Source organism: Giraffa tippelskirchi, chromosome 5, assembly GCF_054371585.1.
Source record: "Giraffa tippelskirchi isolate mGirTip1 chromosome 5, T2T-mGirTip1v1.2.pri, whole genome shotgun sequence".
In the NCBI taxonomy this organism is placed as follows: Eukaryota; Metazoa; Chordata; class Mammalia; order Artiodactyla; family Giraffidae; genus Giraffa; species Giraffa tippelskirchi.
This window is the reverse complement of record NC_137279.1, coordinates 89,284-211,179: the sequence shown is the minus strand read 5'-3', so window position 1 is coordinate 211,179 and position 121,896 is coordinate 89,284. Positions and strand designations below refer to the sequence as shown.

General features: G+C 43.8%; 1 protein-coding gene, 1 long non-coding RNA gene and 2 pseudogenes across 7 annotated transcripts; 2 read left to right on the top strand and 2 right to left on the bottom strand.

Annotated features, from left to right (window-relative positions):
• Window positions 1-12,443: 12,443 nt before the first annotated feature.
• On the bottom strand, window positions 12,444-41,976 carry LOC145507827 (patched domain-containing protein 3 pseudogene; annotated as a pseudogene). Its single transcript, XR_014055151.1, has 4 exons — window positions 40,910-41,976; window positions 31,649-31,770; window positions 21,967-22,112; window positions 12,444-19,500 (listed from the first exon to the last, which is right to left on the bottom strand). The product of XR_014055151.1 is annotated as a patched domain-containing protein 3 pseudogene (transcript).
• Window positions 20,251-63,748, top strand: LOC145507828 (uncharacterized). Its single transcript, XR_014055152.1, has 2 exons — window positions 20,251-20,690; window positions 63,643-63,748. It is a non-coding gene; the product is annotated as an uncharacterized LOC145507828 (long non-coding RNA).
• A 6,069-nt stretch (window positions 63,749-69,817) lies between these two features.
• Window positions 69,818-75,651, top strand: LOC145504607 (14-3-3 protein theta pseudogene; annotated as a pseudogene). The gene has a single exon (XR_014052325.1). The product of XR_014052325.1 is annotated as a 14-3-3 protein theta pseudogene (transcript).
• A 24,117-nt stretch (window positions 75,652-99,768) lies between these two features.
• LOC145504606 (histone-lysine N-methyltransferase PRDM9-like) lies at window positions 99,769-112,277 on the bottom strand. Of its 4 annotated transcripts, none has more exons than XM_081485742.1 (8): window positions 112,069-112,277; window positions 111,025-111,122; window positions 110,495-110,618; window positions 110,077-110,187; window positions 104,678-104,727; window positions 102,778-102,934; window positions 100,718-101,425; window positions 99,769-100,548 (listed from the first exon to the last, which is right to left on the bottom strand). In XM_081485742.1, the coding sequence occupies exons 2-8, from the start codon at window positions 111,097-111,099 to the stop codon at window positions 100,214-100,216; spliced, it is 1,560 nt and encodes a 519-aa protein (XP_081341868.1). In that variant the 5' UTR covers window positions 111,100-111,122; window positions 112,069-112,277; the 3' UTR covers window positions 99,769-100,213. The 4 variants fall into 4 exon arrangements, with proteins under 4 accessions (XP_081341868.1, XP_081341869.1, XP_081341866.1 ...); XM_081485743.1 differs by having other exon boundaries at window positions 99,769-100,569; window positions 100,819-101,425; XM_081485740.1 differs by having other exon boundaries at window positions 99,769-101,425.
• Window positions 112,278-121,896: the final 9,619 nt, after the last annotated feature.

Here is a 121,896-nt window from a genome sequence, read left to right as displayed (position 1 = left end):
GTTCACCCACGCTGCAGCCTGTGTCAGAACCGCCTTGCCTTCAGGCTGAACAGCATTCTCTGTGTGGATGCACCATGGTCTGCTTGTCCATTCTTCTGTCAATGGACACAGGATATAGCCACATTCATCTCTTACATCTTATAATATTTGTGGGATGACTTCAGAAAGTGCCATGAACCAAAATTCATTTATGTTAACTTTATTTTTTTTGAACTTTTTATTTTGAAAATCTTCAAAGCTAAGAAGAAGGGAAGAATACACATGAGCTTCTTTTGTGTTTAGGAATTAATGCTTTACGATATTCCCTTTAGACAGGCATGGCCTGCTTGCCTCTTTACCCCCTTGAGGTTCACCCTACCTGGGGTTCCTGGAGATTCCTCAGGTGGGCTACCTGATAACTACTCCAATTCACCAGCACAACCAGGCTGAGTAGGGCCTGATAACTACTCCAAGTTACCAGCACATCCAGGCTGAGTAGGGAGGCAGGTTCACCTGGTGAACTGATTGCAGGGCGCGTGAGTCAGGCAAAGAGCCGACGGGCACGTGAGGCTGCTGCTGGGACCTCCTTCCGGCCGCGTCCTTACTCAGCAGAGACCAGACCTGCCCCTCGTCTCCCAGCCCTGAGTGTGATGTGTTTTCTCAACACTTCAGTGGGACGAGAAAGGACCGAGCCTGCCAGAACCAAGGTAGTGTGTTCCACATTATCATGACAGCTGTAAAAGCAGTTAGTATCACACAGAACCAGAGGGAAAGGGGACAGCTGCTCTGGGACGAGTGCGGGGAGAGGAGACCGACCCTGCACTTCTTTCTACCTTCCCAGGAGGTCACAGGAACCCACTCACTTCTGCCTCAAGGACCCAACCAGCAGAGATGTGGTGTCCTAACCAAGGGACGTCCACCCCAAGGGCAGGGTCTGGGGACTGTGTCGGTCTCACCCCATCCACATGGGTCAGGATCCTGTACCCGGAGACCCCACATCTGCTGTTTACCTGCAGTGTGTCTTGTCCCTGCTGAGATTTCCAACATCTGAATCGAGGGTGTTGCCTTGATTAGCTTGTGGTCCTTTTTCTTAATCTTGTTGCATTCACATGAGGTCAGGCACCTCTGAATGGGCTGCTGCTCTGTGTTCTGCTGAGTGAAAACCTCTGGCGGTGTCATATTAATGTCATATCACATGTCCAGTTCATAGGGTCACCACCGTCTGCTTTCCCCTAGACCAAGCTCAGGTATTTAAATTGTAATTTAATTTTTATTTTATATTGGAGTAGAGTTGATTTCCAATGTTTTGTTTGCTTTCGGTATCCATGAACTTGATTCAGTTATACATAGATATATATCTATTTTTTTTTCTGTTTTTTCCTCAGATAGGTTATTACAGTTTGTTCATTAGAGTTCCCTCTTCTATTCAGTTCAGTTCAGTCGCTCAGTTGTGTCTGACTCTTTGCGACCCCATGGACTGCAGCACACCAGGCCTCCCTGTCCATCACCAACTCCCAGAGTCCACCCAAACCCATGTCCATCGAGTCGGTGATGCCATCCAACCATCTCATCCTCTGTCGTCCCCTTCTCCTCCCGCCCCCAATCCTTCCCAGCATTAGGGTCTTTTCCAATGAGTCAACTCTTCGCATGAGGTGGCCAAAGTATTGGAGTTTCAGCTTCAGCATCCATCCTTCCAATGAATATTCAGGACTGATTTCCTTTAGGATGGACTGGTTGGATCTCCTTGCAGTCCAAGGGACTCTCAAGAGTCTTCTCCAACACCACAGTTCAAAAGCATCAATTCTTCAGCTCTCAGCTTTCTTTATAGTCCAACTCTCACATCCATACATGACCACTGGAAAAACCATAGCCTTGACTAGACGGACCTGGCAAAGTAATGTCTCTGCTTTTTAATATGCTGTCTAGGTTGGTCATAGCTTTCCTTCCAAGGAGTAAGTGTCTTTTAGTTTCATGGCTGCAGTCACCATCTGCAGTGATTTTGGAGCCCCAAAAAATAAAGTCTGCCACTGTTTCCCCATCTATTTCCCATGAAGTGATGGGACTGGATGCCATGATCTTAGTTTTCTGAATGTTGAGCTCTAAGCCAACTTTTTCACTCTCCTCTTTCGCTTTCATCAAGAGGCTTTTTAGTTCTTCTTCACTTTCTGCCATAAGGGTGGTGTCATTTGCATATCTGAGGTTATTGATATTTCTCACAGCAATCTTGATTCCAGCTTGTGCTCCATCCAGCACAGTGCTTCTCATGATGCACTCTGCATAGAAGTTAAATAAGCAGGGTGACAATATACAGCCTTGATGTACTCCTTTTTCTATTTGGAACCAGTCTGTTGTTCCATGTCCAGTTCTAACTGTTGCTTCTTGACTTGCATACAGGTTTCTCAAGAGACAGGTCAGATGGTCTGGTATTCCCATCACTTTCAGAATTTCCCACAGTTTGTTGTGATCCACACAGTCAAAGGCTTTGGCATAGTCAATAAAGCAGAAATAGATGTTTTTCTGGAACTCTCTTGCTTTTTCTTTGATCCAGTGGATGTTGGCAATTTGATCTCTGGTTCCTCTGCCTTTTCTAAAACCAGCTTGAACATCTGGAAGTTCACGGTTCACGTACTGTTGAAGCCTGGCTTGGAGCATTTTGAGCATCACTTGTGAGATGGGTGCAATTGTGCAGTAGTTTGAACATTCTTTGGCTTGCCTTTATTTGGGATTGGAATGAAAACTGACCTTTTCCAGTCCTGTGGCCACTGCTGAGTTTTCCAAATTTGGTGGCATATCGAGTGCAGCACTTTCAAAGCATCATCTTTTAGGATTTGAAATAGCTCAACTGGAATTCCATCACCTCCACTAGCTTTGTTCATAGTGATGCTTCCTAAGGCCCACTTGACTTCACATTCCAGAATGTCTGTCTCTAGGTGAGTGATCACACCATTGTGATTATCTGGGTCATGAAGATTTTTTTGTATAGTTCTTCTGTGTATTCTTGCCACCTCTTAATATCTTCTGCTTCTGTTAGGTCCATACCATTTCTGTCCTTTATTGAGCCCATCTTTGCATGAAATGTTCCCTTGGTATCTCTGATTTTCCTGAAGAGATCTCTAGTCTTTCCCATTCTAGTGTTTTCCTCTATTTCTTTGCATTGATCGCTGAGGAAGGCTTTCTTATCTCTCCTTGCTATTCTTTGGAACTCTGCATTCAAATGGGTATATCTTTCCTTTTCTCCTTTGCTTTTTGCTTCTCTTCTTTTCACAGCTATTTGTAAGGCCTCCTCACTCATTTTGCTTTTTTGCATTTCTTTTTCTTGGAGATGAGGTCCCATTTATTTATTTTTGTTTTATTTTTCATGATTCTAAGAGATGAGTCAAAGACAAACTTGCTGCATTTTATGTCAAAGTGTGTTCTGCTTTTTTCCTTAAGAGTTTCACATTTTCTGTCCTTTGATTCGGGTCTTTAGTCTGTTTGGAGTTTGTTTTTGTGTACGCTGTTAGGCAGTGTTCTAATTTCACTCTCATGACCATTTCTTAAAAAGCCTGCACGCTGTTCTTCATAGCAGCCGCTACTCACCCGCCGTTTCACTGACAGTGTGGGAGGGCTCCCTTCTCTCCACACTTTCTCCAGCGTTTATTGTTTGTCAACTTTTGGACGACAGTCAGTGTGAACCATGTGAGGAAATACCTCATTGTAGTTTTGATTTGCGTGTCTCTAATATTTAGTGTGTGGACATCTTTTCATGTGATTCTTTTAAAGGGTGTGAGTTAAACTTACCTCTTGAAATTGGCAACTTGAATGCCTGCCTTGTTTTGAATTTTTTTTCAGTGACACCTAGGCCTTTTGTTGAAAGCAGGTGTCTTACCTTCAGCCCCTTGACCCTTGTGCAGTAAATGCCCAGCCGCGCTGCTTTTCACGGTGTTGGTAAATTAAAAGGCCACGAGGGGGCAGCACTTCTCCATGTCCCACTCTTTTTTTCTTTTTTTTTTTTTCCCCCTGTAATTTCCTTGTTATTTTATGTTGGAATGTTGTTGATTTCTGATGTGTTTGTTTCAGTTGTGCAGATACATGATTCAGTTATGCATAGATGTTTATCTATTCTCTTCGGGTTCATTTTCATGTAGAGGTGATTACAGTGTGTTCATCAGCTTTCCTATGCTATCAGTAGTTCTGTTTTGATCATCTATTTGATATATGTTTCTGTGTATATGTTATTTCCAAACTCTTAATTTCCCCCACTTGTTTCTGAAGTTGGGGGCTCTGCAAAGGGCAGCAGGCACTCCGGGTCCACTGTGGGGGCACACTGCCTGCCACCTGCTCCCGGCTCCCTCAGCCCCAGGACACTCCAGCCTTGGTGCCCAAGCCAATCAGGCTCCAGGGACGGGACACCAGCCCAGGTCACTGTGGCCTGAGGGGAATAGAATCAGCATTTCTTGTTCCATATTTTTTATCCTATGATTTGAACTGGAGTATATAGGTGAATTAAATCTTGTGGGGCTTTTTTTCCTTTCCAGTCTAATGCAACTTAATTTTCTTGGTGAGCAGAAGTTTCTTTTTTAAATCTGTTAGGCTGTGTTTCTTTGGGAAAGAGCTTCATTTGTGTCTATTTTTAGGGTGCACCTAGAGGTGATATCACATGATACGTGTGTCTCCCTGTCGCCCTTCCTTCACTCGGAATGATCGTCTCTACTTTATTTCCTGAGACCGGACTTGGCATTATCTCCTGCTGCCTTACTGTTGTGAAACATTGCGGTGTGTACCTGTGCCCCGTCTTCTGTTCCCATTCATCTGTAATTTCTACATTTAGCTTGCTTCCCAGACTTGACTATTGTACCTTGTTGGGCCAAGATTGCAGGGGTTCCCGTGTCTTTTAAATTTTTTAAAAATTAAAAAAAACTGTCCCTTACATCATTAAGCGTGTAACAAAATGGTTATGTAGTGCCCCCAAACTGTGGTCAGATTCATGACCCTGAAGGGGCTCTGCCATCTAGCTCTACAAAGATTAAATCATGGCCACTGAGGCCACTGACCTTCAACACCCCCAAAAGGAGTTCAGGGTGGAAATCAGGAATGAGGCACTCTGCGCTCCTAAAAAAACTGCAGAAGAGGCCTTCAGATAGTTGGACACTTTTAGGAGGAGATTTTTATGACCCCTGATTCTTATATCTTCTCAAACCTAGAGAAACACTAATATTACTGACAGTGACAGCCACTTTGGCTATTAAGAAAAAATTTACAATTAAAGTCAAAATTGAGTAGCTGTGGCAATAACTAGGTGACACTGTCGTGTGATTTCAGACGAGGCCTTGTATTGTTGAGAACTTGGGTTTTCTGAGCTGTGTCAGACTTAGGGCGCCGTCAGCGGTTCTGGAAACCACGTCTGCTAGCAGCAGGTGACCGCAACCTTACTTTTTAAAGGTCTCTTCTTGTAACTGTTATATGTTTAGACAAGGAAATTGCTGTGGATTAAATGTTGACAAGAAAAAAAACCCAAATGTGTAATGACCAACAGCCAATGACCAATGAAAGGTTAAGACCTTTAATGATTAAGACGTTGATAAACCTAGACAACTGGCTACCTGGCTACAAGTCCCCTCAAAGTGTTAAGTCTAAATTAGGATTCAAGCTCAATTTCAGGCTTAATTTTTTCTAATTTGTCTATTAATGTTCAGGTTGTTATTCCTCCAGCTACTTCTGGGTCTGAATGGCTCCATCCTTTTGGACAGGATGACCCAAGCTCTGACCCTATCTGGACCACAATCAAAATCATCATCAAATGTAACTTGGTTCTCACCCTTTCTTTAACCCCCCCTTTTTTTTTTTTTACAATATCTCTTTCACTGATCTATGGCCTCTGTTTTCTTAAATTACCTGTTAAGACTTGTCTCCTCTAGATGACAACATATTTATTTCAAGATAATAATGATGCAGAGAGAAAACCCATGCCCCCAGAGAGATTACAGCCACTCCTCCAAACAGATCCTCTGGGAATAACCACAAAAGTCATCCTGGGGCCCCTTAATAAAACAGGGCAAGAGCTCCGTAACCCCAATTAGATAGGATCTATGAGTCCCATGTCAGCATTGAAGTTACAAAAGATTGACCATCTGTCTTATGACCCCAGTAAAGATTTCTTGGGGTTTATGTCTCTCAAGGAAAATTTGAAGCAGAAGAAAGATGGGCCCCTGGGCTGCACAGCCGGTGATTGTCAAACAGAGCAAAACTGAGGTTTTGTCCTCAGCCAGACAAGAACAAGAATGAGACCTATTTCCCTTTCTCCATTGATACAGAGGATATAAAATGACGGAGGAATTGGTTGCAGTGAAAAGAAAAAAAAAGGAGGAGTGAGTGTTTTTCTTTTCTTTCCTGAGAACAACGGAGATGAAGAGCGCAGTGGGCAAGCCTGAGCGTTCCTGTTTGTTTTTTTTTTCTTTTTTACTTTAGCTGCTCCTAACTCTGTATGTCGGCAACTTAGTCTGCTTTTCTGCCCCCAACTCTGCAGGAGCTGCGCTTCACGCCTGTTGTCCTCTGCTCACCCCTACAACACCCTGCCCCTGGTAGTTACACCTCAGAAAGGAGGCTGCAGAGCCCCCAAACTGCCAGACTCAATTACTGGGTAACTGACCCCAGCCTGTGACTGTTTTGGGGAAGATTCTAACACATTTGTTCCTCATCACCAGCCCCTCACTGTGCGCCCTTGCCTTACATAAGCCCCTAGACTCCTCAAGGAGGGGGCCTACCGTGTTCCCCCCTCCACTGGCTGAGGATTGAAGCCACCTCTCTATTTCCTCTAAGTTCTGTCTCTGTATTTTTTTATTCAGCTTCAGTGGACAGAGAAAGCCAAGATTATCGCCAGGAACACTTGTATGTTATTTTTAAGTGACCCTCCACACATTCTCCTAAGTACATTGCGTACAACAGTGCGGGAGGGTTCCTTTCTCTCCACACCCTCTCGAGCATTTATTCTTGAAGATGTTTTGAGGTGGCCAATCTGATGAATGTGAGTGCTTACCTCATTGGACTTTGATTTGCATTTCTCTAGTAATTAGTGATGCTGAGCACCTTTTCATGTGCCTATCTGCTGTTAGCTTTCCTCAGAGAAATATCCATTTCAATCTTTGGCCCATAAAGAAAGCTGAGTGCCAAAAATTAATGCTTTTGAACTGTGGTGTTGGAGAAGACTCTTGAGAGTCCCTTGGACTGCAAGGAGATCCAACCAGTCCATCCTAAAGGAAATCAGTCCTGAATATTCATTGGAAGGATGGATGCTGAAGCTGAAACTCCAATACTTTGGCCACCTGATGCGAAGAACTGACTCATTGGAAAAGACCCTGATGCTGGGAAACATTGAAGGCGGGAGGAGAAGGGGACGAAAGAGGATGAGATGGTTGGATGGCATCCCTGACTCAATGGACATGAGTTTGAGTAAAACTCTGGGAGTTGGTGATGGACTGGCATGCTGCAGTCCATGGGGTTGCAAAGAGTCAGACACGACTGAGCGACTGAACTGACTGACTGACTGATTGTTACCAAATCCAAGCTCACTCTGCTTGCTACCCAACAGACCAGTGAATGGGAGCTGAGGTGTTGAGGCATGGAATATGACTTTACTCACAAAGCCAACTGACCAAGAGAATGGCAGACTAATGTCTCAAAATAACCATCTCACTGGGATCTGGATGCGTTTCCTTTATAGATCAGAGATGGGGGAGGTGAGGAAATAGAAAGGCCCCTTCCCTGTTCACCTGAAACTACAACATTGTTAATTGACTATATCCCAATACAAAGGAAAACATTTCAAGTTTGAAAACAATAAAAAGACCATTCATCTTGCAAATATCTCCTAGAATGGCACGCCTCAGGGAGGGTGTGTGTTAATTTCTTCCTTCCTGCCATCCACAGGTAGACAGGGTTCTGTAAAAGGCACTTTAACACTCAGGCTGAGGGGCAGGATTTTCTGAGGCAGGTGGTTATAATAACAGAAGCTAAGGAAAGCAAGTCAAAGAAGCAGTTTCAACATGGAGTCAGAATTGCCTCTTCCCTGCAACAACTCGGCATGTGTAGCTTAAGAATCTTCCTGTTCCTTTTCCTCTTCAACTTGGGTATGCTCCAACCCAGGAAGTAGTACAGAAAGATGGAGAAGAGGAAGTCACGTAATTGGAGAGGCCTGGCAATTCTTAAAATGGTGTATACGTTTCATTTTACAAGCAGTTTTTATATCCTCTCTCTCATTTTTTGTTTTCTAAGAGACGTGGTTTCCTCTCTAGAAGAACAAACTTATGAGGTAGTTTGAGTCACCCACTGTGGTCAGTCTCTTTACCTTCCGGAGTCATCTTTCTTCTCATTAACTCTCTGCCTAAGTCCCAGGGCTCCCAAGGAGCAGGGCCCACTCCCTGCCAGGCGTGGGTTCGGCCTGTGCTCTGACAACCACAGCATCTCTGCTGTGGCTCCACGCAGGTCTCCAGTTAGCTTAGGACCTGACCTGACACCCAGGGTACACAGCAGGTCTGGACTTGAGGCTCAGACCTGGCCCCTCCCCACCACTACTCTTTCTGGAGCTGCCCCAACCCTCTCCCTGAGGCCCCAGATGCTGTGACCCCAGTGCTGCTGTCTGACTGCAGAGAAGCCTCCCAGGCTGACAGTCACGTCCTCACCTGCCTCTGATTCCACTTCTGGGGCTGCAGCTTCACTTCCTGCTCTGGGCTCTGCTCCGGTCAGGGTTCCCACTAGGCTCAGGGTCCCCTCAGGGCCACCTCTAGAGAGAAAAGCCTCATTTCCAGGAAGGAAAGGCCATGTTCTCAAACAGGACAGAAGATCAGAAAGGAGCTGCTGGACGGAGCACCCGTCTCCGCCTACCTGATGGTTTCCTGGAGAAATTCGAAGCAAGTCTGTTTGAACCTGGGCTGGAGCTGCATTGGTGGGCAGGTGTAGTAACCCTGAGGCAGGAGATAGGGTAAACTAACTTGAGATCCATTCCATATGGACTAAAACTTCAAGATGAGAATAGTGGGACAATTAAGGGAGGAGGCTGAGCCCTGCCCAGACCACATGTTTCTCACTCTCAGGAGACCTCACCGGTCACACATGTGCAGAAAGACTCACAAGGGGAGAGCTGTCAAGAGGTGCTCTACCCACAGGCCTTGGAAGCAGAATCCAGCTTGGCTAAGAGCTGCAGGCGCACACACGGGAGGATCCTGAAACATGCGGAAGACAGGCTGCGACCGGGTAAGCGATTGGCTGAAGGAAATCCAGAGACATACCCCATCAAAAGTAATTCAAATTGCCACAAGGGTAGAACTCATCCCTCTCTCTGAATCCATCCGTGTGTATATCCACATGCAATATAGTGTTTTTCCTCCAACTAAACACTTTCTTTGCTTTACTACTTTCCATCTTTGTGGAGGTTCTTTCCTGCAAAGCAGAAGGGCTAGGGCTCTTGTCACTGACTGCTGGTCTCGTGGTCAGAGTTTGGTGCTCTCACTGCTGTGGCCTGGCCTCAGTCTCTGGCTGGGAACCCAAGCCCCACTTCAAGCCACTGCAGGCCGAGGCCACACGTGATCAGCCTGCTGCTGCTGCTGCTGCTAAGTCGCTTCAGTCGTGTCCGACCCTGTGCGACCCCATAGACGGCAGCCCACCAGGCTCCCCCGTCCCTGGGATTCTCCAGGCAAGAATACTGGAGTGGGTTGCCATTTCCTTCTCCAATGCTTGAAAGTGAAAAGTGAAAGTGAAGTCACTCAGTCGTGTCCGACTCTTAGTGACCCCATGGACTGCAGCCTACCAGGCTCCTCTGTCCATGGGATTTTCCAGGCAAGAGTACTGGAGTGGAGTGCCATTGCCTTCTCCGGTGATCAGCCTAACTCACCCCAAATTTGTCCCTGGTTCTCATCCTTTCAGGATACACTTAATATAAGACACACTTCTTCAAGGCAAATGAAATGAGTGCTGTCCTACATGGCTCACAGTTTACTGGGAGAATTTGGCTTGTTCATGGACACATACACACACACACACACACCCTCACACACACCTCCCCTCAAACACACACACACACCCCTCACACACAAGGTATAGATAGTTCATGTGTTCTAAGTGGCAGCTTTTACCTTTGGGGAGATTACCCAGAAGCATGGTTCTCAGGTAAGGCTTTGGGGAATCTGGTAGACTTCATTTAGTTATTTTTATTCTTTAACAATATACATAACATTCTCCTTGTAAAAAGTTTGGAGTAAATGAAGTAAATGCATAGAATAAATAGCGAAAGAAAAGAAACGAGCCCCAAACTCAACCCTAAACCTTCATTCTGTCTCGTTCCTCTTCTACATAAATTTAAAAGTGGGTGTTTATCATTACAAACTGTTTTCTTTGCATTTGCAGGCATATAAAAATATATGCAAGTATATCTTTTTCACAAATATTACTGCACTATCTCAGTAGGCAGAATACATCTTGCACCAAATATGTCAAAGGATCTTAACATCTGTATGTAGACTTCTGTATGTAGATTTATCTTATTCTTTTGAATTGCTTTATAATTTTCCAGTGTATGGCTGAAACGTAAATTAATTGACTATAACCCTGCTGAAGCTGAAGCTCCAATACTTTGGCCACCTAATATGAAGAACCAACTCATTGGAAAAGACCCTGATGCTGGGAAAGATTGAAAGCAGGAGGAAAAGGGAGCAACAGAGGATGAGATGGTTGGATGCTATCACCGACTCAATAGATACGAATTTTAACAAACTCAAGGAGATGGTAAAGGACAGGGAAGCCTGGCATGCTGAAGTCCATGGGGTCACAAAGAGTCAGACACGACTTAGCAACTGGGTTAGGGATAGATCTGTAGGTTGTTTAGTGTTTTGCTGATATAAACAGTGCTAAGTGAATGAATGTCTTTACTTAGAATATAAGAACTGTATTTGTGAGATGTTTTTTTAGAAAAGGACTTAGTATGTCAAAGGATATCCTCATTAAAATTTTTAGAACTATTGAAAATTAAAATCTATAGAGGTTGTATCAATTTACACCCTCAAAAATAGTGTATGGTGTTCTGTTTCGCCACAGCCTATCTCAGAAGGCCATTAAAGTGATTCATGCCATTGGTATCTTATTCTGATTTAATTCTTTTAACTTGTTGCTTAGACTAACCATATGTCTCTTTGGGATGTAGGAACTACAATCCTACATCTTTTACTGGTTTCCTTTTTTGGACAGTTACAATTTTCTTCTTGACTTTTTCCTGTGTGTTGAGGAATCCCTTGTCTAACCCCTTTTTTCTAGTTGCTATGGCTTAAGTTTGTGATTGAATCAACTAATGCTTTTTTTTTCCCCTAATGAATTCAGGACTTTGTGTCACAGTAGACAGATCTTTTTCTTTCTGAGATTATAATTATCTACCTTTTTACACTTAAATATTGATCCATCTGGAAACTTATTTTATTTTATTTAATAAATTTATTTATTTTAGTTGGGGGCCAACCACTCCACAATATTGTAGTGGTTCCCGCCATACATCGACATGAATCAGCCATGGGTTCACATGTGTTCCCCATCCTGAACCCCCCTCCCACCTCCCTCCCCATCCCATCCCTCTGGGTCATCCCATTGCCCCAGCCCTGAGCATTTGTCTCATGCATCAAAGCTGGAATGGTGTTCTATTTCACATATGATAATATACATGTTTCATTGCTATTCTCCCAGAATGTCCCACCCTCACCTTCTCCCTCAGAGTCCATAAGACTGTTCTATGCATCTGTGTCTCTTATTCTGTCTCACATATAGGGTTATCGTTACCATCTATCAAATTCCATATATATGCATTAGTATCCTGTATTGGTGTTTTTCTTTCTGGCTTACTTCACTCTGTATAATGGGCTCCAGTTTCATCCATCTCAATAGAACTGATTCAAATGTCTTCTTTTTAATGGCTGAGTAACATTCCATTGTGTATATGTACCACAACTTCCTTATCCATTCGTCTGCTGATGGACATCTAGGTTGCTTCCATGTCCTGGCTATTATAAACAGTGCTGCGATGAACATTGGGGTACACGCCTCTCTTTCAATTCTGGTTTCCTTGGTGTGTATGCCCAGCAGTGGGATTGCTGGGTCGTATGGCAGTTCTATTCCCAGTTTTTTAAGGAATCTCTACACTGTTCTCCATAGTGGCTGTACTAGTTTGTAATCCCACCAACAGTGTAAGAGGGTTCCCTTTTCTCCACACCCTCTCCAGCATTTATTGCTTGTAGACTTTTGGATAGCAGCCATTCCGACTGGTGTGAAATGGTACCTCATTGTGGTTTTGATTTGCATTTCTCTAATAATGAGTGATGTTGAGCATATTTTCATGTGTTTGTTAACCATCTGTATGTCTTCTTTGGAGAAATGTCTGTTTAGTTCTTTGGCCCATTTTTTGATTAGGTCGTTTATTTTTCTGGAATTCGGCTGCAGGAATTGCTTGTATATTTTTGAGATTAATTGTTTGTCTGTTGCTTCATTTGCTATTATTTTCTCCCATTCTGAAGGCCGTCTTTTCACCTTGCTTATAGTCTCCTTTCTTGTGCAAAAGCTTTTAATTTTAATTAGGTCCCATTTGTTTATTTTTGCTTTTATTGGAAACTTATTTTAAAGTAATGTAAAGAGGTTAAGAATCAATGATATTGAATACTTGCTTCAAACAAAAATTTTGCCCCCTTTCCATAATATGGAATTTAATTGAAATATGGCTGCCCAATCAAGGACTACATTTTCTAATACATTTGACTTACAGGTGTGGCCATGTGACCAGTAGTCACTACAAAATGTACACGGGAGTGGTGTGTGTCACCTGTAGGCCAAGACCTTAGGAAGTCCTCTGTCCCACCCGCCATCTGGACACAGGCAACAGAAGAGGCCATTTGGATTGTGACACCAGAAGGTGGCAGGAACCTGGGTCCCTGATTTACCAGGGTCAAGATAGCCACTCGCTGACCAGGAGCCTCAACAGTGACTGTTACTCAGGTGAGAATTAGACTCTCATTGTGGTGAGCCACTACAAGTTTGGGGTTTATTTACTGAAGTGGCCAGTATGGCTTCAGCAATACAGAATCCGGAGAGGAGCTAACGTTCGCTAACTTGTGTGTGAGCACACTTCATTTTATCCAGTGAGCACTCTGCCCACTGTCAATTCACAGGAAATGTTAGTTACATAATATTTGTAAAGGATCGGAAAGGGGGGCAGTGGGTGACTTTCACAATTAACTACACGTTAAAGTGACAATTCTATTCAGTGCACATGTGTCATCCACATCACTAGACTGGACCATGGAAAAATCTGAGCACAAAAAGCAGAGGTATATCAAGCCAATCCAGCCTTATTTTAATTCGTCTCTTAATAATAAGACTTCATTCAAAACAAGGCATCCAGTACAAACTTAAAATAGATGGTATACCAGGATGACAGTAGGAACCAATTTTGGCTGCTGGAGACAGAATTCATAGTTCTGTAGGAAATTTATCAATGACCTGTATTAAGCAAAATAGGCTTCATCTGTAAATGTGAATGGAGAACCCAAGATTACATCTGGAGGAATACATGAAGAAGGAGGAGATGAGCTAATAAAACACCTAGAGTGACTGAACAACAAATATTTGGCAATTGAGATTGAATTAAAAATATTCAGGCATGATAGTACACAGTTGTTTCTCTTAGCTGCCCAGTATCAGACAGAGTTTGCAAATGCTTGATTCTTTGTGGAACTGCTTTGAAAATCGAGCTGTTGCCCTGCAAAGTTATTGAGCTAGTTTGTAAAACTGTGACTAGTTTCTGGATAGAGTCCTCTGCTCTTGTTACAATTCGTTCAAAATCAGTGTGAATAATCAAAATGTTCAGTGAAGGGAAACCATAGAAACATATAGTTTTGAAGACTTTAGCAAAATGGAATTCCTGAAAACATGGTATATAAACAGGAAGTAATTGAATTTGTCGCTGCAAAAGTGAGGGACAAAATGACAAAATCAAATAGGAGGAGCTCAGTGTACCTGATTGAACTTCCGTGACTGTGGTTTGTGATTTCATAACTTGTGAGAAGAATTTTTGAATGAGCTTCCATTTGGGGGGTAAATTTACGTTCTATAATGAATAGAATGAAATTGAAAAGCCCTATTATTTTGTGACACCTCTGTTCTGTTTGGCAAAGTATTCAAGATAATCAGAAATGGAGACAATACTGTTGAGGAGTTTTGTGTTATAAAATATTCGTCTAAGAATGAGTCTTAATGAAATAAAAATGATATGATGAAAATATTTGGATTAAAATATTTAAACATTTCCATACATAAAAGCATAATTATGTACCTTCACTGAGAATTTTCCTGAGCTTACCAGGAATCTCAACATATGTAGAAAGAGTTAATTTTTTTCAACAAAATATGGGCTATAGAGAAGAGTTTTTTGAAAGTGTCAATAAATTTCAACTTATTAATGATAAAATGCAATCTTGGGGGCTATTACCATTTTATGACAACTGAAAATAATGAGAACATATTTATAATTAAAGTCACTAAAAGAAAGGGGAGAGACAATGTGGCAGAAAAACATTTGAAGAAATAAAGGCTACAATATTTCCAAATATGATGGAAAATATCAAGCCACAGGTCCTAAGCACTTTAAGATATTTAAGAAGATTGAATAGAAAAAAATAAACACATATAATCTCAACATAGTCAAATTGCTGAAAACCAGTAATAAAAAAATATTGAATGAATATAGAAGGAAAAAAGGCATATTCCATAGAGAAGATCAGTGTGAAAGTGAAGACTGAATTCATCAGCATTGTATCAAGAAGACAATGCAATGACATTTTTAAAGTGTTGAAAGAAAGAAAGTCTTCTCAACTTAGAATTCTATATCTGTTTAAACTATTCTTCAAAAATGAAGAGAAAATAAAGGTATTGTTTAATTCATGGTCAAAGAAGAAATCACAAGGGAAATAGGAGCTTATTTTGGAATGAATGATAATGAACATCTCTCATAAAAAAAAAAAATTGTGGATACCGTTAAAATAGTAGCTAGAAGGAAATTTATAGCCAATGGGAAAAATGGAAAATTCCATACAAAACAAACATACCAAAATTGACCCAGGAAGAAAATGCACATTTTAATGGCCTTCTATTTGTTAAAGAAAGTGAATCTGAAATAAAAGCCCTTCTCAGAAAAACTCCACACCCAAAGACTTCACTAGTGAATTCTACCAAACATTTGATAAGAAATGAAAAAATGATGTCAACCATACACCATATATTTCAGAAAACAGAAGAGGAAGAATATTTATTGGCTTGTTTCCTGAGGGAAGTATAACCCTGATACCATGACCTGAGAACAGCATTACAAAAAAAGGAATTGTAGACCAATATGCCTCATGAACATAGGAACGAATATCACTGACAAAACATTAACAAAAACGGCAATATATGAAGATAATAACATGCCATGACCGAATGTGAATTATTCTAGGGATGCAAGGTTAGTATAAAATGATTCCTTGTAAGTTGATTTGATTTAAAAAGTCATTCAGTGTAAGTTGTCACATTCCACAGACTAAAACAGAAAAATAGATAAGATAATCTCAGTTGACAGACAGAAATTTGACAAAATTTAATGCCCATTCATGTTAAAACATGGCAGAAAACTAGAAGTAGAGAGGGGTTCCCACAATCTGACAGGAGACGCTGCGAAAGCCCCAGGGAAACCGTGAGATGTGAGGAAACATTGATTCCACTCCTTACAAAGCCGGCAGCAAGCCAATGATGTCACTACGCTTTCCTATATTTTCCTGGACGTTTTACGCCTGTGCAATGTATGTAGGGAGTTTACGTAGGGAGAAATAAAATGGTCTTTATGTGATCTTTACATAACTGCATAGATTAAAAACTACTAAAAAAACTACAAAAATCTACATGAATAAATGAACCTAAGAAGATTACACATAATAAGGTAGGTATACCGAAACCAATTGTGTTTTTATGTGCTAGTGAAAAAAAATGAAAAAGGGGTTCAAAATGTTTACAGTGCTAAAAAATTAATATGCTTAGAAAGTAAATCCATGTATATCTATAAGATACTTCTGAAAGACATGAAATAAGATAATAGGTAAGAGACAAACCATGTTCACAGATTGGAGGATTTCATATTGCTAATATATCTATTTTCCCCAAATTGATCTGTAGACTAACCATGACCCAATTATGATCCCAGAAACTTTTTTTTATATAAGGATAAGTGATTCTAAAATTAGTATCTAAATGCAAAGAACCTATAACAGCCAAAATAATTTGGAAAGGAGGGAAAATGCTGGATAACCTACCTAACCTAATTTCCATAATTAATATAAAGCTTCAGTGATCGATACAGTGTGGTATCTACTTTATTACAGAAAAACAGATCAATGCGCAAAGGTAGAGGCACACATAAACTGTCACGTGGTTCTTTGATGGAGGCGCCAAGTTAGTCCCTCTGGTAAAAGGACAGTCTTTTCACTAAAGATGCTGGGACAACTGGATAACTATAATGGGAAGAAAACGAACCTCTACCCATACTTCCCAACAAACATAGGTCTATGATTCATATGTAATATAAAATGTAAATATAAAACTATTAGCTTTAAAAAGAAAATATAGATGATTTTTTGTAATCTTGGATTAGGCAAAGATTTCTCAGAAAATACCATAAAAAAAAGATAAATTTGATTCCAAAACTTTAAAAACTTCTGTTCATCAAAATACACCATTAAGAAAATGCATAGAAAAACCCTAGACTAGGAGAATAAATAATAGTCAGTTACACTTTTACATAATAATGCATATGATAAGTACAATGAAGATAATATTCCATTTTAGAGTATAATACATAAAATATTTGAATTCCAGGCATAAACTACTAATGATGAAATAAAAGGACAAATAATTGGAAAGTTATGTTTGATTGTATAGACCATAATAAAGATGAAAACACTTCTTAATTTAGTAAAACTATTTTAATGTGAGACATTAATTTTTCTCAGGATATTTTAAATAACATTTTAAAACGGTATTTACAAGCTAAGGAAACATGCCTTCGTTTTTAGTTTATTGACTATTCTTAATAGTGCATTTTCATCAGATTGGATTGGGCCAATCGGGAATTCTATAATTGGTCATTGACTTGTTAGTGGCTATTGCCGGGAGAAATATCAATAACCTCAGATATGCAGATGACACCACCCTTATGGGAGAAAGTGAAGAAGAACTAAAGAGCCTCTTGATGAAGGTGAAAGAGGAGAGTGAAAAAGTTGGCTTAAAGCTCAACGTTCAGAAAACTAAGATCATGGCATCTGGTCCCATCACTTTATGGGAAATAGATGGGGAAACAGTGGAAACAGTGTCAGACTTTATTTTTTTTGGGCTCCAGAATCACTGCTGATGGTGACTGCAGCCATGAAATTAAAAGATGCTTACTCCTTGGAAGGAAGGTTATGGCCAACCTAGATAGCATATTTAAAAGCAGAGACATTACTTTGCCAACAAAAGTCCGTCTAGTCAAGGCTATGGTTTTTCCAGTGGTCGTGTATGGATGTGAGAGTTGGACGGTGAAGAAAGCTGAGCGCCGAAGAATTGATGCTTTTGAACTGTGGTGTTGGAGAAGACTCTTGAGAGTCCCTTGGACTGCAAGGAGATCCAACCAGTCCATCCTAAAGGAGATCAGTCCTGGGTGTTCATTGGAAGATCTGATGTTGAAGCTGAAACTCCAATACTTTGGCCACCTCATGCGAAGGGTTGACTCATTGGAAAAGACCCTAATGCTGGGTAGGATTGGGGGCGGGAGGAGAAGGGGATGACAGAGGATGAGATGGTTGGATGGCATCACCGACTCGATGGACATGGGTTTGGGTGGACTCCGGGAGTTGGTGATGGACAGGGAGGCCTGGTGTGCTGCAGTCCATGGGGTCGCAAAGAGTCAGACATGACTGAATGACTGAACTGAACTGATTCAAAGTAACTTTCAAAAAAAGGTTAAGAATACTGGGATAAAAATTAGACCATGAGCAGCTCCAAATACCATCACAAGAAACATAATTTTGAAAAATGTCCTGAAGATGTACGCTTTGGCTGCAGACAGGACACACACCCCTATTACTGTTGAAACTGCACTTTGTAACACGGGGTAGCCTAGCAGGTACAGTGCCTCAGTGGCTTTTCGGTTTACTGAAGGCTCTGAACTGGAAACAAATGCATAGGAAATGTGAGCAGAAAAGTCAAAAGAAAACCCTATACAGATGACAAGATTAATCATGGATATGGAGTCAAGGTTGACATTCCAGAAGGCCATAAAACCCGTGACGCCCACAATCACAGAAGCGATCGCAAAAGTTACCCACAAAGAACACGGGGGATGAGGAATTAACAACAAGGAAACCACGAACATGGCTGCTGAGGCGACAATCACGTTCCGGACAGTGTTTTCTACTATTGCAGAATACTGATTGAAATATATGAACACCGGGTTGTACACCATTAGGGGAACGTCACACTTCTCAGCCATGTCTCGGAACTGGAGTAACATCAGCTTCTTATTGATTGAAGAAGAAATACCCGTGGTTTGAGTGAAGGCCCGGGAACAAATGATTTCCTGTGATGATGATATGTTAATATCATATGCAAAAAGTGGAAATTCCATTAAAAAAGTGGGAATATTGCTTAGAAACGCTGTCTTATCATTTATATCTTGACGGAGGTTTTCCATGTATTTTACATATTCTCGTAACCAAAACTCTGTAAGGTTTTCATCTACATACTCACTGTTTTCAAAATCTGCCAGACATTTTTCCAGTTTTTGCCTAGCATCTTTATCCCAGTAGTCAAGAGCCTCAGTAACGATTACCATAACCCTGGGACCGAAAGTAGAAAAGTGTTCTTCTTCTACATTAAAATATGGTGTGATGTAGGAGTCGTCACTTGCCAAATTTCGGAGGTCTAAACCTTCCTGCACGTGGAAACACCCATATACACTACTTACGATGTACGAAATGTATAGGAGCACTACAAAAATCTTGGACTTGGTGCTTGTGAGAAAAGGACCAAAATAGTCTCTGAAGAATAGATTCATTGGATGGATGTCAGCTTTATATTCATGTTGGAGAGAATTACATGGGAGGCAGCAGGCCTGTTTTAAAGAGGAACATTTTTGGTCGGGTGTTTCTGGCTTCTTCAACCAGCGTAGACAGACTACTTCTCTTTTCCCATCCAGGGCCATAAATGCTCCAAAACAGGTGATGTTATACAAATAACAGAAGAGCAGGGTTGTTCCCGTATAGATGCAAAAGTATTGTACGGACCTGGAAGAGGTCATAATTCCTGTATAGAAGGCCAGGACATTGGTGACGGTGGTGATTGTAATGGATACTGCCACTTTTGAATAGACATTGGACATCCGCTCGCTTATGCTCTCCGTGAGGCTGCTCTTCTGCCAGGCAGAAATCATGATAAACATATCATCGACCCCAACACCTGTTAGAGAAAGAAACAGAGTCTTCATACTTTTTAACATCCATTAAAAATTAACCAGATCAACTCAAACCTTTTCCTTTGGCCGTCTCTCAAGGTCTCATGGATCTGGTGGAGTCTGTGGGTACTGCTTTCTCTGACGCCTTCTCTGGTTGCCTCTGAATCCACAACACAGCTCATCACTCCTCGCTCTGGAACAACTCTACACTTTGCACACATGGCACAGTACCCTCTGCTCCGAGTCATCACTCGGGGTGTTTCAGTGAAGAGTCAGGAAACCCGGCTGACTGGGTATTAGGTGAAGCAGGGTTAGCCATGCATCTCTGATGCCATCAGAACATGTGAGAGACCATTTTCTCTTATAAACCATTTTACTCTAAGGCACTAAGTTAGCATCCTGTGGTTTAAAATACGAGCTGGATTTATCTGTTCTTCGGTTAGCATCTAGCTATCAATGTGGTATGACTTTAAAGGCACCCCGGAGTTTGTACACACACATGCAGATATACATACACATGTGGTTTTCTGTTAGTCTGGTTCTGACACCCAGAACGCTGTCATTCAAACTTCACTTGCCCAGGTTAAGGCCTTATGTCAGTAAAAGGCAGGTACTCTTGAGATCAGAAATATGCACCAAAGTAAACCTTAAGAATCCTTTACATAGTAAGTGAATACTAAAGTCACCAGTCTCTTCCACAGTGACGTTCCCTGATTGATTTGGAATAAAGAGGCCAGGAGAACATGTGAGGACTCTGAAGTCGTCACTGAGGTTAGGAGAGGAGGACTGCAGAGAAGAAGGGGTCACCACGGACAGCCTAAGCGCAGTGCAGATAAATCTCACTTCCCTCAGGCTTCCTACCGCTTTCGCTCCTGTACACCTGTTTCTGTGTGTATGGATACAAAATCAATACTTGGAACTGAATGCTGATTGATTTTAATATCAACCTTGGAAGATCTTCTCCATGGATTACACGGGAAGGTACTGGGAATTGCACTTGGCCTCTAACTCGGATGTCCTGTGTGGATGGTCTGGCAGGAGGCCTGCGGTGACACAGCCTTGTGGAGTCTGTCACAAACTGCACCCTGACACGCCCCCCGCAGCCAGCTTTCCGGATTTCGCTTGCATTCAGCTGGATGAAGGGCAAGACTCTGAAGTACTGAAGACCACAGATAAACTCATTGATGTGGAACAGGTATTTAAAAACCAGTTTTACTATTTATGGAACTTGGTTCAGAAATGGTCCTCACACATTTCTTGAGCTACTGAAATCACAGCCCCCCCCCGCACCCCTACACTCACATGTCTGTGTATATTCAGATCATATGAAGACGTTGATATGAAATCAGCTGTCTACACTTTAGCTGTTTACGGCTGTGGGAACACTGAGCGCGTAAGCGTGAGTGTGTGCTGGGAAGGCGCACATCCCGTGCACAGTTCCTCCCCTATCTCTCCCCTAGGAAACCAATGATTCATTCTTCCAAGTTGCTCACCATCCAAAATAGAAACATATTTGCTTTCTTATGCTTATTGTAAAATAAATCCTGAAAGTACAGGCAAATACAAAGAAAACCTTTAAACAACTGTAATTACACCTGTCAAGGATAATCCTTGCTAATATTTTAAGTATCATCTATCCAGAATTTGCTCTATACAAATATACATGCATATTTGTACATCTCTCTGTTTTAAACATCTTGTTTCATAACCAGCATTCTTCGTTTCACACTTTGTATCTACCTCTTTTGAGAGGCTGAATAGGATCCCAAACCTTAACGGGATCTGAGCAGCCCAATCCCATGGTGGTATGGGATTAGCTTGTCTTTGTTTTTCCTTATAAAACACACTAAGATGAACAGGCTTACTTTATTTTGCGAAAACCTGCCCAATAACTAGGACAAATTCCCAGAAGTGGAGTTGGCAGGTCAAAGGTGTTCCATTTAAAATTTTTAAGTCTTTTGATTTGTTGCAAAGTTATATCTTAAAAGTGTACCAATTTACAAATCTCCCTCAGCAGAATATGAGAGTGTTCACTTGCGTACAATCTTCCCCAGACCTTCAATCTTGCTATAATATTCATTAATCCAATAAGAAGACAAAGTATCTCACTTTTGGTTTAACTTGCATCCCTGATTAATCGAAAGGTCAAATATTTCTTTCTTACATTTTCAATGATTAGCATTTTGGATTCTGTGTGTGTGTGTGTGCGCGCGTGCGTGCGTGTGTGTGTGTTTGTGTGTGAAATGCCTGTTCATGTCCCTGGTCTGTGTTTTTCCTTTTAGGGTACCAGATTTTTCCAACTCTAAAGGCATATAATTCCATTTGATTTTCTTTTTCTCCTCATTCCTCATTTTGGATCTGTAGAGTCACCTATATATAATTATTTCACTTAATCTAACACAATACCCTTCCTTTACCCACCCCGCACCCCCCCACACACGGTGTGCAGCCTCACGCTGTGTTTTACTCACCGAGGATAAGAAATGGTGAATTTGCAACTATGAGCACAAACGGCACCCCAAGGTACAGCATCAGGCCGAAGCCGCTCACCATGGCCAAGGTGACAGAGATGACTCCAAAGACTGCAACCCACATTTTGTTTCATACACAGTCACACCTGTAAATTTGGAGGGAAAAGTCATGGAACTTGTGGTGGTAGCTTCCATACCGAAATTCCAGCAATTCATAACATTCTTGACTAGGACACTTCTTCACAGCTCTCTTGGGGAATAATCCCCACACCTGTCTGCTGGAGAACTTTAATTTCCAGGCACCAGCCCAGACCAACTGAACAAAAACAAAGGGCGGGGGTGGGGGTGGGGTGGGGTGGGGTGGGGACAGAAAAGTTGGGAATCTGTACGTTTACCAAACTTTTCTGGTTGATTCTTATGCAGCGAGCCAAGCTTGAATCTACCGACTGGCCTTTCAGAAACACAAAGATATACTCAGTTCAGTTCAGTCTCTGAGTCGTGTCCGACTCTTTGCGACCCCATGAACTGCAGCATGCCAGGTTTCTCTGTCCATCACCAACTCCCGGAGTCTACCCAAACCCATGTCCATCGAGTCGGTGATGCCATCCAAACATCTCATCCTCTGTCGTCCCCTTCTCCTCCCGCCCCCAGTCCTACCCAGCATTAGGGTCTTTTCCAATGAGTCAACCCTTCGCATGAGGTGGCCAAAGTATTGGAGTTTCAGCTTCAACATCAGATCTTCCAATGAACACCCAGGATTGATCTCTTTTAGGATGGATTGATTGGATCTCCTTGCAGTCCAAGGGACTCTCAAGAGTCTTCTCCAACACCACAGTTCAAAAGCATCAATTCTTCGGCGCTCAGCTTTCTTCACCGTCCAACTCTCACATCCATACATGACCACTGGAAAAACCATAGCCTTGACTAGACGGACTTTTGTTGGCAAAGTAATGTCTCTGCTTTTAAATATGCTATCTAGGTTGGCCATAACCTTCCTTCCAAGGAGTAAGCGTCTTTTAATTTCATGGCTGCAGTCACCATCAGCAGTGATTCTGGAGCCCAAAAAAATAAAGTCTGACACTGTTTCCACTGTTTCCCCATCTATTTCCCATGGAGTGATGGGACCAGATGCCATGATCTTAGTTTTCAGAACGTTGAGCTTTAAGCCAACTTTTTCACTCTCCTCCTTCACCTTCATCAAGAGGCTCTTTAGTTCTTCTTCACTTTCTGCCATAAGGGTGGTGTCATCTGCATATCTGAGGTTATTGATATTTCTTCCGGCAATCTTGATTCCAGCTTGTGTTTCTTCCAGCCCAGCGTTTCTCATGATGTACTCTGCATATAAGTTAAATAAGCAGGGTAACAATATACAGCCTTGACGGACTCCTTTTTCTATTTGGAACCAGTCTGTTGTTCCATGTCCAGTTCTAACTGTTGCTTCCTGACCTGCATACAGGTTTCTCAAGAGACAGGTCAGATGGTCTGGTATTTCCATCTCTTTTAGAATTTTCCACAGTTTATTGTGATCCACACAGTCAAAGTCTTTGGCATAGTCAATAAAGCAGAAATAGATGTTTTTCTGGAACTCTCTTGCTTTTTCGATGATCCAGTGGATATTGGCAATTTGATCTCTGGTTCCTCTGCCTTTTCTAAAACAAGCTTGAACATCTGGAAGTTCACGGTTCACGTATTACTGAAGCCTGGCTTGGAGAATTTTGAGCATTACTTTACTAGCATGTGAGATGAGTGCAATTATGCGGTAGTTTGAGCATTCTTTGGCATTGCCTTTCTTTGGGATTGGAACGAAAACTGACCTTTTCCAATCCTGTGGCCACTGCTGAGTTTTCCAAATTTGCTGGCATATAGAGTGTAACACTTTCACAGCATCACTTTGAGGATTTGAAATAGCTCAACTGGAACTCCATCACCTCCACTAGCTTTGTTCGTAGTGATGCTTTCCAAGGCCCACTTGACTTCACATTCCAGGATGTCTGGCTCTAGGTGAGTGATCACACCATCGTGATTATCTGGGTCATGAAGATCTTTTTTGTACAGTTCTTCTGTGTATTCTTGCCACCTCTTCTTAATATCTTCTGCTTCTGTTAGGTCCATACCATTTCTGTCCTTTATCTAGCCCATCTTTGCATGAAATGTTCCTTTGGTATCTCTAATTTTCTTGAAGAGATCTCTAGTCTTTCCCAATCTGTTGTTTTCCTCTATTTCTTTGCACTGATCGCTGAGGAAGGATGAGGAAGGCTTTCTTATCTCTCCTTGCTATTCTTTGGAACTCTGCATTCAGATATTCAACTGTGGATATGACTGGTGATAGATGCAAAGTCCGATGCTGTAAAGAGCAATATTGCATAGGAACCTGGAATGTTAGGTCCATGAATCAAGGCAAACTGGAAGTGGTCAAACAGGAGATGGCAAGAGTGAACGTCGACATTCTAGGAATCAGCGAACTAAGATGGACTGGAATGGGTGAATTTAACTCAGATGACCATTATATCTACTACTGTGGGCAAGAATCCCTTAGAAGAAATGGAGTAGCCATCATGGTCAACAAAAGAGTCCAAAATGCAGTACTTGGATGCAATCTCAAAAACGACAGAATGATCTCTGTTCGTTTCCAAGGCAAACCATTCAATATCACGGTAATCCAAGTCTATGCCCCGACCAGTAACGCCGAAGAAGCTGAAGTTGAACGGTTCTATGAAGACCTACAAGACCTTCTAGAACTAACACCCAAAAAAGATGTCCTTTTCATTATAGGGGACTGGAATGCAAAAGTAGGAAGTCAAGAAACACCTGGCGTAACAGGCAAGTTTGGCCTTGGAGTACAGAATGAAGCAGGGCAAAGGCTAATAGAGTTTTGCCACGAGAACGCACTGGTAATAGCAAACACCCTCTTCCAACAACACAAGAGAAGACTCTACACGTGGACATCACCAGATGGTCAACACCGAAATCAGATTGATTATAGTCTTTGCAGCCAAAGATGGGGAAGCTCTATACAGTCAGCAGAAACAAGACCAGGAGCAGACTGTGGCTCAGATCATGAACTGCTTATTGCCAAATTCAGACTTAAATTGAAGAAAGTAGGGAAAACCACTAGACCATTCAGGTATGACCTAGATCAAATCCCTTATGAGTATACAGTGGAAGTGAGAAATAGATTTAAGGGACTAGACCTGATAGACAGAGTGCCTGATGAACTATGGACAGAGGTTCGTGACATTGTACAAGAGACAGGGATCAAGAAAATCCCCATGGAAAAGAAATGGAAAAAAGCAAAATGGCTGTCTGAGGAGGCCTTACAGATAGCTGGGAAGAGAAGAGAAGCGAAAAGATATACTAGAACATTGCAAATGGCTAACTCCACCCTGATCTCCAAAGGAGCGTGAACAGAAGCAAGCAGTGTGAAAGCGCCCATGTCCGGGTATCTTCTCACCCACTTATGACTCCCATTACCATAAACACAATCCCAAATACCTCCTGTAGGTCAAAGCTGGTTTAATCTATAGTGTGACTAACAAACAGAATGAAAGCCTCCTTCTAACAGATTTTCCTGGTTCTCCTCTGCTAGAGGAGTGGGCTCTAGAAAAGGGGCTGTGTGTGTGTGTGTGTGTGTATTCAGCCAATTCAGTCGTGTCTGACTGCTGTGACCCTATAGACTATAGCCCACTAGGCTCCTCTGTCCACGGGAGTCTCCAGGCAGGGACAGTGGAGTAGGTTGCCATGCCCTCCCTCTAGGGCATCTTCCCCACCCAGGGATCAAACCTGCGTCTCCTGTGTCTCCTGCATTGCAGGCAGATTCTTTACCACTGAGCCACCAGGGAAGCCCAAGAAAAGTGGCTATTAATTGCAAAAAAAAAAAGTAATATATACTCCATTTTGAATAACACAACTTATGTCTATTTCTTGGTTGGACCAACAAAAATGGGAATATATATGCAGCACTTTAAAAAGACTGGATTTAATACTTTAACTCCCCAACAACCACAACTTTACATTTTAAAATATTGACGACAATCTCTAGGTTTCTGTTTTACTTCATTGCCAACTGCTTCAAAACAAACAACTGATAGCTGCCTCTAGAAACTTTTAGTAGCAGAGAGAAACAGTTTGGTTTGAAGACTAGGGAATTCAATTATGGAAATGGAGCTACTGATTCCCAAAGAGCAAGAATATAACTAAAGACCTTATTCATGCAAGGCCACATTAAAATAACCAAACTTTCTTATTGAAACAACTATGTATGTCTGTATTTCACTTTTTCTCAAACTGCTGGTGCTATCTGTTAAACTCAGGGCCCCAAATCAACATACATACACGCACCAAAATAAAATTTGATTACAACCAATACTTTCTTGTGGACTTCCCTAGAGCTCAGATGGTAAAGAATCTGCCTGCAATGCAGGAGATCTGGGTTCAATCCCTGGGTCAGGAAGATCCCCTGGAGAAGGAAATGGCAATCCACTCCAGTATTCTTGCCTGGAGAATCCCATGGACAGAGAGGCCTGGTGGGTACAGACCCTGGGGTCACAAAGAGTCAGACACAATTAAGTGACTAACACATACACACAATACTTTCTTAAAGCAACAATATTGGTTTACAGGAGTTTAAGATAAAAGTAATACAGATGAACCTTGCAACCGGAAAGATTCACAGGATAAAAGCTACATGTGGCGTGCTTAGCCCGATGCCCTGTTGCAGGTTCCTGGACTGTTGGTATAAATTTTTCAGAGGATGGAGGGAGTGAAGTAGATTATTGGCTGGAGTGATCTGACTTCGACTAGTCACTGTGTTGACTCTCTAAATGATCCTTATTTTAATGTCCAATAGGCAATGGAAGGAAAGATGTGAATGCAGAACGCTAGTGAATACACTTGCAGATTTTCTAGTCCCCAGGAAGGACTTTGGTTAAGCAGTTTATCAGAATGACTTAGGAGAGTCTCCGAGCTTTAGATGCCTGCAGTCCTGGGACACTGCTCTGCAGACTCTGATCTACAGTTTGTAGAGAAGCTGCAGAATCCATGTGTCTAAAAGTTTCTTCATATGATTCCAGTGCTCAGGCTGCCTTGGGAATCACTGGCAGCAAAACGACCAATCAAAACAGCTCACTAACTACACATGAAAGAAGCAGAAATCAGGAGTTCCAGGGAACAATGGTTAGGGCTCCTCAGCGCTTTCACTGCTGGGGCCTGGGTTTGGCCCAAAAAAAGGTATAAATGGATGAAATGAAGGATAATAGCTCTAACATATACAGAATATTAAATACCCAAACAATAGAAATAAGTCCTTCCTTGTCAGCAATTATTTTAAATCTAAACACAGTAAACTTTCCAATCAAAAACCAGACATTGTCAGAATGGACAAAACAGCATGATTCAACTATATGCTATTTACAAGAGATTCACTTTAGATCCAAAGACATAAATAGATTGATAAGAGGACTGAAATAGATTCTCCATATGAATAGTAACCAAGAGAGACTAGGAGTGCCTATACTGATAACAGACAAAATAGACCATTTCAAAAACTGTTAAAAGTTTTGAGACAGAAGGAATTATATATTTATAAAAGGGCCAATTAATCAAGAAGATATAACAACTATAAACATAAATGGACCTCATAACAGAGACCCAATATATATGAAGCAAATATTAACAGTATTATAGAGAGAAATATATAGCTCTACAATCATAGTTGTAAAATTCAATACATCCCTTTCAATAATGGACAAAACATCCAGGCAGATAATCTATAAGGAAAATGAAAACATACAAAATACCATCAAACTTATGAGATGCAGTGACACCAGTGCCCGGGGGTAAAGTTATACAGTGAAAAAGAGAGAAAAGACCTCAAACCACCTTGTGGAACCAGGAAAAGAAGAGACGACCTAACACAAAGCTAACAGAAGGAATAAAATAAGAATAGTGATAAATAAAATTGAGAATAGAAAACAATAGAGAAAACCAACAAAGCCAAAAGTTGGTTATCGAAAAAAATCAACAAAATTGAAAGACATTTATCTGGAGTGATAAAGAGGAAAAAAATACAAATAACTAAATGAGACATGAAAATGGAGACTTCACTACTGAATTTACAGAAATAGAAAGGATTTAAGAGATTACTATAAGCAACCTATGCCAAAACACTGGATAACCTAGATTAAATACACAGATTCCTGGAAATACACAAAGACCCAAACTGACTGAAGATGAAACTCCCAACAGAACATGTAAAAGGACTGATCCACAGTCAAAAACCTCCCCTCACCTCCAAAATAAAGTCCAGGTTTGATGGCTTCACTAGTGAATTTTATCAAATATGTAAAGAAGAATTAACACCAATCCTTTTCAAACCCTTCCAAAAAAACTGAAAGGAAGGGAACACTTCCTAACTCTTTTGACAAGGCCATGATTACACTGAAATCAATGTCAGACTAAGATACCACAGGGGGAAGTCGCTCAGTCATGTCCGACTCTTTGCGACCCCGTGGACTGTAGCCTACCAGGCTCCTCTGTCCATGGGATTCTCCAGGCAAGAATACTGGAGTGGTTTGCCATTTCCTTCTTCAGGGGATCTTCCCGACCCAGGGATTGAACCCAGGTCTCCCGCATTGGAGGCAGACGCTTTAACCTCTGAGCCACCAGGGAGTCCAAGATACCACAAGGAAGCTACAAATAATACCTCTTATTAATATAGATACAAAAATCCTCAACAAAATTCTAGCAAAGACAATTCAATAAGCATATTAAAAGAAGTATACATCATGACCATATGGGATTTACCCCAGGACTGGAGGAGTAACATGAGAGCATCAATCGCTGTAATACAGCACACTCACAGAACAAAGGATAAAACCATATGAAGCTCTCAAAGGGTACAGAAAAGGCACTTGACAAAACCCAGTGTCTTCTCATGATAAAAACTCTGAACAACAAGGAATGGAAGGAAAGTTCCTCAAAATTATAAAGGCAATTATGAAAACTGCACAGCTAACGTTATACTCAATGGTGAAAAAAAGAAAGCTTTCCCTCTAAGATCAGGAACAAGATAAGGATGTCTACTTTCATCAGTGATATTCAAAGATGTACTAGAAGTGCTACGGAGAAGGCGATGGCACCCCACTCCAGTACTCTTGCCTGGAAAATCCCATGGACAGAGGAGCCTGGTAGGCTGCAGTCCATGGGGTCGCTAAGAGTCAGACATGACTAAGCGACTTCACTTTCACTTTTCACTTTCATGCATTGGAGAAGGAACTGGCAACCCACTCCAGTGTTCTTGCCTGGAGAATCCCAGGGACGGGGGAGCCTGGTGGGCTGCCGTCTATGGGGTCGCACAGAGTCGGACACGACTGAAGCGACTTAGCAGCAGCAGCAGCAGCAGAAGTGCTAATCAGAACAATTAGACAGGACTTTGAAATTAAACACATTCAAACTGGAAAGGAAGAATTGTAACTCTCTTTTCACAGATTATATGATCCTACATATGAAAACTCCAATGAATCCAAAGGAAGCTACTAAAGCTAGTAAAAAAATTCAGTAAAGCAAGATACAAGATCAACACACAGGATTCAGCTGTTTCTAGCCATGTGCAATGAATGATTAAGAAAAGAAATTAAGAAGTGATTTCATTTAGCGTTTAAAATAATGAAATACTTAGAATACATTTAATCTAAGAAGTGAAAGACTGGTACATGGAAAACTATAAAACATTGGTGAAAGAAACTAAAAAAGACCTAAATTAATGGAAAGACTTTCACAGTCCTTGGGGCTGGGGGGGAGACTTAATATCATCAAAATGACAATCTCACCTAAGGTGATCTACACATTAAACACAATCTCTATCAAAATTCAAACAGCTTGTTTTTCAGAAATGTATGGGTCAATACTCAAATTCATATGGAATTACAAGGAGCCCTGGATGTTCCAGAATAACCTTAAAAAGAAAAAATAAACGGATAACTGAGAGTGGTCCTAGTATCTGGACAGATATAGAGACCAACGGAGCAGAACGGAGCATCTAGAGAGAAATGCACGTATCTCCAGCCCGCTGATTTTTGACAAGGATGCCAGATCCAATCAACTGGGAAAGAGCAGTCTCTTCAACAAATGGCCCTTGGATGACTGGATTTCCACAGGAACAAGAATAAAGTTGGACCCCTACTTCACATCGTATACAACTATGATTAAAAATCGTAACCACCTAAATATTGCGGCTAAAACCAAAAAATTCTTGAAGGAAACACAGAGCACTCGCACATGACCTCACCTGTCAATGGCCGCTTAGATGTGACACCAAAAGCACAAGCAGAAACAATGAAAACAAATAAGCTGAATTTCATCTAAATTAAAACCTTTGTACATACATTAAAGGGCATTATCAAGAAAGTAAAGAGATAATCTACAGAGAGAAAATATTTGCAAATTATATAACTTGATAAGGATTTAATATCCAAAACATATACTCAACAACAACAGAATTCAACAACAAAAGGACAAACAGCTTCACTAAAAATGAACAAAGGTGGGGAATTCCCTGGAAGTCCAGTGGTCAGAACTCCAAACTTTCACTGCCAAGGGCCTGGGCCCAAGTTCAACCCCTGGTCGGGGAAACAAGATTCTTCAAGCCCTGGGGCACAGCCAAAAAAGGGCAAAGGACTTGAATAGACACTTCTCTATAGAGGGTATGCGTGTGTGCTCAGTTGTTCGGTTGTCTGACTCCTTGTGACCCCTAGCCACCAAGCTCTTCTGTTCATGGAATTTTCCAGGCAAGAATACCAGAGTGGCCTACCATGTCCTTCTCCAGGGCATCTTCCCAACACAGGGATCAAAACCCAGTCTCTTGCGTCTCCTGCACCGGCAGGCGGATTCTTTACCACTGCACCCCCTGGGGAGCCCCAAAGAAGACACACAAATAACCAACAACCACATTAGAAAGATAATCACGGTGAGAATGTAGAGAAATTGGAAAACTTACACACTGCTGGTGGGATATAAAATGGTGTAGCCTCTGTGAAAAATAATTTGGTGGTTCTTCAAAAAGCTAGCCAGTGAATTATCATATAACCCACTAATTCCACTCCTAGGTATATACTGAAAAGAACTGAAAACAGGAACTTAAACAGAGATTTGGACACCATGGTTCACTGCAGCATTATTCACTATAGTCAAAAGGAAAAAATATTTCAAGTGCCCATCAACAGATAGGTGGATAAACAAATACGGTATATACATAAAATGGAATATTATTCAGCCATGTAAAGGAACTTATGCTACAACATGGATAAACCTTGAAAACATTATGATAAGTGAAATAAGTCAATCACAAAAGGACAAATACTGTATGATTACACTTCTATGAAATCTCTAGAATAGGCAAATTCATGGAAACAGAAACTAGATTAAAACTTAGCCAAGACTTGGGGGAGACGACGGGGAGTTATTACTTAATGGTTACAGTGTTTGTTTGGGGTGATGGAAGATATTCATAAAGGGATAGTTGTGATGGTTGCACAACACTGATAATGTAATTAATGTCACTGATCTGTACACTTAAAAATGGTTTTTGAACTGATACATTTTATGTTATAAATGTTATATACACATTATATACATTACTACAATAAAATATTTTTTAGAGTTTAAAAAACTAATAAAATTGTTTTACCTGTAGCACGATACAATTGCAAATAATATGATTAGAAGGTATGCCAAGTGAAACAAGGGGATCACAGTCTTAGAAGTTGCCTCAAATTCCAGTTGTCTAGAAAGTGATGAAAAGTAGATAACCTGTCACAAAAATATATTCAGGTAAATGACTTTCGATTCTGACACTGTACATGAGTTACATATGATATTGAAACACTATAACTTTTTGATTTAAACATTACAATTCAGTGAAAAATCAAAATATATGGATTATGATTTTAGAATAAAGAAGGTAATAAAGATTTGCTTCTTCTCACAAATCTCTGGCATGCTTTTCAAAGTTTCTTTCAAAAAAATCTAAACTCCTGAATACACAAAATCTGAATCTTATATAAAACTGTGAAAGCATTACTAACTGTAGACATTATAACTTTTTCTAAACTTCTATTCGGTCATTATCTTTTACTATTTTAATTGTACAAACATCATTTCAGACAGGCCTGGGTATTAAAAGGCTTTTTCCAGACGATATCTTCTCATTTCACCAGTTTTATTCAGAGTATTAGGTTTGCCAGCCCCCAAATTACTGAGCAGCTAATATGTGTCTGGCACTATGCTATAATTTACTTTTAAAATGCTCATCTTTCTCAAAAACATCATGGAACTTTTGTTTAAAGTTTTGCTGTTTTATTCCAATGAACTCCAAACAAAGTTTAGGGGGTTCCCAGAAACAGCAAAGGCTTAAACTGAAAGTAAGAATTTCAGAGTAGCTTGACCAGATAAACCAAACTAAACCTGAAGATCAACGTCTGTACTAAACAGACCTACCCTGAGAACGTACCATATGTTTTTTTTTTTTTTTTTTTTTTTTTTTTTTCTATTCACTTTTTTTTTTTTTTTTTTTATAAATTTATTTATTTTACTTGGGGGCTAATTACTTTACAATATTGTAATAGTTTTTGCCATACATTGACAAGAATCAGCCATAGGTTTACATGTGTTCCCCTTCCCGAACCCCCCACCCACCTCCCTCCCCCTCCCATCCCTCTGGATCATCCCACTGCCCCGGCCCCGAGCCCTTGTCACATGCATCGAACATGGAATGGTGCTCTGTTTCACATATGACAATACACATGTCTCAATGCCATTCTCCCAGAACGACCCACCCTCACCTTCTCCCTCAGAGTCCATAAAATTGTTCCATGCATCTGTGTCTCTCATTCTGTCCCGCATATAGGGTTATCGTTACCATCTTTCAGATTCCATATATATGCATTAGTATACTGTATTGTTGTTTTTCTTTCTGGCTTACTTCACTCTGTATAATGGGCTCCAGTTTCATCCATCTCAGTAGAACCGGTTCAAATGTATTTTTTTTAATGGCTGAGTAATATTCCATTGTGTATATGTACCACAGCTTCCTTATCCATTCATCTGCTGATGGACATCTAGGTTGCTTCCATGTCCTGGCTATTGTAAACAGTGCTGCGATGAACATTGGGGTACACGCGTCTCTTTCAATTCTGGTTTCCTCGGTGTATATGCCCAGCAGTGGGATTGCTGGGTCATATGGCAGTTCTATTCCCAGTTTTTTAAGGAATCTCCACACTGTTCTCCATAGTGGCTGTACTAGTTTGCATTCCCACCAACAGTGTAAGAGGGTTCCCTTTTCTCCACACCCTCTCCAGCATTTATTGCTTGTAGACTTTTGGATAGCAGCCATTCTGACTGGTGTGAAATGATACCTCATTGTGGTTTTGATTTGCATTTCTCTAATAATGAGTGATGTTGAGCATCTTTTCATGTGTTTGTTAGCCATCTGTATGTCTTCTTTGGAGAAATGTCTGTTTAGTTCTTTGGCCCATTTTTTGATTGGGTCATTTATTTTTCGGGAATTCAGCTGCAGAAGTTGCTTGTATATTTTTGAGATTAATTGTTTGTCTGTTGCTTCATTTGCTATTATTTTCTCCCATTCTGAAGGCTGTCTTTTCACCTTGTTTATAGTTTCCTTTGTTGTGCAAAAGCTTTTAATTTTAATTAGGTCCCATTTGTTTATTTTTGCTTTTATTTCCAATATTCTGGGAGGTGGGTCATGGAGGATCCTGCTGTGATTTATGTCGGAGAGTGTTTTGCCTATGTTTTCCTCTAGGAGTTTTATTGTTTCTGGTCTTACGTTTAGATCTTTAATCCATTTTGAGTTTATTTTTGTGTACGGTGTTAGGAAGTGTTCTAGTTTCATTCTTTTACAAGTGGTTGACCAGTTTTCCCAGCACCACTTGTTAAAGAGGTTGTCTTTTCTCCATTGTATATTCTTGCCTCCTTTGTCGAAGATAAGGTGTCCATAAGTGCGTGGGTTTATCTCTGGGCTTTCTATTTTGTTCCATTGATCTATATTTCTATCTTTGTGCCAGTACCATACTGTCTTGATGACTGTGGCTTTGTAGTAGAGTCTGAAGTCAGGCAGGTTGATTCCTCCAGTTCCATTCTTCTTCCTCAAGATTGCTTTGGCTATTCGAGGTTTCTTATATTTCCATACAAATTGTGAGATGATTTGTTCTAGTTCTGTGAAAAATACCATTGGTAGCTTGATAGGGATTGCATTGAATCTGTAGATTGCTTTGGGTAGAATACTCATTTTCACTATATTAATTCTTCCAATCCATGAACACGGTATATTTCTCCATCTGTTTGTGTCCTCTTTGATTTCTTTCATCAGTGTTTTATAGTTTTCTATATATAAGTCTTTTGTTTCTTTAGGTAGATATATTCCTAAGTATTTTATTCTTTTTGATGCAATGGTGAATGGTATTGTTTCCTTAATTTCTCTTTCTGTTTTCTCATTATTGGAGTATAGGAATGCAAGGGATTTCTGTGTGTTAATTTTATATCCTGCAACTTTACTATATTCATTGATCAACTCTAGTAATTTTCTAGTAGAGTCTTTAGGGTTTTCTATGTAGAGGATCATGTCATCTGCAAACAGTGAGAGTTTTACTTCTTCTTTTCCTATCTGTATTCCTTTTATTTCTTTTTCAGCTCTGATTGCTGTGGCCAAAACTTCCAAAACTATGTTGAATAGTAGTGGTGAAAGTGGGCATCCTTGCCTTGTTCCTGACTTTAGGGGAAATGCTTTCAATTTTTCACCATTGAGGATAATGTTTGCTGTGGGTTTGTCATATATAGCTTTTATTATGTTGAGATATGTTCCTTCTATTCCTGCTTTCTGGAGGGTTTTAATCATAAATGGATGCTGAATTTTGTCAAAGGCTTTTTCTGCATCTATTGAGATAACCATATGGTTTTTTTCTTTCAATTTGTTAATGTGGTGTATTACATTGATTGATTTGCGGATGTTAAAAAAACCTTGCATTCCTGGGATAAAGCCCACTTGGTCATGATGTATGATCTTTTTAATATGATGTTGGATTCTGTTTGCTAGAATTTTATTAAGGATTTTTGCATCTATGTTCATCAGTGATATTGGCCTGTAGTTTTCCTTTTTTGTGACATCTTTGTCTGGTTTTGGAATTAGGGTGATGGTGGCCTCATAGAATGAGTTTGGAAGTTTACCATCTTCTGCAATTTTCTGGAAGAGTTTGAGCAGGATAGGTGTTAGCTCTTCTCTAAATTTTTGGTAGAATTCCGCTGTGAAGCCGTCTGGTCCTGGGCTTTTGTTTGCTGGAAGATTTCTGATTACACTTTCGATTTCCGTGCTTGTGATGGGTCTGTTAAGATCTTCTATTTCTTCCTGGTTCAGTTTTGGAAAGTTATACTTTTCTAAGAATTTGTCCATTTCTTCCAAGTTGTCCATTTTATTGGCATATAGCTGTTGGTAGTAGTCTCTTATGATCCTTTGTATTTCTGTGGAATCTGTTGTGATCTCTCCATTTTCATTTCTAATTTTGTTGATCTGATTCTTCTCCCTTTGTTTCTTGATGAGTCTGGCTAATGGCTTATCAATTTTGTTTATCTTCTCGAAAAACCAGCTTTTAGTTTTGTTGATTTTTGCTATGGTCTCTTTTGTTTCTTTTGCATTTATTTCTGCCCTAATTTTTAAGATTTCTTTCCTTCTACTGACCCTGGGGTTTTTCATTTCTTCCTTCTCTAGTTGCTTTAGGTGTAGAGTTAGTTGATTTATTTGATTTTTTTCTTGTTTCTTGAGGTACGCCTGTATTGCTATGAACCTTCCCCTTAGTATTGCTTTTACAGTGTCCCATAGGTTTTGGGTTGTTGTGTTTTCATTTTCATTCGTTTCTATGCATAATTTTATTTCTTTTTTGATTTCTTCTGTGATTTGTTGGTTATTCAGAAGCGTGTTGTTTAGCCTCCATATGTTGGAACTTTTAATAGTTTTTTTCCTGTAATTGAGGTCTAATCTTACTGCATTGTGGTCAGAGAAGATGGCTGGGATGATTTCAATTTTTTTGAATTTACCAAGGCTAGATTTATGGCCCAGGATGTGATCTATCCTGGAGAAAGTTCCATGTGCACTTGAGAAAAAGGTAAAATTGATTGTTTTGGGGTGGAAACTCCTGTAAATATCAATTAAATCTAATTTGTCTATTGTATCATTTAAAGTTTGTGTTTCCTTGTTAATTTTCTGTTTAGTTGATCTATCCATATGCGTGAGTGGAGTATTAAAGTCTCCCACTATTATTGTGTTATTGTTAATTTCCCCTTTCATACTTGTTAGTATTTGCCTTATATATTGTGGTGCTCCTATGTTGGGTGCATATATATTTATGATTGTTACGTCTTCTTCTTGAATTGATCCTTTGATCTTTATGTAGTGTCCTTCTTTGTCCCTTTTCACATCCTTTATTTTAAAGTCTATTTTATCTGAAATGAGTATTGCGACTCCTGCTTTCTTTTGGTCTCCGTTTGCATGGAATATGTTTTTCCATCCTTTCACTTTCAGCCTGTGTGTGTCCCTAGTTTTGAGGTGGGTCTCTTGTAGACAGCATATATAGGGGTCTTGTTTTTGTATCCATTCAGCAACCCTTTGCCTTTTGGTTGGGGCATTCAACCCATTTACATTTAAGGTAATTATTGATAAGTATGATCCCGTTGCCATTTACTTTGTTGTTTTGAGTTCGTGTTGAAACATCCTTTCTGTGTTTCCTGTTTAGAGAAGATCCTTTAGCATTTGCTGGAGAGCTGGTTTGGTGGTGCTGAATTCCCTCAGCTCTTGCTTGTCTGTAAAGCTTTTGAATTCTCCTTCATATCTGAATGAGATCCTTGCTGGGTACAGTAATCTGGGTTGTAGATTATTCTCTTTCATTACTTTAAGTATGTCCTGCCATTCCCTTCTAGCCTGAAGGGTTTCTATTGAAAGATCAGCTGTTATCCTTATGGGGATCCCCTTGTGTGTTATTTGTTGTTTTTCCCTTGCTGCTTTTAATATTTGTTCTTTGTGTTTGATCTTTGTTAATTTGATTAATATGTGTCTTGGGGTGTTTCGCCTTGGGTTTATCCTGTTTGGAACTCTCTGGGTTTCTTGGACTTCTGTGACTATTTCTTTCCTCAATTTAGGGAAATTCTCAACTATTATCTCCTCGAGTATTTTTTCATGGCCTTTCCTTTTATCTTCTTCTTCTGGGACTCCTATGATTCGAATGTTGGGGCGTTTCATATTGTCCCAGAGGTCCCGGAGGTTTTCCTCATTTCTTTTGATTCTTTTTTCTTTTTTCCTCTCTGCTTCGTTTATTTCCATCATTCTATCTTCTACCTCACTTATCCTATCTTCTGCCTCCGTTATTCTACTGTTGGTTCCCTCCAGAGTGTCTTTTATCTCCTTTATTTCATTATTCATTCTATATTGATTCCTTTTTATTTCTTCTAAGTCCTTGATAAACATTTCTTGCATCTTCTCAATCTTTGTCTCCAGGCTATTTATCTGTAACTCCATTTTGCTTTCAAGATTTTGGATCATTTTTATTATCCTTATTCTAAATTCTTTTTCGGATAGATTCCCTATCTCCTCCTCTTTTGTTTGGCTTTGTGGGCATTTCTCATTTTCCTTTACTTGCTGAGTATTTCTCTGCCTTTTCATCTTGTTTAGATTGCTGTGTTAGGCGTGGCCCTTCTGTATTCTGGTAGTATGAAGTTCCTCTTTGTTGTGGAGGTTCCTCACTGCGGTTGGGGTTGGACAGGTGGCTTGTCAAGGTTTCCTGGTTGGGGGAGCTTGTGTCGGTGTTCTGGTGGGTGGAGCTGGATTTCTGCTCTCTTGAGTGTAATGGAGTGACCAGTATTAATTTTTGAGATGTCTATGGATTTGGTGTGCCTCTGGGCAGCCTGTATATTGATGCTCAGGTCTATGTTCCTGCGTTGCTGGAGAATTTGCGTGGTATGTCTTGCTCTGGAACTTATTATCTCTTGGGTGGAGCTTGGTTTCAGTGAATTTATGGAGGCTATTGGATGGTCTCTTATTAATTAATGTTTCCCCTGGCTTTCAGTCTTATTCTTGCAGTAGCCTCAAGACTTCTCCTTCCATACAGCCTCAATAATAAAACTTTTAGGTTAATGGTGAAAAGATTCTCCACAGTGAGGGATACCCAGAAAGGTTCACTGAGTTACATGGAGAGATGAGGTGGGGGGGGTGGGTTGTAGTGACCAGGAGGGGAAGAGGGGAATTCAAATGTGGAGAGAGCAATCTAGCCAGTAAGCACTTCCCTCTGTGCTTTCCACAGTTTGGAACCCTCAGAGTGATTCACAGAGATACATAGAGAGGGGGGAGGAAGGTAACAGAGGTGAGCATGAGTAGAAAGGGAGGAATTAAGAGGGGAGAGAGAGATCTGGGCAGTATGCTGTTCCTGAAGTGTTCTCCGGTACCCAGAACACCCTCAGAGATTCACAGAATTGGGTTGAGAAGAGAAGGAGGAGGGTGGGAGATAGAGGTTCCCTGGGGGAGAAGAAAGAGCATCAATAGGGGGAGAGAGTGATCAGGCCAGTGATCACACTCCTGAGTAAAAATGGGTCCTAAAGATTGGGTTCTTAAATGTACAAAGTTGATATCAAATATGTAAAACACAGATTAAAAATCTAGAGTAGAGGTTAGACTCTTATAAAACTTACAATCTAAAAAAAAAAAAAAAGAAAGAAAAAAGGGAACAGTGTAAAAAGAAAAAAAAACAGTAAAACAGTAAAAAAAGAAACAGTAAAAAAATGTAGAACAGGAAAAAAACATTAAAAAAAAAAACACAAAAGGTATAAGATATATGTATGTAGTTTGCTTCAAAAATAGGGTTTTTTTTTTTTTTTTTTGCAAGTTAATAGTGGGTTATGAAAATGAAAGTTAAAGGTGTAATAGAGGGCTTGAAGAAAAAGGAAAGAAGAGAAAAAAATTTTTTTTTTTTAATTAAAAAAAAAAATTAAAAAAATTAAAAAAAATAATAATAGTAAAAAATATATATATCCCGGACTTTCTCTGGTGCTGTTGTGAGCAGTGTGGGATCTGCTCAGTTTTAGATAGATCCTTATTCCTGCTTATACTTTTCAAGATCTGTAGGTCCTTTTTAATGCAGTCGGTATTAGCTACAGGGATCTTAATCTGTTGGCCTGTCCCTTCCAAAGCACTTCCCTCTGTTTATTTGGCTTCTGTTTGGAGATCTCTTCAGTATCTAATTTCCGCCCTGCAACAAAGCGGTGGAGGTGATCTCTTTAGGTTCGCTTGTTCAATCGTGCTGTGGGGAGGAAGGAACACTGCAATTCTGGCGTGTGTGTGGTAAGCTCGCAGTGTCTCGGCCGCACTGGGTTCGCCCCCGCTCACGGCGTGTGTGCTTTCCCCGTCTACCCTGCTCAGGCTTCAGGTTACTCGGCCGGGGAGCGGGCCCTGAGCTGCGTGCACTTCCCAGGACTAAGCCGCTCAGGTTCAGGCTCCCGGTTACTCCACAAAGGCGCAGACTCGATTTTGCCCGCGGCTTATGCCGTTCCCGGTCGGAGCTGCCCAGGCGGCCAGGAGTTTGGCGAGGGCGCTGTCCCCTGTTGGGGCGGTGCGGCTTATCACCTCCCTGGTCCCCGCCTCGGTTTACGGGCGCGCCCGGCTCCGGTGTGCTTTGTGTCGGTTCTGGGGAGCTGGTCTCTGGCTGCGACCCTCCCGGCTGCTGTCGACCCTCCGGGATCTCAGGCAGTCTTTGCTTAAAAAACTGGGAGCCTGTTTGCAGTTTGGTAGGGGGTGCCCTCTCTGGAGCCGAGTTTGCCCCTTTCCGGCTCTGGCGGGCCCCGCCTGCCCGCTGTGTCCGGCGGGGGATGGCGCGGTCCGCAGCCGGCTAGCTCTCCTCTGGTATCGCTCAGTCCTTTGTTCTGTGAGCGGGCCGGCAGTGCCTTAGAGTTGGGCTTTTCGCGGGATAGTTCTCTCTCTCGCTGTCCCACAGTTTAGGTTACTATCTCACGTTAGCTCCCTCAGATTGCCCTCGGGGCACTCGGGCCCGGTCCTTACCCTAGGCAATGCCGCCCGCTCCTCTCCGTTCAGCCCCCACTTGCTGGTGGCGGATGATGCGAGCGTCTGGGGTTCTTTGCTGGGAGTTGCTTTAGGCACGTAATCTGTCGATTTTATTTATTTTTTCCTCCCAGTTACGTTGCCCTCTGAGATAAAAAATCCTCCCCCACACCCGCCGGTGAGAGGGTTTCCTGGTGCTTGGAAATTCCTCCTCTTTTACGACTCCCTCCCCGGGACGGGTCTCCGTCCCTAACTCTTTTGTCTCTCTTTTTATCTTTTATAATTTCTCCTACCTCTTTTGAAGATAATGCGCAGTTTTTGTGAAAGCCTGACGTCCTCAGCCAGCCTTCAGAAGTAGTTTTGTGAAGTTTGGTCAGCGTTCAGATGTTCTTTCGATAAATTTGTGGAGGAGAGAGTGGTCTCCCCGTCCTATTCCTCCGCCATCTTCTCCCTATTCTACCATATGTTTTTAATCAGAATGTTATCAAGGATTTAACATTTGTGGCATTCTTCTCTCTCTCTCTTTTTTTAAAGTCCTCTTTTTACTTTATTAAAAAAAATTACTGTAGTATAGTTGCTTTACAATGTTGTGTTAGTTTCACGTGTACAGCAAAGAGAATCAGTTACACACACATCCACCCTTGTTTAGAATCCACTGTGACTTTCTTCAGGGCGCTATTGTAAGAAAGTTGAATTAAGGATCAAATAAAGCAGAGCGCACCTAGCCTCCAGTCAAGGACCCTGTCTGATAATCTGGGGGTGCTGCTGCTGTGGTCCTTGGAACAAGTCCTCTTATCCCTCCCACCTTCTCCTGGCCTCCCACAAACCCCAGCCGCCAGGTACCTGGATCTTCTTCAAGGCCAGACTCTCTTCAAGGCTGCCAACCTTCATCAGGAAATGGATCATCCACGCCTTGCTACGTCCATTTCCCTCTCCTTCACCTGTCTCCACGTAGTACTGCAGCCGCATGGCTTTGGCCTGGAGGAGTAACTGGCTCGGCCCCGTACTCTCGCCCAAGACAGTTCCTCCCAGGATGTTGGCCAGGGAGACCATCTGACCGGCTAGGCTGTAGATGGGGAAGGTGATGGTTCTCAGGTTGAGGCCCTTGTTCCTTTTCCAGGCGAACAAGAGTGGGTTGGGGGGGACACAGGAGCCCTGGTTCTTAGCGCACACCTCGCTGTAGGGGATCTGGGTTCCGTTGTCCTGGGTCACAGTCAGAGCCTACACAGCGTCGTCCACCTTGCTGATTTCCTCTAGGATGTCCGGCTCCAGCAGGGTCTCGGTGTTGGAGACCACGAGGACGGAGGCATAAAAGACCTCGGCGCTCTTTCTGGAGATGGAGAAGATGAGAGAGTCGTTGGCGGTGAAATGTCCCTGCACGAAGCGCCGCTCGGCCTTGGCGGGGCTCCCGATCGGGGTGTACTGCTCCTCCGGGTCGTCTTCTCCATCGCGGGGCAGGTACATCAGGCCGGTGCCCAGGACGGCCGTTAGCACCATGGGCAGCAGCAGGAAGATCCAGGGGTGCGCGCCCACCTTCCCGCCCAGACGCCGGAAGCCCCGCGACAGCGGCACCTCCAGGCAGTCGGTGTGGCAGCGGTGCCGCTGGGCCTGAAGGTTCTCAGACCGCGAGGCCGGCGGGGGCGGCGGAGCCTCGGGCTCTGGAGGGGGCTCTGCGCTCGGCCCCGCCGCCGGGCCGAGCCCCGGCTCCCGGTCCTGACCCGCCAGCGAGGGCGGCTCTGGCTCCGGGCCAGGCCCCGCGGGCGGCCCGCTCTCTCTCTCCGGCCACGGCCCCTGGGCCTCGGACCCAGGCCCTTGTCCCGCCTCCCGCTCCGGCTCCGGCTCCCCCTCTGGCTCCGGCTCCGGCGCCACCTTCGAGGGATTAAGGCTCATTTCCAGGAAGGAAACCCCACGTTCTCAGCACAGCAGATCAGAACGGAGCTGCCGGACGGAGCCCCCTCCCCACCCACCAACGGTTTCCTGAGGTTCTAGGCGCGTCCGTTTGGCCCCCCGGCGGCTCGTGCCCCAGATGCTGGAGCGTCGTTGGCTGTCACGTGGTTCAGTTGAGGTCAGTTCAGTCGCTCAGTCGTGTACAACTCTTTGCGACCCCACGGACTGTGGCACAGCAGGCCTCCCTGTCCATCACCAGCTCCCGGAGCTTACTCAGACTCATGTCCATCAAGTCGGTGATGCCATCCAGCCATCTCATGCTCTGTCGTCCCCTTCTCCTCCCGCCTTCAATCTTCCCCAGCATCAAAGGAGTCAGTTCTTCACATCAAGTGGCCAAAGTATTGGAGTTCAGCTTCAGCATCAGTCCTTCCAATGGCTATTCAGGACTGATTTCCTTTAGGATGGACTGGTTGGATCTCCTTGCAGTCCAAGGGACTCGCAAGAGTCTTCTCCAACACCACAGTTCAAAAGCTTCAATTCTTCAGCGCTCAGCTTTCTTTATGGTCCAACTGTCACATCCATACATGACTACTGGAGAAACCATAGCTTTGACTAGACGGACCTTTGTTGGCAAAGTAATGTCTCTGCTTTTTAATATGCTGTCTAGGTTGGTCATAGCTTTCCTTCCAAGGAGCAAGTGTCTTTTAATTTCATGGCTGCAATCACCATCTGCAGTGATTTTGGAGCCCAGAAAATAAAGTCTCTCACTGTTTCCATTGTTTCCCCATCTATTTTGCATGTAGTGATGGGACCAAAGGCCATGATCTAACTAGCCCCAAATTTGTCCCTGGTGCCCATCCTCTCAGGATTTAGTTAATACAAGATGCACTTCTTAAAGGTGAATGAAATGAGTGCTTACCCGACTCACAATTGACCGGGAGAATTTGACTTGTTCAGGGACACTCACTCACACACACACACACACACACACCCATACACAAAAGGCGTAGATTTTCCCTGCGTTCTAAGTGGCAGATTTTACCTTTGAGGGGATCATCCAGAAGGTTCTCAGGTAAGGCTTTGGTGAACCTGATACAGCTCATTTAGTTATTTTTATTGTTTACAGAGATAACGTTCTCCTGGTAAAAATTTAGAAGTAAATGCGTAAAATAAAAAGTGGGAATAGAAGAACCCAAAGCCCAGTCCTAAAACTTCCTTCTATCATGTTCCTCTTCTTAACTGAAGTGTTAAAAAGTGGGAGTTTATCCTTACAAACCGTTTTCTTTGCATTTGCAAGCATATCCAGATTTATGCAAATATGTCTTTTTCATAAATATTATTGCACTATCTGTGTATGTGAGACCTGGGTTCGATCCCTGGGTTGGGAAGACCCCTGGAGAAGGGAAAGCCTACCCACTCCAGTATTCTGTCCTGGAGAATTCCGTGCACTGTACAGTCCATTGGGTGGCAAAGAGTCAGACAGGACTGAGCGAAAAAGAAAAAAAAAATGTGTATGCAGATTACATTTTTCACCAAATACGTCAAAGGATCTTACCATGTGATTGTATGTAGGTTTATCTTATTCTTTGGAATTGCTTTATAGTTTTCCATTGTGTGGCTGGAACATCAATTAACCATAACGCTCTTGATAGGTCTGTAGGTTGTTTAAAATGTTTTGCTGATATGAACAGTGCTAAGTGAACAAATGTCTTTTTCTTAGAGCACAAGAACTTCATTTGTGAGATGATTTTGTACCAAGGATTTACTGGACCAGAGGATATCCCATTTTAAATTTCTGAGTTATTGATAAAGTCCATAGAAATTGAACTTTCCCAATAGCTCAGCGGGTGAGAAATCTGCTTGCAATGCCGGAGACGCAGGAAATGCAGGTTTGATCCCTGGGTGGGGAAGATTCTCTGGAGAAAGAAATGGCAACCCACTCCAGTATCCTTGCCTGGAAAATACCATGGACGGGGGGGCCTGGCAGGATACAGTCCATAGGGTCGCAAAGAGTCAGACAGCACTGAATGACTTCACTCATGCACTCATAGAAGTTATATCAATTTACACCCTCATAAGCAGCGTATGAAGTTCTTTTTTGTCGCAGCCTATCCCAGATGTCATTAAAGTGTTTGATTTGTGTCATTGGTATCTTATTTTGATTTTACTTTCTTAATTTGTTGCTTAGACTCACCGTATTTCCTCTTTGGGTGAGTTGTCATCTTATACCTTTTCCTGATTTCCCTTTTGGACTATTCAAATTTTCTTCTTCACTGTAGAAATTATTCATGTACTAAGGAAATAATCACTTGTTCCTGTATTTTGAGTGATGAATATCCCCTTACCCTGTTCTCCCACTGCCATTTTGCTGGTTACCATGCCTTACATTTGTAGTTGAATTAACTTAGTTTTTAAAATGAATTCTAGATTTTGTTGCTGGTAAGATGAATGCAGAGAAAAAGAGAGTGAGCTGGGGAGTCAGGCAAGAAAAGGGAAATTTATTAGAGGCAAAAGAGAGGGTGACTGGCCCTTAAGGAGAACCAGCATCCTCCCTTTCTGACTGGGTCCTTCTTATACCCCACCAATGAAGAATTCTCTGAAGGATGCTCATGTAGCCGAGGTCTGGAATCTAGCGGTCTCACAGCTCTGAGAAGATAGGTACCAGTGAGATAACAGGATGCCATTTGGGCAATTTGGTCAGTCTCACGGATCACTGTGATTTTATTCTTTGTCTGTGAGGTTGACATAACGAGTCATCTTATCAACGAGCCCCCATGTGGGCCCTATCAGTTGCATAATAGACAGTTGTTTCCCTTGACCTAGGGCTTCCCTTGTGACTCAGCTGGTAAAGAATCTGTCTGCAGTGAGGTAGACCTGGGTTTGATCCCTGGGTTGGGTAGATCCCCTGAAGAAGGGAAAGGCTGCCCACCCCAGTGTTCTGGCCTGGAGGATTCATGGATTTACCCTAGACTCTTTCTTCAAGCTGGTTCTGCCTAAGACTCAGAACCCACTTGACAAACCAGTATTTTACTCATGCAAATATTCTCTTAAGTTATGTTAATGAAACTGTCTCTTTTCTTGGAAACCTGCCTTTCTTCAAGATTCTTGTCAATCTTTTTATGGCCTGGGACGACTCACCTTGTGCCAATGTTATCTCAAAATGCATGTTGTGGGTGAGGGGCCTGGTGCCACTCTGAATTTTGAGACATTTCCTTTCTTTAATTAGCAGCCTGCTGATAGGAATATAGCATACTGCTGAAGGCTAGCAGGGGGGCACTCTTTCTGCCCCCTTCTGATGTCTATGTCAGAAGCTGTCTCTATCTCTTTTATATTTTAATAAAATTTTATCACACAAAAACGCTGAGTGATCAAGCCTCCTCACTTGCCCCAGATTGAATTCCTCTCCTCCAGAGGTCAAGAATCCCAGAGTCTTTCACAACTCAGTAACAACCTTTCAGGAGGTTTCTATTTATTTGTTTACTTGGAGGATAATTGCTTTACAATGTTGTGTGACCTTTGTTGGGGCCAGTGTGAGGAAAGCAGGCTCCCACCTCACCCCATCCCACCCTCTAGGTCATCACAGAGGGCCAAGTTGATCTCCCTGTGTTATACAGCAGCTTCCCACTAGCTATCTATTTCATACGTGGTGGTGTATATAGGTCAACGTTATTTTCTCAGTTTATCCCACCCTCTGCTTCCCCCACTGTGTTCATAAGTCCTCTATGTCTACATCTCCATTCCTTCCCTACAGATAGGATTATCAGTACAATTTTTCTAGATTCCACGTTTATGCATAAATATACAATGTTTTTCTTTTTTGGACTTACTTAGCTCTGTATAACAGGCTCTAGGTTAATCCACCTCACTGCAACTGACTCAAATCCATTCCCTTTTATGGCTGAATAATATTCCATTGTATATACATACCACAACTTCTTTATCCATTCATGTGTCCATGGACATCAAGGTCGTTTCCACGTCCTGGCTGTTGTAAATAGTGCTGCAGTGAACACTGGGGTGCATGTGTCTTTGAATTGTGGTTTTTCTCAGGGCATATGCCCAGTAGTGGGATTGCTGAGTCATACGGTAGTTTTAGTCCTAGTTTGGAAAGGAATCCCCATACTGCTCTACATGGTGGCTGCATCAATTTACAGTCCCACCAGCCGTGTAGGAGGGCTCCGTGTTCTCCGTATCCTCTTCAGCATGTACTGTTTGTAGATTTTTTGATGATGGCCATTCTGACCAGTATGAGGTGATACCTCTTTATAGTTTTGATTTGCATTTCTCTAATAATTAGCAAATTATTATAACCATCATATAATTATTATAAATTCTCTGTCTCCTGAGAAACCCGTATGTGGGTCAAGAAGCAACAGTTAGAATCAGACAGGCAACAACAGACTGGTTGAAAATTGGGAAAGGAGTATGACAAGGCTATATACTGTCACCTTGCTTATTTAGCTTATGTGCAGAGTATGTCATCTGAAATGCCAGGCTGGATGAATCACAAACTGGAATCAAGATTTCTGGGAGAAATATCAACAACCTCAGATATGCAGATTTGTTATTGTTCAGTTGCTCAGTTGTATCCCACTCTTTGCAAATGCAGCACTCCAGGCTTCCTTGTCCATCACCAACTCCCGGAGCTTACTCAAACTCATGTCCATGGAATCAGTGATGCCTTCCAACCATCTCATCCTCTGTCATCCCCTCCTCCTCCTGCCTTCAATCTTTACCAGCACCAGGGTCTTTTCTAATGAGTCAGTGCTTTGCATCAAGTGGCCAAAGCATTGGAGCTTCAGCTTCAGCATCCGTCTTTCCAATGAATATTCAGGACTGATTTCCTTTAGGATGGACTGGTTGGATCTCCTTCCAGTCCAAGGGACTCTCAAGAGTCTTCTCCAATACCATAGTTCAAAACCACCAGTTCTTTGGCACTCAGCTTTCTTTATGGCCTAACTCTCACATTCAAAAAATGACCACTGGAAAAACTATAGCTCTGATTAGATGGACCTTTGTTGGAAAAGTAATGTCTCTGCTTCTTAATATGCTGTCTAGGTTGGTCATAACTTTCCTTCCAAGGAGTAAGTGTCTTTTAATTTCATGGCTGCAGTCACCATCTGCAGTGATTTCGGAGCCCAAGAAAATAAAATCTGTGCCTATTTCCATTGTTTCTTGATCTATTTGCCATGAAGTGATGGGGTCAGGTGCCGTGATCTTTGTTTTTTGAATGTTAAGTTTTAAGCCGGCTTTTTCACTCTCTTCATTCACCTTCATCAGGAGGCTCCTTAGGTCCTCTTTGTTTTTGCCACAAGGGTGTCATCTGCATATATAAGGTTGTTGGTATTTCTCCCAGCAAAACTATAACTCTGAATCTGCGGACCTTTGTTGGCAACGTCTCTGCTTTTAAATACGCTCTCTAGGTTCATCATACTTTTTCTTCCAAGGAACAACATTTTTTTTAATTTGATGGCTACATTTTTAATGTTGTTATGCTTTGGTGTAGCTGTTTCATTCATTCTGGAGCTATTAGTAATTGCCCTCTGGTCTTTCCCAATAGCATATTGGACACTTTCGACCTGAGGGGCTCATCTTCCAGTGTCATATATTTTTGTCTTTTCATACTGTTTATAGGGTTCTGGAGGCAAAATATGGGAGTGGTTTGCTGTTTCCTCCTTCACATTTTGCCAGAACACTTCAGATGACCTTTCGCTTTGGGTGGCCCTGTATGGCAGGGCTCATATCTTAAGTGAGTTATGCCAGAACCATTGCCACAACAATGCTGTGATTCATGAAGGTGCAGGAAACTCTTAGAATTATGTTATTTTTAATGCATCTTATTTATTCCCCTCAGCTAGATTCTAAGTGTAATTTGTCTTTTTTATTCATTGATATATTTCCCAGATGTTGAATAGTGTCTTTTATTTCTAAAAGGTTCACAGTGTTTCTTTATATATAAAAGATATTGATTCAGTTCAGTTCAGCTCAGTTGCTCAGTCGTGTCCGACTCTGCGACCCCATGAACTATGGTACTCCCAGCCTCCCTGTCCATCACCAACTCCTGGAGTCCACCCAAAGCCATGTCCATTGAGTCGGTGATGCCATCCAACCGTCTCATCCTCTGTCGTCCCCTTCTCCTCCCGTCCTCAATCTTTCCCAGCATCAGGGGCTTTTCAAATGAGTCAGCTCTTCACATGAGGTGGCCAAAGTATTGGAGTTTCAGCTTCAACATCAGTCCTTCCAATGAACACCCAAAATTGATCTCCTTTAGGATGGATTGATTGGATCTCCTTGCAGTCCAAGGGACTCTCCAGAGTCTTCTACAACACCACAGCTCAAAACCATCAATTCTTTGGCGCTCAGCTTTCTTTATAGTCCAACTCTCACATCCATACATGACTACTGGAAAAACCATAGCCTTGACTAGACGGACCTTTGTTGGCAAAGTAATGTCTCTGCTTTCTAATATGCTGTCTAGGTTGGTCATAACTTTCCTTCCAAGGAGTAAGCGTCTTTTAATTTCATGGCTGCAATCACCATCAGCAGTGATTTTGGACCCCCATAAAATAAAGTCAGCCACTGTTTCCACTGTTTCCCCATCTATTTGCCATGAAGTGATGGGACCGAATGCTATGATCTTAGTTTTCTGAATGTTGAGCTTTAAGCCAACTTTTTCACTCTCCTCTTTCACTTTTATCAAGAGGCTCTTTAGTTCTTCTTCACCTTCTGCCATAAGGGTGGTGTCATCTGCATATCTGAGGTTATTGATATCTCTCCAAGCAATCTTGATTCCAGCTTGTGATTCATCCAGCCTGGCATTTCACATGATGTACTCTGGATATAAGTTAAATAAGCAGGGTGACAATATACAGCCTTGATGTACTCCTTTTCCAATTTTGAACCAGTCAGTTGGTTCCATTTCGTGTTCTAACTGTTGCTTCTTGACCTGCATACAGTTTTCTCAGGAGGCAGGTAAGGTGACCTGGTATTCCCATCTCTTTCAGAATTTTCCACAGTTTGTTGTGATCTACACTATCAAAGCCTTTAGCATCGTCAAGGAAGCAGAAGTAGATGTCTCTCTGAAACTCTCTTGCTTTTTCTATGATCCAACGGATGTTAGAAATTTGATCGCTGGTTTCTCTGCCTTTTCTAAATCCAGCCTGAACATCTGGGAGTTCTCAGTTCACATACTGTTGAAGCCTGGCTTGGAGAATTTTGAGCATTACTTTGCTAGCATGTGAGATGAGTGCAAATGTGTGGTAGTGTGAACATTCTTTGGCATTGCCCTTCTTTGGGATTGGAATGAAAACTGACCTTTTCCAGTCCTGTGGCCACTGCTGAGTTTTCCAAATTTGCTGGCATATTGAGTGCAGCACTTTCACAGCCTAATCTTTTACAATTTGAAATAGCCCAGCTAGAATTCCATCACCTCCACTAGCTTTGTTTGTAGTGACTGGAATGCGAAAGTAGGAAGTCAAGAGATACCTGGAGTAACAGGCAGGTTTGGTCTTGGAGTACAAAATGAAGCAGGGAAAAGGCTAATAGAGTTTTGCCAAGAGAACGCACTGGTCATAGCAAACACTGTCTTCCAACAACACAAGAGACAATTCTACACATGGACATCACCAGATGGTCAATACCAAACCAGATCGATTATATTCTTTGCATCCAAAGATGGAGAAGCTCTATACTGTCAGCAAAAACAAGACCGAAAGTTGACTGTGGCTCAGATAATGAGCTCCTTATTGCAAAATTCAAACTTAAGTTAAAGAAAGTAAGGAAAACCACTAGGCCATTCAGGTATGATGTAATCAAATCCCTTATGGTTATACAGTGGAGGTGACAAATAGATTCAAGGGATTTAGATCTGATACAGTGTCTGAAGAACTATGGATGGAAGGAAGTTCATAACATTTTACAGGAGGCAGTGACCAAAACTATCCCCAAGAGAAAGAAATGGTTGTCAGAGGAGGCCTTACAAAGAGCTGAGAAAAGAAGAGAAGTGAAAGGCAAAGGAGAAAAGGACAGATATACCCATCTGAATGCAGAGTTCCAAAGAATCGCAAGGAGAGATAAGAAAATCTTAATTGAACAGTGCAAAGAAATAGAGGAAAACAACAGAATGGGCAAGACTAGAGGTCTCCTTGAGAAAACTGGATATATGCACAACGTGATAGTTGCAGAGTTATATTTTATCTGGGGCAAAATAGGGATTGGAGCTCAGGAGACAGCACCTCAGATAACTCTGAGAGACTGCTCCAAAGAGGCAGTGGGGGAAGGTCACTATATAAGATTTTGGTGAAGGGGAGTTCAGTGCAATCAAGCACTTACTTTACAAAAGGTTTTCTGCTGGTCAGGAGGAGCAGATGTCACCAGGAAGGGATTTAGTGATTTTCTAGAGATGAAGAAATGCAAGAATTGGGATCAAGAAATCAGTTCCTGAAAATATCTGACTCTCTAAAAGACCTGTTCCACCGGTTTCCCTGGAGCACAGAGTGCCTCATTCTCCACCCTGAATTCCCTTCGGCGGATGTTGAAGATCGGCAGCTTCGGCAGCACAGGGTTCCATCTCCGCCGAGGCAGCTGGCAAATCCTCTATTGTGGTTCAGTCTCTGGCAAATGCTCTTTGCAAGCGCCATTTGTGGTTGACATAGATCTCTTGTGGAAGTAGTTGAGAAAATATTGAAAAAGTAAGACAGAGATGTATGAAAATACACTATGTTAGGTTTGTCAACTGCAAATTGGCACTTGCAATGGTCACTTGCCATCTGCCTCTACAAGGATTAAATAATGTGCTGCTGCAGCTGCTCATTTTCAACACCCTCTGAAAGGAGCTCAGGGTGGAGAGCAGAAATGAAGCCCCCTGTGCTGCGGGAAAAACTGGTGGAACAAGCATTCAGATAGATATTTTCAGGAGTCAAGTTTATATAAGGTCAATTCTTGTATCTCCTCATATCTAGAAAAGTGCTGAAATCCTTCATGGGGGTTAAGTTGACAGGTTTTATATTTTAAGTGAATCAGAATTTATTATACATTTGTTTTCCTGTTGAGAAATGGAATATTTCCTGCCATATCAGTAGCAAATGATTTCACAGTCATCAGTGATTGCAGCCACCAGCCCAAGGTGAGCTGGTGAAGCCCTGAGGGGACTCAGGAAGGAAAGAGGATCTGCCCTCTAGCAGCCTTCAGACTGCAGCTATGCCCCACGGTGAGCCCCGAGGGAATGCGCCCCAGGCTGGGCCCCTGGTGATTGTCAAGTGGAGTAAAGCTGAAGCTTTGTTCTCACCCAGACACTCCAAGGCCAACACTGAGCTCTGCTGAAGTAGAGATATAGTGCCCACTCCTCAGGTCTAGGAGGACTTCTCCACCCACACAAGTGCAGGGAGGCTTATGGGGGTAACAAAGGGAAGGGGGTCCCATCCCATAAGTTTGGACACGCACCTACAGGCTTGTGTGGTGGAATCCATATTAGCAAAAATTTGCACAGGCATCTTAGGGCCCAGGGACCAGCCAGGTGTGAGAAAAGAAACAAATAATTGGCCAAATGTAAACAAAGAGCCTATATAAGGACAATCCTATTGTTCTCACTCAGGAGGACAATGCAGGTAGTGGAGTGCAGTTTATTACACCGGCGGGCCCAAGGCAGAGTCTCCTCTTAGCCAAGGACCCCGACCGGCATTTGTGAAAATCTTTTATACCCCATGTGTACATGTCCGAACTCACCACCCCAAATTCCTTGAGACTTACATAAACAAAGGAAGGGTAAATACAATCACAATAATCCCATCATTCATGTGTTATGTGTTCAAACAGTTAAACAATTGGCCAATAATCAATAAGCCCGAGGTTACACTCCGATAGGTACAGAAAAATGTATGGCCTGTCAGGAGACAGGGGTGATTAATGTATGTTTTCTCTTAGGCGATGAGTAACCTTGATACGATCTTCAAGGTTCCCCTGTGCGGAGGGGGTCTTATCCTTCTATTGTCACAGGCACTAAGCACAGAGTTTAGAGTCCATTGGAGAGGTGGCCGAGCATGATCAGCACGAACAGGTCTAAGATGGAGTCCAGGCCCTGAGAATTCCCTCTTCACTATCTAAGTGTTTAAATCAGCTTCTCACTGCGCTGCTCATTCAGGACACCCGTCCTCTCCCCGTGTGCGTTCCTGCCGTGCTTCTGCCGTAAATCAGTCATTTCTCTGTGTGCGCTCCGGTATGTTGCTCTGTGTCTCTAATAAAAAACTTTGCACCTGTTCTGCAGTTTTTGCCTCCTTGAAACATTTTTGCTTTCAAATGGAGTAAGAATCAAGGAACTTACCTTCTAGCCTCTAGCCACCGGTGGACTGGCAGCTAGGTTCATTTCCTAGATGGGGAAATAAGATCCTACTTCAAGACTAAGACTGTGTCCCCAACGCAGGGGGGCCGGGTTCCATCCCTGGTCAGGGAATTAGATCCCACATGCCACAACTAAAATGTCCCACGTGCCACAGCTAAGTCCTGGCACAGCCAAATAAATAAATAAATAAAGACTTCTATTCCTTCCAGAACAAAACCATAGGATCCTGTCCCCAAACAGCTGAGATGCATATCAAAGGAATGATTTCATCTGCCCATACATAGAAAAGTGCTAAATTCATTCACTTGAGATATCTGGCCTTCTTTTAATTAACAATAATCTTTGATGTTTTGACTGCTTGCCCTTTGTTGCAAAACTTTTATATAACCTGGCTCCCCCCTCACCTCAAAGCAGTTCCCTCGGGTTTTCTTGAGATACTGTCTCCCTCTTTTGAAATCCTAAAAACTCCTGCTAAATAAAACATAACTCTAAACTTTTAGGTTGTGCATAATTTTTAAGCCAGCATTTCACTGTCTTTAAAGGAATAAAATTATTTGTAATATATGTAATATATACTTCTTAGGGCTTCTGTGGTGGCTCAGATAGTAAAAAATCCACCTGCCAATGCAAGAGATTTGGGTTTGATCCCAGGGTCAGGAAGATCCCCTGGAGAAAGAAATGGCAACCCACCCCAGGATTCTTGCCTGGGAAATCCCATGGACAGAGGAGTCTGGTGGGCTACAGTCCATGGGGTCTCAAAGAGTCAGACGCAACTGAGTGACATTACAACAGCATCTGCAACAACAACGACACCTGCTTAGACTCGCTCATGTCCTACCTATCACATTATCTATCCATGGAGACTGTTTTGTGTAGGCCTGAGAAGATGTGTATTCTGGCTCCATTGGATGGAATGTTCTATATATATCTCTTAATTCAATTCACACTCACACCCACACCCACACCCACACTGGGTTGTCCTTTGCCTGGTTGTGTCTCTCTGCCTCTATCTCTGCCCACCCCCTCACACCCGCACCCACAGGGGCACACACCCACGCGGCACCTGCACACAGCAGACACCCCCCCACACCCCTACCCCCCCCCACACACACTGCGTGGGGTCCCTGTCCCTCTCTTTCTCCTTCCCTTCATCATCGTCCCTCTGCCCCTCCCTCCCCTCCCTCCAGCTTCAGAGGACAGGGTGCCTTTAAGATGTGTCTGCCTGTTAATACACTCTTGACATGAAGATTTCTACAGTCTGACCTGTCACGCCTGTAACCTGGGGGTGGGGGGTGGTCAAACATCCTAGGTACAGCTTTCTCTGTGGAAGGTGGAAGCAAATGGACAACGCCTAAAAGCAACGCCGTTTGCCACTTGGGGCACAGCTTCCACAGTCTCTAGTGGTTGACACGCCACCCACTTCACCGAGCAAATCCTAGGAGCCTTCACCGAAGCTATTGCAAAATTGTTCGAAACTGTCAATCTTCCAGTCACCCCCCACCATCAGGTGGGATGTAGAGAACCGATGGAAACACTGGAGGAATGACTTCTTCCATGGGATTGGATGAACTGAGGAGTAGGATGCTAAAGTGGATGCCTGCCTTCTTGACGAAAATAGGATGGGGGAGGGGCAGGATGGTCAACTTAGGAGGTCGGGTCGAACATGTACACATACGACATGTGCATCAAACAATCCACAAGCACCTACTATGCAGCATAGGAATGTAAACTTCCTACTTTGGATTAACCTCTAAGGGAAAAGACTCTGAAAACCTGAAACGATCACGACTGTGTAAACCCACTCTATACTTCATTTCTGCCATAAGGGTGGTGTCATCCGCATATCTGAGGTGACTGATATTTCTCCCCGCCATCTTGATGCCAGCTTGTGCTTCCTCCAGCCCAGCGTTTCTCATGATGTACTCTGCATATAAGTTAAATAAGCAGGGTGACAATATACAGCCTTGACGTACTCCTTTTCCTATTTGGAAACAGTTTGTTGTTCCATGCCCAGTTCTAACTGTTGCTTCCTGACCTGCATACAGATTTCTCAAGAGGCAGGTCAGGTGGTGTGGTATTCCCAACTCTTTCAGAATTTTCCCCAGTTTATTGTGATCCACACAGTCAAAGGCTTTGGCATAGTCAATAAAGTAGAAATAGCTGTTTTTCTGGAACGCTCTTGCTTTTTCCTTGATCCACTGGATGTTGGCAATTTGCTCTCTGGTTTCTCCGCCTTTTCTAAATCCAGCTTGAACATCTGGAAGTTCACAGTTCACGTATCGTTGAAGCCTGGCTTGGAGAATTTTGAGCACTACTTTACTAGCATGTGATATGAGTGCAATTGTGCGGCAGTTTGAACATTATTTGTCATTGCCTTTCTTTGGGACTGGAATGAAAAGTGACCTAACAACCTAGATGTTTTCAACTGCATATGCTAGAAGAACCAGCTTTGCAGTTTCCAAGAAAAAAAAGTTTCATTTTAACCAATTTTCTCTGAAGTCCAAGAATATCATGGCCATCCTGCATCAAAAAGTCATCTTTCCTTTATGTAGTCATAGTTTCATGCCTAAATTATAGACCAGATAGTGCTCAAATTGACTCTGATATCAGGGGCAGATCAGCTGATAAGAAGCTTGGATTGTCCCTCTGGAGGGAAGTGAGACCTTGGTCCCATTAGAAGAATCTGAGGGGTTAAGGGAATTTGCAGGAGTGGGGAAAGCTTGGTCCATCCTACATGTACCATAATCTTAAATAATGCTTATTAACTTTACCAAAGTAAAAAAAAAGATAATAAAAACAAATATAAATTACTGAAAGGTAAAGAAATTCATAACCTGTGATCAAAAGCTGCATTCTAAGAAAACTGTTTTCTTATAACCTAGAGAGTAGACTAAATTCCAGTCTGGTACCAGCTTACTGCTGCTGCTACTGCTAAGTCTCTTCAGTCGTGTCCGACTCTGTGCGACCCCATAGACGGCAGCCCAGCAGGCTCCCCCGTCCCTGGGATTCTCCAGGCCCAGATAACAAAGAAAATTGTTTACGAGTAAGCTTAGAAAAGTCTTTTCCATATATATTGAAGTAGCAGTATTTTTGCAAAGGCATCAATGTGAAACCATAGAAGGCATGTTTAAAACCTGATTAAATTGAAATTGACAAAGTAATCTGGTCATTGCTGTGACTTGAAACACTTTAATATGATAACTAGAATTATAACTGACAGCATTTTACCAAAACCTATCAGATTTTCACGAATGTCACATAATTTCTAGGATATCTATGGTAGTATCATCAACCATACAATATAACTTGAGAAGATTCATCACTCCTCTGACAACACTTCCCATGGAGTTTAACAGGCCAAATGAACTCAGGTTGTTTAATATGTCTCTTTGGGAGGTCTCAGGGGCCCTCTGAAGCATCCCAAAGTTAGCTAGAAGTCAATTATTTAGGAAGGTTTGTTCATAAATATCAAAAGGGTTTATAACAGTCAGGTAGGATCACATACGTCACTGTGAAACAATACTTACCCACTTAGCCAAAGGTAACAAAAGATTCCAAAGGTAAACCTAGAACAGATCACTGAAGAGGTAAAGAAACCTAAAACCCATCAGCAAAGGCAGTTCGGCATCTCAGGAAAACTTGTTCTAGGCACAGAGCTCTTTTCCGGGGGCCCACCTTCCATAAAACCTCCTTATCCCTTTCTGTACCCGTTCCTTTGCTTCTCCCATCCTGAAACTGCCAGAAACTGTAAGTCAGAACTACTTCTTTTTCCTTCATAAAATGCGATTTCATTCCTAATACCTTCTTTAATAACAAGACATACATTTTCCTTAAGCAACCAAGAACTGACTTTTAATTGACATTCTATAGATTGGTGAACATACGTATCAGTGATAGCATCTAAAAAAAAAATTTGCTTTCTTATAGCGAACATCTCAGGATGGCACCAGACACTATTCATGGACAGTCAAACATCGCTTTAGTTTCTGTGTAAGAGGAAGGACCTGTCAAGTAGTGAATGTTTCAGAACCTTAATTTGTTTGGAAATGACCTAGCTATTCAATACACTGTCACCACTTAGTTTAGCACAACGATAGAAATTCAGGTAACCAAAATCTGGAGAAACTATTGTAAGTTCAGTTCAGTTCAGTTGCTCAGTCGTGTCTGACTCTGCGACCCCATGGACTGCAGGATGCCAGGCTTCCCTGTCCATCACCAACTCCCGGGGCTTGCTCAAACTCATGTCCATCGAGTCAGTGATGCCATCCAACCATCTTATCCTCTGTGGTCCTCTTCTCCTCTGCCTTCAATCAAGACTATTATAGACATATATTTTTAAGTATAATTATTTTTAATAGTTTATCTAAAAGCTCATATCATTTACATAGCATTTACATTTTTAGGAGTGCTTTTGTTTGATTTTTTATGAGGTACTTTCTTTGTTGACAAGTTAGTGACAGATATAACAATATAGCAATATTTAACTTATAATAACCCTAGGCACTATAAAAATTTTATGCTTAATGTTAATGACTCTTAGACATGTCTATATTAGAGTAGGGAAAAAAAAATACTAGATATTTAATATTGACTATTTCCCAGTTCAAATGAATCTAAAATTCATTTAGGTCAATTTTTTCTTGTATTTAGAACTGTTTGATTTGAAAGGGCTTCCTTTTCTTTGGATTATTTAAATAAGAACTCACAACTTCAGCAATATTATCAAAAAACAGAAGACTCACACTGAGACATACATAAATCCACACAGAGAGACAGACAGAGATCTAGTTTTCTGCCTAAGATTTAAAATATCTCTTTGACCTCCTTTTGGGGGGTGGGGGGGGTGCTTGAAGTTCTCATTTGCCCAAGGCTGAGATCTCAGGCAAAGTGGGTAGTGTTTTTCAAGGAAAGGGTTAACTTCAAGCTTTGCCCTAGGCAGGCCTTTTTGACAAGCTAATTGTTCTTAATTGCATATGCAAAAGAACCAGCTTTACAATTTCCAAGAAAAATTTTTTTTATTTTAACCAATTTTCTCTGGTTCTATAGAGCATCATGGCCATCCTAGGTCAGGTCATCTTTCCTTTCTGTAGTCATAGTTTTATCCCTGAATTATAGACAGATCAGCGGATAGAAAGCTCGGGTCATCTCGGTGGGGTGGATTTGCTCGCGGATGGATGTCACCTGGCGGCAGTAGCGAGGCCCGTGGGCCTCTCCTGGGAGCGGGCGTACGGGCGGAGCACACCTGGCCGCGTCGGGGGCGGAGCGCGCCTCCTCCGAGCTCCTAGGCAGCGGGTCCCGGGTCTCAGGGGTCTCCATTGCGGCTGCGAACGCCCATTTCGTGGGCTCCTGGGTCCGCATCGATCGGCATCCAGTGAGCGGAGCGGAGGGGTGCGGACCACAGGTAAGGGAACTGGGGCTCGGTGGCGCAGGGCGGAGCAGGGAACCACGTGTTCCGCCCTGTCTGTTGGCACAGTCTCGGAGCCCCCTAACGTGGCGGTCGCAGAAAGGCCTTGCCACCGGGGTCAAGGCCTTTATTACCACTTTACCCCGTCGCCTAAAGCTCAGACCCGCGCGGTTTTCCCAAGCAGCCTAGTGCCCGCAGCGAGGTCCCCAGGAAGTCCAAGGGATTTATGCTGCCTGGTGATTTCACCTGCTGGGACTCCACAACCCTTCCTCTGGCCGGCTGGCCCAGCCCTGCTTCGGGCAGTTTGCAGCCCAGCGGGCCCTTGACCACCTTCTGGGATGGGAAAGGGAGGGGTCCACGAATTGCACCCTAGAAACTTAGTAGGGTGCATGGATTTAAAAGCCTGGCGGCCACCCAGGCAGAAAAGAAGGGAGGAGGGCACCTTGCCGCCCTTTCATGGTGGCATCTGTGGCTGTCCTGCTGCTGAGAGGGGTCCTTTCCATGGGGACCCTGTGCAATAAGTGTGGTGTTTTGGAATTGAATAATTAGAACGTGTAAAATTTTAAATTATGTTGTGCTTTAATTAAAAAAAACAAAAAAGCTCCAAGTTTTTTGCAAATTGAGGTCTAAAAATTGAAGGCCTATTTTCCTTCCACTGTGGCATTCTATGAAGAAATGTGCGTGTTTTTAAGAAAAGAGTCAGAAAAGTGAGGGAAACAGAAAACTCAGAGGTGCCCCTGAAGTTTGGTGAAGGCCTTAGGAGGTCACTTGTAAACGCTGCTGGCTGTCGGGAGGCAGTCTCTTCCCGTGGCTGATGGGCACAGAGCTCCGCAGGCTTGTCCTTTGCATGGATGTTCTTGTTTGTGGAAATCCAGCTCGGAGCCATCTCCGGATGTGTAAGAATTTCCCAGACTAGACCCCTAGGCAAATCCGGCAGGGCCAGGGACTCCTTCCTTCATTGTATTTGTTTGTTTGACTGAAAAGCAGCAATGCCATATTTTTTTTAAATCTGGTCTGTCATCCGGGCCTTGGAGTAATATTTCCCATCCCTCTCAATAGGCTTGGGTTCCAGGATTGAATTATAGTCAGTTGTCCATGATTTTACAGATGAGGAAACTGAGACCCAGAGAGGGTGGAGGACGGTCCAAGGGAGAATGGGATATCCTTCCAGGAACTCTGGCTCCTGGGTTTTTAATGAGCTTCCTACCCAGCATGGTCATTAACTGGCAAGTGTTGACATTGAGAATAAACTATTGGTGGAAGTGTAGAAGGCTTTTTTAAAGAATGTGCCTCCCAGCTGTGCATCTTATGGAGTATTTTCATTATACTCCCCAACCCTTGAAATATGCTGGGCACAGGGCAGATGCTTCATCATTTTTATTGAATAAGTTCAGTTTCACACAATTAGATCCATAGTGTCAGCAACACTATGAGGTATATTAGAACAGTGATCGTCACAGTTGGTGCTTCACAGATCAGTAAAGAAAGAAAACTTATTCTTAGGAAGACTGTAACAGAATTGCTAAGTTTTAAGTTTATCCCACAAGGATATTAAAAAAAAAAATGAAACAAATCTCTCCGATCATCACCAAGGCTATCGGAGGTCTGTTGAGGACCCCGTGCAAGGGAGGTTCTACCTCTTGGGACACCCCTGCTTCAGCATCTCCCTAAGCCAGCAGCCTGGGACAGCTGAGTACACTTGAAGTTCCTTCCTTGACCTCGGGAGTTTTTCTGGAAGACGATTTTTTGACAGACAGGGTGGGGGAAGGTTTTGGGATGTTTCAAGTGCCGTCCGTTTACCGTGCTCTCTGTTTCTATTTCTGTTCCCTGGTGGCTCAGTTGGCAAAGAGTCTGCCTGCAATGCAGAGACCCGAGTTCAATCCCTGGGTCGGGAAGATCTCCTGGAGAAGGAAACGACAGCCCACTCCAGTATTCTTGCCTGAAGAATTCAATGGACTGAGGAGTCTTGTGGGCTACAGTCCATAGGGTCACAAAGGGTTGGACACGGCTGAGTGACCGAACACTTATTTCTATTATTATTTCATCAGCTCCCCCTCAGATCATCAGGCATCAGATCCTAGAGGTTGGGGCCCCTGCTTTAGTTCGCTCTTTCATCTTCTACACAGCTCCAGCCTGCTTCCACCTGCAGAACTGCCTGCTGGGCTTCTCTGAATGTGACTCGGAGTCTCCTTCCCTCACTTCCTTTTCTCTGAGCCCCTTCTCCTAGCTGGGTTTCCCTGATCTCCATTGAGGCACTTTTGCCCCAGGTGGTGCTAGTGGTAAAGAACCTACCTGCCAATGCAGGAATTCGATCCCTGGGTTGGGAAGATCCCCTGGAGGAGGGCACGGCAACGCACTCCAGGATCCTTGCCTGGAAAATTCCCCTGGACAGAGGAGCCAGCAGGCTCCGACAGTCAGACGTGACTGAAACGACTTAGCACAGCACCCCGGAGGGCCTTTGAACTGCAGGCTCATGTGATTGTTGTGGCTCCTTGGAGTCCCTCGTCATTCCACGTGTGTGGAAGGACATCCTGGTATCTTTAAGTTTTTAACTATTATGACTAGAGCTCTCGTACATTACTTGATGCTAGTTTTTATTTCCCAGTTTTGCAAAGCAGTTGTCTAAATACAAGAGATACACTTCTTGGATCCTGAGGTGAGACTGCTTAGATGTGGAGAAAAGTGCCGCTGCCTCCAAAGTTGACCGCACCTGCCTTCCCCAGCGTCCTGAGGGCGCTCTTGTGTGCTTATTCACTGTCTGTCTTCTTTGGCCGGGGGTGTATTCAATCTTTACCAAATTTTAGAGGTCGTTTGGTATAATTTGAGTCAGATCCTTTTTCAGATACGTGTTTTGGAAATGGCACTAGTGGTGAAGAACCCATTTGCAAATACAGGAGACATGGGAGATGCGGGTTTGACCCCTTGGCTGGGAGGATCCCCTGGAGGAGGGTGTGGCAACCCACTCAGTGTTCTTGCCTGGAGAACCCCCTGGACAGAGGAGCCTGGCAGGTTACAGTCCATAGGGTCACAGAGTCAGACACGACTGAAGTAACTGAGCGTACACACAGGGTGTGCTCCGTCTGTTGGTTTCTCAATAAGGTCTTCCGTAGAGTAGACATTTTTAATTTTATAAAGTCCACATTGTTTTTTCTTTTGTTGATAGACTTTTACTAAAAGTTATTTTTTGTTTTATTTGTATTTTTGGCTGCACTGGGTCTTTGTTGTGCCTGGGCCTTTTCTAGTTGTGGTCGTGGGGCTGCTCCTAGTTACGGTATGTGGGCTTCCCTTGGAAGTGGCCTCTCTTGCTGTGGAGCATGGGCTTCTAGGCTCTTGGGCTCAGTAGAAAATATTTTAAAAATATTTTTTCCTGATGCATGAGTATAGGATATTTTTCTTTTCTGTTTTCAATTTCTTTATCAATGCCCTATAGTTTTCTGATTATAGGTCTTTTATGTCTTTGGTTAAATTTATTCCTAGATAGTTTTTTTTTCTTGAATTGTGAATGGGATTGTTCTCTTATTCTTTTTGATGGTTTGTTTATTCATGTATAGAAACAAAATCGATTTGTGTGTATTCCATTTGTTTTTGCTGAATTTATCTTTTAACATATTTTTTGAAATAATGTAAAAGATTGTGAAGCTAAAATCTCACTGCTTCCCCTGCAATCCAGATCATCCACAGGACCCACGACTTAGTGGCTACTGACACCCTTTTCCCACGATGCCTCTTAATACTAATACCATATGGACTCCTACAAGGGAAATAAGTGTCACAACTTTGGTTGAACTTGGTCTGGTAAGTCTTGGCCTCTATAACAAAGTCTGATGCCTGTCTTACCTGAGTTCTTGAATGGTATTGTCATGGTTGTTTTGAAAAGTAACTCAGTTTCCACTAATTTAAAATGTACAGAAAGCTTTTAATAATGGCAGAAAGTACTCATATTTGCAAATTCACACAAAATGTTCAGTGTGTTTTACCCAAAACAGTGACACTCTCCTGAGGAGCCAGCACCTAGCGCCCCCATGAGGAAAGCATGAATTCTGTGTTATGGTTTAATACCCAGGCCGCTTCCACCGTCACCTGCTGCCCCAACTGTGTGAAGATACCTTTTTCCATCCTGATCCAGTTTTCTTTTCCTGGAACCATTACTGAGTTTTCCCCTCGTTTGGACAGCCTTGATGGATTTAAAGCAGATTAGATGAATATGGGATCTGGGTGGCCTATTATGGTATGGCTTTTCTCACTAAGGACGTTTTTAATATTCATTTATGTTGTAACAATTATGACCACTACACTTTTTTCTCATTGTCATTAAAAATACAAAACGTGGCATTAACCATTTAATTCATTTTAAGTATGTAGTTTTGTGATGTTAATTACTTTCACATGGTTGCACAAATAAGTTAAATAATGTGTGTACCTTGTGTGTGCATGGGAGATACTCATATACATATATGAAGTGAAGTGAAGTTGCTTAGTCGTGTCCAACTCTTTGCGACCCCATGGACTGTATATACACACACACAGCCACACACCACAGCCACACACACACATGTTTATCCATTCATCAGCTGTTGGACAGGTAGGTTGCTTTCACATCTTTGCTGTTGTGAATAGTGCTGCTATGAACATAGTGGTGAATGTGTCTTTTTGAATTATAGCTTTGCCTGGATATATGCCCAGGAGTGGGATTGCTAATTCATATGGCAACTTTTTAGTTTTTTGAGGATCCTCCATACTGTTTTCCACAGTGGCTGCATCAGTTCCCACCAACAGTGTAGGAGATTTCATTTTCTCCACCCCCTCACCAGCATTTGTTATTTGTAGACATTTTATTGACGACATTCTGATGACTATGAGGTGATACCTCATTGTGGTTTTGATTTGTATTGCTTTAATAATCAGCGTGTGAAGTGTCTATTTATGTGCCTGTTGATCAACTGTATGTCTTCTTTGGAGAAACGTCTATCTAGACCTGCCCATTTTTAAATTTTTTTTTTTGAGATGCATGTGCTGTTTGTGTATTTTGGAAATTAGACCTTTTTGGTGGCATCATTTGCAAACACTTTTCCCCAACAATTAGTACAGGTGCTGGGACAACCAGATCCCACATGCAAAAGAATAAAGTTGGACCCCTACCTCCCTGACTATACAAAATCAACTTAAAATGGATCAAAAGCCTAGATATGAGAACCAAAATTATACACCCCATAGAAGAAAACATGAGAGAAAAACTTCACGACTTTGGATTTGGCCATGATTTCTTAGATCTGCTACCAAAACCACAAACAACAAAAGACAAAAGAGATGAATTAGACTTCTTCAAAACAAAAGTTGTTGTGCACAAATGGAGTAAGGAAAAAATCCACCATCCAAAATGGCACAAGATGTTTGCAGATCATGCACCTGATAAAGGTCTGTAGCCTACAAGCCGAGACCCCGCTGGCCCAGGGGGTGCCTGTGGGGCCCCTCCCGTCCCAGGTGATAAGGGGGTTTCAGGCCCACAACACCCTTGGGCTGGACACTGGTCATTCTCAGCACCCTCAAGGAGTGTGTGCTGGAAGGTTTTGAGCACAGTTCCTTCTCATCACTGCCCTCAAAGACTGGAGGCTTCACCCTGTCTCCAGAAGAACACAGAATCTTTGCAAATCTTTGAGAACCAAGGGATCATCCTTCACTTTCTTGAAAAGTGCATCTTACTTCATAGCAGGGACCTTTTCCGATGTGGCTCCCGTGGTGTTCTCCCACCTTCTTCATTTCTCTGAAAGCGGCCAGGGCAGTTTGGGTGTCTCCAGTCCCCACACCAAGTGACAAGGCCAGGAGGCCAGGTCCTGGTGGTCCTTACGTTCCCTGGATCCTAACTCAGACTCGCAGGCTGAGATTGAACATGGATGCCCCTGCTTCTCCATCAAGAATTCTCATCTCCTCACCTTCTCTTTTCCTTTTCAGTTTCAGATCTACCTGACATCACCACTCACAGTTGCTGAAGAGCCCAGAGATTTCTCCTGAAGGAAATGTTCTGAGAGATTCAGAGGGATAAATAAAGAATGCAGATGATTCCTACCTCGTGCTGATGCCTAGAGGGTGAGGAGAGTGAGAGTTTTCTCATGAGAATTGTAAAATCCTCCAAGTAATAGATCATTGGGGGCGTCCTTTGTCTTCCTGCTCATTCTAATAATGTTCCTGAATTTTAATTCAGTAAAAATTTATCTTATAAATATGCCAAGGGGGAGACCCATTTAAAAATGTTACTGAAGTAACTCCAAGGTTTTTACAACAAATAGGGACACAGAACCTGAGGTCAGACACTGGCTGAGAGAGTCCCACCCTGAGCCACTGTCCATTGGAGGGTGGAATGGCCATGACCATCCTCTGGTAGGTAAGCCTCCTCAGGCACATCCTATGTGGGACCACCGCATCACAGAATCTTAGATTGGCCAATGGCAGGCAGCTGGCGAGAGATGAGGAAAACAGAACGCTGCCCAGCAGCCTGGGACAACTCCTGGGCAAGGACTTAGTAAGGGTCAGCGTCAGGCCATTAGTTCCAGCCAGCATCAGGGCCTTAGAGACAGTGTCAGGACCTTGGAGATAACTTGATGGCCTTAGCAAGAGTCAGTTAAGGCTGTTCATTAGGGACACTTCAGAGACTTTATTAGGGACATACTCAGGGCCTTGGTTATGGGCAGATTCAGAGGGAAATTTAGTGACAGCATAGACTATAAGGGACAGCATCAAGGCCTAAGCTAGGGACAGTGTCAAGGCTTCAGGTAAGGTTGTTCCTTAGGGATATCTCAGGGCTTTCAATAGGACCAGCGTCAGGGCTGTAGTTAGAACCAGTGTCAGGGCATTAGTTAGTGACAAAATCAGGGTGTTACTTAGGGAAAAAGTCAGGTCATTATTATTGACAGTGTCAGGGCCTTTGTGAGGCGGAGGTTCTTAACCTTATGAAGGAACAGGATCAGAGAAACAGGACCATTGTCAAGTCATGAGTTAGGGCCACAATTAGGGTGTTATATAGGGAAAGAGTTAGGTTATTAATGACAGTGTCTGGGCCTTAGGTAGAGTCCTCATCAAGACCTTAGTTAGGAAGAGCTTCAGTTCAGTTCAGTCGCTCAGTCGTGTCCAACACTTTGTGACCCCATGGACTGCAGCAGGCCAGGCTTCCCTGTCCATCACCAACTCCCAGAGCTGGCTCAAATTCATGTCCGAGTCAGTGATGCCATCCAGCCATCTCATCCTCTATCATCCCCTTCTCCTGCCTTCAATCTTTCCCAGAATCAGGGTCTTTTCAAATAAGTCAGTTCTTTCCAACAGGTGGCCAAAGTATTGGAGCTTCAGCTTCAGTCCTTCCAATCAGGACTGATTTCCTTTAGGATGGACTCGTTGGATCTCCTTGCAGTCCAAGGGACTCTCAAGAGTCTTCTCCAACACCACAGTTCAAAAGCATCAATTTTTCAGTGCTCAGTTTTCTTTATAGTCCAACTCTCACATCCATACATGATTACTGGAAAAACCATAGCTTTGACTAGATGGACCTTGGTCAGCAAAGTAATGTCTCTGCTTTTTAACATGCTGTCTAGTTTGGTCATAGCTTTTCTTCCAAGGAGCAAGGGTCTTTGAATTTCATGGCTGCAGTCACCATCTGCAGTGATTTTGGAGCCCAAGAAAAGAAAGTCTCTCACTGTTTCAATTGTTTCCCCATCTATTTGCCATGAAGTGATGGGACCAGATGCCATGATCTTATTTTTCTGAATGTTGAGTTTTAAGCCAACTTTTTCACTCTCCTCTTTCACATTCATCAAGAGGCTCTTTAGTTCTTGTTTGCTTTCTGCTATAAGGCTGGTGTTGTTGTGTATCTGAGGTTATTGTTACTTCTTCTGGCAGTCTTGATTCCAGCTTGTTCTTCATCCAGCCTGGCATTTCCCATGATGTACTCTGCATAGAAGTTAAATAAGCCAGGTGATGATATACAGCCTTGACATATTCCTTTCCTGATTTGGAACCAGTCTGTTGTTCCATGTCCAGTTCTAACTGTTGATTCTTGACCTGCTTACAGATTTCTCAGGAGGCAGGTCACGTGGTCTGGTATTCCCATCTGTTTAAGAATTTTCCACAGTTTGTTGTGATCCGCACAGTCAAAGACTTTGGTGTAGTCAATAAAACAGTAGTCGATATTTTTCTGGAACTCTCTTGCTTTTTTGATGATCCAATAGATGTTGGCAATTTGACCTCTGGTTCCCTACCTTTTCCAAATTCCGCTTGAACATCTGGACATTCATGGTTCACGTACTGTTGAAGCATGGCTTAGAGAATTTTGAGCATTACTTTGCTAGCATGTGAGATGAGTGCAATTGTGATAGAATTCCAGTTGAGCTATTTCAAATCCTAAAAGATGATGCTGTGAAAGTGCTACACTCAATTTGTCAGCAAATTTGGAAAACTCAACAGTGGCCACAGGACTGGAAAATGTCAGTTTTCATTCCAATCACAGAGAAAGGCAATGCCAAAGAATGCTCAAACTACCGCAAAGAGTCGGACAGGACTGAGCAACTGAACTGATCTGAACTTGAACATTCTTTGGCATTTCCTAGTCCTGTGGTCACTGCTGACCTGAATGTCTAGTGGTTTTCCCTACTTTCTTAAATTTAAGTCTGAATTTGGCAATAAGGAGTTGATGATCTGAGCCACAGTCTTATGGCTCAGTTTATGATCTGAGCTCCCAGTCTTGTTTTGCTGACTGTATAGTGCTTCTCCATCTTTGGCTGCAAAGGATATAATCAATCTGATTTCAGTATTAACCATAGAGTCTTCTCTTGTGTTGTTGGAAGAGGGTGTTTGCTATGACCAGTGTGTTTTCTTGGCAAAACTCTGTTGGCAGGGCAAAGGATAACAGGAAGAGCATCAGAGACTCAGATGCAGCAGCAGGACATGAGTTAGGGCCAGCAACAGGGCCTTACTTAGGGACCTTGTTAGGACCTCAGAGATAACTTCATGGCCTGAGTAAGAGATAGTTCAGGCTGTTAGATGCACTTCAGTGACTTTCTTAGGGACATAGTCAGGGCCTTAGTAATAGGATCAGGGTGTTATTTTGTGACAGCTTAGGCTATAAGGGGCAGTATCATGGCCTCAATTAGGGGCAGTTAGGGACAGGCTTAGGGCCTTCATAAAGTATAGTTCAGGCCTTAGCTAGGGACAGTGTCTGGGGCTTAGTTAAAGACAGTTTCAAGGCTTCAGTTAGAGATAACTTGAGGGCCTTAAAGAAGTTCAGGCTGTTACTTAGCAGCATCTCAGGACCTCAATAGGGCCAGCGTCAGGTTCATAGTTGTGACCAGTGTCAGGGTGTTAGTTAGGGACAGCATCAGAGACCTACTTCAGTACATATTCAGGGGCTTAGTTACGGACAGGATCATGGCAAAAGTAGGGATATTGAAGGCTATTAGGGACACCATCAGGGCATTAGGATGAGTCTGAGGGTGTTATTTAGAGGCAAAATGAGGATGTTAGTTAGGGAAAGAGTCAGAAGATTGGTTACAGACAGTACCAGCCCCTCAGGTAGAGACTTCTTCAATCCTTAGTGCCCTGAAGTGAGGGAGAGCATCAGGGGTGCATCTTCAGTGCCTGAGAGAGGGAGCGCATCAGGCCGTCACTTAAATACAGCGTTAAGGGCTTAATTAGGGAGAGTGTCAGGGCCTCAGAGAAAACTGAAGATCTTAGTAAAAGACACTTTAGACCATTTGTCCCAGGGATATTGTCAGGGTGCTTGTTACAACCAGCATCAGGGCCTTAGTTAGGGGGAGAGTTAAGAGGACAGTTTGGGAAAGCTCAGGCCGTCATGGACAGCTCAGGGCCATAGTTAGTGTAGGGCCAGGGCCTGGGAGTGAAATCGAGCAGGACCCTGTGGGGCTCCTGGGCCCAGAAGCCTTTCCCATGTCCCCTGTTTCTTTGTTGGGAATAGACTCCCGGCTCCATGACCTACCCTGAGCTCCGAAGGGCAGATTGGAAGAGGTGCTAATCAGGGGAGGGAGGGGATGCAGAGAAAAGCAAAGAGCACTCAAGAAAGCATATTTTGTCTTGGGTCAGGGTGCTGTTTCTGTCAAAAGGGATACACATAAAAATATCTCTAAAATTTTTACCCAACTAAACATCCTCTCAGGACAGAGAGGCCTGGCGTGCTGCAGTTCATGGTGTCGCAAAGAGTCAGACATGACTGAGCGACTGAACTGAACTGAAACATCCTCTCCAGCAAAATGGAAAATTGTAGCATTCTTCATTCCAGAGAAGCTCACCAAGAGACCACCTGAGGTCAGGTGAAGGGAGTTCAGGCCCTGTACACACCCTAATCCTTACAACAACTCTGCCCTTTAACCATTGCTATAAAGTGAAAGTCACTCAGTCCGACTCTTTGTGATCCCATGGACTATACAATCCATGGAATTCTCCAGACCAGAATAGTGGAGTGTGTAGCCATCCCCTTCTTCAGGGCATCTTCCCAACCCAGAGATCAAATCCAGGTCTCCCGCATTGTAGGTGGATTCTGCACCAGCCGAGCCACCGGGGAAGCCCAAGAATAATAAAGTGGGTAGCCTATCCCTTCTCCAGGGAGTCTTCCCAACCCAAGAATTGAACCGGGGTCTCCTGCGTTACACGCAGATTATTCACCAGCTGAGCTACCAGGGAAGCCCATAGCTATAAAACTCCTCAGCAAATTCTCCTGCCTTGGGGCAGTTCTTGAGGGCATGAGTTTTCTGTGTCCCTCTTTGCTAGCAAAGCAGTATAGCTATGCTTTTCTACTTCACCTGAAACTCTATCTCTGAGATTCGGTTTAGCACAGGTGTACAGAGGTGGTGTTTTGGGATCAGATTTGGTGCTCACTGTCGGGCTGACTTGGGGATGGCCCCTGTGGGTCCTCTGACTTGATCAGATGCTCCAAGATTTTCTCCATACCAGCCTCTTTCAAGAGTGGAAGGTTGGAGAATTCCATTAGAGGGCAGATCGCCTGGCATTCTTGACTGGAAAGGCCGAGACCGAGTCATACCCCATCTGGCAATTGGAACTCCAGGGCAGGAGCAGACAGCGAAGAGGGGCTGCCCTAGCCGCTGCCAAGACCAACTCTGCCTTGAGGACAATCCTCTCTTTATCCTGTCTGGACTGTTCCAAATGTCCTACTCCAAGGAATTACTCTGGGAAACTAGGAAAGTCGCACTTGGGATGTTTCAAGAACTCAGACTGTGTGATAACTCGCTGGCATGCACTCTGTGTTTCTGTAGACGTAGGATAATCTTGGTTCCCGTTTTGGTGGTTGTTCATTCCAGGAAATCTCATCTGGAAGGTGCTTCTGAGTTCCTTTGCTTTGAAGTGATCTGTATTTGTGTTTGAAATAACTTCACTCTGTTTATGTAGGTATTGTATGGCATATTTGAACAGTTCTTTTAGAGTCAGGCCCAAGTGAGGACCAGAGACAGGGTTGAAAGTGTAGTCAGGTCCAGAGTAAGGGCATAGCGAGGACCAGAGTCAGGTCGTAGTGAGGTCCAGAGACATGAAATAGTGAGGACCAGAAGTGGGCCGGTGAGAGGACCATTGGCAGGCGACGAGAGGGGACCAGCGGCGGGCCGTCGAGAGAAACTGGCGACCCGATTCTGGCCGATGAGAGGACCTGGGGGGGACCCACGGAGAGAACCTGGGCGCGGGGTGGGGGTGGTCCGCAGAGAGGACCCTGAGGGGAGCAGTCAAGCGGACCTGGGGTGGGGAGTCGTAAGTGGACGAGCGGCGGCGCACGGGGTCTGCGGAGAGGACCTTAAGGGGGCCGTCAAAAGGGCATAGAGAGAGGAAAGAAGTCAGGGCCGGTCACAGGCAGCGTCAGGTCCTAGAGAGAAAAGACGTCAGCGAGCAGTGAGAGGCCGTGTCAGTCCTAGAGAGGAAAAGACGTCAAGGATCAGTGAGAGGCAGCGTCACGTCCTAGAGAGAAAGACCGCAGGGATCAGTGAGAGGCGGCGTCGGGTCCTAGAGGGGGCGACCTCAGGGTCAGCGAGAGGCGGTGACAGCTCCTAGAGAGGACGACCTCAGGGATCAGTGAGAGGCGGCATCTGGTCCTAGAGAGGATGACCGCAGAGATCAGTGAGAGGCGGCGTCCGATCCTAGAGAGGACGACCTCAGGGATCAGTGAGAGGCGGCGACAGCTCCTAGAGAGGATGACCTCAGGGATCAGTGAGAGGCGGCGTCTGGTCCTAGAGAGAAAGACCTCAGGAATCAGAGGCGGCATCTGGTCCTAGAGAGGAAAGACGTCACGGAGCGGTGAGAAGTGGCGTTAGGTCCTAGAGAGGAAGGACGTCATGGATTATTGAGAAACGGCGTCAGGTCCTAGAGAGGAAAGACGTCAGGGAGCCGTGACAGGCCGTGTCAGTCCTAGAGAGAAAAGACGTTAGGGATCAGTGAGAGGCAGCGTCACGTCCTAGAGGGGATGCCCTCAGGGCTCAGTGAGAGGCGGTGACAGCTCCTAGAGAGGACGACCTCAGGGATCAGTGAGAGGCGGCGTCTGGTCCTAGAGAGGAAAGACGTCACGGAGCGGTGAGAGGCGGCGTCCGATCCTAGAGAGGACGACCTCAGGGATCAGTGAGAGGCGGCGTCTGGTCCTAGAGAGGAAAGACGTCACGGAGCCGTGAGAGCGGCGTCACGTCCTAGAGAGGAAAGACGTCACGGAGCAGTGAGAGGCGGCGTCAGATCCTAGAGAGGAAAGACCTCAGGGATCAGTGAGAGGCGGCATCCTGTCCTAGAGAGGAAAGGCGTCACGGACCAGTGAGAGGTGGCGTCAGGTCCTAGAGAGGAAAGACGTCAGGGATCACTGAGAGGCGGCGTCAGGTCCTAGAGAGGAAAGACGTCAGGGATCAGTGAGTGGCGGCATTTGGTCCTAGAGAGGACGACCTCAGGGATCAGTGAGAGGCGGCGTCCAGTCCTAGAGAGGACGACTTCAGAGATCAGTGAGAGGCGGCGTCCAGTCCTAGAGAGGACGACCTCAGAGATCAGTGAGAGGCGGCGTCCGGTCCTAGAGACGAAACACGTCGCAGAAAGACGTCATGGATCATTGAGAGACGGCGTCAGGTCCTAGAGAGGAAAGCCGTCACGGACCAGTGAGAGGTGGCGTGAGCACCTAGAGAGGAAAAACGTCAGGGAGCAGTGAGAGGTGGCGTCCGGTCCTAGAGAGGAAAGACGTCAGGGACCAGTGACAAGTGGCGTGACGTCCTAGAGAGGAAAGACGTCAGGGATCAGTGAGAGGTGGCGTCATGTCTTGGCGAGGACGACCTCAGGGATCAGTGAGACACCCCCCCCCCCCAATCAGGTCCTAGAGAGGACGACCTCAGAGACCAGTGAGAGGCGGCGTCAGGTCCTAGAGAGGAAACACGTCACGGACCAGTGAGAAGTGGCGTGACGTCCTAGAGAGGACGACCTCAGGGATCAGTGAGAGAACCGCCCCCTCCCCAATCAGGTCCTAGAGAGGACGACCTCAGGAATCAGTGAGAGGTGGCGTCCGGTCCTAGAGACGAGAGACGTCACGTCCTAGAAGGGAAGCACGTCGCAGAAAGACGCCATGGATCATTGAGAGACGGCGTCAGGTCCTAGAGAGGAAAGGCATCACGGACCAGTGAGAAGTGGCGTGAGGTCCTAGAGAGGACGACCTCAGTGATCAGTGAGAGGCGGCGTCCGGTCCTAGAGAGGAAAGACGTCACGGAGCTGTGAGAGGCGGCGTCAAGTCCTAGAGAGGAAAGGCCTCGCAGAAAGACCGCATGGATCATTGAGAGACGGCATCCGGTCCTAGAGAGGAAAGGCGTCACGGAGCAGTGAGAGGTGGCGTGACGTCCTAGAGAGGACGGCCTCAGGGATCAGTGAGAGGCGGAGTCAGGTTCTAGACAGGAAAGACGTCCCCGACCAGTGAGAGGAGGCCTCACGTCCTAGAGAGGAAAGTGTGGGTCACGACCTGGGGACTAAACAACAAAGAGATACTCATAAGCAAAACTCTTAAGGTTGCTATTGCAGGGAATGGCCACAAGGCGGCAGGATTCTTTCATGCCCTGTTGTGATTCCTTGGAAATGAAAGCTTTCGAGTTTTAACTCAGGACTGTAATTTAATACGGAACGTACCTGAAGAAACACCCAAAAGCCTGTGGGTTCTTCCTGAACATTCTTACTTATTTGTTTTAATTGTTTTATTTATTGGCCATGCGATGCGGCTTGTGGGATCTTTAGTTCCCCGCCGAAGAATCGAACCTTCGCCCTCTGCATTGGAAGTACAGAATCTTAACCAGTAAACTGCAAGGAAGTCCCCCTGGGCATTCTTTTTTTAAATGAACCTTTATTTTATATTGTAGTAACACTGATATACTATGTGTTGTTGGTGGCAGGTGAACCGAGTGTATTTTCTATTTTGTTGTTCAGTCGCCAAGTCATGTCTGACTCTTTTTGTAGGAGTGTTCCTTTTTCGCCAGACCCTGTTACACTGGTAAAACATCTATTTGTGTGTACATAAGTGTACATAATTATAAATGTCTAGGCACATAGATATATAAATTTCTATGTGCATAGATATATAGATATATAAATACCTTGATACACAGAGACATAAATATCTATATACATAGACATATAAATACCTATGTACATATAGACATAAATCTCTGTACATGCAGATATAAATTATTATAGATACATATAGATATTTATATACATAGACATATAAATATCTGTATACATGGAAGATGGTTACACAGTGGAAAATGCAAGAGACAACCTTATAGACAAAATAAGTGATACAGATAGTGGCATTTATAAGAGCATCCTAGGAGAGAGAAACGTGAACAATTTCAAACAAAGAGAACAAAGATTCCTGTAACTAGTTTTAATCTGGTGGCAATAAACCAAGTCCACAGGGGAGTCAGTAGATGATGGCAAATTCTGGAAGGGTCAGATAGTGAAAACAAGTTCAATGTGTCATCTTTGTTTACAAAGTATACCTCATCAATTTATGGATTCATACCTGTTGATACCTCCTTAAGTATGTATCATGCTATATATATCCTCACATGCCCACATCCAAACTGTTTCATCTCAAATCACTTCAAGCATAATTCCAACTTATTGCAACTCTAGTTAGTCAATTGTTGCAATTTCACAAAAAAGGCACATTGTGATTCTTTCGTATAGACCAGTAAAGGCTAGGATTTCTGTCTAATGTTTTTTTAGAGGCCCTAGGAATCATTGAAAATTTCAACTCTTCTCCCTGCTTCACCTTGTTCTGATTCAACTGACATGGGAAAAGCTATGGAAAGAGTGTTTAATATAATCTGAACTCACCAGGTATCTATTATTTGGTATACATGAAGATCTGAGTAGACTTGGATGGATAAAAAAAAAATATTGTGAATGTAGAACTTAATTAGAAATTGCGGGAGTCATTTGACCAGAGAACAATCACAATGGATCAACTTTATCTCCCACACCCAGGAGGACAAGTTTATCTTGGTAATAACATCAGCAACTGAGGAGTTAAAGTGTTATCACTGTGAAGAATGATTATGAAAAGAAATCTATGAAATATTTAGAACACAATTTTCCAAGAGGCTTTAAATTTCAGGTAACTGTTTTATTATTTGACATCTTGAGTGGATTACAGACTCTGTGTAAGTTTTACAGACTGTTCAAAGTAACATTCTATTCCATCTTGGAATGAATACATCACCTTTTGATTCAGGCCCTTGTGACACACTTAATCAGACTCAGAGACAATCTATGTTGGAGAGTGCTCTCCAATTTGTGTATACCAGCTGCAGATCTGACAAGAAACAGTTACTCTCACGTGGTTGTTGCTGTTCAGTTGCTAAGCTGTGTCTGACTCTTTGTCACCGCATGGACTGCAGCACGCCAGGAATCCCTGTCCTTCACCATCTCCTGGAGATTGCTCAAACTGCTGTCCATTGAATTGGTGATGCCATCCAACCATCTCTTCCTCTGTCATCCCCTTCTCCATTTGCCTTCAGTCTTTCCCAGCATCATGGTCTTTTCCAGTGGGTCAGCTCTGCACATCAGGTGGCCAAAGGATGGGAGCTTTGGTTTCAGCATCAGTCCTTCCTATGAATATTCAGGACTGATTTCCTTTAGGATGGACTTGTTTGATCTCCTTGCAGTTCAAGGGACTCTCAAGAGTCTTCTGCAGCACCACAGTTCGAAAGCATCAGTTCTTCGGTGCTCTGCCTTCTTTGTGGTCCAACTCTCACATCCATACATGACTCCTGCAAAACCCAGCAGCTTTTACTCTCACATATGGGACATCAAATTTGCTTTCACATATTGCCTGCTATGTTTAGACTCTCGGTTCATACTTCATGTAACCATGTAGTGTTGTATTTAAATCCAATTTGAAACAAAGCTTTAAGAATGTTTTGCCTAGGGACTCGCGCCGCGGCCGCGGAGACGTGAAGGCCTCCTCGCCGCGCCCCCCCTCCCCCCGCCAGCCCCCCGGGTCCGCGCTCGACCTCGCAGTCCGCTCCCCCGGCCCCCATGGAGAAGACGGAGCTGATCCAGAAGGCCAAGCTGGCCGAGCAGGCCGAGCGCTACGACGACATGGCCACCTGCATGAAGGCCGTGACGGAGCAGGGCGCCGAGCTGTCCAACGAGGAGCGCAACCTGCTGTCGGTGGCCTACAAGAACGTGGTCGGGGGCCGCCGGTCCGCCTGGAGGGTCATCTCTAGCATCGAGCAGAAGACCGACACCTCGGACAAGAAGTTGCAGCTGATCAAGGACTACCGGGAGAAAGTGGAGTCCGAGCTGAGGTCCATCTGCACCACGGTCCTGGAATTGTTGGATAAGTATTTAATAGCCAATGCAACTAATCCGGAGAGTAAGGTCTTCTATCTGAAAATGAAGGGAGATTACTTCCGGTACCTTGCTGAAGTTGCTTGTGGTGATGATCGGAAGCAAACGATAGATAATTCCCAAGGAGCGTACCAAGAGGCTTTCGATACAAGCAAGAAAGAGATGCAACCCACACACCCTATCCGGCTGGGGCTGGCTCTTAACTTTTCTGTGTTCTACTATGAGATCCTCAATAACCCAGAACTGGCCTGCACACTGGCTAAAACGGCTTTTGATGAGGCTATTGCAGAACTCGACACACTGAATGAAGACTCGTACAAAGACAGCACCCTCATCATGCAGCTGCTGAGAGACAACCTCACATTATGGACATCAGACAGTGCAGGAGAAGAATGTGATGCGGCAGAAGGGGCAGAAAACTAAGTGCATACAGGGTGTCATCTTTCTTCCCCTTGAAACCTTTTTACTCATCTCCATTCCTTATTCCATTTGGATTTCCTATAGCAAAGAAGCCCATTCATGTGTATGGAATCAACTGTTTATAGTCTTTTCACACTGCAGCTTTGGGAAAACTCCATTCCTTGATTTGTGTTTGTCTTAGCCTTCCTGGGGTGCAGTTACTGCTGTAGAAAAGTATTAATAGCTTCATTTCATACAAACATAAGTAACTTCCAAACACTTATGTAGAGGACTAAAAATGTATCTGGTATTTAAGTAATCTGAACCAGTTCTGCAAGTGACTGTGTTTTGTATTATTGTGAAGATATGAAAATGTAGCTAATTACAATTAAAGAGTGTTCTACATAACTTATTAATTTCTACATTCCCTCCCTTACTCTTCTTCAGAAATTTCCTTTCAGTAAGCAGCTTTTCCATCTTCTTAATGTATTCCTTTTTAGTAGGAATCCAGAAGTATTAGATTGAATGGAAAAGCATTTGACATTTTGGGGCTGGGGGATCACAGATTAAAATGCCTCCTGTATCATATGTGATGGAGGTCTTATGTATCTGTGACAACAGGGAGTTTCCTTATTCACTCTTCATTTGCTGCTGTTTAAGTTGACAACTTCCCTTCCCAATAAAAACTCACTTACACCTGCTGCCTTTGTAGTTCTGGTATTCACTTTACTATGTAATAGAAGTAGCATGTTGCTGCCAGAATACAAGCATTGCTTTTGGCAAATTAAAGTGCGTGTCAGTTCTTAATACACTAGAAAGGGGGAAAAAAAGCACACAGTCCAGTCTAAAACATTAGTACTTTTCCATGCAGATTTGTGCACATGTGAGAGGGTGTCCAGTTTGTCTAGTGATTGTTATTTAGAGAGTTGGACCACTATTGTATGTTGCTAATCATTGACTGTAGTCCCAAAAAAGCCTTGTGAAAATGTTATGCCCTATGTAACAGCAGAGTAACATAAAATAAAATTACATTTTATAAACCAAAAAAAAAAAAAAAAAAGAATGTTTTGCCTACTAGTAGCGTTCTATTTTCACCAGCACCTCTTACCTTGGTGTGACATCTCCAAACCCAGAAATTCTTACATGTTGATATGAAGATCAATTTCATTTTAGCAGCCTTTGAGCAGAGAAGTGACAAAATCAGGATGCCTATTTTGTCAGATTTCTCCAGGCAGAAAATGGAAGCTTGTTGCTGTTCAGTCACTCAGTCATGTCCAACTCTTTGCGACCCCATAGATTTCAGCACGCTGGGCTTCCCTGTCCTTCACCATCTCCCCGAGTTTGCTCAAACTCATGTCCATTAGGTCGGTGATGCCACCATCCAACCATCTCGTCCTCTGTCGTCCCCTCTTCTTTCACCCTCAGTCTTTCAAACTGAAACTGTTAGAAGGCAGAGTTCATGCAGCTTATGGGCTCCTCGACTCAATCTTTTTGCAGGAATTTTCTGATGTAATTTTTCAAGTGTGACCTTTCCTTCATATAATAACAAATAAACAGAATTAGAAGAAACTAATTTGAAAGGATGGATTGTTTCTACCCTGACAATCTGAACACAAAGGAACCAGTGGGAACTGCAAAGATCTGGGGGCCAGGCTTTTAAGAATATTTTAGGTTGGCAAATACTAACTAATATGCTTTCAATTTCAACAATTTTTATTCTGATAAAGAATACCCTTTTCTAGAAGGCTTCCAGTGTGGCTACCTCCTCCTGGAAGCCTTGGGTGATGGAATCAGGGCACTTTCTGTCTGTCTGTACAGGACCCTGGGCTCAACTCTAAGAAATCCCTGGATCTCCCCTGGATCCTGACCACCATTTGCCCAAAGACACTGGTAACGGTTTGGTTTTGCCTGTTGAAGTGTTTAATGACAAAGGTTCTTTCAGTTTCCTGATGTGGGTGACATGTGGAGCCCAGTGATGGTTTTTTCTTTAAGAAACTTACTTGCTAGTTCCCACATGAGGGTGAGGCCCCTGTCCAATGATGAGAGACCTTGCATGTGCGTGACTTGTGCCTCCAGGGAGAGCAACCTTATGCTAGTTTAAACCTGACCACGTTCTGTCTACATGGTAGATTGAGACCTCCCTAAGTCTTGTCTAGGGGCTTCCCTGGTGGCTGAGATGGTAAAGAATCTGCATGCAGTGCAGGAGACCTGGGTTTGATCTCTGGATCGGGAAGATCCCCTGGAGAAGGGAATGGCAACCGACTCCAGTATTCTTGCCTGGAGAATCCCCTGGACAGAGGAGGCTGGAGGGCTACAGTCCATGTGGTCACAAACAGTCAGACATGTCTGAATGACGAACACCTTGACTTTTCAATCCCGTCTGCACTGATTATGTTTAGACAAGACCGCGTGCTTTCTACAGTGATTCCATGTCTTGCCTATTGAAATAGTGTGAGAATATTGACACAGACCGTGTTCTGTGTGCACTAGGACGTGGAGAGCTGGGTGCAGACTGGGCCTTTCCTCTGTCCTGGAAAACTCCGTGCCTGTGTCTGAATGTCAGTGCTCAGAGGCCTGGGGTCTGGAGCTGAGGTGGGCTCCTCTGGGTAACGTGCCCTCCTCTGAGTGGGGTTCCGTGGCCCTCGCAGGGGTCAGGGCTGCAGTAGGGCTCTTAGTCTTTCCTCCTGCCAGGTTCATCTGCCCTGGGGCGCACGGAGACACCTCAGGTGGGCTACCTGGTAATTAGTCCCATTTTCCAGCACATTCAGTTTGAGTAGGAAGGCAGGGTCACCTGGTAAATTGATTCCAGGGTACTGGGATGAGGCAGAAAACCAACGGGCAGCAGGTGAGGTTGCTATGGTGATCGCCTTCCGGTCTGCCGTCCCTGCTCAGCAGAGACCAGACCTGCCCCTCGTCTCCTAGCCCCACGCCCGGTGTGTTTTCTCAATACCTCAGTGGGAAAACGAAGGACCGAGCCTGCTGGAACCAAGGTAGTGTCTTCAACATTATTGTGACAGCTGTAAAAACAGTATCAGACAGAACCGAAGGGCGGGAGGGGAGGACTTCCCTGGGACAAGTGTGGGGAGGGGAGACCCTACGCTTCTTTCTACCATCCCAGGAGGTTCCAGGAACCCACTCGTTTCCGCCTTAGGGGCCCAGCCAGCAGAGACCTGGTGTCCTAACCAAGAGTCACGCGACCCCAGATGCAGGGTCCGGGGATTGTGTGTGTCTCACCCCATCCACGTGGGTCCGGATCCCGTACTTGGAGACCCTGTGTTTGCTCCTGCCCCTCGGAGATTCCCAACATCTGAAATGAGGGTGTTGCCCTGATTAACCTGTGGTCCTTTTTCTTCTCTTCATCTTAGGACATTCACATGAGGTCAGGCACCTTTGAATGGGTTGCTGCTCTGTGTTCTGCTGAGTGAAAACCTTTGGTGGTGTCATATTAATGTCATAGCATATCACATATCTAATCTATAGGGTCGCCACTGTCTGGGGTTCCCCAGATGGATTTCAGGTAATTTAATTTTTATTTTCTATTGGAGTCAAGTTGACTTCCATTGTTTTGTTAGTTTTAGCGGTACAGGAGCTTAATTTGATTTTACATATAATCGTATCTATTCTTTTTCCATTTTTTCCCTCGTATTATAGATGATTACAGTCTGTTCAGTAGAGTTCCCTGTTCTATTCCCTAGGTCCTATTTGATTATTAATTTGTTAGATATTAGTGTGTATAGTTAATCCTAAACTCTTAATTATCCCTTCTTTCTAACTTTCTTTTGATAATCATAGTTTGATTTTCTCAGGCTGTGAAGTCTGTTTTGTATATTAAGTCATTGGTATGAATTTATAGATTGCACCTGTAAGTGATATCTCACATGTTTATCTTTCTCTCTGAGTCCCCTCACTTACTGTGGTGATTTCTTAGTCCATCCATGCTGCTGACAGCATCCTTATTTTATTCTGTTTTATGGTTGAGTAGTATTCCAGTGTATAGATGTACCCCCTAGTCTTCATTATTCTGTCAGTGGACCTTTTGGTGGATTCCATGTCTTGCCTATTGAAATAGTGCTGCCCTGAAAATCAAGGGGTGTGTGTCATTTTGGGTGGTGATTTTCTATGGATCTCTTCTTCCCTTGTGGCTCAGCTGGTAAAGAATCCGCCTGCAATGAGGGAGACTTGGGTTTGATCCCTGGGATCGGAAGATCCCCTGGAGAAGGGAAAGGCTACCCACTCCAGTGTTCTGGCCTAGTGAATTCCATGGACTGTATAGTCCATGGGGTTGCAAAGGGTCAGACACGACTGAGCTAATTTCTCTTCACTTTCTCTGGACCTAAGCCCATGAGTGGGATTTCAGGATCATATGATACCTCTATGTCTTGTGTTTCTTGGAAGCTCCATACTGTTTTCCATAGTGGCTTCACCATTTACATTCTCAAAAAGCTTGTAGGAGGATTTCATTTTCTGTATATTCTTTGCAGATCTTTTATTTTATTTATTTATTTTATCTTTATTTTTTGTAGATCATTTTGATGATGGCCATTGTGGCCAGCGTGAGGTGATACCTTATGGTAGTTTTGATTGGCATTGATGATTGGTGTGGAGTATCTTTCCATGTGCTTTTATTATTTTATACTTTATGAGTACAATTTACCTCTTGAAAATGGCTTCTTGAATCTCGGCCCTGTTTGGAATTCTTTTCTGATGAAATACCCTGGGACATTTCTTGAAGGCAGATGTCATTTAAAGCCCTGTCAAATTTGTGACTATTTAGACCCCTTCAGCACCTATTTTATGGCTTGCCTGCTCGCTTAGTGGTAAAAGAATCCACCTGCAATGCAGGAGACTTTCAGGAGACCTGGGCTCAATCCCCTGGAGAAGGAAATGGCAAACCACTCCAGTATTCTTGCCTAGAGACTCCCATGGACAAAGGAGCCTGGCCGGCTACAGTCCATGGGGTTGCAAAGAGTCGGACACGACTGAGCAACTAAACAACAACAACTGCACCAGTTTTGACATGTACATCTTGGTCTGTACCAGCTAATTACTCCCCCACCCCCTGCCTCCTTTCCATACATTTCTGAGTCTGTGAATCTGTTTGCCTATTGTAATGATGTTCATTTGTATCCATTTTTAGATTCCACAGAAGTGATACCCTCTATTATCTGACTTTCCCTTTCTCAGTTATTTCACTTAGTTTGATCTCCTCTAGTTTCTTCCCTGTAACTGGAAATGGCATTATTTCATCCTTCTTTATGTCTGAGCAATATTGCATTGTGTATATGTGCCTCATTCTCTGTGTCCGTCTGTCTGTCCTTGCTCACTGAAGTCGCTCCCTTGTCTTGACTGTGGTACCCGGCGCTGCCGTGATCTGTGGAGTGCAGGTGTCTTTTAAAATTTTGCATTTTTTTCTGGATCTCCTTCTAGGTGTTGGATTTCTGGGTCACTGGGTACTTCTGTGTTTAGTTTTTAAAAGAACTGCCATAATGTTCTCCCTAATTGGTGTACCGATTTACATTCCCACCAACAGTGTAGCAGGGTTTCTTTCTCTCCACACCCTCTGCAGAATTTATTGTTGTAGGTCTTTGATGTGGCCATTCTGACCAATGTGAGGTGATGCCTCATTCTACATTTGATTTGCCTTTCTCAAAGAACTAGTGATGCTGAGCATCTTTTCGTGTGCTTTATGACCGTCTCTATGACTTCTTTAGAGAAACATGCATTTGGACCTTTGGCTGATTTTTTTGTTGAGTTTTTTTTTTTTTTTTTTTTTTTAGCTGAGGTGTACTAATAATTTGTATGTGTTGGAGAGAAAGTTCTTGTGAAATCAACCCTGAATATTCATTGGAAGTGGAAGGACTGAAGCTGAAGCGCCAATCTTTTGGCCACCTGAGGCAAAGAGTCGACTCATTGGAAAAGACCCTGATGCTAGAAAAGATTGAGGATGGGAGGAGAAGGGGCAGCAGAGGATGAGATGGTTGGATGGCTTTACCCACTCGACAGACATGAGTTTGAGCAAACTCCCAGGGATAGTGAGGGACAAGGAAGCCTAGCGTGCTGCAGCCCATGGGGTCACAAAGAGTCAGACGTGACTTAGCAACTGAACAACTACAAAAACCTGGATCTTCCTGAATATTAACTGCCTAGCAATTCAGCTTGCATTTAATATTCAGCTGCACAATATGAAAAGACAAAAAGATATGACACTGAAAAATGAACTCCCCTAGTTGGTAGGTGCCCAACGTGCTACTGGAGAAGAGTGAAGAAGTAAATCCAGAAGGAATGAAAAGGCTAAGTCAAAACGGAAACAGCTGTGGGTGTGTCTGGGGGTGGAAGTAAAGTCCGATGCTGTAAAGAGCAATATTGCATAGGAACCTGGAATGTTAGGTCTATGAATCCAGGTAAATTAGATGTGGTCAAGAAGGAGATGGCAAGAGTGAACATTAACATTTGAGGAATAAGTGAACTAAGATGGATGGGAATGAGTGAATTTAATTCAGATGACCATTGTATCCACTACTGTGGGCAAGAATCCCTTAGAAGAAATGGAGTAGCCCTGATAGTCAACAAAAGAATGTGAAATGCAGTACTTGGCTGCAGTCTCAAAAACAACAGAATGATTTCTGTTCATTTCCAAGGCAATTCATTCAATATCAAAGTAATCCAAGTCTATGCCCCAACCTCTAATACTGAAGAAGCTGAAATACTGAGCCTATGAAGACCTACAAGACCTCCCAGAACTAACACCAAAAAAAGATGTCCTTTTCATCATAGGGACTGGAATGCAAGTTATCTATGAAATCTCTACTTCCCCCCACCCCTTTTTTATGCCTTAGAAGGTAGAGCAGAGTGGTGAGCATCAGGTCCTTGTGAGTTATTTATGTCAGATACACTTTTCTGTGAATATGAACAGGAGGATAGGGGATAAATTTTATGAATTATCTCTTAGAGACAAAGATTTCTGTGTATATGTTGAAGGAAGGAATGAAGGAAGGAAGGCAGAGGATTTTCCTTGTGGATTACTTGTTACATATATTGATTTCTTGTCAATTTAGGTATGGACCTCCTAATGCATCCCTCCCTTCACTTCAATTTTTTCGTGGAACCATTTGTTTGATTTGAATTCTCAGAGTCTCTTTCAGAATTGGAAATTTGTTGACTTGCACATCTATTTTTTAGTTTACCTGGACAATACCTCATACACCATGTTCTACCTCTGCCTTAGTGTATGATCCTTCAAGCTCCATCCCTGTGACTACCAGTGTCATAATTCCCTAACTTCAGCAGCAGTTTTATATGAGTGAGAAATAGTCTACCGTATACATGCAGCACATCTTCCTATTCAGTTGCTCAGTCGTGTCCGACTCTTTGTGACTCCATGGACCGCAGCATGCCAGGCTTCCATGTCCATCACCAATGCCCAGAGCTTGCTCAAACTCATGTCCATTGAGTTGGTGATGCCATCCAACCATCTCACCCTCTGTCATCCCCTTCTCCTCCTGCCCTCAATCTCTCCCAGCATCAGGGTCTTTCCCAATGAGTCAGTTCTTCGCATCATGTTACCAAAGTATTGGAGTTTCAGCTTCAGTATCAGTCCTTCTAAAGAATATTCAGGACTGATTTCCTTTAGGATGGACTGGTTGGATCTCCTTGCAGTCCAAGGGACTCTCAAGAGTCTTCTCCAACACCACAGTGCAAAAGTATCAATTCTTTGGCATTCAGCTTTCTTTATGGTCCAACTCTCACATCCATACATGACTACTGGAAAAACTATAGATTTGACTAGACGGACCTTTGTCGGCAAAATATTGTCTCTGTTTTTTAATATGCTGTCTAGGTTGGTCGTAACTTTTCTTTCAAGGATCAAGCATCTTATAATTTCATGGTTGCAGTCACCATCTGCAGTGATTTTTGTAGCCCCCCAAAATAAAGTCTGTTATTTTTCCATTGTTTGCCCATCTATTTGCCATGAAGTGATGGGACCAGATGCCATGATCTTTGTTTATTGAATGTTGAGTTTTAAGACAGCTTTTTCACTCTCCTCTTTCACTTTCATCAGGAGGCTCTTTAGTTCCTCCTCACTGTCTGCCAAAAGGGTGGTGTCATCTGTGTATCTGAGGTTATTGATATTTCTCCTGGCAATCTTGATTCCAGCTTGTGCTTCATCCAGCCCAGCATTTCACACGATGTACTCTGCATATAGTTAAATAAGCAGGGTGATAATGTATAGCCTTGACGTACTCCTTTCCCCATTTGGAGCCAGTCCATTGTTCCATGTCTGGTTCTAACTGTTGCTTCTTGACCTGCATACAGATTTCTCAGGAGACAGTTCAGGTGGTCTGGGATTCCCATCTCTTGAAGAATTTTCCACATCTTGTTGTGATCCACACAGTCAAAGGCTTTGGCTTAGGCAATAGAGGAGATGTTTTCCTGGAATTCTCTTGCTTTTTCTATGATCCAATGGATGTTGGCAATTTCATCTCTGGTTCTTCTGCCTTTCTAAATAGAGCTTGAACATCTGGAAGTTCATGGTTCATGTACTGTTAAAGCCTGGCTTGGAGAATTTTGAGCATTACTTTGCTAGCATGTGAGATGAGTGCAATTGTGTGGCAGTTTGAGCATTCTTTGGCATTGCCCTTATTTGGGACTGGAATGAAAATTGACCTTTTCCAGTCTTGTGGCCACTGCTGAGTTTTCCAAATTTGCTGGCATATTGAGTGCAGCACTTTCAAGGCATCATCTTTTAGGATTTGAAATAGCTCAACTGGAATTCTATCACCTCCACTAGCTTTTTGTAGCAATGCTTCCTAAGGCCCACTTGACTTCACATTCCAGAATGTCTGGCTCTAGGTCAGTGATCACACCATCGTGGTTATCTGGGTCATGAAGATATTTTTTGTATAGTTCTTCTGTGTATTTTTGCCACCACTTCTTAATATTTCTGCTTCTGTGAGGTCCATACCATTTCTGTCCTTTATTGTGCCCATTTTGCGTGACATGTTCTCTTGATATCTCTAATTTTCTTGAAGAGATTTCTAGTCATTCCCATTCTATTGTTTTCTTCTATTTCTTTGCATTGATCCCTGAGGAAGGCTTTCTTATCTGCTTGCTCTTCTTTGCAACTCTGCATTCAAATGGGTATATCTTTCCTTTTCTTCTTTTCCTTTCACTTCTCTTCTTTTCACAGCTATTTGTAAGGCCTCCTCAGACAACTATTTTGCCTTTTTGCATTTCTTTTTCTTGGGGAAGGTCTTGATCCCTGTCCCCAATACAGTGTCACGAACCTCTATTCATAGTTCTTCAGGCACTCTGTCTATCAGATCTAATCTCTTGAATCTATTTCTCACTTCCACTGTAGAATCGTAAGGGATTTGATTTAGGTCATACCTGAATGGTCTAACGGTTTTCCCTACTTTCTTCCATTTAAGTCTGAATTTGGCAATAAGGAGTTCATGATCGGAGCCACAGTCTGCTCCTGGTCTTGTTTTTGCTGACTGTATAGAGCTTCTCCATCTTTGGCTGCAAAGAATATAATCAATCTGATTTCGGTATTGACCATCTGGTGATTTCCGTGTGTAGAGTCTTCTCTTGTGTTGTTGGAAGAGGGTGTTTGCTATGACCAGTGTGTTCTCTTGGCAAAACTCTATTAGCCTTTGCCCTGCTTCATTTTGTACTCCCAGGCCAATTTCGTCCATTCCTCCAGGTATCTCTTGACTTCCTACTTTTGCATCTCAGTCCCCTATGATGAAAAGGACATCTTTTTTGGGTGTTAGTTCTAGAACATCTTGTAGGTCTTCATAGAATAATTCAATTTCAGCTTCATCAGCATTACTGGTTGGGGCCTAGACTTGGAACTGTGATATTGAATAGTTTGTCTTGGAAACGAACAGAAATCATTCTGTCATTTTTGAGACTGCACCCAAGTACTGCATTTCCAAATCTTCTGTTGACTGTGAGGGCTACTCCATTTCTTCTAAGGGATTCTTGCCCACAGTAGAAGATATAATGGTCATCTGAGTTAAATTCACCCATTCCAGTCCATTTTAGTTGACAGATTCCTAAAATGTTGATGTTCACTCTTGCCATCCCCTGTTTGATCACTTCTAAGTTACCTTGATTCATGGACCTAACATTCCAGGTTCCTATGCAGTATTGCTCTTTATAGCATGGGACTTTACTTCCATCACCAGTCACATCCACAACTGGGCATTGTTTTCACTTTGGCTCCATCTCTTCGTTCTTCCTGGAGCTATTTCTATCCTCTTCTCCAATAGTGTGTTGGGCACCTACTGACCTGGGGAGTTTATCTTTCAGTTTCCTATCTTTTTGCCTTTTCATACTGTTCATGGGATTCTCAAGGCAAGAATACTGAAGCAGTTTGCCATTCCCTTCTCCAGTGGACTACATTTTGTCAGAACTCTCCACCATGACCCATCTGTCTTGGGTGGCCCTACATGGAATGGCTCATAGTTTCTTTGAGTTAGACAAGGCTGTGGTTGTTGTGATCAGTTTAATTAGTTTTCTGTGTTTTTGGATTCTACCTGAACTATCTATCTGGATTCTACCTGAACAAACAGAAAAGGCCTTGAATCTCACTACTATTTCCCCATAAAGCATCACACAAACACCCAATCCAGACTCATCTTTTCAGGGTCCACAGTACACTACTGAAGGTGCTTCCCTGCCAGGAGGCAGCGTTGTCAGGAAGGAGGCTTGAGCTAAGATCCCCAGGACCAACAGAGGTGAAGACTGGCTTAATTTTGCCTTGAAATTCCTAGCGGTCTCAAGCCCACAATGTAATCTTGTCCCAGCCTGACACAGCGCACACTAAACCTTTAAAAATTGTTCACTGCCAGACTGTTTTGACCCCACCCCAGTTCAGCAGTGGGACTCAAGCCTGCTTGGCCTCCAGGGATGTGTTAGTATCCCAAGTTAGGGAGGTCAAACATCATGCAGTAGACACTGCTTTCCTTCACTTTTCTTTAACATCTTGCCAATACTACCCACAGCATAGTCCAATTGACCTGCTGTGACGGTTGTCACTGTACGGTTGCCTGATTCAGGTAAGAAGTCATCTATGGGTTTTCTCTATGGTGTTGGGGGGGAGTATCTGCCTTAGGAGGTTGAGCAGAGTGGTGAGCATCAGGTTTTCATGCCTTTTCTATCTCAGGTACCTTTTTTTTTTTCCCAATGGAAAGCAGGAAGATAACAGATAACTGGTACGGATCATCTCTTAGAGCTACAGAGTTGTATGTCTGTGTGGATGGAAGGGAGGAGGAAAGGGTACAGTCCACGTGGGTGATTCATTACAGGTACAGATCTGCTTTCGCGTTGGGTACTTACCTGCTAATTTGTTCCAGGCCGTGCTCTTTCTTTCTTTCCGAAACCCTTTTTTTGACTTTGAATTCTCAGCATCTCTTTCTGGGATGTCAATTTGTTGCCTTCTCTGTCTGTTCTCACTTGGCCTAGACTAGATCTCATATACCCAGTTCTTCCTCTGCCTGCCTGACTCCTCTTGGCCTCTGATCCTTCATGGGCCATCCATCCGTGTCTCCCAGGGTTATAGTTCCCTTCATTCCGTATCTCTTTTTCTGTAAGAAACCGTCTACCGGATCTGTGTACCACGTTTTCTTTAAGCTTCAGTCTCTCGTTGGGGATTTTGCAGGTTGCGCATCTAGGCTCCTGAAGGAAGCAGTGGTGGCGGTCTGTTGGGGTGCATGTGCCTTTTGATCGATGGAGCTCTCAGGATACAGGCCAAGGTGCGGGAATGACATAAGGCTGACTTGAGAGTGTTTCTTTCAGGCGTTCAGAGTCTGGCGTCTCCCTTCTAGTGGCTGCTGTCAATGGGCGCTCCCACCCACAGTCCAGGGTGGTTCTTCTTCCTCCAGACTCTCTGCCGCGTTGATTGGCTATAGCCTTGCCATGTTGGCATTTGTGAGTGTTGCAATGTGACTTCCCACTGTCCTTTCGATTGGCATTCCTGCGGTAATCAGGGATGCTGAGCACCTTGTTTGGTGGGGGAGTTTGAGTGCGCCTGTGCTTTCTGTTTTTTTCTTTCTTTCTTCTCCTTTAAGGGTGTGAGGGCGATTTTCCTTTGGCAGTTGGCTTCCTGAACATCAGCTGCCATTCCCTGGGGGCAGCTGGCTGGAAGGGAAGCCCAGGCCTTGTGGATTGGGCCGAGGTGCCTGTAGTTACAGAAAATGGCCACAAGGTGGCTGCACTTTCCCATGCCCACCTTTGGATCCTGGCGGCAAGGGGAGCCTTAGGGCCCGCTGGCTTCCTGGGCTGTGCAATAAATGAGTGGGACGTGCCTGAGCAAAGAAGACAGGGCCTGAGTCTCACCCCTTTCCCCCTACAGCATCTCACAAACAGCCCTTCCAGACGAGTCCCTTCAGGGTCCACAGTGCACTGCTGCGTGTTCTTAGGCGTTAGAAGGCTGCATTCTCAGGCAGGAGGCTGGAACTGGGCTTCCCAGCACCAGGATAGGGAGAGGCTGCCTGAATAACCTCAGTTACGCAGATGACGGGACCCTTATGGCAGAAAGCGAAGAACTAAATAGCGTCTTGATGAAAGTGAAAGAGGAGAGTGAAAAAGCTAGCTTAAAACTCAACATTCAGAAAACGAAGATCTTGGCATTCGGTCCCATCACTTCCTGGCAAATAGATGAGGAATCAATGGAAGCAGTGAGAGTGTTTTTTTTTTTTTTTTTTTTCCCTTGAGCTCCAAAATCACTGCAGTTGGTGACTGCAGCCATGAATTTAAAAGACGCTTCCTCCTTGGAAGAAAAGCTATGACCAACCTAGACAGCACATTAAAAGGAAGAGACATACTTTGCTGACAAAGGTCTGTCTAGACAAAACTATGGTTTTTCCAGTAGTCATGTATGGATGTGAGAGTTGGACCATAAAAAAACTGAGCGCTGTGGAATTGATGCTTTTGAACTTTGGTGCTGGAGAAGACTCTTGAGAGTCCTTTGGACTGCAAAGAGATCCAACCAGTCCATCCTAAAGGAAATCAGCCCTGAATATTCATTGGAAGGACTGATGCTGAAGTTGAAGCTCCAATACTTTGGCCACCTGATGGGAATACTGACTCACTGAGAAAGACTCTGATGCTGGGAAGGATTGAAGGCAGGAGGAGAAGGGGATGACAGAGGATGAGATGGTTGGATGGCATCACAGAGTCAATGGACTTGAGTTTGAGTAAGCTCCAGGAGTTGGTGATGGACAGGGAGGCCTGGTGTGCTGCAGTCCATGGGGTTGCAAAGAGTCGGACACAACTGAATGTCTGAACTGAACTGAACTGATGCAAAAAGGGCCTGACTTCCTCAGCTTTACCCTACTCTGGCGATCCCAGAACCTCTTATTTAAAAATAGGAATTTTGCTTTGGCTCAATTTATAAATTGAAAAAGGTCTGTGCTGAATGCCTTATACAATCTTTGAAGGCCTAATAATTTAACCCTGAAGTTGTAGAACTTAGAACTTCCTAAAAGAAATTTCCAGCCAGTGGAGAGGGAAACCCCATAGGGTCATGCTTCGAGAACTGTGCCCCCTCCCATGAGGAGTCCAGGGGCTTATATAAGACAAGGGCTTGCAGTCAGGACTTAGTGATGAGGAACAGAGGTGTTAGGATCTTGTCAAAAACAGTCCTAGGCTGGTGTCAATAGCCCAGTAATTGAGTCTAGCAGTTCAGTGACTCTGTAGCCTTTCTGATATGTAACTACAAGGGGAAGGGAATGTTGTGAGGATAAGCAAAGGATAAGATGTGCAACACTGTGTCCTTACATGGCAGGGAGAGAGACAGAGAGACACACAGGCAGAGCAGACAGTCTTTTAGAGAGAATTTTCTGAGAACAGAGGACTGAGGTAGGGAGGGCCACTGATGAGACAGCGGGCAGACTTCCTGACCGACCAGAAAGAGCTGATCTCTTTCATGGGCTTGAGTCAATTGTTACAGTCTCAGGACAAAGAAAGTTCCTATGAGATGGGATGGTGTTATCATTGGTTGGGAGTCTTTTGATTGTCCACCTTGCCTAATATGGAGATTGGAACTTGCTATTTAGGGACAGAATGTGAAGTGAAAATGAAGTGAAGTCACTCAGTCGTGTCCGACTCTTCACGACCCCATAGACTGTAGCCTACCAGGCTCCTCTGTCCATGGGATTTTCCAGGCAAGAGTACTGGAGTGGGTTGCCATTTCCTTCTCCAGGAGATCTTCCTGACCCAGGGATTGAACCTGGGTCTCCTGCATTGTAAGCAGACAGTTTACCGTCTGAGCCACCAGGGAAGTCCAAGGGACAGAATGACAAATGACAGACAGAATGGCCCATGACAGTGGTTGCCATGGAGCTTAGCTAATTCTGGAAATATTGCCCTATGACCCCAGCATGAGGTTCCACAGTTTATGCTTCAGAAGGACCATGTTGAGATGGGGTGTAAGATTCACTGTGGGGGCAGGGAGCTTTGTTAGGGCCTGATGGAGGGATCAGGCTTGAGCCAAGGTTGTGGCCCTAGAGGGAAATCAGTGTGGGGACTGGCTATAGGCTCTGGAGGGGGAACTGGCAGTCACTGGGGCACAAGGAAGTGGGAGACTGGGAGGCCCTGGGTGTCTGGGCTCAGCAACCAGGGGAGGTCAGGCTGCCTCCTGGGTGTGGGAGCAGCAGGATCACAGTCCTCTGTGAGGCCTCTTGGCCCTCAGGTGAGACGGGGATGTGGTGGCTGGACAGATGCACCTGGTCTGGGAGAGTGTCCAGGCTGGAAATATCACTGGAATCGTTGAAGGAAGAGGAGAGGCCGGGCAGGAGCATGTGGGTCATAGCAGACTCCACGCGGGTGACTGTGGTGCAGTCCTGGTGGAATCAACTCACAGCCAGAAAGGGCTGCCTGTCAGGAGCTCAGCTTCTTTCTCTGTTCCTATAAAACCCCCGTGTCAGAGTCTGAAACCCTATCAGGAGACTTCTGAGCCCAGTGTTGCATGGTTTCATCAAAGGGCGTGTGACCATGCTCAGTCATGTCTGACCCCGTGGACTGTAGCCGGCCAGGCTCCTCTGCCCTTGGAATTTTTCATGCAAGAATACTGGAGCAGGCTGCCATTTCCTCCTCCAGAGAATCTCCCCAACCCAGGGATCGAATCCCCTTCTCCTGTGTCTCCTGCATTGGCAGGTGGGTTCTTTACCACTGAGCCACCCGGGAAGCCTGTTCATCAAAGGGTCCCTGGGGAAAACAGAACCACTGCCGGCCCCGCCCGTGTCCCCACTGGGGATGAGCCCCATCAGGGCCCCGGGGCTCACAGACGACAGGGAGCTCTTGCCCTCAGGACTGGCTCCTCCTCCCAACCAGCTGCTGGTTAGAGGCCCAGGCATCCCCATCCTGGCTCCAGCCTTCAGGGCCTGGCTTCTGGGACAGCTTAGGGGTAAGGAAGACCCTCACACTCCTGTATTTGCCTGGGGTCAAAATGTCTTAAAATCTGCACCTCGCAGATCATGGAGGGCTGAGTGGTTCCAGCGGGTATTGGGGAACCACGGGGCGTGAGGTTCCTACGTGTGCAGAACCTTCCCAGTGCAGAGGTCTGTGCGTTTCCCCGGCCAGTCGGCTCCCCATGTCATCCTCCCAGGAAGCCCAGACCCAGGGTCACCAGGGCAGAGGCCCTCTCTCCCTTTATGTGTAGCTGTCAGTCCCACAGTGAGGAACCCGGTGCCCACCCTCCGCCGTTTCTGTGTGTTGCTCCTTTCCAGAGGACATGTTCAGAGGTTTGAGCATTCTCAGCTGCCACACCCTGGAGAGACCTCTGTAAAATCAAGCCCACTGTTTATGAAGCTCCGTTTTGCCTTTAGTCTACAGATTCTGCTCTTTCCCGCAGTTGTCAGCGCCTTTTGCCTCATCCCGCACAGTGGGGTTTTTCTATGTAGTTCTATTACAGTCAGATGCGGTGTCCCATTGTGTGTTCCACTCCTACACCCAAAATAACTAAAATAGATTATAATCGACCCCTTGGGCTATACACATCTGCAGGCTCAGACAAATGCATAGTGACAGGTATCCATTCTAAAGTGTCACATGGACTCCTTTAAACCCCCACCCCATGCTCTGCTTATTATCTGTGTAGCTTTGCCTCATCCAGGATGTCATAAATGGGGTCACAATGATGTAGGAGATAGCTGGGCTCCAGGTTAGACACTAGCAACTGGCCTCCTGTTTGCATTTCACGGGGCATGAGGAAGTGGGCTTCAGCTGTATACTCACAACGGTTAGCATTTCCTGAGACAAGAGATAGCTGGACTCCGGTTAAGGCATTTACAATCAGCCTCCTGTTTGCCCTCTGAAATGGCAGTAACAACAGAAACAGGGTAAATAGCCAGGGTTTGTCTCTTGGAAACACCTTAAAGTAACAGTCATGGCAATAGTCAAGGTAATAGCCAAGGCAAGGGCAAAGAGGGGCAAAACCCTGTGTGAGAAAAGGAGTCGGGAATCGCTGCTCCCTCTCCTTTGGGACAAAGGAGACACTCCACATGCACAGGAAGGCTCTTTGTGGGTTGAAAGTCTGGGGACAGTGCCAGGCCAGAATGAGTCTTGTGCCTCCCAGAAGCCTTCACTTCGAGGTCCATCTTGGCTGAGGGGTGTGTGCACACCAAGGGGAGGGTCCCAGCATAGATCAGGTTGAAAAAGAAACCAGATAACTGTCTGAAGGAAGACAAAGACCCGGAAGATCCGACCTGTATGAATGACTTAACTGCTTCTTTACTGCGCTCCTCCTCACCAGGGGGGCTGCCCACACACTTTCTCTCCAGATGTGCGTCTGTCTCTGCCTTGCTTCTGTCTCAACTAAACAAATGGTTTCTCTATGTGCTCTCCCACTTGTTGTTACGCTATGTCTATGATAATGAATTTTATACTTGGTTTACAGTCTCTGCCTCCGGGATAAATGCATTTTTCCCTGGGACAAAGAGACAAGGGAAAATATCTTCTAGCCTGTAGCCCTTGCTGCTCTGGTGTCTAGGATTCCTGGCTTTCATCCAGGCTGGCCGGGTTCAGTTCCTGGGCAGGGAATTAAGGTCCCACTTCATGCCCTGCTCACTGTCTTAGCAAGTCCAAGCTCACTCTGCTCGTCCCACAACAGGCCAATGAATCCAAGAGATGAGGTGTCTAGGCAAGGAAGAGACTTTAACTAGGGAGCCAGCTGACCGAGAAGACGGCAGGCTAGTGCCTCAAAATATCTGTCTTGTCAGGGCCTGGTGGCCAGGCTCTTTTATGGATCAGAAATGGGGGAAGGTGAGGAAACAAAGCAAAAAGACTTTTCAATCCTTGGAGATGTCTCCTAGAATGGCAAGCCTCAGGCAGGGGGATGTGTTAGTCTCACAGTCCTTCATAGGAGGCTCAGATTATCTCCCAGAGGTAGGCCATTATGTATATTTATTATAATAAAAAAGAGTTAAAGTCATAGAAGCAGATTCAGTGTAAATTTAAAATTAACCCTCCGGGGTTACAACTGCTGCCTCGTTGAGTTCAATAGTGTGGGCAGCTTCTTTAGACTGGATTCTTTCACTAACAGTGTATAAGTTGATGGTTTATTCCTTCCTATTGCTAAGCAGTGTTCCATTGCATATACTTGTAAAGAAAAACAATTTTCCTTCTACCCTTCCAGATTCTTGGTAGAGACTTCCCCTGTAAATAAGAAAAAACAGATTACCAGGAGAAAAACAGAAGTTTAATAACCTGTATACCTCCTGTATGGGTTTTCCTGGCGGCTCCGATGGTAAAGAATCCACCTGCAATGCGGGAGACCTGAGTTCGATTCCTGGGTTGGGAAGATCCCCTGGAGGAGGGCACAGCAACACACTCCAGTATTCTTGCCTGGAGAGCCCCCCTGGACAGAGGAGCCTGGCGGGTTACAGTCCCTGGAGTTTCAAAGAGTCGGACATGACTGAGCGACTAAGCACATACCTCCTGTATATACAAGAGCTACCCAGAAAAAGTGAGGTACTCCCTGTAACGTCCAAGGCCATTATTTAAAATACTATCTTCAGATAAAAATAATAGGAGAAAGTCCTTGGGGGAGGTTATCATGCAAAACACAGTAAAGAAGTGTATGATTGTTTGCAGATTTAAGTCAGGGCTCCACCATTGAAAAGAGCTACTTGAGATTTAATCATCCTTCTATTTCTGGTGCAAAGAAGGATAGCCCTTAAATATGGAAATTTTTCTGTGGTAAATGTCCTTCATCTCCATACAGTTTTATGAGATTCCTGCTTTTTTTTTTTTTTAATGAGACTCAAATATTCCTTATGCCAGGAAGGCATATTTGGGGGTGGCATATTCTGTTTGCCTTGACGTTGATGTATCCCACTTTGCTTGTGCATTTATCTATTGAAGGATATCCTTATGTGTTCAAGTGTGTAGCTATTATGAATAGTGCTGCTGTGCATAGTTTCATCCTTGTTTGAATTTGGAGATAGGTTTTCAAAGCAGTTCACTAAATACTGAGCATCCCAAGGTGAGACTTGTTTAGCTTTGGAAAAAACTGCCCAGCTGTGTTACAAAGTGGCTGTACAGGCATCCCACTGTTAGGGGAAGCACACTGACTGAAACCGCCCACCCTGCCCAGGCACCATGGTAACCATTTGCATGAGTTGTTTTACGACTGGAGGTCCTGGTAAGGAACAGGGAACTCATAAGCCACTACCAACCGAAAGTGTTCGGGAAAGGTCAAATGGATGCACCACATGTCCGACCACCTCCCAGAATCCTCGCTGGCATCCATCTTGGCTGAACAGGGTGTGCACTGTTGTAGCCACGCTCTCCGGGAGGCAAACTCACTCAGGAGGACAACGCAAATAGTGGAGTGCAATTTATTACACTGGTGGGTATAAGGCAGAGTCTCTTCTTAGCCAAGGACCCCGACCAGTTTTTGTGACAACCTTACATACCATAAGTGTACGTGCCCAATCCCACATCCCCAGATTCCTTGAAACTAGTCTGGATAGTGTAAAGGAGAGATAGAATCAAGGCTAGCTATGATTTATATGCAGTAAGTCTTAGTTGGAGAAACAGGGTAACATATATCAATAGATATTGTACAGATAATTTGTTTTGCTTTGGGGTAAATTAGTACACTCCCTTGGTGACAGGATGTCTCGGTACGAGTCCTGAAGGCCTTTTATCCGGGGGTCGGTTTTCCAATTGATACGTCGTCTCCATGGATACTGGGCACATAATTTAGTGTCCATTGGATGAGCACCCAGGCATATAGTCCAAAGTTCACAGGGGTTTCAAGCCGGAGACTGATTTTCAAGACGGAATCTGTTCGGCTTACTTTCCTCCTTCAGCACCACCAGGCAGGACTCTGAGAATGATTGGCTAAAGACAACCGGGAAACTCACCCCATCACCATAAAACCTGGATTCCCTTCCCCTACTGCTCTCCACCCGGGCGCCTTTCCCAATAAAATCTCTTTCTTTGTCAGCACGTGTGTCTCCTCGGACAATTCATTTCCGAGTGTTAGACAAGAGCCCAGTTTTGGGGCCTGGAAGGGGTCCCCCTTCCTGCAACACCAGCGATGAAGGAGAGCTTCTGTTGTTCCTCACCCTCCAGCAATCGCTACTGTCATATATTCGGAGCTCAGCAGTGCTAATAGGTGCGGTGTGTTATCTCATGATTTTAATTGTTATCCCCTAGTAGTATGATACTTTTGTATAATTTTTGTATGATGTTTAGCATCTGCATATCTCCTTTGGCCAGGTGTTTCTGTTTAGATCCTTACCCATTTTTTTTTTTTTTTAACTGGGGCTGTTTTAGAGGTCTTTGTCTATTTTAGGTCCAAATCCTTTATTAGATATGTGTTTGCAAATATTTTTCTCCCAGTTTGTGGCTTGTCTTTAGACTTTCTGAATAAGTTCTTTCAGGGGAGAAAACTTTAATTTTATAAAGTCCACATATTTTTTTCTTTTGTGTATTGGCGTTTTCTGTGTTAAAACTCAAAGCTCATGATCTGCAGACCAAAGCCAAGGTCATGTATATTTTCTTATATATACATGTAATTTTGATTGTTTTGCATTTTAAATGTCTGTTAATAAATCTGAGTGAATTTTGTGTAAGTTTGACAGTTTGTGTTTACAGTCATTTCATTTCATATGGTTTCCAGTTGATTGTTCTGTAACTATTTTGGAGAAATCATAAGATATTCATCTCTATTTGTTTGAATTTCTTATCTGCATCAGAACTCCACATATCTGCTCCACGGCCCCCTGGAGCCTGCTCCCTCTGAGATCCAGGAAACAGGAGGACCAACCAAACCGAGCCCATCCCTTATCAATGAGGTCAGGCTCTGCGCTGTCTCTTCAGACTGCGTTCTTTCACGGAGTAATATGCATGTGAGATTTAACCATGCCTTTTGAGGGTTGGTGGTTCATGCCTTTCTACTGATGAATAATACTCCATTGCATGTGTATGGGAGGAAAAACAATTTTCATTCTGCCCTTCCACAATAAAAGACAAATCACCAGGAGAAAAAAACAGAAACATACCTCCTCTATGTTTCCCTGGTGGCTTGCAAAACAGGAGTGATGGGTTTGATCTCCGGGTTGTGAAGATCCCCTGGAGAAGGAGTTGGCAACCCACTCCAGTATTCTTGCCTGAGGAATCCCATAGACAGAGGAGCCTGGGGGGCTACAGTCCATGGGATCCCAGAGCTGAACATGAGTTAGTGACTAAAACAACAAATGCCTACTGTATACAGGGGAGCTACCAAAGAAAAGTGAGTCAGTCCCTGAAATGTCCTAAGCCATCACCTTAAATATCATCTTCAGCTGAAGACAGAAGTAAGACCTTGGGGAATGGGAGAAGCCAATTATGGAAGGTTATCATCAAGACACAGTAAAGAAGGATGATTGTTGGTAGATTTAAGATGGGACCTTTCCATTGATAAGTTACTTGAGTTAATTATCCTTCTATTTCTGGTGCAAACAGGGGCAACCCTTAAATGCAGAGATTTCTCTGTTGTAAATGTCCTTCACAAAAGGCAATTGCTACTTAGTTGACTGAGAGTCCTCTTTTTTTCCCTTGAAGCCGACGTGAATAATCCTCACACCAGAGAGGCTTATTTTGGGGTGGCCTGCTCTACTTGCCTTCAAGTTTTTAACTATTATGAATAGTGCTGCTGTGCAGAAGTTCATCTTTGTTTGCATTTGGGCATGGATTTTTCAAAGCAGTTTCTTAAATACTGGAAATAGCGATTGTTGGATCCCAAGGTGAGGTTTGTTTAGCTTTGGAGAAAACTGCCCAACTAATGTTACAAAGTGGCTGTGCATGAGTCCCACCAGCAGTGAGGGGGCATTCCTGCTGATCCTCAGCCTCCAGTAATTGGTATTGTCATATATTTAGAGTTTAGCAGTCCTAATAATATGTGTGATGTGATATCTCATGATTTTAATTTGTAATTCCCTAATGGTGTATGATGTTGAACATGTTTTTGTTTTTGACTATCTGTATATCTTTTTTTGGCTGAGTGTCTGTTCAGATCTTTACTCATTTTTTATGGGGTTGTTCAAGAGGTCTTTGTCTATTTTGAGTCCAAATCCTTCATCAGATATGAGTTTTGCAAATACTTCTCTCCCAGATTGTGGCTTGTCTTTTGATTTTCTGAATAAGATATTGAAGAATCAGTTCAGTTCAGTCGCTCAATCGTGTCAGACTCTTCGCGACCCCATGGACTGCAGCACACCAGGCCTCCCTGTCTATCACCAACTCCCGAGTTTACTCAAACTCATGTCCATTGAGTCAGTGATGCCATCCAACCATCTCATCCTCTGTCGTCCCCCTCTCCTCCCGCCTCCAATCTTTCCCAGCATCAGGGTCTTTTCAAATGAGTCAGCTCTTCGCATCAGGTGGCCAAAGGATTGGAATTTCAGCTTCAGCATCAGTCCTTCCAAGAAATATTCAGGACTGATTTCCTTTCAGAATGACTGGTTCGATCGCCTTGAAGACCACGGGACTCTCAAGAGTGTTCTCCAACACCACAGTTCAAAAGTATCAATTTTTCGGCACTCAGCTTGCTTTTCAGTCCAACTCTCACATCCATACATGACTACTGGAAAAACCATAGCCTTGACTAGATGGACCTTTGTTGGCAAAGTAATGTCTCTGCTTTTTAATATGCTGTCTAGGTTGGTCATACTTTTCTTCCAAGGAGAAAGTGTCTTTTAATTTCATGGCTGCAGTAGTTGTGCATGGGCTTAGTTGCTCCATGGCAGGTGGGGTCTTCCCAGATCAGGGATTGAACCCGTGTCTCCTGCATTGGCAGGTGGATTTTAACCACTGCACCACCAAGGAAGTCATTATGCTCCCCCCTTCCTGCTTTAAAAAAAGACTAAAAGCAACCTGTTTAGTAAGTTTTCAGGAGTCTGAGCTCTGAAGTCAGCATCTGTGGTGTCATTCTCCCAAAGGCTTCAGATCCCGGTTGGGCTCATGAGTCTGGCAATCAGGGTGGGTCTGGCGGCTGAAGACAGGCTTGGCCTCTGGAGCTCTGCCCTCACCGACTCACGCAGGGTCCCCGAGCCCTGGCAGCCAAGCAGAGCGGCGCTCAGGCAGGACTGGTACAGCCGTGGGACCACTGCAGTCAGAGTGGAGCCTGTGGTGGAGGCAGCTGGCTGTCCGTCCCTGTGACTGCTGCTGTCCTGTGTGCCCGTGCAGGGCAGTCACGGTGTCAGGTGAGGCCTGGCCACTGTCGTGGGGACAGGATGGGCCCTCAGACAGCTCACATCCCCACCCCACACCCCCACTCAGATCGTGGCTTGTGGCTGCTGGCAGCTCCCTGGGCTGGGAGGCTGGGTAAAGCACCAGTCCCATTGCTCAAAGTCAGCTGAGACCCAAAGCTCTGGGGTCACACACTGTCCCCGCCACCATGCAGGTCAAGCCACTTCTGTGAGGGAGGGCCTGTGCGGGGCTGTGGGTGATGGGGGATTTGGGGGTGTTGTGGGCTGGCCCAGGAGTCAGCTTTTTGAGGGGAAGGGAGGGGAGCAGAGGGGAGGGAGAAGCTATGAATTGCTCAGGCTCCCAGGGGATTCCAGGCCCAGCTCCGGTGGGAGGTACAGGTAAGAAGCCCCTGCAAGTTGCTCGGTCCCCACCGTATTTCAGTTGAAGCCCCTCTGCCTGTACCACCCTTAACTCTCCCTCCCGCGGCCCCTGCCTAAAGCCGCAGAAGATGGGGACTCTATACGGCTTCCCTTCCTGTAGGGAAATCAAGCCACAGACAAACGTGTTCCTTTAAGAAAGCATGAAAGAAAGGAGAAAATACTAGTGGGTGGTTATTACTGACATGGTTCATGTAGAGATGCTTCAGAAGCCTGGCACAGGGAGGGAACTGAGGGCTGTTGCCCCCAGTCCTGGAGTTTGCACCCTCCACCCCCCGTCCCACGGCCCACTCTCCCCTTGGTATCTTCTGGTGACCGGGCGAACTTCAGCCTCCTGAACCCATCCTGGAAGGATCAGGCCAGGGCAGAGGTCATTCACAGAGGGGAGGGTGTGGTCGACTCTTTAGAACGCCATTGTCTCCACTCTCTGTAGGAACTCAGTTCTGGGTCAAAGCAAGCGTGGCTTCCTGATGGGGTCCCCACCTTCACTCACCGGGGGGCCTTTGTGTCCACCTTGTCCCCTTGTGCAGCCTGGTCACCCCTGGGACCCGTGTGTGCGTATCTGCTCTGCTCACAGCACACCCTGGGGTCCATCCGACTTCACTCATAAAAGGGACGTGTAAGGATGAGCTATTCCATAGTTAAGAATTTCAAGGTCGCGACAGTGTTGACCAGAGCACGTGGACACAGGTACAGGTACGAGGCCCGTGCATAGAGAAGCCGCTGTGTGGGCTTCGAGGACCCTCCGTGTGGGGGTGGGATGGGGGCAGGACAGGGACTTCCTGCACATGCGGCTCCAGGCTCTGCTCTTGGCAGGGCAGACGACTGTCGGCACTGCCTGTCCGTGGAGGGGCTCTGGGGCTGCCCAGCCCAGCAGGAACGGCAGTAGTGGGAAGGGAGGTCGCCCTCCCTTAGCACCCCTGACCTCGCACCCACTCCTCAGGGCAGCCAAGTGCCTAAACGGCCCCTTCCTCGTCTAGCTCTGAAGACCTGGAAGGTGTGGGGGCTGAAGGACACCCTGAAGGTGTGGGGGCAGAAAACAAAATTCTGTAAAGCAATTATCCTTCAATTAAAAAATAAGAAAAGATTAAAGAAAAAAACACAAAGAACAGCAAAGGTGGGGCTTGCATCCTCAGCCAGCCTCTGCCAGATTCTCCCTGTGCTCATGCATCAGACTAAAATGCTGCTGCCTCCACCGTGTGTCACAGATGAGAACAGAGACACAGAGAGGCTGAGCATCTTGCCCCAGGTCACACAGCTGCTGAGGGCAGGGCTGAGAATTGGACCCCTGTGGTCGAATCTGGAGTCCAGATGCTGTGATGACTCTGAGGGAGCGGCAAAGATCAGATGGCCCAGGCTGAGCCAGGTACACACACACGCACACACTCAGGTGCACAAGGCCTTCACTTTGAGGCTACAGAAGTCAGAGGAAACCAGAGGGCAACCAGGAGAGGCCAAAGGAGAGTCGAGGCCTATAAGGAGGAGAGGCCACACTTCCCAGGAGGCCAGGGAGTTCTCTTCTCTGGTGAGTCTGTCTCAAACCCTAGATTCCTCTCCCTGGACCCAGGAACTGACTGTCCAGTGGCCTAACTGAGTTGGCTCCAGAATTATGCCTTCCCAGGGGTTCAGCTACCACTGGACCCCACTGCTCTCAGTAATACGCGGGGAATAAGTAGGTAGTCTGGGCTTCAGATTTGTTTGGAGACAAAATTTATTAGAAGAGGAGTACAAAAAACCACGAAGGCAATTGGCATGAACATCTCCAGAACACTTAAGAAACCCTCTGCTGTTTATCTACCTCCTTTCCTGTCATGAAAGTGTCATAAAGTGAAAGTGTCATAAAGGTCTATTTAATCAACTAATTCTGTGCTTATCACACTCTTTCCTTCAAATATTTATTTACATATTTATTTATTTGGCTGTGCTGTGTCTTAGTTGCAGCATGTGGGAGCCAGTTCCCCAATCAGGTATTGAACATGGGTCTCTGCATTGGAGTCTCGGCCACTGGACCACCTGGGAAGTCTCTCCTCATACTCTTGGGGACAGTAACGGGTCAGAGACCTCCTCTGAGGCTCCCTTAGAGCTGAGGCATGGGGTGGCTGCAGTAATCCTCCTGTGGCTAAGATGTGGTTTGTTAGTCATGACTCACTCACACTCCCTGCAAATATAGGGCTTCTCCCCTGTGTGTGTCCTCTGGTGTCTGATGAGGAGGGACTTCCAATGGAAGCTTCGCCCACACTCCCCGCAAACATAGGGCTTCTCCCCTGTGTGTGTCCTCTGGTGTGTGATGAGGACTGACTTAACACTGAAGCTTCGCCCACACTCCCCGCACACATAGGGATTCTCCCCTGTGTGTGTCCTCTGGTGTCTGATGAGATTGGACTTCCGACTGAAGCTTCGCCCACACTCCCTGCACACATAGGGCTTCTCCCCTGTGTGTGTCCTCTGGTGTCTGATGAGGACTGACTTCCGACTGAAGCTTCGCCCACACTCCCTGCACACATAGGGCTTCTCCCCTGTGTGTGTCCTCTGGTGTCTGATGAGATTGGACTTCCGACTGAAGCTTCGCCCACACTCCCCGCAAACACAGGGCTTCTCCCCTGTGTGTGTCCTCTGGTGTGTGATGAGGACTGACTTATCACTGAAGCTTCGCCCACACTCCCCGCACACATAGGGCTTCTCCCCTGTGTGTGTCCTCTGGTGTCTGATGAGGACTGACTTCCGACTGAAGCTTCGCCCACACTCCCTGCACACATAGGGCTTCTCCCCTGTGTGTGTCCTCTGGTGTCTGATGAGATTGGACTTCCGACTGAAGCTTCGCCCACACTCCCCGCAAACACAGGGCTTCTCCCCTGTGTGTGTCCTCTCGTGTGTGATGAGACTTGACCTATCCGTGGAGACCTGCCCACACTCTCCGTACTTGACTCTCATAATCCCTGAGACCCCTGCCCCCAAGAATAATTTGCCTGTGTCCTCTGGATTCAGTTTCTGGCTTGTGCTGGGCTCTTCTGTCATTCTCTCATGCACCCCAGAACCCCCTATTTGTCCTCTGGGTGAGTAGGAAGAGGCCCTTGAAATCCTCTTCAGACTTATGCTTTTCAGCAAAGGTTGGGGCCTTTCTTTGGCCTCGCGACCCTCAGGTTTGTCACTCGGGCTGTGTGGATCGGAATATCGCTGCTGCTGATTTTGATTGCCTGGGCAGGGATCCTCTGCTTGGAGGTGGTCTCTTTCAGATGGTCTCAGGAGTGTCTGAGAGGGGTGATTGTGTTGGATGTGCTGGCTGAGGAATTTCTGACTGGAGAAGGCCAGAGAGCAGGAGGCACATGGGTGGATCTTGGGCCTCGGTTCTGCTGAAAGAGGAAGCTTTTGGTCAGGTAGCTGGTTTGCCATGGTAAGGCCTGCCTACTAATCATCTAAGTGTTGACAGCGCATGATTTGTCTCCCATCAAGTGTGTCTTTACAGTCCACTTTTCCATTCCATTCTTATTCTCTACATCTAGAGAAATCTAGGAAGCTTGTGTCAAGGGCCTTTTCTATATATCACTCAGACTAGGGACCTTCCAGCAGCATCAGAAGCAGCATCTCTCCTGATAGAGGTGGATCTGCAGGGACCTTTCCCTGCGTGTAAGTATCTGAAAAGTCATGTTACAGTGGCCACAGGTACTTTACCCTACTGAGAGATAAGACTGATGACTTAAGTGGAATCTCCTGAGCAGCTCCCTGTGAGGGGAAAGGGTCTGTTAAGTTAGGGGTGCCTGGCCTGGAGCTCTCTGCATATGGGAGGCAGCACAGGGGGGTGGTTAGAGCAGGTGTGAGTAAATCTCCAGTCTCCTTTCTTCTGAGTTCTAAGATGGAGAACAGAAGCTAAGAAAGGCTGGTGGGGTCTGGAGAGTTAGTCCCTGTTTTATCACAAAGTGTGAGATCTCCTACATGTCCATCTATATACTTTGTTAAAACTTGTTTACATGTATTTTTACATGTATTTTTAAAACTTTTACTTTTGTAATTTTATGTTTTAAGGTTACATTATTTATTTCTTGGCCACGCTGCATGGTTTGTGGGATCTTAGTTCCCCGACCAGGAATGGAACCCCCGCCTCCTGCAGTGGCAGCGTGGAGTCTGAACCACTTAACCGCCAGGAAGTCCCTTCTCTATCCTTTGTTTCCTCTCCCTTTAACTACTGGTTCAGGAGACTGGGGCTCCACACTGACCACAGATGCCCAGTTCATTGTAAGCTTCCTGAACTTCCCGTTAGTAGGTTTAACTTCCCAACCTTCTTACTTAGGAAATAGTTCACTGACACATCTACTCAGAAAATATATGTTAAGGCGTTGACATGACACGTAAGGCATTGAGCAGAGTTCTGGGCATAAACACTAACAAAGCATGGTCCCTATCATCACAGCTGGATTTCCTGAACTACTTTTAGTTCAAAAAAGTGTCAGCACTTTTGCATTTAATGTAATGCTTTCAAACACTGTATGAGTTATGTATCCTTATCTTCACTTTACAGATGAGCAATCAGGACCTCAGAAAATGTATAAGATTTTCCCAAGGCCCCATTGCTAACTTCATGTCTCAGATCAGTCCAGCTTAAACCCAAGCCTACCCAAAGTCCACGCCACACACCCAGGCCATACTTATTAGCTTTTCTACAGGGATTAGAGAACTAATTAGAGGAACTCCCCAAATTTTCTCTTACCGACTTTTTGTCTGGGGTGCTGTCCAGCGGTCCTTGCTTTTCTGGGAGGGGGCACCGGTTTCTGAGCCTGCTTGGAGCCACTTGTCTTCAGCAATTTTGCTGCTCTCGGCAATTCCTTCAAACTAGATTTCTTACTTAATGGTGCCTTGGACATTCCCTTCCACGTGAGTAAAAGACAACATGCATTTCTTTAGTTCTTTAGGACTTTATGAAGTGTTGTCACATGCATGACTTTAGTTAATACTTTGACAATTCTTGGAAATACCTGGTGGAGGGGGGCTTCTGAACACAGGAGTGTAAAATAAGGACCTAAGTGGGTAGTGAAACAAAACTAGAATTCATATCTTAAGGTTCTTTCCCTTCAACTTTCTGCATAAAAGTGAGAGCAAGGCAGGGAGAATAGCTGGAGGTCAGGGAAAGAAGAGGGTAAGTGCTCATAGAGAAATCCAAGGGGTTTTCTATTAATTAGTGGACCTTTGATGGATGAGGAAGTATGGGAAATTACAGAGGGAACAAAACACATCTGGAAAATAAGGTGACAAAGGAGTGAGATTGAGAAGAGAAAAGATGATCGGCAGAAACACATTTAGACAATAAAGAAAACGAGCTGAAAGTTGCAGGTTGCCATGTCCTAGAGACAACGTTTGGAATTAAAGTAGCTAGCCTTATCAATTCTGCTTGAACAAGACTGTATGACTAGCTGGTTCTCCTCAGTTTCCTGATCCATAAATTGGTATACATGCTAATTCTTAATGTTACAGTGGACATGAAATTTAATAACATTTCAACAAATCGTTGTGTGAGCTATTTAGTACAGTATGAATGTGAGCGTACATCCCTGCCATCAATTTATCCCTTCAACTGCCTCTATATTTGAAGTCTAGCTCACAGATACTATGTTTAGCATTCTTTGACCGTCTCACTCCTAGGTGAATGTTTAAATGTGGAGTCACTCATTCACAAAACATTCAGGGGGCCCTCGGGGGCTTTGAGCTGGGCCTGGTCTTCTGAGAATTAACGGGTATGGGCCAGGCTCTCACAGCTCACAACACTGGGCAGGCTAAACAAATGATCCCAAACAGGAGAGTTGCCTAATCAGAGCTCAGGGGCAGGACTTGTGACTTCCTCCTGCAAGAACGAGCATTTGAAGTGATGCCCAGATGATGAGTTTCTACTCAAAAGTGGGTAACCTATGTGAAAGTCCTTCAGTTATTTTCTTATTTGTTGCTTTTCAGTCATAAACCTGAAGCTTGTCAGGGTTGCGAGTTGCTTCCTCTTATTGGAGTGGGAGGCTCTGAGGTAGGGATCCTGTCACCTTCATCCTGGACCGTCCACTCTACAAGCTGCCCAGCATGTCCTTAAGCTTCCCTTAGTCGATGTCTTAGCATATCCCTCCCTAGCACAGCACAAAAGAACTGAGGTTGAAAACATCTCTCAGATGAATGATATAAAGATGTATGAATAAACTTCATAAAACTATGTAAGTTGTAATCATTTTGTAAGGAGTTTAGAAAAAGTGCTTTGGATTAGATTGCACTACCAGTGATACTGTGATCTCAGGCATATAATAAATCATTTTTTTACCTCAGTTTTGTGATCGATAATGGTGATAGCTATATACCTACGTATAGGTACTGTAGGATTGTTTTAAGGTTTAAGTAAGTTTATTCACATAAAATGCTTAAAGTCTTAAATATTGTGAAAATAATGAAACAATAGGACAGCCTACTATTGTTGCTGTTCTTACTAACTGTAAAGATGGTGATGATATCAGACACAGTGCTAAAGACTCAGGACAGGAAGGCAGCAGGCTCCAGGAGCTCTGTGTTTTCTCCTATCCTCACCTGTGACTGGGTTCATGAGGAGGATATTTTGGCAACAGGATTTGGGAAATACTCACCTTCTGGTGTTTACTGTGCCCCACTCTGAAGGCCATCCTAGAAGGTTTACCTAAAAAATGATGAGAATCAGTGTTTCGGTTGGTAAATGTTTCCGAACTCTGGGCATTCTAATTGAGGACACATAATTCTGAGCCAGAGAGTGACAAGGACAAGGATTACCAAAGGAGGAATGGAAAATGATTTCTGTATCATCAACTCCTATGCTTCCACTGGGAGCATTACATAATTTTCTTAAAATTAAAAAAATATATGAAACTTCATCTGTGCCTCATCTGATGTCCATAAAGTATCTAATAAATTAACTAGCCTTTCATGACAAAAATACTCAACAAAGTAGAAATAGAAGGAAGTGACTGGAATATAATAAAGGTCATATATGAAGAGTATACCTCTAACATCATAGTCATCAGTGAAAAGCTGAAAACTTCTCTAAGACCCAGAAAAAAAGGCAAGGGTGCCCATTCTCAGCATTTCTATTCACCATAATGTTAGAAGTTCTAGCCAGGGCATTAGGTTAGAAAAGGAAACAAAAGGCTTCAATTTGGAAAGAAAGAAGTAAAATTATGTCTGTTCACAGAGGACATGATTTTATGTATAGAAAAATCTTTAAAATGCCACACACAAAAAAAAACCCGCAGAGAAAGTTGCACACAGTACAAAATCAACATTCAAATATCTTTCCATGCATGAACAATGACCATTCAAAAAAGGAACATAAGAAAACAATCCTATTTATTTTTGATTTTTTTAAAACTATATTCAAGATCTAAATTTAAATTTTTAAAAATATTTATTTTTATTTATTTATTTGTGCCAGGTCTTCGTGCAGCATGTGGGATCTAGTTCCCTGACCAGGGACTGAACCCAAGTTCTCTGCATTGGGAGTGTGGAGTCTTAGCCTCTGGACCACCAGAGAAGTCCCAATAATCTTATTTATAATAGCATCAAAAAGAATGAAATAATTGGGAGTAAACTTAAGGAGATGAAAGACTTATACATTGAAAACTACAAAAGTATTGCTGAAAGGAATCTGACACAAGTAAATAGAAAGGCATCTCATGTTTATGGATTTGGAGACTTAATATTATTAAGCTGTTCATACTACCCAAAGCAAGTTAAAGATTCAATGCAATTCCTATTAAAATCCCAATGGAATTTTTTTCTGATATAGAAAATCCATCCTACAGTTAATACCGAATCTCAGAGGACCCCAAATAGGCAAAACAATCTTAGAAAGAACAGCAAAGCTGGAGGCCTCTGATTTCAGAACATATTACAAAAGTACAGGAACCAAAAGAGTGTAGTTTTGGCATAAAGTGTGTGCTCAGTCACTCAGTCATGTTGACTCTTTGTGACCTTTGGGACTGTAGTCCACCAGGCTCCTCTGTCCAGGGGATTTCTCAGACAAGACTACTGGACGGGGTTTCCATTTCCGTCTCCAGGGGCTCTTCTTAACCCATTGATTGAACCTGCATCTCCTGTGTCTCCTGAACTGAAGGCAGATTCTTCACCTGCTGAGCCACTGAGGAAGCCCGTTGGCATAAAGACAGACATGTCAATCAATGGAACAGAATAGACAGCCAGAAATAAACAGAAATCAAGCCAGGCTTCAACAATACGTGAACCGTGAACTTCCAGATGTTCAAGCTGGTTTTAGAAAAGGCAGAGGAAACAGAGATCAAATTGCCAACATCTGCTGGATCATTGAAAAAGCGAGAGAGTTCCAGAAAAACTTCTATTTCTTCTTTATTCACTATGCCAAAGCTTTTGACTGTGTGGATCACAATAAACTGTGGAAAATTCTGAAAGAGATGGGAATACCAGATATCTGACCTGTCTCTTGAGAAACCTGTATGCAGGTCAGGAAGCAACAGCTAGAACTGGACATGGAACAACAGACTGGTTCCAAATAGGAAAAGGAGTATGTCAAGGCTGTATATTGTCACCCTGCTTATTTAACTTATATGCAGAGTGCATCATGAGAAACACTGGGATGGAAGAAACACAAGTTGGAATCAAGATTGCTGGGAGAAATATCAATAACCTCAGATATGCAGATGACACCACCCTTATGGCAGAAAGCGAAGAAGAACTAAAGAGCCTCTTGATGAAAGTGAAAGAGGAGAGTGAAAAAGTTGGCTTAAAGCTCAACATTCAGAAAACTAAGATCATGGCATCTGGTCCCATCACTTCATGGGAAATAGATGGGGAAACAGTAGAAACAGTGTCAGACTTTATATTTTGGGGCTCCAAAATCACTGCTGATGGTGATTGCAGCCATGAAATTAAAAGACGCTTACTCCTTGGAAGGAAGGTTATGGCCAACCTAGATAGCATCTTTAAAAGCAGAGACATTACTTTGCCAACAAAGGTCCGTCTAGTCAAGGCTATGGTTTTTCCAGTGGTCATGTATGGATGTGAGAGTTGGACTATAAAGAAAGCCGAGCACCGCAGAATTGATGCTTTTGAACTGTGGTGTTGGAGAAGACTCTTGAGAGTCCCTTGGACTGCAAGGAGATCCAACCAGTCCATCCTAAAGGAGATCAGTCCTGGGTGTTCATTGGAAGGACTGATGTTGAAGCTGAAACTCCAATACTTTGGCCACCTCATGCAAGGAGTTGACTCATTGGAAAAGACCCTAATGCTGGGAAGGATTGAGGGCAGGAGGAGAAGGGGACGACAGAGGATGAGATGGTTGGATGGCATCACCGACTCGAAGGACATGGGTTTGGGTAAACTCCGGGAGTTGGTGATGGACAGGGAGGTCTGGCGTGCTGCGATTCATGGGGTCGCAAAGAGTTGGACACGACTGAGAGACTGAACTGACTGACACTCTTGGATACATGGTCTAATGATCTTCATCAAGGGTGTCAAGACAATGGGGAAAGTTTAATCCCTATAACGAATGGTGCTGGGGAAACAAAATATCCATACGCAAAATAACGAAGATCTTACATCATGAAGAAAAATCAACTCAGAATGGATTAAAGACCTAAATGCAAGACTTGATAAGACTCTTAGAGGAAAACAAGGGTGAAGCTTCATGACACTGAATCAGCAATGATTTCTTAGATATGGTACCAAGTGCACAAGTATTAGTAATGAAGTAAAAATAGACATATGAGATTACATTAATCTGAAAACCTCTGTGCAGCAAAGGACACAGTGAACAGAGTGAAAAGGCCACCTAAAGGACGGTAGAAAATATTTGTAAAATATGTATCTGATAAGGGGTTAATAAGCATACACCAATATGAAGCCTTCCTATAAGTCAGAAAGAGAACCTGATTGACCATGATGGAACCCTGATATCAAACTTCCATGCTCCAGCATTGTAAGAAAACAAATTTCTGCTGTTTAAGGCATGCAGTCTGTTTTGTTATGGCAGTCTGAGCTGACTAATACAGTGGGAGACAGAATTAAATAGACATTTCTCCAAAGAAGATACACAAATGGCCAACAAACATATGAAAAGATGCTCAATATTACTAATCAATAGGGAAATACAAATTGAAACCTTCTGTGATGGGCAATATGAATAAGAAGACAATAGCAAGTTTGGTAAGGATATGGAAAAATTAGAACCCTTATACACTATTGTTGGAAATGTAAGATGTTGCAACCTTCATAGAAAACAGTATGGAGTTTCCTCAGAAAAGTAGAACTGCTGTATGATCTAGCACTCGAACTCAAGAGTATATTTCCATAAAAAATTGAAAACAAGATCTTCAATAAATAGTGTGCACATCTATGGTCATTGCAGCATTATTCCCAGTTGATGAGATGTGGAAGCAATCTAAATGTTCACTGGTGGATAAACAAAGATTATATATAAGATATATCTTATATCTGTTATATACACATGCACACAATGGAATGTTTTTAAGCCTTAAAAAAGAATTCTGTCATATGCTACATCAGGGATGGGTCTTGATGATATGCTAAGTAAAATGAATCAATCCAAAAAAGACAAATATTGCCTGATTCCACTTCTATGAGGTATCTAAATTAATCAAATCCATGGAAACAGAAAATATAACATGGTTGCCAAGGGCTATGAGGAGGAAGGATTGGAGAATTGTTCCTCAGTGGGTTAGGGCTTCAGTCACATAAGATGGAAAAGTTCTACAGATTTGTTGTACAGCAATGTGTATATATATCCCCGGTGGCTCAGCGGTAAAGAATCCGCCTGCAATGCAGGCGATGCAACAGACGCGGTTCGATCCCTGGGTTGGGAAGATCACCCGGAGTAGGAAATGGCAACCCATTCCAGTATTCTTGCCTGGAGAATCCCATGGACAGAGGAGCCTAGCGGGCTACAGTCCATGGGTACGCAAAGAGTTGGACACGACGGAGTGATTAACACTATGGCCACTAACACTAATGTGTACATAATTAGCAAGAGTGTACCATACACTCAGAAATTGTTAAGGTAAATAAAGATGTGCAGAGGTATGGTGAACCGTGGCATATGTATTCCCTATGAAGAATCTCTCTTCATGTCAAAACCTTTGCAGACAACCAAATGTTTGTTTTTCATATCCCTTTCACTAGTTTTAATAACCTAAGGGAACAGAGGGACTTCCCGGGTGACATAGTGGATGAGAATTTCCCTGCCGATGCAGAGGGCACAGTGTCACAAACTACCGAGCCTGTATGTGCTCTGCAATGAGAAGCCACTCACTGCAACCAGAGAAAGCCTGTGCACAGCCACGAAGATCCAGTGCAGCCAAAACTAAATAAATAATTTTTAAAAATCTGGGAGAACAGAAATTCATAGATGGAGAATTATAGAACTATCTAAATTGTTTTCTCCAGTCTAGCAAGATTAACTCTTCTAAACTGAGCAGCAGAAGAGGAAATGAGCTGCTCACTTCTATTGTATAATGAGTGCACTTCATTTTATTTACCTGATGCTGTCTCTGGTCAGTGAAATGTGGGAAAGATCAGGGAGAATAAATAGTTCTCTCAAACCCTTTCCCAGAATTAAAACAAAGAATTAGTTTCACCTTAGGGTAAGAAGATCATGTGTTGTGTTATATACATACATAAATAATGTATCTTGACATAACATGTTAATCATTTCCTCTTCTAAGAGATTTAATTCAATAATCAATTATGAGGTTAATATTAAATCTCTTTGGTGAATTTATTTCTAAGGTTTCTTTAACTGCCATTCATTAAGAATGTTTAGCAAAAATAATTCTTTTTAAAAAGGATGATAAATTTTAAACAAACTTTTGAGAATTATACTGGAAAACCTATACCTTCACCTCCATTCAGGCTTATGTCAATATTCAGCCACAACCACTACAGAATGCTGAAAATTATGTTTTCTTTGCTAGCGGCTGAGATGTAGTTTTCAGGAAGACACCGCTAAAACCTCCTGGCCCCTCACCTTGCTTCCTTGGTGTCCATTCTTCATCAGAATCCTCAGTGTCATCTACCTGGGGCAGTGTCATGACCTTCCTGCGGTGATGCATGAAAGCTGGTCGAGTGGCTCTGAAACCTGGAAAGAAGCAAAATATTTGTTCTAAGAAGGAGGAACAAAGCACAGAAGCAATGGAAAGTGTCACAAAGTCAAGGAAATCAGTAGGATGAGCTGGGAGAATCTAGAACAAGGCAAGAGGTGAGCTCTGCGCTGCAGGGTCAACCTCCCTTTGGTACAAAACAATAAAAATTTCCTCCAGGTTAGTCTCCACACAAAAGGCAACTGTGAGCAAATGAAGCCGTCTAAGAGAGGGCCAAGTGAACACTGAGGGTGAAGACCTGTTTCATGTTTCCCAGGCTTACAGGCACCCAGCACTTCCTGTTACCTATAGCAATCAGTGCTTCGTAGTTCCTTTTCACATTCATATATCGAATTTTTTCCCATTCTCCCATCTCTTCCCATTCTTCCTTGGAGAAGTATACAGAGATGTCTTTGAAAGCATCTTTGGCCTAAGGAAAATAATAGATTTCATCAGTAATTTACTAATATAAGTCAGAACTTAGAGCTGGGCCTTTTCCTCCACCTTTTGTGCAGGGAGTAGCCTGAAGCTACTGGATGGTCTCTGTGAGGCAGGGATGAAGACTTTCCTTCCCAACTGTGTCCTGCTTAACTGAACAAACACTGAACATTTTCCTAACTCTCCCTGGACACAGAGCAGTTGATGATGCTAGTGTCCTGTTTTGTCCCACTCCACCCCACCATCGCAGACAAGACCAGGCATTCCCATCCTGTGTATGGTCACAGAGAAGTTCACTCAGCTGCCCAGGCAAGCAGTCTGTGGTCCTTCAGGGACCAGCGCCGTGTCCTTCCTATAGAGCTGGCTTAGAGCCCAGCTTTGCCGCCTCTGCCTCTCACCGTGGGCTTCCACTCTGTTCTCCCGGCATCTCCCTCAGTGCTCTCCTCTGGAGACCTGTTCGGCCTCATGGCCATTGGAGTGCTCAAGGCCAAGGTGCCTGTGGAAGAAGAAGGTGCTGAGATAGCCCAGACCACTGTCCAGAGCCTGGTCTGTCTTCCTTAGGTGGAGTGTCCAGGGCAGGAAGGTGAGGGGAGAGTCGGGGTGAGGGTATTGGTGGGATGGACGGATCCTGACCAGCTATGACAGACCAGCCTAATGTGAACTAGATTTGGTTTCTATGGTTCCCCTGCAGTTCAGCCCCTCCGAGGAAAGGCACTGGGAGGGACGTGTCTGTGGGTGACGGAGGGAGTCCTGAGGAGACCTGGAAGCCCCTAACTGCTGGACTGGGGTCAGGCTGAAATCAGGGCTCTGTTTCAGTGCAGGAGAGGGAATATTTCTCCAAGAAGGGTTTTGAGGACCTCCGCCTGGAGACTCAGAAAAATCTGGGCATAACGTGGGTTCTACGTCTAAGGGACAGGTCACTTGGCTTGAGGAGAGCTGGGTCACACGGGCTGAAGGAAGTGGGCTCTTCAGACAGAGGGGACTGGGGATCTTTTGGCTGATGTAGAATGCGCAGGGTGAGAGAACTTGGGATCTTTGAGGCTGAGGAAATCGGGGGTTTCTTATTAAGGCGCTTTAGGTCTCCAACAGGCATGACAGTTGGGGTCTTGAGGAGGAAGAGTTTTAAGAGCTCCCAGGCTGAGGTATTCAAGGTATCCGAGGTTAAGGAAATTTGGTCTCTCTGCGGTGCTATTTTTAGGGTGCCTCAGGCTGAGGGGAACTGGGGTCACTCTAGGTATTTGAGGGTCGCAGCACTAGGGGATTCGGTGTTTCTGCGGGTGAAGGGACTTGTAGTCTCTGAAGCTGACGAGACGCAAGCTTCCTTCAGGTTAGGACTCAAATTCCTCAAAGCTGACGGGATTTGGGGCCTCCCACCCTGGAATTTGAAGCCGTCAGGCTAAAGGTTTATGAGGTTTGTTCAGGGTGTGTTCCCGACAGTCTACCAGCTGTCCTGAGGCGTTGCCCAACCCGGCCTGGGGCGCGCTAGTAGCTCGGCGACGTCCAGTCCTCCCGCGCTGAGGCGAAGTGAAGGGCGAGCAGCCGGCCTGTACCCTGTCAGGCACGAGCGACCAATCGGCGTTGCGACCGAGGCAGTCTGGCCAATAGGCGCCCGGACGGTGCGGAGCGCGATGGAGGCCCCACCCAACCGCTCGGGGATTGGCTACTCTGGGGGCGTGTCTGTCAAGAAGCCTCCAGCGCGCAGGCGCATCTTGGTCGTTTTTTTTTGCTTGTTTTCAGGCAAGGCCTCCTATGCCTGGATCCTCAAGTGGGCGGGTTGTCCTCAGGCTCGGTGTTTCCTTCCAGTGTCCTCAACTGGAATCTCGGCTCCACCAGACTGTAGTCATGCTCCCGGACTTTCTTCTAGGCCCACTTGTGCCCTACCTTGTCAAATCCAGTTTTGGCAAGAACTCCATGTGATGAGTACAGCATTATTCAGGGCAAAAGGGTGCAATTAACCAAATTCTGATGAGACACAGGATAAACAACATATGGTCAAAGATTTAAACGCAAGGCATGGAATAAGTATGTTAGAAAAAACTTGGAGGATTTTAAACCTCAAAGTAGAAGTGGCACTGATGAGTCATCTGTAGGTATTAAAAGCCTTCAGAAATGAGGTATAAATAAAACCTCAAAGCTTTGCAAGTGTTTTCTGTAAAACGGGGCATCGAACTGGAGGACAAAGGATCCACAGAGCTGAGTTTGCTTGACACCTACTGGCTTCACAAGATAAAATAGGGATGCTGTTTCTGGCCGTTAGCTAGCTTTGCTCACAGAAAAACAACGTGATTTCCATGTATTGGAAGCAAGACAGCTGACTGTAGAATTAGTATCAAGTGGTGGTTTGGAGTCTGGACAGAGAAATGTTACCAGGAAAGTGAGTTTACCTCTTGGTGGGTGTTGAGCCAGAAGATACAACCCAGCCAAAGCTCATGGGAAGGAAAAGTGTATTACTTGCAGAACTATGGAGAACACCATGGATCTTTCCAGAGCAGTGTCTCTCTAAATTGCAAACTTGGGGAAGCTTTAATCTATGGGTACAGGCATGTTCAGGCTTTCATGGTGGCTCAGACGGTAAACAATCTGCCCATAGCAGAAGACCTGGGTTCAGTCCCTAAGTGGGGAAGATTGCCAGAGGAGGGCGCGGCAGTCCACTCCAGTATTCTTGCCTGGAGAATCCCACGGACAGAGAAGCCTGGTGGTCCATGGGGTTGCAAAGAGTCAGACACAAGTAAGTGACTAACATGTTAACTTGACAGGCGTGTTCACTAAGGGTCTTGGGCTGTGGCAGACTCCAGGCTTCAGTTGATTGAAATCTTGATAGTTAGAACTAGTCACCATCAGCATCCCTTACATTCCAGCTGGTCTGGTATAGATATAGATATCTATTCTTGATACAGATATAGATAGCTATTCTTCTTCATATTCTTTCCACTAATCAGTTCAGTTCAGTCGCTCAGTTGTGTCTGACTCTTTGTGATCCCATGGACTGCAATACCCCAGCCTTCCCTGTTCATCACTAACTCCCAGAGTTTACTCATGTCCATTGAATCGGTGATGCCATCCAACCATCTCATCCTCTGTCATCCTCTTCTCCTCCCACCTTCAATCTTTCCCAGCATCAAGGGTCTTTTCAAATAAGTCAGTTCTTCACATCAGGTGGTCAAAGTATTGGAGCTTCAGCTTCAGCATCAGTCCTTCCAATGAATATTCAGGACTGATTTCCTCTAGGATTGACTGGTTGGATCTCTTTGCAGTCCAAGGGACTCTCAAGAGTCTTCTCCAACACCACAGTTCAAAAGCATCAATTCTTTGGCACTCAGCTTTCTTTATGGCCCAACTCTCACACCCATACATGACTACTGGAAAAACCGTAGCTTTGAGTAGATGGACTTTTGTTGGCAAAGTAATGTCACTGCTTTTTTTTGTGTGTGTGTGTGCCTTAAAAAGATCACACTTCGGTTTACATTTATTTTAATTCACTGCTTTTTAATATGCTGCCTAGGTTGGTCATACCTTTTCTTTCAAGGAGCAAGAGTCTTTGAATTTCATGGCTTGAGTCACCATGTGCAGTGATTTTGGAGCCCAAGAAAATAAAGTCTGTTACTATTTCAATTGTTTCCCCATCTGTTTGCCATGAAGTGATGGAATCGAATGCCATGATCTTCGTTTTCTGAATGTTGAGCTCTAAGTCAGCTTTTTAACTCTCCTCTTTCACTTTCATCAAGAGGCTCTTTAGTTCTGCTTCACTTTCTTCCATAAGGGTGGTGTCATCTGCAAATCTGAGGTTATTGATATTTCTCCTGGCAATCTTGATTCCAGTTTGTGCTTCATTCAGCCTGGCATTTCGCATGATGTACTCTGCACATAAGTTACGTAAACATGGTGATGATATATAGCCTTGACGTACTCCTTTCTCAATTTAGAACCAGTCCGTTGTTTCATGTCTGGTTATAACTGTTGCTTCCTGACCTTCATACAGATTTGTCAGGAGGCAGGTAAGGTGGTCTGGTATTCCCATCTTTTGGGAATTTTCCAACAGTTTGTTGTGATCCACACAGTCAAAGGCTTTGGCATGGTCAATAAAGCAGAAGTAGGTGTTTTTCTCGACTCTCTTACTTTTTCTATGATCCAGTGGATGTTGGCAATTTGATCTCTGGTTCCTCTGCCTTTTCTAAATCCAGCTTGAACATCTGGAAGTTCTTGGTTCACGTATGTTGAAACCTCACTTGGAGGATTTTGAGCATTACTTTGCTAGCATGTGAGATGAGCGCAGTTGTGCAATAGTTTGAACATTCTTTGGCAGCGCCTTTCTTTGGGATTGGAACGAAAATTGACCTTTTCCAGTCCTTGTGGCCACTGCTGAGTTTTCCAAATTTGCTAGCATATTGAGTGCAGCATTTTAAGAGCATCATCCTTTAGGACTTGAAATAGCTCAGTTAGAATTCCATCACCTCCACTTGCTTTGTTCGTAGTGATGCTTCCTAAGGCCCATTTGACATCACATTCCAGGATGTCTGGCTCTAGGTGAGTGATAACACCATCGTGGTTATCTGGGTCATTAAGATCTCTTTTGTACAGTTCTGTGTATTCTTGCCACCTCTTCTTAATATCTATTGCTTCAGAAGTGGTCCATACCTTTTCTGTCCTTTACTGTGCCCATCTTTGCATGAAATGTTCCCTTGGTATCTCTAATTTTCTTAAAGAGATCTCTATTCGTTCCCATTCTATTGTTTCTATTTTTTTTTTTTTTTGCATTGTTCACTTAAGAGGTTTTTCTTATATCTCTTTGCTATTCTTTGGAACCTTGCTTTCAGATGGGTATATCTTTTTCCTTTTCTCCTTTGCCTTTAGCTTCCCTTCTTTTCTCAGCTATTTGTAAGGCCTCCTCAGACAACACTTTTGCCTTTCTGCATTTCATTTTGGTGGATGGTTTTGATCATGGCCTCCTGTACAGTGTTAGGAACCTCCGTCCATAGTTTTTCAGAGACTCTGTTTATCAGATCTAATCCCTTGAATCTATTTGTCACTTCCACTGTATAATCATAAGGGATTTGATTTAGGTCATACCTGAATGGCCTAGGGGGTTTCCCTACTTTCTGCAATTGAAGTCTGAACTTTGCAATAAGGATGTCATGATATGAGCCACAGTCAGCTCTGGATCTTGTTTCTGCTGACTGTATAGAGCTTCTCTATCTTTGGCTACAAAGAACATAATCAATCTGATTTTGGTATTGACCATCTTTTGATGTCCGTGTGTAGAGTCTTCTTTTGGGTTGTTGGAAAATGGTGTTTGCTATGACCAGTGCATTTTCTTTGCAAAACTCTGTTAACCTTTGCCCTGCTTCATTTTGTACTCCAAGGCCAAACTTGCCTGTTACTCCAGGTATCTCTTGACTTCCTACTTTTTAAAAAAAATTAATTAATTTATTTTAACTGGAGGTGGATTACTTTACAATGTTGTCGTGGTTTTTGCCATACGTTGACATGAGTCAGCCACGGCGGTACACCGTGTACTTGTGTCCCCCTGTCCCAACCCCCCCTCCCACTTTCCTCCCCATCCCACCCCTCTGGGTTGTCCCAGTACACCAGCTTTGAGTGCCCTGTTTCATGCATCGAGCTTGGACAGGTCATCTATTTCACATATGGTAATATACATGTTTCAATGCTATTCTGTCATATCATCCCACCCTCGTCTTCTCCCACAGAGTCCAAAAGTCTGTGCTTTACATCTGTGTCTCTTTTGCTCTTGTGTGTAGGGTCATCGTTACCATCTTTCTAAATTGCATATATGTGCATTAATATACTGTATTGGTGTTTTTCTTTCTGACTTACTTCACAACAGGCTCCAGTTTCATCCACTTCGTTGGAACTGACTCAAATGTGTTCTTTTTCATAGCTGAGTAATATTCCACTGAGTATCTGTACTACAACTTTCTTATCCATTCATCTGCCTATGGACATCTAGGTTGCTTCCATGTCCTAGCTATTGTAAACAATGTTGCAATGAACATTGGGGTACAGGTGTCTCTTTCAATTCTGGTTTCCTTGGTGCGTATGCCCAGCAGTGGGATTGATGGGTCATATGGCAGTTCTAGTTTTTTAAGGAATCTCCACACTGTTCTCCATAGTGGCTGTACTAGTTTGCATTCCCATCAACAGTGTAAGAAGGTTCCCTTTACTTCACATCATATCCAGCATTTATTGTTTGTAGACTTGTAGACGGCAGCCATTCTGACTGGCATGAGATGGTACCTCATTGTGGTTTTGATTTGCCTTGCTCTGATAATGAGTGATGTTGAGCACCTTTTCATGTGTTTGTTAGCCATCTGTATGTCTTCTTTGGAGAAATGTCTGTTTAGTTCTTTGGCCCATTTTTTGATTGGGTCGTTTATTTTTCTGGTATTGAGCTGCATGAGCTGCTTGTATATTTTGGAGATCGATTCTTTGTCAGTTGTTTCATTTGCTATTATTTTCTCCCATTCTGTCTTTCACCTTGCTTATAGTTTCCTTCATTGTGCAAAGGCTTTTAAATTTAATTAGGTCCTGTTTGTTTATTTTTGCTTTTATTTCCATTACTCTGGGAGGTGTGTCATAGAGGATCTTGCTGTGATTTATGTCAGAGAGTGTTCTGCCTATGTTTTCCTCTAGGAGTTTTAGAATTTCTGGTCTTAAATTTAGATCTTTAATCCATTTTGAGTTTACTTTTGTGTATGGTCTTAGAAAGTGTTCTAGTTTCATTCTTTTACAGGTAGTTGACCAGTTTTCCCAGCACCACTTGTTAAAGAGATATTGTTTTTTCTCCACTGTATATTTTTGCCTCCTTTGTCAAAGATATAGTGTCCATAGGTGCGTGGATTCATCTCTGAGCTTTCTATTTTGTTCTGTTGATCTATATTTCTGTCTTTGGGCCAGTACCATACTGTCCTGATGACTGTAGCTTTGTAGTATAGTCTGATTGACTTCCTACTTTTGCATTCCAGTCCTCTATGATGAAAAGCACAGCTTTTTTTGGCATTAATTCTAGAAGGTCTTGTAGGTCCTCATAGAACCATTCAACTTCAGCTTCTTTGGGATTAGTGGTTGGGGCATAGACTTGGATTACTGTGATATTGAATGGTTTGCCTTGGAGATGAATAGAGATCATTCTGTCATTTTTGAGACTGCACCCAAATACTGCATTTTGGACTCTTGTTGACTATGAGGGCTACTCCATTTCTTCTAAGGGATTCTTGCCCATAGCAGTAGATGTAATGATCATCTGAATTAAATTCGCCCACTCCAGTCCATTTTAGTACACTGATTCCTAAAATGTCAGTGTTCACTCTTGCCATCTCCTATTTGACCACATCCATTATCCCGTGATCACGGACCTAACATTCCAGGTTCCTATGCAATATTGTTCTTTACAGCATCGGACTTTACTTCCATCACCAGTCACATACACATCTGGGCACTATTTTCACTTTTGCTCCATCTCTTCATTCTTTCTGGAGATTTTTCTCCACGCTTCTCCAGTAGCATATTGGGCACTGACTGACCTGGGGAGTTCATCTCTCAGTGTCATATCTTTTTGCCTTTTCATACTGTTCATGGGGTTCTCAAGGCAAGAATACTGAAGTGGTTTGCCAATACTGAAGTGGTCCCTTCTCCAGTGGACCATGTTATGTCAGAACTCTCCACCATGACCCGATCGTCTTGGGAGGCCCTACACAGCATGGCTCATTGTTTCACTGAGTTCAACAAGGCTGTAGTCCATGCGATCAGTTTGGTTAGTTTTCTGTGATTGTGGTTTTCATTCTGTCTGCCCTCTTATGAATAAGGATAGGAGAGTTGTGAAAGCTTCCTGATGGGGGACAATGACTGTGGGGGAAACTGGGTCTTGTTCTGACGGGCAGGGCCATGCTCAGTAATCTTTAATCCAATTTTCTGTTGATGAGTGGGGCTGTATTCCCTCCCTGTTGTTTGGCCTGAGGCCACAGTGTTGACCCAGGCTTCCACCAGAGACTCCTGGGCTCTCGCAGGGAAGTCTGGCTCCGTCACTTGCGGGGACCCTGCTCCTTCCTCCTGGTGCACACACGGTTTTGTTTGTGCCCTCCAAGGGCCTGTTTCCCAGTCCTGTGCAAGTCTTGTAATCAAATCCCACTGGCCTCCAATGTCTAATTCCCTGGAGGTTCTCAGTCCCTTTGCCAGATCCCCAGGTTGGGAAATCTGTTGTGGATCCTAGAACTTACTTAACAGTGCGAGAATTTCTTTGGTATAATTGTTCTGCAGTTTGTAGATCATCTGCTCGGTGTCTCTGTGATGGGTCTAATGGCAACTTCCTCCAAGAGGGCTTATGCCACATGCTGCTGGACCCAGGTCTGCTGCAGCCAGAGCCCCTGTCCATGCAGCAGCCCACTCCTGACCCTTGCCTCCGCAGGAGACACTCAAACACTCAAAGGCATGTCTGGTCAGTCTCTGCGGGGCCTCTGGGTCTTGGTGCACACAAGGTTTTGTTTGAGCCCTCCAAGTGTCTCTGGCGGGCATGGGGTTTGATTCTAAATGCGATTTTGCCCCTGCTACCGTCTTACTGGGATGTCTCCTTTCCCTTTGGATGTGGGGTATCTTTTTTTGGTGGGATCCAACATTCTCCTGTTGATGGTTGTTTCGCAGAGAGTTGCAATTTTGGAGTTCTCGCAGGAGAAGATGACCACATGTCCTTCTACTCTGCCATCTTTCCCCTTATAAGTTATTACAAGATGCTGAGTTTAGTTGCCTGTGTTATACAATAGGTCCTTGTTGATTATCTATTTTACCTTAATTTTTTAAAATGTTGATTTTACTTATTTCATTTATCTATTTTTGGCTGCACTGTCTTTGTTGCTGTGCGTGGGTTTTCTCTAGTTTCAGTGAGTGGGGGCTACTCTTCCTTGTGATGTGAGGGCTTCTCACTGCAGTGTCTTCTCTGGCTGTGGAGCACAGGCTCCGGGGTGTGTGGGCTTCTGTAGTTGCAGCCCATGGGCTCAGCAGTTGTGGCTCCCAGGCTCTTGAGCACAGGCTCAATATTTGAATGAGAAGCCGTCACACTGCAACAAGGAGAAGCCCACACTCTCCTCAACTAGAGGAAAGTCCACGCAGCAGCAAAGACCCAGTACAGCCAAAAAATAGACAATAAATAAATAAATAAGATTATAAAATAACAACAGCAATAAACCCCCACAAAAATCAGAGCTGGTATCAGGTAGTCCGGTAATTAGGTCTGTTTGTCTCTGGTTCATTGCACTGCTGCTTTCTTTGGGAAATGCAAAAAGAAGGAAAACTACAAGGGGTGGTGTGTGGTAAAGGCAAGCTCCAGGGTGTAAGTAGCATGGCGTTAGAGGAGAATAGGTGCAGGATGCAGCTCAAGCAGAGTTAGGGGCAGGAAAGCAGACTTGGTTGCAGAGCACAGAGCAGGGGCAGGAAAGGGAAACCTGGGGGGACCTGGCCTGCTCACTGTGCTCTTTATCTTCTTTGTTCTCAGGAAAGAAAAGAAAATCATTTCTCTCTTTTCCTTTTCACTGCAACACTGATAGAAGCAACTTAGATGAGAAGGAGTGGCCTTCAGGAGCCCAGCCTCGTTCTCCAGTTCCTGTATAAAAGCAGTGAGTTTGAGACATCACCAGGAGAAAAGCAGATGTTTAACAACTTGTATACCTCCTGTATATAGGGGAACTATCCAGGAAACCTGAGTCACTCCCTGAAATGTCCAAAGCCATCACCTCAAGTAAGATCTTCAGAGAAAAATAAAAGAAAGACCTTGGGGAAAGGGGGAAGCCTGTTATGACAGGTTATCATGCAAACATAGTAAAGAAATGTATGATTGTTGCAGATTTAAGTCAGGACCTCTCCACTGATAAGAATTACTTGAGAGTTACTTGTCATCTACTTCTGGTGCAAAGAGGGATAGCCCTTAAATATGTAGAGTTCTCTGTTGTAAATGTCCTTCACAAAAGGGCAATTGCTACTTAGTTTTCTGAGATTTCTGTTTTTTCTTTTTTAAAAGTTAGACTGAAATAATCCTTATGCCAGAGAGGCATATTTTGGGGTGGCATATTCTACTCATCTTATCATGGATGCACCCCAATTTGCTTATGCTTTCATATATTGAAGGATATCCTGATTTTTTTTTTCAATTTTTTAGCTATTGTGAATAGTGCTGCTGTGCATAATTGCATCCTTGTTTGAATTTGGGATACACTTCCAAAGCAGTTGACAACACTGAACACATGATTGTTGGATCCAGTGTTTTGGCTTTGGAAAACACTGCCCAGCTGTGTTATAAAGTGTCCGTACATACATCCCACCAGCAGTGAGGGAGACTTCTTGTTCCTCATCCTCCAGCAGTGGATATTGTCATGTATATGGAGTTTAGCAGTCCTAATAAGTGCGGTGTGATATCTCATGATTTTAACTCAATGTTCCCTAGTTCAGTTCAGTTCAATTCAGTTGCTCAGTTGTGTCCGACTCTTTGCGACCCCATGGACTGCAGCACGCCAGGCTTCCCTGTCCATCACCAACTTCCAGAGCTTGCTCAACTCAAGTCCGTCGAGTCAGTGATGCCATCCAACCATCTCATCCTCTGTCATCCCTTTCTCCTCCCACCTTCAATCATTCCCAGCATCAGGGTCTTTTCAAATGAATCAGTTCTTTGCATCAAGAAGCCAAATATTTGGAGCTTCAGCTTCAGCATCAATCCTTCCAATGACTATTCAGGACTGATTTCCATTAGGAATGACTCGTTTGATCTTGCTGTCCAAGGGACTCTCAAGAGTCTTCTCCAACACCACAGTTCAAAAGCATCAATTCTTTGGCAGTCAGCTTGCTTTATGGCCCAATTCTCACATCCTTACATGACTACTGGAAAAACCATAGCTTTGACTAGATGGACCTTGGTCAGCAAAGTAATGTCTCTGCTTTTTAATACGTTGCCTAGGTTGGTCATAGCTTTTCTTCCAAGGAACAAGCATCTTTTAACTTTATGGCTGCAGTCACCATGTGCAGTAATTTTGGAGCCCAAGAAAATAAAGTCTCTCACTGTTTCCATTGTTTCCCCATCTATTTGCCATGAAGTGATGGAACCAGATGACATGATCTTAGTTTTTTGAATGTTAACTTTTAAGCCAACTTTTTCACTCTCCTCTTTCACTTTCATCAAGAGGCGCTTTAGTTCCTATTCACTTTCTGCCATAAGGGTGGTGTCATCTGCATCTCTGAGTTTATTGATATTTCTCCTGGCAATCTTGATTCCAGCT

Bases quoted from the DNA above. Each gene is read 5' to 3' on its own strand.
- LOC145504606 (XM_081485740.1), bottom strand. From the start codon at position 111,099: ATGGCCATGAGGCCGAACAGGTCTCCAGAGGAGAGCACTGAGGGAGAT. The intron at 110,619-111,024 runs GTGAGAGGCAGA...TATTTTCCTTAG, and splicing joins GAACAGAGTGGAAGCCCACG to GCCAAAGATGCTTTCAAAGA. The intron at 101,426-102,777 runs GTAAGAGAAAAT...TTCCTCTTTCAG, and splicing joins GCACCCCAGACAAAAAGTCG to CAGAACCGAGGCCCAAGATC.